This window comes from Cyprinus carpio, chromosome B24, assembly GCF_018340385.1.
Source record: "Cyprinus carpio isolate SPL01 chromosome B24, ASM1834038v1, whole genome shotgun sequence".
NCBI lineage: Eukaryota > Metazoa > Chordata > Actinopteri > Cypriniformes > Cyprinidae > Cyprinus > Cyprinus carpio.
Window position 1 is genome coordinate 22,242,229 of NC_056620.1, and position 124,986 is coordinate 22,367,214.

At 36.4% G+C, this 124,986-nt stretch overlaps 7 protein-coding genes across 9 annotated transcripts in view; 3 read left to right on the forward strand and 4 right to left on the reverse strand.

Moving 5' to 3' along the window:
• Window positions 1-10,997: 10,997 nt before the first annotated feature.
• Window positions 10,998-20,147, reverse strand: LOC122134049 (ATP-sensitive inward rectifier potassium channel 12-like). Its single transcript, XM_019074798.2, has 2 exons — window positions 19,989-20,147; window positions 10,998-12,663 (listed from the first exon to the last, which is right to left on the reverse strand). Exon 2 carries the CDS (start codon window positions 12,500-12,502, stop codon window positions 11,186-11,188), a length of 1,317 nt encoding a protein of 438 aa, XP_018930343.1. The 5' UTR covers window positions 12,503-12,663; window positions 19,989-20,147; the 3' UTR covers window positions 10,998-11,185.
• A 23,834-nt stretch (window positions 20,148-43,981) lies between these two features.
• Window positions 43,982-80,407, forward strand: dnah3 (dynein axonemal heavy chain 3). Its single transcript, XM_042752328.1, is given in 60 exon segments — window positions 43,982-44,276; window positions 44,729-44,824; window positions 44,920-45,106; window positions 45,190-45,244; window positions 46,012-46,129; window positions 47,560-47,752; window positions 47,906-48,101; window positions 48,964-49,089; window positions 50,623-50,818; window positions 51,390-51,569; window positions 51,966-52,099; window positions 52,198-52,294; window positions 52,389-52,567; window positions 53,409-53,593; window positions 53,790-53,913; window positions 54,000-54,153; window positions 54,371-54,515; window positions 54,762-54,973; window positions 55,243-55,334; window positions 55,469-55,583; window positions 55,923-56,039; window positions 56,348-56,527; window positions 56,628-56,764; window positions 56,873-57,082; window positions 57,496-57,580; window positions 57,656-57,766; window positions 57,860-57,974; window positions 58,049-58,247; window positions 58,972-59,080; window positions 59,198-59,311; window positions 59,401-59,577; window positions 59,743-59,834; window positions 59,927-60,350; window positions 60,656-60,767; window positions 61,430-61,671; window positions 61,759-61,929; window positions 62,108-62,164; window positions 62,231-62,360; window positions 62,445-62,681; window positions 62,950-63,053; window positions 63,824-64,118; window positions 64,782-64,961; window positions 65,052-65,175; window positions 65,408-65,564; window positions 65,657-65,800; window positions 66,265-66,931; window positions 68,512-68,677; window positions 68,767-68,983; window positions 69,635-69,817; window positions 70,332-70,530; window positions 70,618-72,759; window positions 73,417-73,642; window positions 74,421-74,665; window positions 76,587-76,703; window positions 76,857-77,014; window positions 77,592-77,759; window positions 77,846-77,988; window positions 78,158-78,362; window positions 79,028-79,165; window positions 79,630-80,407. Coding segments are annotated over 59 exon segments (12,135 nt in total). The 5' UTR covers window positions 43,982-44,276; the 3' UTR covers window positions 79,984-80,407.
• A 38-nt stretch (window positions 80,408-80,445) lies between these two features.
• Window positions 80,446-82,743, reverse strand: lyrm1 (LYR motif containing 1). The gene is made up of 5 exons (XM_042752325.1): window positions 82,590-82,743; window positions 81,538-81,696; window positions 81,405-81,465; window positions 81,269-81,300; window positions 80,446-80,751 (listed from the first exon to the last, which is right to left on the reverse strand). Exons 2-5 carry the CDS (start codon window positions 81,685-81,687, stop codon window positions 80,638-80,640), a joined length of 357 nt encoding a protein of 118 aa, XP_042608259.1. The 5' UTR covers window positions 81,688-81,696; window positions 82,590-82,743; the 3' UTR covers window positions 80,446-80,637.
• Window positions 82,744-82,784: 41 nt separating this feature from the next.
• Window positions 82,785-95,032, forward strand: dcun1d3 (defective in cullin neddylation 1 domain containing 3). Its single transcript, XM_019067730.2, has 4 exons — window positions 82,785-83,178; window positions 84,982-85,053; window positions 88,602-89,146; window positions 93,768-95,032. The coding sequence occupies exons 3-4, from the start codon at window positions 88,728-88,730 to the stop codon at window positions 94,228-94,230; spliced, it is 882 nt and encodes a 293-aa protein (XP_018923275.2). The 5' UTR covers window positions 82,785-83,178; window positions 84,982-85,053; window positions 88,602-88,727; the 3' UTR covers window positions 94,231-95,032.
• An 815-nt stretch (window positions 95,033-95,847) lies between these two features.
• Window positions 95,848-116,277, forward strand: katnip (katanin interacting protein). 3 transcript variants are annotated; one of them, XM_042752286.1, is made up of 27 exons: window positions 95,848-95,975; window positions 97,378-97,463; window positions 98,529-98,710; window positions 98,794-98,882; window positions 99,059-99,160; window positions 100,021-100,122; window positions 100,270-100,489; window positions 100,775-100,903; window positions 101,500-101,660; window positions 101,739-101,812; window positions 102,394-102,481; window positions 102,650-102,841; window positions 102,928-103,065; window positions 106,519-107,356; window positions 108,762-109,478; window positions 110,883-111,097; window positions 111,583-111,661; window positions 111,891-112,068; window positions 112,157-112,344; window positions 112,411-112,594; window positions 112,678-112,742; window positions 113,754-113,864; window positions 113,981-114,120; window positions 114,308-114,409; window positions 114,904-115,064; window positions 115,538-115,623; window positions 115,730-116,277. In XM_042752286.1, the coding sequence occupies exons 1-27, from the start codon at window positions 95,964-95,966 to the stop codon at window positions 115,786-115,788; spliced, it is 4,698 nt and encodes a 1,565-aa protein (XP_042608220.1). In that variant the 5' UTR covers window positions 95,848-95,963; the 3' UTR covers window positions 115,789-116,277. The 3 variants fall into 3 exon arrangements, 1 of the variants encoding a protein (XP_042608220.1); XR_006158495.1 differs by lacking the exons at window positions 113,754-113,864; window positions 113,981-114,120; window positions 114,308-114,409; ... (1 more) ...; window positions 115,538-115,623; window positions 115,730-116,277 and having other exon boundaries at window positions 101,736-101,812; window positions 112,157-112,322; window positions 112,405-112,594; XR_006158496.1 differs by lacking the exons at window positions 113,754-113,864; window positions 113,981-114,120; window positions 114,308-114,409; ... (1 more) ...; window positions 115,538-115,623; window positions 115,730-116,277 and having other exon boundaries at window positions 112,157-112,322; window positions 112,405-112,594.
• Window positions 116,278-117,452: 1,175 nt separating this feature from the next.
• Window positions 117,453-119,601, reverse strand: LOC109055457 (cytochrome c oxidase subunit 6B1). The gene is made up of 4 exons (XM_042752326.1): window positions 119,418-119,601; window positions 118,647-118,767; window positions 117,790-117,890; window positions 117,453-117,704 (listed from the first exon to the last, which is right to left on the reverse strand). The coding sequence occupies exons 2-4, from the start codon at window positions 118,750-118,752 to the stop codon at window positions 117,651-117,653; spliced, it is 261 nt and encodes an 86-aa protein (XP_042608260.1). The 5' UTR covers window positions 118,753-118,767; window positions 119,418-119,601; the 3' UTR covers window positions 117,453-117,650.
• Window positions 119,602-123,806: 4,205 nt separating this feature from the next.
• Window positions 123,807-124,986, reverse strand: part of fam234a (family with sequence similarity 234 member A) — a 7,597-nt gene continuing 6,417 nt past the window's right edge. Inside the window, exon 11 of the mRNA XM_042752230.1 lies at window positions 123,807-123,929. Within this exon, the coding sequence (XP_042608164.1) occupies window positions 123,807-123,929 (123 nt within the window). The remainder of the gene's footprint in view (window positions 123,930-124,986) is intronic.

The window sequence follows — 124,986 nt, forward strand, 5'->3', positions numbered from 1 at the left end:
TGGTATTTTTGGTTAGGGGACTTGAGTTTAAAATAATAAAATGTTTTAATAAACAAAGCAATGCAATGACAGCCAGCGGTAATTATGCAGCTTTGTTTAATGAAAAAGAATCTCTGATATTTTGATAATGACATCTTTTGTGAAAATAAATATCTTGCATAGCATTTTAGAGAAACACTTTTATACCTACACTTATCATGCTTAATTATTAATGATAATATTTATGTTAATTGTTTGAAGTTGTATTCAGATTGACTTGACTAAAAAATGTGCTCCTTTGAACATGCATGATGCTTTTGTCCTTTTCTAGCTTTAAATCTGCTTATGACAAAATGCATTCTGCTACATAGTTTAATAGACAGTGAATAGAAGACTATTTTTATTAGGCAAAAAAAAAAAAAACTCAAAATTATGTGTTGCTTGATTTAAGTTTAAAAATCATTTATTTCCCGCTAGGAAACTTTGTTTTTGTTATGCAATGATCTTTCACAATCCAGGTATAACCTGTTTGTGAAGAAATATGAAGAGAGAAAATCTTGAAGTTGGATTCAATAGTGGCTAATTTTTCACTGTACTAAAAAGAAGAACAAAGCATTTGTGAATAACGAATCCAGCAGGCAGCTAAGGATTCAGAGCACAAATACAAACATGTTTCCTGCTATAAATGCTCGATGACCACAGTTATGTAAGTGCATATGTGGGTTTAGTGTGTGAAATTCCCATCATACGTGTCTGTCACTCATCTCAACACAAGCTGTCAGTCATTCAAATAAAATATATGTGTGTAATATGTAAGATATTCTTCATGAACCTCCTTGAGCTGCACTCATGAAATGAATGCTGTTAATAATAGTTCAGTTTTATTCAATAATGCAGAAAGTTCTGCATGATTTATCAACATTAAAGGCCCAGTGTGTGTGTGTGTGATCTGTCTGGCCTCTTTTACAAGAGCCAACACTTTCAAGGAAAGAATTGGCAAACCTATGTATGTCTTCTCAAAGTTATTATTTTTTGACCTGCAACACTGAATCAGAAATCTCTACTTTTAAAGCACCTATACATCAGTTGCTGTTTTATTTCTATTATATATACAGTACAGGTCAAAAGTTTGGAAACATTACTATTTTTAATGTTTTTGAAAGAAGTCTCTTCTGCTCATCAAGCCTGCATTTATTTGATCAAAAATACAGAAAAAACAGTAATATTGTGAAATATTATTACAATTTAAAATAATAGGTTTTCTATTTGAATATACTTTAAAAAAATAGTTTATTCCTGTGATGCAAAGCTGAATGTTACAGCATCATTACTCCAGCCTTCAGTGTTCACATGTAACATCCAGTCTGATCACATGATCATTTAGAAATCATTCTAATATTCTGATTTATTATGAGTGTTGGAAACAGTTCTGCTGTCTAATATATTGATGAATAAAAGGTTAAAAAGAACTGTATTTATTCAAAAAAAAAAAAAAAATTCTAATAATATATTTTCTTTACTATCACTTTTTTATCAATTTAACACATCCTTGCTGAATAAAAGTATTGATTTTATTTAAAAAAAAGAAAGAAAGAAAAAATTACTGACCCCAAATTACTGACCAGTAGTGTATATTGTTATTACAAAATATTTATAATATATATATTTGATAATGAATCATCATATTAGAATGATTTCTAAAGGATCGTGTGATAATGATCCTAAAAATTCAGCTTTGCATCACAGAAATAAATGATCATTTAAAGTATAATAAATTGTTTTACGTTAATAAACAATTATTTTAAGTTGTAATAATATTTCACAATATTACATTTTTTTTCTGTATTTTTGATCAAATAAATGCAGGCTTGATGAGCAGAAGAGACTTCTTTCAAAAACATTAAAAATAGTAATGTTTCCAAACTTTTGACCTGTACTGTATATAGAGAGAGAGAGATTTTAAATGCATTCTGAAAGTTAAGGGTTTGTTCTCTCAAACATTTCTTTAAATGTTTAACTGTTAAATAAATTAATAGAAACTGATACTCGTTTGCAGGCAATTTAAATATACTGAACTGAGCAGAAAAATTATGTTTCCCATGTAAGACGATGCAGGACACCTGGAACCACGTTGAGAGGAGAACGTTCTGCTATCACGTGTGTCATGTTTCCATGGAAACAGAATCCACAGATTGAGTTGAACTCTGGAGGACAAACCACGAGGTGGAGAGCAATGTATGCAAACGACCGCTAGACGCTGTTACCTGTATCTGCTTCCTTGTTTTGTTTGACGATTTCATGTTTGATGTCGACGGCATCATTCCACAGTCGAAAATATTTACAACACTGAACTATATCTGTATTGAATTTTTAAAAAAAGGTAACCTCTTTCTGCGCTTGAAACAAGATACCATCTTGATGTTCATTCATGTTTATTTTGTGTTATAACTAGCAAAGTGGAAGAGATAATCGGTTCACATGCCGCTTGAACGAGACGCTACAGCATCACAACACATTAAAGAGCCACAAAATGGTAGAATTTCTTAAAAATGACCATATTTTAAAGCTGAGAATTTGCTTCACACCGAAAGTAACCTGATCTGTCTTGTCTGTCGGTGGTTGTTAGTTTCCTCTTTTGGCGATGTGTTTTTCACTGCGTTTGAACATGATGTGTGGCGTGAGAGTGCCATGGCTTGTTGGACGTAGCAACCGTAACTAAGGGGGTGGGTCTTTGCAGGCCTTGTAAACATTCAAACGTCCTTTTAAAAGGCTTTTTGAACATTTTTAAAACTTTCAAAGTAGGCTTTATCAAGCCAGCATTTACAGTTAACCTTGTTACAGAATATGAATTTCTTTGAATTTTAGCTCCTTTTAGAGGATAGTTAGCCCCCAAAAATGAAGATTTTCATTTTCAATTGAAGTGTGAGTCATTATTCACTCACACCCTCAAGTGGTTCCAATCTTGTAGCAGTTTCTTTCTTCTGCTGAACACTAAAAAAAAAAAGATTTTGAAGAATTTAGGTAACCAAATTGATGGCAGCCGTTGACTTCCATAGTATGGAAATAAAAATGCTATGGAAAGTCAACTGTCTGGTAACCCATATTTTTCTAAATATCTTTTACGTTCGACAGAAAGAAACTCATTCAGGTTTGGAACAATGGTGTGGGTGAGACAGAAATTATGACAGTTTTCATTTTTGGGAGAGCTAGCCTTTTAATTCTGCTTCCATTCAAAGTTTGCAGTTCTTCATCTTGTTTGCTCTCTCAGTTCAGAGTCAGTAACAGAATGAATTCAAAAGGCGTGAATAGTGCACAATCCAGATGACGTTGATGTGAAAAAGTAAGTACACCCCATAAACATTTACACTGATGTTCATGTCAGCAATACTGTATGTGATTTAATTTTGTAATAACCAGGCATATGAGTCTCTCTGGTAAACATGTTTTTCCCAGTACAACACAAATTAAAATGCAGTTTTCTGCTATGGAACATAAAATCAGTAGCAGGTGTCGTTCTCTTTGGCAGAAATCAAGTACTGTAGTCTTGTAGGCGTTTCTTGTCATTGTCTTTCAGTCTCCTAATTGGCTGTTTTTCAACAGTTTTGCCCCATTTCTACCTCCAGTAATTCCACTCCCCACAACATCTCTATATATTCAGATGTGTGGCTGTTTTTCATAACCCAATCGTTCTTTTTGTAATTTTTGTGTTGTGAGACCCACATATATTCAGCTTCAGGTTGTTTTATGTGGCCTGTATAATTCCCTTGTATAATGCAGTAATTTTATATTGACTACGTGATGTTAGATAGACAAGGCTAGTAAGTTGGGAAAGTAAGAAAAGCAGCCTCAGTTTTAAAATATTTCCACCATCATTATTTGCAGTTCATAAGAACATCCAATTCTTCTACACAGTTTATGATAAACTTCACATTAAAGCCAATAAAATGCATCATAGAGTCAAAGCTCTGAACAATTATTTTTTTTCCAGCTGATGATTGATAAAAAACATTAAAGCCAGCCAGAATCCATCTGTTATTTTTTTTATTGATGATGGTTGGTATAAATCTTTATTTAAAGAGATTGTGTATGTGAGTTTGAAGATGTTGAGTGTTCAAGGAAATAATTGGCACTACCGATGTATGTATCTTGCTCAAAGTTATTATCTTTTTGAACCTGCAACACTGGAATCAGGAAATCTCTCACTTTTATTCACTGAGCACCTATAACCTCAGTTGCTGTTTTATTTCTATTATATATACAGTAAAGGTCAAAGTTTGGAAACATTACTATTTTTAATGTTTTTGAAAGAAGTCTCCTTCTGCTCATCAAGCCTGCATTTATTTGATCAAAAATACAGAAAAAAAAACAGTGTAATATTGTGAAATATTATTACAATTTTAAATAATAGTTTTCTATTTGAATATACTTTAAAAAAATAATTTATTCCTGTGATGCAAAGCTGAATTTTCAGCATCAGTACTCCAGCATTCAGTGTCACATGAACACATCCAGTCTATCACATGATCATTTAGAAAATCATTCTAATATTCTGATTTATTATGAGTGTTGGAAACAGTTCTGCTGTCTAATATATTTGATGAATAAAAGGTTAAAAAGAACTGTATTTATTCAAAAAAAAAACAAAAAAATTCTAATATAATATTTTCTTTACTATCACTTTTTATCAATTTAACACATCCTTGCTGAATAAAAGTATTGATTTTATTTAAAAAAAAAGAAAAGAAAGAAAAAATTACTGACCCCACAAATTACTGACCAGTAGTGTATATTGTTATTACAAAATATTTATAATATATATATTTGATAATGAATCATCATATTAGAATGATTTCTATAAGGATCGTGTGATAATGATCCTAAAAATTCAGCTTTGCATCACAGAATAAATGATCATTTAAAGTATAATAAATTGTTTTACGTTAATAAACAATTATTTTAAGTTGTAATAATATTTCACAATATACAACCATACTTTTTTTTCTGTATTTTTTGATCAAATAAATGCAGGCTTGATGAGCAGAAGAGACCTTCTTTCAAAACATTAAAAATAGTAATGTTTCCAAACTTTTGACCTGTACTGTATATAGAGAGAGAGAGATTTTAAATGCATTCTGAAAGTTAAGGGTTTGTTCTCAAACATTTCTTTAAATGTTTAACTGTTAAATAAATTAATAGAAACTGATACTCGTTTGCAGGGCAATTTAAATATGAACTGAGCAGAAAAATTATGTTTCCCATGTAAGACGATGCAGGACACCTGGAACCACGTTGAGAGGAGAACGTTCTGCTATCACGTGTGTCATGTTTCCATGGAAACAGAATCCACAGATTGAGTTGAACTCTGGAGGACAAACCACGAGGTGGAGAGCAATGTATGCAAACGACCGCTAGACGCTGTTACCTGTATCTGCTTCCTTGTTTTGTTTGACGATTTCATGTTTGATGTCGACGGCATCATTCCACAGTCGAAAATATTTACAACACTGAACTATATCTGTATTGAATTTTAAAAAAGGTAACCTCTTTCTGCGCTTGAAACAAGATACCATCTGATGTTCATTCATGTTTATTTTGTGTTATAACTAGCAAAGTGGAAGAGATAATCGGTTCACATGCCGCTTGAACGAGACGCTACAGCATCACAACACATTAAAGAGCCACAAAATGGTAGAATTTCTTAAAAATGACCATATTTTAAAGCTGAGAATTTGCTTCACACCGAAAGTAACCTGATCTGTCTTGTCTGTCGGTGTGTTGTTAGTTTCCTCTTTGCGATGTGTTTTTCACTGCGTTTGAACATGATGTGTGGCGTGAGAGTGCCATGGCTTGTTGGACGTAGCAACCGTAACTAAGGGGGTGGGTCTTTGCAGGCCTTGTAAAACATTCAAACGTCCTTTTAAAAGGCTTTTTGAACATTTTTTAAAACTTTCAAAGTAGGCTTTATCAAGCCAGCATTTACAGTTAACCTTGTTACAGAATATGAATTTCTTTGAATTTTAGCTCCTTTTAGAGGATAGTTAGCCCCCAAAAATGAAGATTTTCATTTTCAATTGAAGTGTGAGTCATTATTCACTCACCCTCAAGTGGTTCCAATCTTGTAGCAGTTTCTTTCTTCTGCTGAACACTAAAAAAAAAAAAGATTTTGAAGAATTTAGGTAACCAAATTGATGGCAGCCGTTGACTTCCATAGTATGGAATAAAAATGCTATGGAAGTCAACTGTCTGGTAACCCATATTTTTCTAAATATCTTTTTACGTTCGACAGAAAGAAACTCATTCAGGTTTGGAACAATGTGTGGGTGAGACGGAAATTATGACAGTTTTCATTTTTGGGAGAGCTAGCCTTTTAATTCTGCTTCCATTCAAAGTTTGCAGTTCTTCATCTTGTTTGCTCTCTCAGTTCAGAGTCAGTAACAGAATGAATTCAAAAGGGCGTGAATAGTGCACAATCCAGATGACGTTGATGTGAAAAAGTAAGTACACCCCATAAACATTTACACTGATGTTCATGTCAGCAATACTGTATGTGATTTAATTTGTAATAACCAGGCATATGAGTCTCTGTAAACATGTTTTTCCCAGTACAACACAAATTAAAATGCAGTTTTCTGCTATGGAACATAAAATCAGTAGCAGGTGTCGTTCTCTTTGGCAGAAATCAAGTACTGTAGTCTTGTAGGCGTTTCTTGTCATTGTCTTTCAGTCTCCTAAATTGGCTGTTTTCAACAGTTTTGCCCATTTCTACCTCCAGTAATTCCACTCCCCACAACATCTCTATATTATTCAGATGTGTGGCTGTTTCATAACCAATCGTTCTTTTTGTTAATTTTGTGTTGTGAGACCCACATATATTCAGCTTCAGGTTTTATGTGGCCTGTATAATTCCCTTGTATAATGCAGTATTTTATATTGACTACGTGATGTTAGATAGACAAGGCTAGTAAGTTGGGAAAGTAAGAAAAGCAGCCTCAGTTTAAAATATTTCCACCATCATTATTTGCAGTTCATAAGACATCCAATTCTTCTACACAGTTTATGATAAACATTCACATTAAAGCCAATAAAATGCATCATAGAGTCAAAGCTCTGACATTAAATGATAACATCTGCAGAGACTGAAGTATAAAAAGTGTATTACAGTGTTCATTCATTACAGTTTGGTTGCTGGGAGGCATTTTTGTTGACAATCACCTGCAAAGCTTACAGTAGCATTACCATTTTGCTTCTTTATACGTCATCGTCCATGCATCAGGCAAAGCGATAAGCATAAGAACAAACCAGTAGGTTTCAGTTTTTGTAGCTCACAGTTACTATCCAAGATCATTTGCATTGCAGTTCCTCTTGATTGTAAATTTTGAAAGCAAAATTGAATGATTTTTATAGTTAAATAATCTTTTCAACCATTAATTCCGATCAACCATCCATATAAGAAGTGAATGTGTATCATTTCATATAAAAGGCTTTGGAATAATAGTGAAACAGCAGAAGCAGAGACTGACCTAGTCTTCATTTCTTTTTCTTTTTTTTTTCTTTTTATACAAAAAAAGTTGTACTGTACAGCTCACAACAGTTATAATCATCTGTGCTTTCTTAAGGAATACATTGCTTTACTTCAAACTGGTAAAATCAAAATGTTTTTGTCCTGATAAATTGTGGTTGATACATAACATATTGCTTTGATCTTTTCATTATTGCTTCATGAATGTGCACTTCATGCTATCATACAGTCATAGACAGATGGCGTAAGCCACACACACATACATACAATCTCTCGTGAAATGCAGCAGAAGCATTCAATCTGAGCCACATTGTCTAATGAGTGATTATTTCTATCTGTGATTTTTGTCTTTTGCCTTACTTCTTAATAGAATATTCCAGTATAATCATCCGTGGCATGTTGTCAGACACACCAAATGATAAATTTGTCCCTCTTTTAATGCTTGTGCGCTTTATTCCGCTCTAACACCTATATGTGGCGTTTTCTCTAGGTAAAAGTCACTTTCTGGACTCCTTGCAGATACTTTGAATAAGTTAATGTGTTTACTGGCTTCACATGGCCATGACAGGATCTAAGAACTTGGGTTTACCTGTACAGTACACATCAAGGTAACAGTGATTTTATCACACTGTAGTTTCATGTCAGCGTTTATAATGGTTTGTGATACTTTCATAAGCAATGCCTCTGCCCCAAAACCTGGTAAGCAGCCCTGATGTCTGTTTTCTAAGCATTTTAAATCAAATTGTACCTCATAAGTGATCAGTTTGGCTCTACATAGAGGCCATATCAAACAAGACCCACAGTGAATTTACATGATGCCAACAACGTGATAAACATAAACTATAATACAGATATTGGATGATGTAGTCTTTTTAATCAGACTGAATGATATCTGCTTATGGTTTTTGTTATTGACTGAAATGTCTCTTCCTCTTCTTCCATTGTGGGAGAAGTTTTTTCCCCACAGAGCTTTCCAAAACCCTGAATCGAATCAGTTAAACAAATTTGCAATATGATTCACTGTTAAGGACAGTTCGAAACAGTAATGTGACAAAGCCCGGTTTATTGCAATTTATATGTGATGCGAATCACTGATTCAAAACAAATGATTCTCAGAAGTTTCAAAGCTCCAGAAAAATGGTGCTTTAGAATTTGGCCAAAATAAATTTTCTTTGAATGAAAACGTTTTTTTTCTTTTTTTTTTACATGGAGAGCACCTCAAAGTCTCCCTATGTAGACAGTTCATTAGGTTTTGAAAGAAAGACACTGTATTTTAATGCCTTGACCCATATAGCCTAATTTCTTGGTGCATTACTGTAAACATGATTTTTGTTTTTTACATGAGATACTGATTAAATCATTTTCTGTAATCACTGACAGATTTATTTAACCTGAAGCATTCCTTATATGAATTGCTAAAATGTGACCATGGACCATAAAAGCAGTCGTAACTATCACGGGTATATTTGCAGGAAAAGCCAAAAAAATTGTATGGGTCAAAATTATAAATTTTTCTTTTATGCCAAAAATCATTAGGATATTAAGTAAAGATCATGTTCCATGAAGATATTTTGTAATTTTCCTACTGTAAATATATCAAAACTTAATTTTTTGATTAGTAATATGCATTGCTAAGAATTCATTTGGACAACTTTAAAGATGATTTTCTCAATATTTAGATTTTTTTTGCACCCTCAGATTCCAGATTTTCAAATAGTTGTATCTCAGACAAATATTGTCCTCATATCCTAACAAACCATAAATCAATGGAAAGCTTATTTATTTATTATCATCTGATGTATAAATCTCAATTTTGAAAAATTTACCCGCATGACTGGTTTTGTGGTCCAGGGTCTCAAATGCTTCAAGTGATGTTTTAGTTGCAATAATAGAAAAGAGAGAATGAAATGCAGATTGTACTAAACACTCGGGCAGACAGTGTGCATAGATCAGTGAATATTTTACACTATCATTCTCATTCTTCACATTTCAAGTTAGTTAGGCGTGTAATTTTCTTGTTGTATGTTTATAGAAATGCAATTCTTAAATCCCATTCTGTTTAGGAAAAGTTCAGCAGAAATGTGAAATACATTAAGAGGTAAATGTTTTAAAGTATGACATTTGAAGGGAAGTTTCTGGATCCACACACAGTTTTCTATCAGGCATTTCTGTCAGAGATTAAGTATCTAAATAACATGATTTTCCCCGTTGAGTTCTCTGAAGATCTGCTGCTATATTAGGTTACGTGGTGCAAACTGATAATGTCTACATCATATATCTATCTACCTAAATCTGTTTTGCTGTAAATATATCTATATAACATATATGCAAGAACATGTTGTCATCATTTTAGGAGTGTTTGCTATTTAACCATCTCCTTGTGCGTCTCACATGAGGCATTGTGCTCAGCTGTACAAACACACACACACACACACACACACATTCACACTCAGGTGCTCACATTGTTCACTTGGTCTGTCTAGGTAGTGCAGTTGTAAAGGGGAATTTATCATGTCTCACTGATCAATGTGTGTGTAGACCTCCAGGGATAGTGACATTGCATGTCATTTGTGCTCGGATTGAATGCAAAAATAAAAATATTAATTTCATTCTTTGTATAGGTAACATTGTCTTTGCTTTTCTCTCACTAGAAATTAATACCACACACAAAAACATGTATCTATGCAGAAATATTTACACATTAAAGGAATAGTGCACCAAAAAAATAGTTTTCATTGTTTGTCATTGTCTTCATGCCCTCATCTTGTTTCAAACATGTATGCTTTTATTTATTTATTTATTGTGGAATGCAAATTTTAAATATATTTATGTAAAACAAGATTTTTTTACGTTTATAAAGAAAAAATAATAAAACACTTTTATATTATTGTGCAGTAAAACTATTAATCGCGATTAATCACATCCTAAATAAAAGTTTTTGTTTACATAAAATATGTGTGTGTACTGTGTACTGTGTATATTTATTATGTATATATAAATACACACACATGCATGTATATATTCTGAAAATATTTATGTATTTACATGCATATATGTAATATTAATATAATTTAAATGATTTATAAATATATTTAATGTATAAACAACTTATTTTTCTTAAATACATGCATGTGTGTGTATTTATATATACATAATAAATATGCACAGTACACATATATTTTATGTAAACAAAAATACGATTAATCGTTTGACAGCACTAATATATATTATGTAAGTTTATATTTTTTTATAAATAGATAATTGTTTCTTTACTTTTACAAATATATTATTTTTCGAGATCTTTAGTTTTTGTTCCACAGAAGAAAGAAAGTCATATCATTTTGGAATGGCATAAGGCAAGTAAGTGATGACAGATTGTTCGATTTTTGGTGAACTATCCCTTTAAGAATGAAGAGTTTAACAGCTAAACTATTTTCATGAAACAAAATGAGGAAAAGATTCAAGTTTTCCATGCAGGATAAAAAGATTCCTACTGCCCTTCTCTTTCTCGAATCTTCCACGAAGCGTCTCTCCAGCTTTCACACATTCACCTGTTTGTTTGTTTTTCGCTCATTCACGCGCTCACTCTCTCCATTTGGCACTTTGCATTGTTCTGCATTGTAGAAGCTCCAGTATCTCCAGGAACGTGACAGGAAATTTGAGTATCAAAAAGGTCGTAGTTAAGGTTCATATCTCCGACTCCCTGCGGTATGACCTTTGCTCCGTGCAGCGAGGGTTCTGCAGTCGTTCGAAATCATGTCGAGGGGTTCTCTCTGGGCTGAGGCTCATTGCTTGCTCTGGCTTTATCCTTTCTGGACCGTCGTCCTCCTCCTCTTCGTGGCTCAGGATCGCCAGCTCGTTCTCGTAGCAGAAGGAGTTGGCGCTGGGCACCACCAGGTACTTGTTTTCCATCATGTCCTTGGCACTGCAGCGTGGTGTGGACGGCACCTCGTACGTCTTGTGGAAGTGTGAGTAGTCAACCTTGTATTGGTTCTTTTCCTCGAACAGCACTGGCTCGAATCGATGCCCCCAGAGGATCTCGCTAGCCAAGTAGGAGCTTCGCGCCTGCGCCGTCATCGCCGTGGCCTCCACCATTCCCTCCAAGATGACCACGATCTCAAAATCCGCCGTTTCTAGATCCTGCTTGCTGATGCCGAACAAAGGGCTCTCTTGGTCGATTTGGTGCAGGATGGTGATTGGCGAGACGAGGAAGATTCGGTCGAGTCCTTTATCGAAACCGACGTTAATGTCCAGCTGGTCGAGGGGGATGTACTCGCCTTCGGTCGTAACCCGCGGCTTGATGAGCTGCGCTCGGACATGCGCCTCAACGATGTGACTCTTTCGCAAGTTCCCCACCCGCCACATCAAGCACAGTTTCCCGTCGCGCATGGCAATGACGGCGTTATGCGAGAACAGTAGAGTCTGTGCTCGCTTCTTGGGACGTGCCATTTTGGCCATGATTGCCCCAATCATGAAGCAGTCGATGATGCTGCCCACGATGGACTGGAAGACCACGAGAAAAACCGCAAGAGGACACTCTTCCGTCACGCAGCGGAAACCGTAACCGATGGTCGTTTGCGTCTCGATGGAGAACAGGAACGCTGCAATGAAGCCGTTCACTTGTAGCACGCATGGCGTGAAGTTATCGTCCCCTGCCGGGTTGTCCAAGTCACCGTGAAGAAGCGCAATGACCCAAAATGCCAAGCCGAACGCTAACCAAGAAATCACGAAGACTAGCGTGAAAACAAGTAGCATGTAGCGCCAGCGGATGTCCACGCAAGTGGTGAATATGTCCGCCAGGTAGCGCTGGGACTTCTCGTTCATGTTGGTGAACTGCACATTGCATTGTCCATTTTTCTTTACAAAGCGGTTGCGACATTTCCGCCGAGTATGGATCTTGCCGTTGCCGTATCCATTCATCCCTCCACCGTGCATGGTCGTCAAGCGCAGACCATCCTCCTCCGTCGACACGATGCTGTAGCGACCGATCCGACCCACGCTCATTCTCTTTAGCACTCCTTGGCCTTCCTATCTTTGCGATCTGGTGTTCCCTCTCTTCTGGAGCGGTTTAGTAGTAGTAAGAGTCCAGGGTGGTGGGTGGTTCAGTTGTAGTGTTGTTGGGACAAGTCCAATCCAAAGAAGAAGCCCTTCGGTTTCCTCAGACCCTTGAGAAAAAGAAACAGATCATTAGTGCTGCATGTTTGTATCAGTTCATAAAGCTAAAAATAAGAATGGTGCCATTTGAGAGAGATGCTGCATAAATAAACATTCTTATTTTAAAGTAATTGTTTCAGCAGATATTCTTTCAAGCAATTTGCTGCATTTATTATTATAAAAAAGGTGTTAAATGTATTTTTTAGAGCATTGATAGGTGGTTTCTAGGGAATTGCCGGGTGGTTGCTAGGGTGTCCTAAATCTTTGGTAGGGCATTACTAAGGCATTCTGAGTTTTTACTAGGGAGTTGCTAGGTGTTTGCTAAAGGGTTTCTGAGTGTTTGCTAGAGTGTTCTGAATGTTTGTTAGGGTGTTGCTAGGTGGTTGCTAGGCTTTGTGGGTGTTTTCTAGGATGTTGCCAAGGGGTTGCTACCATGTTCTAAATGTTTTTTAGGGTATCGGTGGTTGCTAGGGTGTCTTGAATCTTTGGTAGAGTGTTGCTAGGGTGTTCAGAGTCTTTACTAGGATGCTGCCAGGTGTTGCTATGTGTTCTGAATGTTTGTTAGTGTGTTGCCTAGGTGGTTGCTAGATGTTAGGGTGTTTCTAGGTGGTTTCTAGGCTTTGTGGGTGTTTTCAAGGATGTTGCTGTGGTGTTCTGAATGTTTGTTAGGGTGTTGCTAGGTGGTTACTAGGCTTTCTGGTTGTTTTATAGGATGTTTCTATGTTGCTGCAGTGTTCTGAATGTTTGTTAGGGTGTTTCTAGGTGGTTTCTAGGCTTTGTGGGTGTTTTCTAGGATGTTGCTGTGGTGTTCTGAATGTTTGTTAGGGTGTTTCTAGGTGGTTGCTAGGCTTTGTGGGTGTTTTCTAGGATGTTGCTGCGGTGTTCTGAATGTTTGTTAGGGTGTTTCTAGGTGGTTGCTAGGCTTTGTGGGTGTTTTCTAGGATGTTGCTGCAGTGTTCTGAATGTTTGTTATGGTGTTGCTATGTGGTTACTAAGCTTTCTGGTTGTTTTATAGGATGTTGCTAAGTGGTTGCTACAGTGTTCAGAATGTTTTTTGGGGTGTTGCTAGGGTGCTCTGTATGTTTGCAAGTGCACTAGTAGGTTGTTTGGATATTTTCTGGGATGTTGCTAGGCTATGGATGGATGTTTTTTTGTGTGTGTTTTTTGCTGCACTGTGTAAAATACAAGTATTTATAACCATAACTTCTCTTACATTCTCTGCCATCTTGATTTTTTCCATTTTTTGGGATTGTTTTCTTTGTGAAGAATACTGCCTTAGAATGTGAGTGCAAGGAGATCTTTGACATCAAAAATGCTTCTATGATGCCTTAAAATGCTTTCTGTGTAGGCAGCTCACAAGGGTTTTGAGCTAAAATGTGCCATATGGAGTTCATTTATTTACTTACTTTAGTTTCACCTGGTTTCAGATGGTGAGTGTTTTACCTTCAGACAGAAACTGAACATGAAGAGTAATAGAGGCTGTTTAATTTTTGGCTCATTTTAAGGAAACAGTCAAATTCTCTGTCTGACATTAGCTTGTCGTTGCACAGGACTTTGTATGATATTAGCGTGTACAGGTCAAGGCGGGACACAGGTTTCATTTCAGGTTTCTCATGTATGTGTTTTTGTTCTCGGCTTGTACATTATTGATCAGAGCTCTGTTTTAAAGCTGCTTAACACAACAGAGATGTTCTGGCTATCAAATCACACACACACAACCACAGATGTCCCTCAGGAGACCCAACTTCTACCCTTCGAAACATTTGCACCAAAGTAAAAAATTACGTAAAAGGGGTGTTGACATTTTGGAAGTTTGTGCATGTGCCCCGTGTGTGTTTGAGAGTGTTTGCGCACACACGCTTGAGTTTTAAACACATCATTCAGACACTCAGGAGACCTGTGTCTGCATGAGGCATTGGCCATGGGTGCCATCCTACAATCCTCTAGAGATGCTAAGTGGGTTGAAGAGGGGGAGGGCCATGAGTTGGCTGGGAATAGACAGAAAATTAACATAAGACGTGGAATAAATGAAGGTTATGAAGCAAAAAAATAGGGAAGAGAGTCAGAACTGATGTACGACAAAGACCAAGAAGGGAGGAAACCCCGTGGCCTGAAATCTAAATATACACAGTCCGCGCTCAGAGAGGTTTCATGCTTTATTTGTCTGGCCTGCTTCTGCATACCATACAGCGACGTCATTACTGTCACACTTACACTACTGTTGGCTTTTCTTCACTTATTCTTCAGATTAATACCTGTTCTTCTGGAGAACACCAGATTTATTTTAGTATATTATTATATTATTTATAACTTTTTAAACTTACATAACAGATTACTGAAAAATCTCAATCCCAAAAAGTCCTTCAACCTAAAGTCTTAATTTTAACTTTATTTAACTTTGTCATTTTCATTATTTGTTTTCTTAGATACACTTATGTCATTAATTTAGTTGCGGATGCAATATTTCTAATTTTTAAGTTTGAGTTTTATCTAATATTTTTATTTCAGTTTATTTCAGCTTCATGTCAATTAAAAAAAAGGATTTTTCATTTTTTTAATTAACAATATCACAACTAATTAAAACTCAAGAACACAATACATATGCCAATTTAATATTCAGAATTACATTTTGCTCACCAGGTTTGTCTGTGTGTTGTTTTAAAATGTCTGAATATATTTTTTATATATATTTTCTTTGCATTTTCTTTATCTTTTCTTAAGAAACTGTTAGTGTTGTTTTCTTGAGTGTTATTGTGGTATTATTTATAGTATTTAATATTTTTTGTGTTTTTATATTTTCAGTTTTCATTTTTATTTTAGTTTGCTTAGTAATTATTTTGTGTGCTTGTCATTTTATTATTATATTAAATTATTTATTTATTTAGTTATTTTTTTTATATTTAAAATTTTCATTTCCGTTTTAGTGATTTTATTATTTCAGCATAAACTTTTTTTTTTTTTTCAGTTAATGTGTCATTTAATATTTATATTTTATTTTATGTCTGCTTTATTTCAATTACTGAAAACAATTTTAATATGTTAAGTTAGGTGTGCAGTTTTAAAATCACATAAGATTTGATATAATATCCTATTATATAATATATGATTATTTATTTACTTGTGCAAAGTTTTCCCTGGGTGTTGCTATTCTGTTTTTTAGATAAAAGATTAAAAAGATTACGTTTATTGGATCCAGTACTATGGTTAACTCTGAAGAGAATAATTTTTCTATTTTTTCCCTCCCTTTTCACAATTTTCATGACAGGGTCTGTTTGTTTGATGTGATACTTGATAACATCATTACATAATTACAGCGGCTGAAGCGTCTCTGTGCTGTCTGTAGGTAGAAGGCAGAAGGGTTACAATTAGTGGCTGAACAACACTGATACTTGATCTGTACACACACTCACTCATGCATTCATACACACACAAACACTGCAGTATTGCCTGTATCTGAGCTCTCGGTGTCTCACATCATTTCAGCACCATCATCGTCAGGCCTTTTACCACAGTACAGTCGTCTCAGATAACAGAGATAGAAAGAGAAAGCCTGTGAACGCTTTAGAACAAAATCCTGCAATAAACAAAGCTAAAATGCGAATAAATAAATAACACAGAATAAAAGCGTACTTTCAATGCAATAGAATGCAAATGCTTGTAATGTTTTGCATGTGATATCTAATGTAACTGTGAAATGTAATCTAAGTTTCAGTCAAGTTAAAAATGAATAAAATTACAACAAAGTGATTTAGAGGTCAGCTCAGGTAAATATTGCTCTGAAGTGAATGAATGCATGAACAAGAGGTATTCTTTTAGCAGAAAGTTCAAAACTGGAGGTAAATTGTGACGTACGGTGGTGTGTTGCTGATTTTTGGGCTACGGTGCACCCTCAGGAGGTAGTTGACTTGTAAGGGAACGGTGAGTTCTAGGTTGCAGCAGCAGATTTGACCGGAGAATGTCATGATGTCTGTCCGTGAACCCAAGCGGAACAGAATGTGGGTCATGGGAATGACACAGGCGGTGTTTTATGGGAAAGTTACAAATTTTAACTCAAACTCAAATGAACTGTTGTTGCAAGCAGATGTTATGAAGCAGAAAGTTAAGATAAATTAAGTTTATAATGTTTGCTATTATCATTTTGTAGTATCTAATGAAACAATGCTCAATATTACACTGTAAAAACAAACCTTGAACCTCACTAAAATAGAAATCTATAGAATTTGTCACTTGCATTCAGTTTGTTTGGGTAGATTTCATCCATGTGTTGAGAAAGGGCTACCTAAAGAAGTCTACCTAACATTTGTATACTTATAAAAAGTACACTTGATTGTTGCTGTATGTTTAAAATAACTCTTTTACATGCCATACATATCCCTGAAAATAAACATTTATACCTGATTTAACCCTTAAAAGTCAGTTTTGTTTGTATACTGTAAATAACTTTTTTTTAGGTCGATTTAGCAATATTAAATAATGTTTTTGACTTGAATAAAACCACTTAACTTGGGTTTAGGTTATTTTTTCAGTGTAACAGAAGCAAATCTTTCCCCCAAAACATAAAAAATAACACAAAATTACAACTTTTTTGATGTAGCCCTATGCAAAGCATGCTGGGAACTCAATTTAATGCTACAAAAAAGTAAACTTCTTAGTAAACTTGCATATTTAAGTTAAATTAATTAAACCAGCAGCAAAATCATTTTTCAGTGTACAATAGTTTACTTAAACTGCATTTGAATTGTTATTTTTGTGACATTAATATACACTAAGCAATTGTGTAGAAACAGTTTTCATTCAGAAATTGTTAGTAAATTTCACAAATAATTACAAAGACATGGAAAGTAATACCTTGAATTAAACATTACATTTTGAAGAATAGAAAGACTGAAATAGCATTTTCTAGTATTATTCACAACTATGAAAAATAATATTTTACAGTTATGTCAAGTCCATAATTTTTTTTTTTTTTAATATGATTGAAAAAAAAAACTAGACAACATAAGGTCAACAGTGCAGTGCAATGCTGTAATGTTGACAGCGTTTCTAGTCACGACAGATAAAACCGACGGTTTGTCACTCTCAAATTCTTGCTGCCGGCTCTTAATCAGGTTACTGTGTGGTCGATGAATTATTTAATATTTTGCGGTATTGAGTTGCTTTTTTATCATCATCTGACTCTGCAGAACCTTCGAGACGGCAGGTGAGATTCTGTTCAGAAACTGTAGATGAGATGAAGTACTGTCAGATCAGAATTACAGACATTTTCTAAAGCAAACGTTGACCTTGCATGGGTTGATTTGGTTTGACAGTGAACTCACCAGAACTTCAGCATTTGACTTCATTTAAATGTGACAGTATTCTTGTAACATCTTTTGACATCTTAACAGAGCTGTTCTATGATACGAAGCATGTGATGATTAATGACTCCATGCGTGCTGCTTGCGGCCTAGTTTTCTGCAGTATTTAATGCTGATCTTTTTGTCACATTTCCTGCTGTTTTCTGCAGTATCTGTTCCAAGAAGTTCAGCAATATTGCTAACACTTTATGATTTACTGATTGCATGAAAAAGAAAAAAAAAAACATTGCATTATGCAATGCTTGACAGATCATTAGATAATGTACATTCAAATGTCATAGAGCTCAGTTAAATTATACTCAGACTTAATATTTCAGCCTGTATTGTTAAAAAGATTTTTCATGCATATTCGTATTAGAACTTAAACTTTTTTATCTGCTTTTGTACAAAATATATAGTTATTGCATAAAATTATTATTGGAAATAACACTTGTATGTATTTTATATACATCTTATATACTATAGTATTATAAAAATATTATCAAAAATGGCACTCTACTATTTTATTAATGTATTATTAGCATTTTTGTAATTATGCACAGACAAAAAACAAGCTAATATCAATTAATGGACAGATACATGCAGGTACTAGACATTTGCATGCCCTAATAGCACACACACACACACACAAAAAAAAATTCTGCTGTAAGAGCATTAGATAAAGTAAAGCCTGTGGTCGGATTGTGTCCATGTGAAAGTGATCAGTGATGCATTTCTACACATCTGCTTGAATTATTCATATGCATATGTGGATTGAATGTGTTCTGTATTTGTTAACATTGTTTTGTTGGTCTGACAGCAATGACTCTTTAGCATTTAAAGATTTGTAGATCACTATAAAATAGCAGATGAGTTTGAGCAGTCCAGCGCCACCAGGGGTCAGGGGAGCTTTGACCTCTCCAGCACGATGAACATGACTGTCACACACTCAAACACACACACACTCAAACACACACACACGCACACACTTTCATCTGCACAGTGTTTCTACTGAAGTAGTTCCTGAACAGAAGTGTGTGCGAGTGCGGGACTGTCCTCAGAAGTGAGCAAAATCAGACAAAACTTCCCTTTGGGGACACTTCGGGACGTCCTCATTTTGGAAAATGATTCATAAGTAAATGCAGAAAGATTTGGCATTTTGGTTTGTCTGGAGTCTGTGTATTATGTGCTTGTTTAGCGTGTGTTTGTATGTTATGTTGATATGATGGACTTCACTTTTGGCATCTCTAAATGTCAGGGAGATAATAAAAGTGGGACTTGTCGGAGATAAAGACATGTGTGAAAGTTTACAGCTTCATTGTGTTCATTCTTGCTCTACAGAATGGCAGTACGGCTCATTTTTACTTACAGCATGCTCTGAAAAGGATACTTAGTATGCATAACTTTCTGCTCAGTATCAGGTCATCATAATCAGGTCAGTTAACGATGTTCTTATGAAGTTCAGTGACTGATTTTTCCCAGCACACATTAAAACATTTATGCATTGGGAGTTAAAATAACTCTCACTCTCAGCTCTCAACTCGGGGAGTTAAAATAACAAATAAATACATTCATTTTGTATTGTTTTTTAATGTAAATATTGTATATGATTTAATATATTGTCTTTTTATTGAATAAAAAAACTAAAATCGTAATAATTATATAACTACTGTACTACTACTATATTAATTCATACTGAGTGCCTATGTTTATTGTTTCTAACATTTTTACAATGCTATTTTTAGTTTCATACTTATGTTTAGACCCGCCGTATTTAATGCAATAATAAACTCACAGACCCCAGCTGCTGTGCAGGCATTACGATTAACCCTTTATGAACTTTCTCTATTTATTTTTAGAGCGTTGTCTTAATTTGCATTGACAGCAATGATGTAATATATGTAATAACTGTGCATATAACTAAGATTCTAGCAGTGAAAAGTATATTAAATAGTAACACGTTTGAAAACAGTGGTAAAGTTTAGAGGGATGTTGCTTACCTTGCGTTTTGTAAGGGGTCCTCGCCCTCTGAAAGTGTGTGTGCGTTGTGTGTGTGTGTGTGTGCACAAAGACAGGGCAAGTGTGCTGTGGTGTTGTGGTGCGTTATCCAAACTGGAGCATTTGATGAGCGCTTGTGCAGCTCGTGATGGGGATCCAGAGCGCTGCCATCTCGACCTCACACACACACATCGTCCATCTCAGATTCATATCCTACATTCCACCTGTTTTTTCATTCTTCCACTTGTAAAGCACGTATATTCCAGATCAGAAGACGAGAAACGGCCCCAAACGCTCCGAGAGTCTCTCTAGTGAACCAACAGTGAGTTCTGACTGAATCAGAGCATCACTGAGCTCGTGATGGACAGAAAGTCATGAAGAAACACTTGAGTTTGGAGACCTGCATGTCCTCCTGCTTCTCTTCTCCACTCCACTGTCCTCTTTTCTTTCTCTACACACTCAGATCTTCTTTTCTTCCCAAAACGAGAGAGGAATATTCTCTCATGCACCTGCTGGCTTCATCTTCATCTGCCATCAGATCTATCAGTGCTGCACTTTTCTCATCTCTCTCCGTCCCTCTGGTTCTCTCTCACCCCTCCCGCTCTTTTTCTCCCTCCCACGGCACAAGCGTTCCAGCGTTTTGTCACTTGATGCTCTGCTGTGGTCATATGGACACACACACAGAGAGAGAGAGAGAGACTCACTAACTTTCTCCATCTTCCTGTATGAAAAGCTTTTTTATTCGCGTGTGTGTGTGAATGCTGTTTCAGTGAGTGTCTGATCTTCTCCAGACAATTTTATGATATTTGAGCACATATTGTTACCAAATCCTCATTACTGTAATGCATCCGGGGGTTTGACTTACAAGTCTTTTAGGAATTTGTATTAAATTCTCATTAGATTTGTACAACAAATATTATCATAATATATAAATATTTTACAATTATTTATTTTATTTTTTACTGTATTATAGTAAAAAAAAAATTATTATAAAGTCATTATAAATTAAAATCAGAACATCAAATTATAAGTTGTTATAAATGTTTTACAATTTAAATATTATTTCACTGTGTTATTGTAACAAGTATTATAGTACATTTTTAATTATAAAAAGCATAAATTAACAGTAGTACAACAAATTAATTATCAATTTCATTTTCTTGATGTACTGTATATATATTTTACAATTTAAATATCATTTTTACTGCATCATAGTAAAGATTATTATAGTGCAATAATTTTATTTCATTATAAAATTAGCATGAGTTAAAGGCAGCACAACAAATACTTTCACAATTTATAAACATGCAACAATTTAAGCAATACGTTATTTTTTGCATTACAATAATGCAATCAGATTTTATCTGCTTAAATCTAATGACAATGATGGCACAATGCAAAAAAATATGAATGGACTTGATTTTCTTAATGCACTTGTTTGGTGAAGGGTGCATTCATGAAGTATCATGAACTAAATCGATCTGTGATTTTCTGGTCTATTAAATATGGCTAAATCACTCCCACTGAACTTTAGCACGCTTGATCACAATACTAGTTCTAATTATAAGCATTAGTAATAGTGATGCTTTTCTTCTAGTTTTGCCACTGCTTGCATTCTCTCTGTCTATTTTTGAAGTATTTGCCTCAACAGTTTTTGTGAAACTAAATTTAATCTTAGCTCAGAATCTTCAATACCAACCAAACATCAGCGCTTCTGTTTTTACCCACGAAACTGTGAAGATGTCAGATTTCATTAGAACTGTTGTGTGTGTGTGTGTGTGTGTGTCCGGCAGGCAGGTTCTGAACACTTGAAGTCTCCATGGTGATTGGCATACCATCAGCGCTTTGAAGCGTTTTTAGGTGTTTCCTGGAGAGAGTCAGGGTCTCCATGGTGATCTAGAGCTCAGCATCACGCTTTCCAAAAATGAAACGGACAGAGAAAAGGAAGATGGATGGTACGTAAAGTACTGTAGGGGTAAACCAGGGCATCACACACACACACACACCTGTTTAAGCGCTGTCTCACACTGTTGCTGTCATTAATGTCATGTGCAGCAGTCAGTTGGGAGATTCTCTATAAGGCTAAAAAAGAAACGTGTTAGATAACACCTAGCAAGTGTTGTATAGTCAAGCATCACAACCGCATACAAACTGCACAGTAACATGCAAAAAAATTCACAACGTCTTAGCAACTGTATTGCAATGTCTGAAAAAAAAACAAAAAAAAAAAAAACACTCACATAAACAACCACAAAGTAACATCTTCACAACCAGCCAGAATGTCCTAGCAACTATATATCAGTACATATAACACCATAGCAAATGCATAGCAACACCCTGGCAACCGCCCACAGCATCCTAACATCAATGTGGAAAGTTTTGCATGAGAAAGCACCATTCACAATTTCGTTAGAAAGTATAGAAATAATCTTCTGGGTGGTTGCTAAGGTATTGCTTTGTGGTTGCTAAGGAGTGTTTTATTTTACTATACAGATTCTATAATGTCCTGAGGTGTTATTCTGAGGGTTGCTTTGTGGTTGTTAAGGTAGCTAGGGTGTTACGGGTGGTTGTTAAGGTGTTACTGAATGTTTTTAGAATGTTGCTGTGTAGTTTGAAGGGTTGCTAGGGTGCATGATGCTTGCTTGTGCAATAACATCGCAACACTAGGATGCATTGGGTGGTTGCTAGGGCATTGTGAGTGTTTTATTTTACTATATATATTTTAGAATGTTGTGGTTGGTTGCCAAGGCATTTCTAAGCAGTTAATGTGTTGTTTTTATTTTAATCATCTGTATAGGCTAATTGTTAGATCATTCTGGGTGGCTGTGAGGATGTTCTTTGTGGTTGTTAAAGTGAGTGTTTTTCAGCATGGTGCTGTGCAGTTGCTAGGGTGTTCTGGAAAGTTGCTAAGATTTTCTGAGTGATTTTCTGCAGTGCCGTTGGTAGGGTGGTCATATGTTGTGTGTGGTTGCTTTGTGATTAAGTTTGTTTTGGCATATTGCTAGGGTTCGTTAGAGCGATGCTAGGTGGTTGTTAGGGTGTGTTTTTAGCACATTGCTATGCAGTTGCTCAGGTAAGTTGGGTAAAGTACACCTTTCCACAACAAGCTTCATGATTTAGGGAATGATTCAATGACTCGTATGGGAAAAGATGGGGTTTACGTATTTGTTTTTGTTTTTTTCAAATCACTAACCCTAAGTAGGATAAATAATAATAGTGATGCTTGACTAAACCCCTCTAACTAAGCAGCTCCTGGTTTACTCATCATCCCTCTGCTCTTCTCTTGTGCTGTGTTTGCTTCTGGAGATGTAAAATAGAAGATTCTTGTCCTCCCACATGCAGACTATTGTTCTGAGACTATTCCTCTCTCTCTCTCTCTCTAGTCTTTCTGCTCTATTTCAGGTTTAGTCTTTGAGCCAGTTCTCATTGTTTCTCTTCTAATGTGTGTTTTCTGTTGCTTATCCATTTTCTCTTTTCACACCTTCATGTTTTGTTGTTCTTTTTGCGTGGTGTTTGCAGTGAAGCTTTTGTTCTGGGATGCACTGAACAATCAGTGACTAAGTGTGACTCTGTGTAAGTCTGAATATTTTATTGCTCAGATGTTGCTCTTTTCGTAGCGCTGTAAGTGATTTTTGTGGAATAGCACACAGTACGGCACTACTACCTGACAGATACATCACTGACAGACGAGAAATCACAGCTGCCTGAGCCACAGCACTCGACTCTGTACAATTTATGCAATAGGATTTGCAGTGTTTTGGTTTTAAAGAGATGGTGTGTGGGTTTAGGCTTTGGCCTGGTTCAGTTTTCCTCTGCTGGTAGATGCAAAAAAATCTTTCAGCCATTCAAAAGTTCTGATTAAATATTATTGTAAATTGCATTAATTTATAGTGTTTTTTATTTATAATTTTTTTTTTTTTTTTTTTTTTATCAGTGAAATTAATTTTGGAAGCTCTTAAGAAAGGAACAGACTTATCCTTGTCTGCTGGGGCAAATAAAATGTTTCTTGTACATTTATTCAATGATAATTGTAGTTTATTTTAGCCAAAACAAAATGTTGACATTTTACCTATAATCTGCTATTTTATTTTATTTTATTTTATTTTATTTTATTTTATTTTATTTTATTTTATTTTATTTTATTTTATTTTATTTTATTTTATTTTAATAAATAAATAAATAAATAAATTAGTTTATTTATTTAATTTAATTTTATTATTATTTTTATTTTTCCCGACTCCTCTACATGCATTATTTATTGTTTTCTTTCTTCAGTATTCTTCAGTATTATAATATCCAAAGATATTACTGTATGGTGTGACTGTTTCTAAAGTTTCCCTCTGTGTGTGTGTGCGAGTGTGTGTGTGTGTGAAATAACTCAAATTTAGCAAAACTGAACAAAAGCATCCCCTATCCTCAAGTTCATCTGCAGTAATTATAATTAGTTAATCTCACTTACATTTAGATTAGATTATTTAGATATCCAGAGAAACTGAGCGAAACAGACTCAGCGGGGTTAAAGAGAGGCGGGTTGGGTTAGAGTTGACGTAGAGGGGAGCCTGTAGAGAGATGGAGGAGGACAGAAGCGAGGATCTAATGGCTGATAGTTTTTCACACCCGCGGAGTCGTAATGACAGACAGAGATCAGCGCTAAACACCCTGTGACTGACAGAGACCCACACGAACTCACACACTTTCTCTCTCAAACACACACACACAAGCGTCTTACAGCGTCTTACAGTGATTGATTACGTCTTTAGTTGATTTTTCTGAACATTTTTGCCATATGCACATAAACTGACCATTGATAAGCTACTGCTAAATATTGTAGAAACGTAAATTTCTGTAAAGTTGTAGTGAGATTTGTATCGTAAAAAGCGCTATACAAATAAACTTGAATTGAACAGTGTGCAAGCGGGAATATCATCGAAACACATCCAGATCACATTTCAAAATCAGCAGGGAAAAATATATATTTAAAAAAAAAAAAAAAAAAAATATATATATAATATATATATATATATATATATATATATATATATATATATATATATATATATATATATATATATATATATATATATATATATTTGCACATTTTAGGATCATTAAGAGCTTTTGCTTTGTAACATTTTCAGACAACTGTTTTGTGATCATAGCTATCTGTTTAAAAGGTGCGGCTGACACAGAAGATGTGCATACTGCTCATATTCTCCAAAATGGTGCTACACTGATTTGGAGAGACACAGAGGAGAGGAATTGTTTTATAAAGTCGTTATTTTTGTTTTCTTTGTGTACAAAAAGTATTCTCATCGCTTCATAACGTTACGGTTGGATCACTGATGGCAGATGCACTATTCTGAAGATGCTTTTCATACTTTTTCTGGACCTTGACACTGTTATTTATTTGGCAGTCTATGGGACAGTCACAAGCCTCCCGGTTTTCATCCAAAATATCTTAAATAGTGTTCCGAAGACGAACAAAGCTTTTACGGGTTTGGAAAGACATGGGGATAAGTGATTAATGACAAAATTTTCATTTTGGGTTGGAGTATCCCTTTATTTTTAAGTCCCTTCACAGCAGTAAAAATGTAAGTGTTTTAGAAAATTATGTATTTAATTACTGTTGACCACAATAAACTCAATACTCCATATCAGCAACCACACACACACATACACGGGTCAGTGTGGAGTGTGGTGCCACTTTCTCTGGCCGTGAGATGTGATGTGCTTCGACGGCTCCTGGGGGCGGATCTTCCCTCTGATTGGCTGTTTCTCAGCAGGGCTCTCCGTGAGCGTGCCAGCCCCAGAGCATCGTGAGAAAATTTGGACAAGAGAATGTCCTCTTTTGCTCTCTTTTCCCACCTGTTTGTCCAGCAATGTGTTCTTGGCTGTAAACTTCATCAGCTTTTTTCCTTTTTTCCTTAACACTGAGCAACTCTACGTGTGTGTGTGTGTGTGTGTGTGTGTGTGTGTGTGTGTGTGTGTGTGTGTGTGTGTGTGTGTGTGTGTGTGTGTGTGTGTGTGTGTGTGTGTGTGTGTGTGTGTGTGTGAAAGTGATAAATCCAGAGAGTGATTTGTGTCTGTCTATGCAATGACAAGTGTTTGTGTGTGTGTAAGACTGGTGCTATTTGTAGCTGGTTAGACTCTCAGGGAGTTAAATCCATCTGCCAGCAAAACCGAGTTTAGTCCAGAACACACACACACACTGCAAGTGATCTGTTCCTGTCTGCATTATTTTGGATCTTCATGAGTTGTTTCAGAAAATTGCTGATGCAGAAGTTTAAAACGTTAAAAATATTGTTTTGAAACTTGCTTTAGTTTATCTTAGGTGGACTTTAAAATTTTGTAGAAGTTATTATATAAAATAAAGCTTATTTGTGTACATTTTACAGGAAAATACAATTTTAGTCTTTCTACTTTAAAATGTCATGTTTAATTCAGGGAGTTGCTTGCTCTTTCTTTCTAATTATTTGTAAAATTGAGTAAAAGTTGTTTGAAAGTAATTCCTTCACCAGTTTTTTTTTCAGTGTATAGAACATTACAACATCAATTCTGACCTATTTCTGTGAACTGGTTGAAAAGGACTGAAAACATAATGTACATTTTTTTATTGCTGCAATAAATTCGTGCTATCAAATGATTAATCACAGTTAATCGCATCCAAAATAAAAGTTTTTGTTTACATAATAAATGTGTGTGTGTGCTGAAAAAATATCAGCGTACAGATCTTTGGGTGGTGAACAATTAATTTGAAGTGGTTTGAATGGACATGCAGCATGAAATACACGTTTAAAGCAGCAGGTCTCTGGCAGCGTGTGTGTGTGTGTGTGTGTGTGTGTGTGTGTGTGTGTGTGTGTGTGTGTGTGTGTGTGTTTGGTAAATGGGTTGGTCAGACATATGCCGACTGGCTGAGGCATATGGTGGAGTGTGTGTGTGTGTGTGTGTGTCCTTCCGACAAGAAGGTCTAACTTCATTGCAGTTCTGGACATTCACCAGTATTCACACACAAAGGAACAAGACACAGTCGGGGAGAGAGAGCGAGAGAGAGATCGAGGAGAGAGAGAGAGAGAGAGAGAGAGAGAGGGAGGATGAGGATGATGATGATGTAACTGAGTCTGTTCATTCCAATTCTAGCACGTATCGCCCTGGTCCCGAACATAGAGAGGAGGGCTCTCTCCCGCCTTCATCAGGCCGACCTAGAACACAGAATCTCCGGAACAATCATCCCTCCAGCCATGATTGTAAGTCCCATCAATGGGATATAATCGTCTGATTGAAACAAGAATGAAAACCTTCAACACCCCTTCTCCGCGGGGGAGGAGGTCAGAAGGGAAAACTCTGGTCACCTCCTCAAACATCGGATTACCCTTCTGGACTTAGCTCATACCTCTCCGCGGATTTGGACATCAGGCAGGCGGCGGGGACCCTCTGCTCCTAACAACGTTACCTGGGGCCCTCGATTGAGTCAGGATACCTCCGTTACCTCAAAGTGCTCAGTCTGCGCCATAGGCGACCACCCCGAGGAGACTCCCGGTAGGTAAATGGTGCCTCTGCCCATTCCAGCAACGTCAGGCACCCATATCGGTGTGGATTTCATGATGACCTCCCCGTGTCAAGGCAAGACTTGTGTGCTGGTAGTAGTCGACGCGTGTGTTCGAACATCATGCAAAACTCATCACTCTCAAAGGACTTCCACTTGCATTTGAACGGCAGAGGCACTATTCCACAATGTGTTCCGTCACTTTGGAATTCCAGAAAGACATCATCTCGACAGGGGGTCCCCAATTCATCTACAGGTCTGGTCAGCTTCTTCGCCTCCTAGGAGTATCCGTCAGCCTCTCTTCAGGATTACCATCCACAGAACAACGGCAGTCGAACGAAAGATACAAGAGATTGGGCGGGTCTGAGGATCCTACTGCAACGTAATCAGGACTGTTGGAGCCAGTACCTACCCTGGGCAGAATACGCACAGAACTCCCCTCCAGCAATATACCAACCACGGATCACCCCCTTCCAAGGTTTCCTCGGATACCAGCATCCACTCTTCAAGGGTCGGGGGAGACCTAGGATGGTCCAGCGGTTAGATAACTCGTTCCGACAGAGCGAGAGGGTCTGGGACTCGGATAAGTGCATCTCAGCGGGCAGTTCGGAGGCATAAGGAGCAAGCGGAGCTCGTCGAAGACCACGCCGCAATACCAACAGGGGACAGATGTCTGGCTATCGCGAGGGACACGACCTCCGGCTGCCCTGCCGTAAGCCTGAGTCCCCGTAATCGGACCATTCAGATTGAACGGAAACCTGAACGACAAGTGACCTTAGACCCAGCTGCGGCACAGTACCGATATCTCACTCATTACATGTTTCATCCTCAAACCATTCATGAACCATTTGTCTCCTCCAACAACAGAGCTGGTGCATGAGCGCTGCATCACAGGAATAAATGACATTGTGGACTTACGGCCCATAACGACATCCTCACATAGAAACAGAACAGGCCCCGCCCCCGTTATTTTTAGGAGCCGCCCGTGGGGGATAGTAAAAATATTTACGCCACGCCACAATATTTCTGTTTTTACTAAGTCACCATTTTTGGAGATCTCCTAATAAATGCAGCCATTGCTGACCCTCTTCATAAGTTCCCATCGTCTTCGTAGGAGAGATCTGTTCACCTCAAGGAAATTTTAATTTCTGGTGTCAAATCCTGTGTCGGAACCTTACCATTAAACACTATGCAAACATCTCACACATGTACGTATAGTGTATAAGAAAATAATTAATTATAAACTACGTAGGGATAGGGTGGAAAGTACCTAGTTATGATATATATATTAACAGGACATGGTACCTGCAATATGTCACAAATTTGTTTTTTTTTTACTTTTACTGCCCATTAAATAATATTTAACATGGTACTGCAGTATTTGTTTTACTGCCCAAATGGTGACTTAAATTTTAAAAAATGCTGTTATAGGGAGAAAATTGAGACTAAAAAGTTTTTTTTTTTTTTTATTCCGAGGATCTGGACAAAAGATGTGGTATAAATAACACTGTGTTGATAAATTCATGTGTTGGCCTGTGAAGTGTGTGTGTGTGTGTGTGTGTGTGTGTGTGTGCTGGTCCTCTCTGGGCTGTTGCATCAGCTTCATTCTCCAGGCTTTGCTGTAATGCAGTGTTTCCGCTCCGTGTCCGGACCCCTCATTCCCTCTTTGTTCCCATCAGTGCACATGGATTTAGCCGGACTAATTCAGTGCTTATCCATCACAGCACAGCACGGCTTGCACTTTTCGACAGGCACTGAACCTCTGTCGGGCGAGATGGGCTTCTGAGGTCTCTCGTTCAGCTCACTGAAATCACGCAAAACAGAGAAGTTGTAGTCGGAATTCGCAGGCTGAGTAAGACTATTGTTTTTGAAGAATTTCTTGTCAACTTCTTGTAAATGTGTGAGTTTAAGAGCACTGTCTAGTGACAGAAGCGGTTAACGTGTGATGAGCAGCAGTGTTTCTCTCATGGACACACTTAAACGCATCACACCAACACACTGCTGCTCTCTTTACTGATCCTCAGTCCCGTTGTCATGGATACTGCTTCATACACGGCCAGAAATAAAATCTTAATTTTTTTAATTTAAAAGCTTCATTATGAGAAGGATCTGTCCGTCCGACCCTACATCACGCTCACTTATCCTCTGTAGCCTTGTAGTGCACTGCTGATTTCAGAAAGATCTTATTAAACAAAGTTTCTTTTGCTCACCAAGGCTGCATTTATTTAATTAAAAATACAGTAAAATTGTTAGATATTATTACAATTTAAACTGACTGTATTCTATGTGAATATCTTATAAAACGTAATTTATTTCTATAATCAAACCTGTATTTTCATCATCATTACTGCAGTCTTCAGTGTCACGTGATCCTTCAGAAATCATTCTTATATGCTGCTTAAGAAACATTTATGATTATTATCAGTGTTGAAAACAGTTGCTGAATGCCTTTGTGGAAAAAAGGTGACAAATTTTATTTTTCTAAAAAAAAACAATAATAATAATTTGATGAATAAAATGTTTAGAAGATCAGCATTTATTTGAAATAGAAATCTTTAGTATGACAGTAAATGTCTTTACTGTCACTTTTGATCAATTTTATCCATCCTTGCTGAATAAAAGTTTTAATTTCTTGAAATAAAAATTGTAGTTAACTGTTTGAGCCAGTATTGTGTGTTTTGTTGTTAGTGTAGTGCTGGTTCTGTAAGGTCACCTGAGGTCACATGTCATGAATACCTCAGAAGGTGGGCTGTGTGGGGTTTGATCGCGGGTGTCAGTGATCGGACGATTCCTCGCGGGGGTGACGCTCCCATCAGCGGCCCTCTGGAGGTCTTGTGTGTGTGTGTGTGTGTGTGTGTGTGTGTGTGTGAGAGTGTGTGTGTGTGTGTGTGTGTGTGTCAGCCATCATGTCACACTGCAACCAATTATGTACAATGGCATCAAGATTACAAATGAGTAACAGATATCTGAAAAGAATTAGTGGATTAACACACACTCATCTCTATCGGAGGGAATATCAATTAGTTGTGTGGGGTAATGTAATTAGAAGAGTTTGGATAAAGTTACAAGGACACGTGTGTGTGTGTGTGTGTGTGTGTGTGTGTGTGTGTGTGTGTGTGTGTGTGTGTGTGTGTGTGTGAGTGAGTGCGAATGATTTATGACTAGTACACCAGTGTAGAGCAGATCTGTCTTAAATCACTTGTTACTGTATGAATCTCATGGAAATAGTCAAGAAAGATCAAATTTACCACAAAAAAAAAGCAATACATAACATTTTGCATAAGAATTTTTTTTACGTCTTTTTTAATCCTTGCATTCTTTTTTTTTTTTTTAAAGATGTACTGTGCAAAAATATGTACTTAATCCCAAAATAAACAGGGAAAACAGATACGTATTTTGCAGAAAGAAAATTAACTCTGTTTTAAGGATCATCATGTCTTGCATTATGATATTTTTATGACACTTAAGTAATTATTTTAATTGTGCAAAACCCATTTACTTAATTGTCATGAAAAAAATGCTTTATCTTTATTTCTTGCATTGTGAAATAATTAATTAAACATAATGAAAATAATTTTTATTATATGCCAAAAAGTGCTTAATTGGCGTGAAAATAATGTTAAAAACAAATCTGTGATTTGATTGAATTATTTATTTTTGTCTCTTGTGTTTTTCATGTGATTTAGTTTTTTCCCCCTCTCTGAAAACAATTGATCAGAAAACAGGACAAACTTGACAGCTCTGCAGAAAGCTTTATCTGCTCGGCACATTCACTGCAGGGTTAAACACAGTTCTGCTGTTTCACATGACTGTAGGGCCGTTATCATGCTGCCCGTTTTTAGAAAGCCCCAAAATACAACCTGGACACATCATACACACACACCTGCCTCGCTCTGGACATGTCCCCGGTTGATGCCCAGGTGTCACACACACACACACACACACACACACACACACACACACACACAAACACACACACACACACACACACACACACACACACAGAGAGAGAAATGCACATGTAGGACGGTTTTGTTTGCTCATCCTTGTGTTTTGCCTCTGCTGGTTTTGGGTTATTTTAATCTGTGTCTATAGGCAGAAAAGTAGGCCTTTCCCATGGTGCGATCTTTTTGTATGTATTTATCTTTATGTCTGTGTATCTCTGTCTCATGAGCAGATCTCTAACAGTCAGTATTAACTTTAGCATGCAATTCATCCTGCAGTGTTTTCACATGACTATGAATGATGCTTTACCCGAAGATCACAAACACTGGAGGGTACAGGAATCTTTTATCACTCCACACAGGAAGAAAACACCTAGCTACCACATAGAAACCTGAACAAACAAACCGTCATCAACACTTTAGTATAGTGGTGGCAATTTTACACAGAAAATAATAAAATACAGTTTTATTTTATTATTCTTCACAAAAAGATGTACCTGAATGAATTACCTGAAGAAACACTTAATATTTTTTTATTAAAAGATTTACTGCTAGTATATTGAATGAAATCATAAAATGTTGTCATTTATGAATATAATATTCTATATATATTTAATTAAACTTTTATAGGCAAGTGGATAAAACAGGAATATAAATATTTGTCAAATATGAATGTATTATTTGATGTTCTTAATCATCTTTAATAAAACATACTGGTAGTACATTGCAGTGGATAAAACAATAATATTAATATTTGTCAGATATTCATATCATATCAATATTCAATGTTTTTATTATGTTTGACAGGTAGTATATTTAAGTGGATAAAACCATAAACCCCAGTCAAATATAATTACTATTAATACAAATTTCAATGTTCTTGATCATCTTTAATAAAATGTTCACAAGTAGTACATTTAAGTAGATAAAAGTGTTACTATTATTGATAATTGTCTAGTGTTTGTGGGTATAGATTTACTTATCTCTAGTTTGAGCACTTATTTGTGTCCAGAAGCAAGCTAAATCTGTCAAAACTATCTTTCTGGACATCCAGGGATAATTATAATTGTCTATATATAAACAGTAGAAGCATATGGTGCGTCCTCATTTTGATAAGTGACCCTGTGTGTGTGTGTGTGTGTGTGTGTGTGTGTGTGTGTGCGGTGCTGTGGGTGGAGGACGCATTCATTCACATGACATTGCTGCTGACATGGGATGAGGACAGGTGGAGGTTCCAGAGGTTTCCAGGCGCAGCTGCTGATATTTTGGGTGAGTGTGAGGAGTGTGTAAGTCATTACAGGAATAGAGTCTGTTCAGATCAGAAAGAAGCAGACTGTTACTGCACTGCAGGTTTTGTGAAGTGACTCACCTGTTGGAGTAATTATGTAGGAAAGGAACTCTTCTTCAATCATTTTCCCTTCATCTAAATCTTCAACTTCATCCCAAAAAAGTACGATTTAAAACTTTTTTTTCCCCGGATACTATTTGTGGGTGAATCTCATAAGGAAATGCCCGGGTGATCACAAAGAAATGTGTATACATACGTCATTACTTTTGACATTTGACTTTACTTTTGTATACATATACACTCATTACTGTTAAATTGTTATGAAAATCATTCTGTTCAGACATAATTATTCATTTTAGTATTATTAAAATCAGGATAAATCGAATAATACTTTGATTAGCCACGATTCTAAAAAAAAAAAAAAATCTACTGTATACATACATTTTCCCATTATATTAATAATATTTTTTCACATTATAGTGTACAGTTGGAAGGAAATGGTGTCTATATTTATGTCTTAGTAATGTATTTTTTATGTATTAATAATAAAATCAGCCTCAAAGAAATTTAGTACATCAAATACCTTGAATTATAAAAACGATGCTTTACAATGTATTAAAAATATTACATTGCCTTAAGATTTTTTCTCATTATAGTACACAATTAGAATGAAATAATGTGCTGAAAGGACTGAAATATGATGCAATATGTGGTGCATTGTTTGTTAGCGTCTACTTGCATATGTGTGTGTGTGTGTGTTAGACTCACATTTGTTCTTTATGCTACTGTATGTATCTTTGAGATGACGCTATAACACCCTCACACACACTTATACCTCCGGATAACTGTCTGACATCTCGCAGGACACACAAATAAACAAAACCAGCCCTGACAGGACTAACACACACACACACACACACACACACACACACACTGACCCGTGGCTTCGTCCTTTACCTTGTCATAAAGCATTAATCTGAAAGTTTGGAGAGATGAGCAGACTTCAGATAGAGCACCTTTACTGTCAGACATCCTCAATCTCTCCAGACAGACAGAGATCCACCTCTTATAGGAGTTCATCAATAAATCAACAAGCCATCTCTGGGTAGTTCATGTGTCATAACATGGAAACAAAGGAAAACAACTTCATTTCCAAGAACTGAAACATCTTTGAAGCCATTGACTGGAAAATGAATATATCGCTTGTTTTTCCTCAGAATGCTTCAGTTTAAATACACAGCCTAGTTAATTTCTTGAAGTTCATAAGTTGCTTGTTTCTTGACACATTTGTTTCTGTCTATGTTTGCGTGTTTCAGTTTTTTACAGCATATGGGCTGATATTAAAAATGTGTTATAAGACTATAAGAATACAAAAAGTACCATTAGTTAACGTTTGACAGTGAGTAATACATTTGTTACGGTGTTTATTCATCTTTGTTAACAGTAGTTCAATAAAATATGGAATTGCTTTTCTGCCAGCAGTGCTCGGTAGATTACTTGCAAATTGTAATCTGTTACTGATTACAAATTACATGATGAAAACTGTAGTCAGTAATGTAATCTAGATTAGTCTTCAGTTAATGTATACTTTTAGATTGCTTCTGACCTAACTTTAAATGGGATTATTGTTAAATAAATAATAAAAAACATCATCAAATGCATTCAAAATTACATTACACCAGGGTTTCCCAAACTGGGGTAAATTAAAGAACTGCAGGGGGTGTGCGAGTTGATGAAAAGCTAATAATTAAATCTTAAAAATTTCAAATTAAAATGATTAAAAAAAAATAAAATGCTTGAACACTCAAATTTTTTTCAATATTTTATTTGTTTACCTGTCAAAATAACCATTAACTGACATAAGAAAACATTATATTATTGAAATATTAACTTTAAATTTCAGAGGGAGTTATAATCCATAAAAAGTAACCGTAATCTGATTATGAGCATTTTAAAATGTAATATAAACCAGTTACAAGTACTACATTTTAAAAAATCTGATTACATAATCCAGATTACTGGTAATCAGGTACTACCCAGCACTGTAAAATAGGGTAAAATTGTTTCTCGCAATTACTTGTTATAATGTCAGAGCTGTGTCATATAAAATAGCAAATGCATGTTATAAAGTCAGAATTGCGCAATATAAAGTTGCAATTACGTGTTAAGGTCAGAATTGTATGATTTAAATTCGCATTTGCGTATTAGAAAGTCAGAATTGCACAGTATAAAGTTGTGCGTTATAAGGTCAATATTGCATGATATAAACTCGCAGTTGATAGAAAAAAGTCTGAATAGACTTTATAAACTGAAAAGAGTAAGAATTGTGAGATAAAGTCATAATCACCTTTTTTTTAAACAGGCTTCCTTATGAAAATACAGCTTGTTAGTTAATTATAGCTTATTTCTTTAAATAATGTTAACAGATACAACTTTTGATTTTTATGATGTACTAGTAATTGTTGAGATTAACATTGCAAGTAATAAATGCTTTAGTATTTGTCTTCGTTAGTGGCTGTTAACTAAAATAGTTGTTGAAAAAAGCTGAAAATACGATGCAGATCTCAAAGAGCTTCTTTCTGTTCTTTCTGCATTAACTGTAATATAAAACACGTCTGAACCACCTTCACAGGGGAATGAATGACAGCTGCTCCACCCACAGACACACAGCTGATGCTCAACACACACATGCACAGTTCTTCACACGATATATATACAGCATAATATCAAAAGGAGTGTTGAGTGCAAATTACAGTTGGATTAAAAGCAGAAATGTGAAACTTGAACTTCTGTTAAAACAATTTTTAAGCTGTTATTTGAGCTGTAAACTTTCTAAATTGTCCTAATTTTCTAAGTGGAGGAACTTCTGGTCATGCATTACTGATGTTATTCCTCTGAATGGAGTTTTGCTCCATATAAACACTGCTTTTGGAGAGTTACATCACATCCATTTCACTTCCTGGAATTCCCACACAAAGGCACATGGAAGGTCAAAATATGGAAATATCATTGCACAGGCAATTGTTTGTGTGTGTGTGTGTGTGTGTGTGTGTGTGAGTTTGTATGCGTGTGGATTTGTGAGTGTGTGTGTGTGTGTGTGTGTGTGTGTGTGTGTGTTCCACTCATATTAACAAAGAATCTCAAATTAACAAAGAATTTAAAGTTTTGTACTTGTAGTACTTGTTTTTCTATTGAAACAGTATATTCAGGCGTGAGATTTCCAAAGATTTGTCACCTTTTTTTACTAATATATTTTTAGTTTTAGTTTTTATAATATATCTTTAAATTAATAAGTACCAGTGTTGTTATTGTTAAATAAAGCAATAAGCCCCAAGAAGCCGTGGTTTACAGTGAATTTATAACAGCTAAGGGGCGTTGTTAAGCACAACGCAAAGCGGAGTATTTTATATAAATAAAAACAGTATTCTTCCACCAAACAATGTAGTTCCTCAGAAACAGGTGTGGTTCCAACAAAGTTGTTGCCGAGCAACACACAGAAGTAAACAAAGGTGTATGTTTGTAGTGTAATATATGCGGCTCAACCAATCAAGGACTGGAACTAGCCGCTTTATAAACTACAATTAAAACAGTTAAAATTTGGTTTTGTCCATTGAAAGCAGAGCCAAGCAAAATCCCTTAGTGCTTTTAGATCTTTTCTTAAAATTTAGGGTAGCTTTTACCTGATTATTTTATTTAAAAATCTGTAATGAATCAAAATATAAATATTAGTTGGAAAACTTGAACTTAAATGAAAAATTGCAAATGTTGCCTTTTGAGGTTTCAAAAATAATTATTAAAACTGAAATAAAAATTTATTAAAGCTATTAATAATAATAATAATGGAATTAAAATATAAAAAGCTGTATTGTATTAATATTTATATTTAAGCTGTAATGAATCAAAATATAAATATTAGTTGGAAAACTTGAACTTAAATGAAAAATTGCAAATGTTTCCTTTTGAAATAAAATGAATTAAAGCTATATAAAAAATTAAAAAATGTATTTTAAAAAGTTATTTAAAATTAATTGTTATGTATTTTTATATGTTGTTTATTGGTTTTTTTGTGATGTTTTTTAGATTTCAATGTTAGTTCTGAAAACAATGGACCAATGGGATGAATATTTGACAAGCATATTTTTATAAGACGCATATCAAAATGTTTATTTTAGCTTTTACATTAGTAGTACATTATGATCTCAAAGCTGACCTTTAAGCTTCATTATCTTTTCTAGGCCTGCTCAGCGTTTCTGTTGAGTGGTATTATGCTTTTCAGTTCATACGATTTCTCATTACGTCATTTCTTCTTTTCATTGCTTTTTCAGTCCGTCTTTTACACAAGTCACTATAGCTCAGCATCAGACGTTCTTCTTTTCATTCTGTGCGTCTGTCGTTCCTCTACAGAAAGAGTGCAGTCATCCTGCATTAGGCCTGTCGCTCCCGAGAGGAAAGCGGGAGCGCTGCGAGCTTTTAAAGACCTTTATCTCTCTCTCTATTTCTCTCTGGCACTCTTTTATTATCAATGTAGAGTTTTGCAGGGTTGACAGCTCTTAAAGTGTGTGTGTGTGTGACGGTGAGAGTGTTGTACAAGGTCAAGGGCTGAGCCATTCTTGGATTTCAGGCTGGACGAGGACGGGACGGCCCGCCGTCAGAGGTCACGCTCTGCTTAAGGAGACCTTTCCTGTTTCTTTTAGCATTAATGACTGACCTCCTGGCCTTTGCCTGAATGGAACGAGTGTCTGTTTCAGGAGCGAAACTAATGAGCAGAAATGCCGGGGCTTGTGGGATTTCTTCTGGGAGAGAGAAACTTTAATTAACAAATCCAATTTGGATGTAATGAATGTTATTTGGAAAAAGAACAGGAGACAGAGATATAAGGGTAACACTTTATTTTAAGGTGTCCTTGTTACAAGTTACATTTACATACTATTATAATTACAATTAATTATGCATAATTACATACAAGTAACCCTAATCCTTACCCTAACCATGTAGTAAGCACATGTAGTTAATTAATATTTCTCAGTACTTAAATGTATGATTACACTGTAACAAAGACAACTTAAAATAAAGTGTAACCGACAAAAGTGTGCTGTATCAGATGCTAATACCATGATGCTTATGATATATCATAGTACTGATTACTATATGATAGTCAAAGGTACTTTTAGAAATACCATATATACAAATGAGAAATCAAAAGAAATTAATACTTTTATTTAGTAAGGATGCATGAAATGGATTGAAAGTGACAGTTAAGATATTTATAATCTTACAAATGATTTCTATTTCAAATAAATGCTGTTCTTTTGAACTTATTGAACAGAACTTTTGAACTGAATGTGAAGCAGCAACTGTTTTCAACACTGATAATCAGAATTTTTTCTTGAGCAACAATTTAGCATATATGAATGATTTCTGAAGATCATGTGACACTGAAGACTGGAGTAATGATGCTGAAAATACAGCTGCGCATCACAGGAATAAATTACATTATAAAACATATTCAAACAGGAAGCAGTTGTTTTAAATTGCAATAATATTTTGCAGTATTTCTGTTTTTACTGTATTTTTTTAACTTAAAAAGGCAGTCGTGGTCAGCAGAAGAGACTTCTTTTAAAAAACATCTTTCTGCCCCCAAACTTTTGAACTGCAGTGTATATTGATTATCAGACACAGATTTTTATATGCCTAATTTAGCAATTATGACTAGATGACAGCAAATTATCCTCCTGCTTTTTTTTACAGCTACTTACCAAACAAATGTGCTTTACATTAAATATTAACCTGAAATAATTTTATTGCAGATGGTGGAGTTACATGAGAAACACGAAGCAGACATATAATCATCATTTTGTAAAGATAAAATTATTTTGTATAGAACAAACACACATTTGTCCTCTCCTTCACACACACACACACAAGCGTGGAGGTATCTGGCCTCAGAGGCGTTTTTCCATTTCTCTCTTAATGAAACTGCTGCTCCTCTGATCATCTCCTCTGTTTCACCCCTCTCTCACTTTCACTGGGTGACCACGGCGACGGCATCCCTTTCTCACCCTCCTCATCACCGCTACGACCCACTCAGCCCGTAACCAAACCAGCAGAACCCACATCAAATATTAACCGCCCCATTAATGAGTTTTCCATCGCTCCTACACACACACACACACTGCCGTAATTAACGGAAAGCACTTACCATGTATCACTACTTAAATTCACACAGCTACCACAAGTGATCTCCGAGAGAGAGAGAGAGACAGATAGATAGAGACAACAGTTTCAATTCCTTGAAGAAAAGCGGCACGTCTCGCCGGCGACGATCATGTTTCATACACAACATGCATGTTTACATCCAATCTGCAAGAACATTAATATTCAATGTGTGTGTTTGTTGGGGGACGGGGGATGTGGGTGTGTTAATATTTAATATCATTATCAAGTTACTCGTGAATGTGGCTGTTCTGACCTAAAGTCTGTGTGAAACCTGTGCATGTTTCACTTTCTGCACCCCCTGCACCACTGAGCTCAAGTGGACCGTAACTGGGGGCTTGTCTGGGATTTGAACTCTGGACCTCTACATCTGAAGCAAGACCCATATAACAGAAGTGACAATCACATTTAGTTTCTCCACTGAGATACATTCTCAGACTACTTAGCAATGTATACACTACCTTAAGTTTCAACATTTTTAGGTTGCATTTTAAAATGTTTTTTAAGGAGGATATTATGCACATCAAGATTGTATTTTTAAACCCCAAAATACAGTAAATGTGTCAAACATTATTACTTTTATATATATTTTTTTCTTTTTGAATATATTCTAAAATTTATTGAATTTCTGTGTTTAAAGATGAGTTTTCAGCATCATTACTCCAGTATTCAGTGTCACATGATACGACTACTAAATTGTCCCTGGCAATAATTTTGATCAAACAATTAAATATATGTGTATGTAACCACTGTTGTAATTTCGACTGTGAAAATGATATTGATATTACCTGAGAAATTAAAGAAATATGTTAGAAAACTGTGTGCTTTCAAGTATGTAGGTCTACTTGATAAAGTTTACCCTCTAACTTAGAAAAAAACCATGGTTAATTTGTGGTTACCATGGTCCATGGTTTAACTATAATCTTGTTAAATGTTGTTTAAATAATGTCTATGGTAACCAAAGCTTTTTTAAGTAAAACAAATGTGATTCAAAGTTAACAACAAATAAACAAACAAACAATAAATAAAAACTTTTACGCCTTAATTAAAGAGCAGCATGAACATTCTTTAAAACATCTTGTTTTATGTTCCACAGATAAGACAAGAAAGTAATGGGTTTGCAACGACAGGAGGATGAGTAAATGATGACAGAATCTCAATGTCACGTAATTACGTATAGCCTGAGCTGGTGTAACACACCCTTGGGGGGTTTTTTCTTGGGGGAAAGTTTAAGGGTTAGTTTGGATATTTTAGTGTATCGCTTTTAATGTGTGTGTATTTTTCTGTGTTTTTGTAAAGAGATGGGAGAGCGAGCGAGGGAATGTGTCTTCTTGTATTTGCATGCTGGAACAGCAGAGTGTTCTAAATGTCTTTATAGATGAAAGACAATTAAGTCTTTAGTCATCTAATTTAATGTTTCATGTTTTTTTTTTTTGTTTCGTTTCTTCTACTCATAACCATTTCTATTTCCAGAACTGATGTGTTATCAAGTTCCATGCAGGAAATGTTACGTTTTAACAGGTTATATAGAGAAATCTGGGTTTAGCTGTGATGTGATATAAGCTCTAAGTGAGCTGTGATGACTGTCAGAATGTGAAATTACAGTTTTATGAGTCAATACAGTCAAAAAATTACCCCTTTCTTGCAGGTTGCTGGTCTTATTGTGCACAGTTACATACTGCACGTTATTCTAAAGCACAAAATCTCTGTACTTTACTTTTCTTTTGTTGATTTTTCAACTCCACATTGCACCATCCAATCAATTACCAACATATGACATCAAGTCCTGAAATATTTTTTTTTTCTCTTGCACATCCTTCCACTTGTAAATCCCTTTCAAATGGGCTGCAGATGCTTTTAGATTCTTTTAAAGATTTGCTGAATGTTACTTTGTGCCCAGACATTTTCACTTTTCATGCATCAGAGTTTTCATGCATGCATTATAACAATTATTATACATTACTGTATGTTGTATGATGATACATGATCCTTCAGAAATCATTCTAATATGAGGATTTGCTGCTCAGTTATTATCAAATAACTTTGGTCCTAAATTATAAATAGTGGTTCTTATTATACATTTTGATGAATAGAAAGTCCAGTGAACAGCATTTATTTGAAATGCATGTTTTATAACATTATAGATGTCTTTACTGACACTTTTGACAGTATCAATTCAGTTGTATCATTGTCTTTTCACTTTCTTTATCTTATCTTACCCCAAACTTTTTTTTATGGAAGTGTATCACAGTTTCCACAAACAAATGAAGCAGCACCACAACTGCTCAACCTTAGCAATATTTTTTTTCCCAGCAGCAAATCAGCATATTATTATGATTTCTGAAGGATCATGTGTCACTGAAGACTGGAGTAATGATGCTGAAAATTCAGCTTTGCATCACAGAAATAAATTACATTTTAAAATGCATTCACATTAAAAACAGTTCTTTTAAATCGTAATAATATTTCACAATATTCCTGTTTTTACTGTATTTTTTAATCAAATAAATGCAGCCTCCCTGAGCAGAAGAGACTTCTTTCAAAAAAAAAAGAAAAAAGAAATCATTACTATTCCAAACTTTTGAGCGCTATAGTGTAATTCTGACTGACTCTGATTTGCCTCTGAATGTCAGACTGCTTGTTGTCTTTATAGGCATGTGTGATCCAGTGTAATCTGTGGTGTAATCTAGTCCAGTCTCGTGGTGTAATCTAGTTGTGCAGCTTGACTGTGTCCTTGTTTAGACATTTGAAAGCAGTAAACACAGAAGTCATGTTTATTTGATGCTGACAGCGCTGAGTTAGTCGATCTGCTTGTGCTGGTTTACTCACTAGTGTCTGATCACTTCTACTCATGACCTTGTGTGTTAGTGAAAGCACGTAAAGAAATCTGTGAATAAGCGGTGTCCTTGTGCACAAGTGTTTTCCAGGTAATGCGGGTGGAATACAGAATAACTGCTGACAGGACAGAAACTTGAATATCGGATAGGACGGTAGGATTTACTTCTCTTTCTCTCTCTTAAATAACGCAGACGATACTATAGGTGATTGCCCTGTAGGGGTCTGGTGATGAATGGCCCTTGTCCGCTCTCGGGTCCTTTCTTTGCCAGTTCTGTGGTTATTTATTTCGAGAGTTTAACAGCGTGACCTCAAAACACACACTCACCTGTACACACACACATATACCTGTTAATATATAGAGAGAGAGTGCATTATATATATATACAGTGCTAAAACAGTGCATTGTTTCTGCCGGTTAGAGGGGTCTATAATTAGATCTAAATCAGGACAAGGAGAAAGGCCACTCACACAGACTTTTATTATGGAGAGACTCAAACTCCCCACAGGGGTCCGGTGCCCATACTGTATGTGGGCCAGAAACTTCTATCTTTTTTTGGAACTTGTTATACTTTTTTTAAGGATTCTTTGATGAATAAAAAGTTAAAAAGAAGAGCATTTATTTAAAATAGAAATCTATACATGAAGTTCAAAAGTTTGGGGTCAATACATTTTTATTCTTTCTTTTTTTGAAAGAAATTAAAACTTTTATTCATGAAAGTATGTGTTAAATTGTTAAGAAGTGATAGCAAAGATTTATACTGTTAGAAAAGAATATTACATTTATATTGTTAGAAAATTAATAAATGCTGTTCTTTTTAACTTTTTATCCAGCAAAGAATCCTGAAAATAGTATGGCAGTTTTCAAAAAAAATATTTGGCAGCTGTTGCCAACACTGATAATTCTAATAATAAATCAGCATATTAGAATGATTTCTGAAGGATCATGTGACACTTTAAACTGGAGTAATGGCTGATGTAAATTCAGATTTGCATCACAGAAATAAATTATATTTTAAAGGATATTAAAACAGAAACCATTACTTTATATTTCAATAACATTTAGTAAGATTACTGTTTTTTTCTTATTTTTGATCAAATAAATGCAGCCTTGATGAGCAGAAGAGACTTTTTTTAAAAACATTACAAGTCTTACTGATCCCAAACTTTTGAGCAGCGTATATATATATATATATATATATATATATATATATATATATATATATATATATATATATATATATATATATGTGTATATAAAGTCTCTTCTGCTCATCAAGGCTGCATTTATTTGATCAAAATACAGAAAAAAAAAAAAAAAAAAAAAAACAGTAATCTTGCTAAGTGTTTTATTGAAATATAAAGTAATGGTTTCTAGTTTAATTTATTTTATTGTTTGTTTATATTATATATATATATATATATTATATATATATATATATATATATATACAAACAAACAATAAATTAAAATGAAAAAATAAATAAAAAATAAACCCAGGAGGAATTAAAAATGCACAAAAAACTAATGTAGCCTACATAAATACCTTGAACAGCTTACAAATACTTCACTCACTTAAAAACGTATTATTAAACTTAGTGACCCATTTATGTCTTACATTTAAAACATCAGACATAAAAACAGTTAAAACATTTAACATTTATAAAAATGACAGAAGCTTTTAAAAAAGACAATGTTATCCTACTATAAATTTTAAATATAATTAATAAAATATAATAATACAAATGTTAATAAAATACTACAAATATATATAAAAAAACTTTAATATTTAAAAACATAAAAATGACAAAATCAAATAAAATTAATAAGAATTAAAATAAAAGTAAAATAAATGAAAACATAAAAATTAAAACTAATTGAACATTTTAATTTTTTAAAACTGTATAAATAATCCTATATATATAATAATATTTATATATATCATTTTATTTAAAAAAATTGTTTTACAATATATATGTAAAAAGTAATTTCAACATTAGTATTAACAATGACCATTGTTTTATCAGTGTTTTAACTACTCAGCGACGAGGCCTTTTAACGATTAGTGAAACAGCGACACCGTGTGCTCACAAAGAGGTATTACAACTACAACGAAAAACGTTGTAATATTATTATTATTTGAAAACCACTGACAGTTGTTTTAATGGCTTTACAATTTCGCATTATTATTTAATAAATTTTAATTTTTAACTAGTAATCTATTATTTTCTTCGCAATACGGCTGTACAAACCCTTTGTTTACTGACGATAGTGAAACTCTAGCGGGACTGTCACCACGTAGAGCGCGTGAACAAACATAACGTTATATTGACAACCGACGGTGACAGCTCTCGGTTCATTAGCAGGCGACTCTTCGTTTAACGGCTTAACTCGACGTTTGCTCAAATGATCAAGACTGTATTTTACTGACCCGATTAATGTCGGATTATAAAAGGAATGACTGAAGGTAAGACCGTTATTATAACCGTTTCGGGGGATAAAAACATTGTTTGTTTGTTAACGAACTTACCTGAAGCTCAAAGTGACCCGTTATTGTAAAAGAGTGAACATTAAGTTAACGTTACTTAAGTTAGTATTCACTAGTATTGATGTCAGTGGTATTTCCATGTTAAAAAGTTACGTTTAAAGCTATTTAAAGTTATCAGATAATTCAAACCTGGGGTTTTAACGTATAACATACTCAGCAGTGGCGGTTAAAAAACATTTAAACTTGTGAAGACAAACCGTCAGTGTCTCAAAACCTAGTAAGCTGCCTACCTAGACAGCATTTTCCGGCATCATAGTGTGTACTGCGTATCCAGACAGCATTTTATAAATGTGTTCAAATGTGTGTCTGTTATACAGAGATACACAAAATTAGCCAGTTTCAAGCAAAGTGTGCTTTGAAATGTCTCACAGATGAATGCTAACTCGAGTCATGATGTGGGATGTGCTGGGAAGCTCCCTAGATTGCCTCCTCTGCCCGCATCCCAGAAGTCCTGTGACCTGTATGAGGTGTGTATATAAAGTGTCTCGAGATCTAGGCTGCTTGGTGTGTTTTGATCAATTCCGGAGTTTTTTTGCTCATCCTGATTTGCGCTCTGTTTTAGATTTATCTCCATAACAGTCAATACCCGGCCCTCCTGCAGAATCACTCTCGGACTCTCGCGGTTCCCTACAAGGAGCTGCGGCACCACCGGAGTCCCTCAGAGTCTATTGGGAACAACTACAGTCCGAGAGGCCAAAACCTGAAAATCCAGCATCTGCAGCGCAGGCATCAGTGCCCTCCAGTTGCGTGTATCCTTTGCAGACGTCTTATACACTGCTTAAATACACACACACACACTTGCAGCGTGTCTCTTCTTAACTTCACATTTAAGACCACAGTGATTCTGCAGTTGTGAGGAAGCGACAACCTGCGACCCATGGACACAGGTTTTTAGTAGCAGATTTTTAGTGCATGCATGTGTGTTTCTTAGGCTGCATTTACACTGCAGGTCTCGATGCCCAAATCTGATTTTCTGACTATATCCGATTTTTTTAGACGACCCGCTTACATCATCTTTTAAAAGTGACCCGTATCCGATTTCTGCATTTACACTATACACTGCTGAAACTACCAAAAGTAGACGTTCTGACCCGGAAAAGGAAGTAAAACAGCATGAAATACAATGGATGCAGATGCAAATAAAATTATACAGTGTTTTGCTTTCCACAATATTTTGAAAAGTCAACAAAAAAATCTCGTACGGTGGAGAAAAAAAGAGGACTTAAAAGACACGAAACCTCCGCATTGCTCCACTGTGTGTATCCTTCATCCTCCATCGCGCCTATAATAAGTCATGTGATCTCAGTTGGTGGTGTCCACCTGAGTTGACGTCACTTTTTTAATGACGTACGACTCGCATTTACTGGGTAATATCCGATTTGTCTGCTTACATGGCACACGCAAATGCACGTATCCGATTCATATCCGATTTATTACCACATATGAATGAGGCCTGAATCCGATCTGAGAAAATCACGTTTTTTTCCTGCTTACACGTTCACCGGTCATATCCGATCTGTGCCACATGAGAGGAAAAAATCAGAATTGGGTCACTTGAACCATGCAGTGTAAATGGGGCCTTAAACAGAATAGTGAGTTCACTAAACGCAGTATCGCAGTGTTCACGGGAGGGACCGTCGTGTTTTTCTTCTAGAACACCTGTCGTTCGCAAAAGCCGTCCTTTGTCACCGAACCAGCAGCTTGAAATCATGAGGCGTGAGGAGACACGAAGTCTAAGGGAACAGACGGAGCCTACAGAGAGAGATTTAGAGGTCATTATCAGCAATTTACTTTCATACAGTCAATAATGATTTCATGGGTTTTTAAAACACACTTTGATTCTTTATTTCCGGTTATTTCTGTCTTTTGCTGTAGTGTGTTAATATAGAGGTCATTATCAGCAATTTACAGGCAAAAGGATGTTATCAGTTGTAAACTGATGTTTTAACTGGCACATACAGCAAAAGATGGGAGTGCTTAAAAAAAAGTTATTTTGGCCAAAAACTTTTGCATAGTTTGTTTTATATTTTTATTCTAATGGCCAAAAACTTTTGCATAGTACTGTGTATTTTTTTTTGTTTGCATATACTCTCCAATTTATATTCTCTATTCTTTTTCTATTTTACATACTTGTTTTCTTTTTATTTGTTATAAAAATAATAAAAACTTGACATTCTGTATTAGAATAACCAGGGCTTGTCACAGCACTTACATATTATTGCTCTTTTGTTGGTTTAATTGTTTCTGTTGTCTTCATTTGTAAGTCACTTTTGGATAAAAGCATCTGCTAATTGATGTAGGGCCCTATCATATTAATTGTTTCTGTTGTCTTTTGCGACGCAGGCGCAGCGCAAGTGTGTTTGCTAGTGTCAGTCTGGCGCCGTTCGCATTTTCCCATCCAGCGCCACGTCGTATTAGCAAATGCACATTTGCGCCCATTGTGCGCCCAGGGGCTGGGTCTAAAAAGGAGGTGTGACTTCAGGCGCATTGCTATTTTAAGGAGCTGAAAATAGACTGCGCCATCGACCAACTAAAACCTGGTCTAAAGGCGGGCGCAGTGTTTTTTTCTTTGTTATTTAAAGAGCGTTTTTTGATAGGCGGGTCCACAACGCATACACGCTGCTTATTAAACACAGGGATGCACACAAACATGCCAAATATTGAAATTAAAGGATTGCAATGCATAAGAATTTTTTGTAGGCTAATTAAATATAAAAATGCCTACATGTCATAATGGATAGTCATTGCATGTATCAGAATTAGGCGATCTATTTGCTCGCACACGAGCAGCTCTGTTTCATCTCGGAGACGCATTCTGTCTTTGCCGCCGTGTAAATAGCAAATCCATCATGGCACGAGCACAACTAGCTCTTAACGGGAATGGAAGATGAGACTCTGATTGGTTTATTGCACGTTACGCCCAAAAAACACCCATTACTCATTAAGAGAATAGGGACAACCCATTTAGACCGTGCACCCGGGCGCGCCAAACGTTTTTCCGTCGTTAAAATAGCAAAAGTGGATTTGGACAGGCCCTGAGTGCACCTGCGCCGTGCGCTTTACTCTTTGCGTTTAGATCGTTAAAGTAGGGCCCAAAATGTAAAATGTTTTTTATTAAAAAAGGATTTCTGGTTTCTAATTCTATCCTTCACTTGTTCTGTCATCCTCCCGTCCGTATTAATTCTCTCTCTTTCTCTCTCAGAGGTATGTGTACTATATCACTGAGGGTGTTTATGGCCACATGTTGACCCCGCAGCCACCAGAGCAGATCACCGCTGTCCTGAAGCTGCTGCCCAGCCGTTTCCAAGGTGACGAGCGGAAGATGCAGAGGATGCAGGAGGATCTTCTGGAGGAGGTCCAGAGAGACTATGAATTCAGTCTCCGCAAGAGCATTGGTATGACGCACAACACCAACCAATTTGTTGACTTTTTGTGAAAAAACATATAATTCTGGCATCTAAATTCATGTTACTGTCTTTTTAGCCTGAATCACTTCCTCACTTGTATGCTGCTTTTTAAATAAGTCAGTAACCACTTTCTTTTTGTAGTTGATTATATCCTGCTAGATCCAGCGGAGCGAGAGCGTCTGTCAGTCTCTGCTGTCCCCCGGCCGTTCCCGTCCTGTGTCATCCGTGCGCCTGTTCCCTGGTCTGAGAGCTACCGAGAGGCTCACAGCTGGCAGACGGAGAACCTCTGCACCGTCAACCCTATGATGCTCCTTGTACAGGATCTCTGGATGAGCAGGTTGGCATCTCTACAGTGGTGGCCAAAATTATTAGAACTAGAATTTTCACCAGCTAAAAAAATGTTTTTTAGTCAGTTATGTCAATTTTTTGCTGTAGTGTGTCAGTAGGAAATATCAGTTTACATTTCCAAATGTTTATCTTGCCATTAATTGAGATTTTTGTATGTTTTTGTCTGGTGATAGACGGTGATATATGATCTCATCATCATCCAGTCTGTCTGAAGAAACAGAACAAACTGAGACAGACTCAATCCAGAAGAACTGTGGCAACGTCTCCAAGATGCTTCAAGAAACCTTCCTGCAAAGCTGCAGTACTGTTTAAAGTTTTAGGCACTTGAGGATAAATGAGGATGCTGTCAAAGATGTCAGAAATAGATTTTCTTTAACTTCTGTTAACTAAATTAAATCAATATTTGGTGTGAGCATCCTTTGCATTTAAAGCAGCTTTCGCCCTCGGTGCAGTTGCACATGATTTTGCAGATAGGTTTCGTGAAGCATCTTGGAGACGTTGTTCTCTACAGTTCTTCTGGATTTAGTCTGTCTCAGTTTGTTCTGTTTCTTCATGTTATCCCAGACAGACTGATGATGATGAGATCAGATCTCTGTGTGGAGCACAGGTTGTTGTCAGACTCCTTGTGGAAACAAAAATCTCCCTGTATTATTACAATTAATGGCAAATGAATGTTTGGAAATGTAAACTGATATTTCCTGCTGACAGACTACAGCAAAAGATTTTAAACTATTTTTTAGCTATTGACTTTAAACCATTTTTTAGCTATTGAAAATACTAGTGTTCTACTATTTTGTCCACCACTGTAATTCCTCCATCAGGGTCCTAATCTCTTTATGTTTCATTTATAGTTTCACGTCTCTGCGGTTTGTGCGTTTGGACGATCTGCTCTCAGCCGATCTTCCGCTCTTGCCAGCAGAGTTTGAGGAGCTGGTGCGGCGACAGTGTCAGAACACCCGAGATGAACTACTTAACACGTGAGAGGTTTTCTCTTTATCTATATATCTGTTCTAAACAAGCGCAGAACATCACCAGACCCGTGTGCCTGTGTTTTAAATAACGTCCTGCCGTGGAAAGTAACGGAAACAGTACAGACTGAGAAGTCGTAGTGAGACACATGGTATATTTGGTGTCTGTAGGTTTCATTCTAATGTTCTCTGTAATCCTGTCACTGTTGTCACCTGAATCCAGCTCTATAATTACAGCTCGCTATGCACTCAGTGGAAGAGCTGTATGTCTGGCAAGTTACAAGTCATTTGAATCATTCATTCAGCCGATTCGTTCGAATACACTGATTCCTGATGAACCCACTGATGAGCGGATCATTTGAGTGGTTTAGATGATTTATTAATCAACACTGATTAATTCAGGAGTGAACAAACCACAGTTATTTTTGATAACTAAAAAAATTGAAATAAAATAAAATGTAAAAAAAAAATCAATGGCAATGTTTCTTATTTTCGTTTAGTTGAACTTGAACTAAAACTGAAATAAAAATAAAAAATGACATAAACACACAACAAAATTACTGCAACTTTAGCTAAAATTAAAATATAAAATATAAAAATATAAAAAAACTGTAATAGTTCATAGGAACAAATAAGTGACTTGTCTTTATGAGTGAGTGAGTCAATGGAATCATTCACTCAACTATTGTTCAAAAACTGATTCATTCAGCGGTGAAACAACTCACTCTGTCTTTATGAATGAGTCTTCTGAGTCATTCATTCAAACTTATTGATTTGATACAGAAACAAAAGAGAGCTTCTGTTTGTTACCTGGGTAAACAAAACAAGTTTGTATTTACAGATATAAATATTACACTAATATTAACAATTGATGTTTGTCCATTTAAGCAGTCACTAGCAATGTTCTGATGCTCTCATGGGATATACTGAACATTTACTGGATTGTGGTAAATGTGTGTTTGAATAAGGTCTACGTTGTGTGGACGAATGTGTTTTTGTTTAAATAGTTCTCCTCGTCTTGACTACCTTTGTTCTCAACTCTGTATCCATGGTCTCCTCAAACCACCCAGAGACAAGCACAGAATACGAGCCCTGAATGAGGGTTTGAACAATGGGGAAATAAAGAGCGATCTGGACCTGCTTTAACACGCAGGGTGTCAGCGGCACTACAGCAACAATCAGTGTGAAGTGTTCAGTAGATATACTGCAGGAAGTGTGAGCTGCAGTCTGACGCATCCTTGACCTTTTTATTTCAGAGACCCTTTTATTACTGAATGGATTTGAAATGATATTCAGTGAGATAACTTTTTCTTGCTTAACTTCTGAAATTAGAGACATTTGAGAATGTTTTTTACTTTTAAGAACAGAAAATAAATAATAAATCAACTTGGTTAATTTGTATCATGAACATACCAACTCAAGAAATTAATTTTGATATTCAGCCAAGCAGTAAAATGAAAGAATAATGTATCACCTGTTGCCTTTGTTTGTGTGTGTGTGTGTGTGTGTGTGTGTGTGTGTGTGTGTGTGTGTGTTGTGTAGTTGGCTGCCCCGCTGTGCTTCTCTTTTTGTGACCTTTAAAGACTCCTGGTTGCCACTGGTCCCAAAGAAAGCGAGCATCTCCCCGGTAAAGGCACAGAAACTCTTCTACAGTGTGGCTGCTCTGATGTCACTGCAGCTGCGCAGTCTGGTGGTGGCATCGCTGCAGGATCTGCTGCAGTTTTTCCAGCTACATCAGGTACTGAAACCAGTGACACTGATATGTTTAAAATATGTTAAAACCGATGCTCTATAGATGTTATACAACCTAGTTACTGAGCACGTGCGTGCATTCATGGGTATATATATGTACATATATGTCTGTTTGTTTATGGATGCATGCTTTTTGAGAGTGCAAGCCACTGAAGGCTGTATTTTACAGATGTTTTACCACTGCACAGTCACTCCAGCATACTGCCTTCTGTATCTTATTGATTTTATAAAACAGGCACAAGTTTTAAAAAACAATTACGTTTATTAATAAACAAAATAATCATAATAATAATAACAACAGACAACCAACAGCTATTTATAGTAGAAATTTGTTAGAACATTATACATTTTCCATCTTTACTGTCATTGACCCCAAACTTTGAAAGGTAATATATTATATACATTTCAACTGATGCAAGATCACTAGTGCATAAATTAGACATTTTACAATAGATTTTAACTTCATCCAAACCGATTTTAGAGTCAATTCTGTGCATGTTAAATGTGCATTTGTTTATATATGTGTGTGTGTACTACATGTATGTGTTTTCTGTCAGGATGGTAATGATTTTGGGGAGTATTTTGATGAGCTGAAGTACACGCAGCGTCCATTGTTACTGGTGAAATTGAGACTTGAGGACCCCAAAATTGCATTTGAGCCTTCACTTGAGAGCTGCTGGGAGCTCATACAGCAGGCATTCACACAGATCATCGACAGCGCCCACAACATACCCCGGGTACACGCACATATACCTCTTACACTAAAAGAGGACTTGCCAATGATTTCTGTTGTTATACTACAGTGCAATAATTGATCTGAGGTGAACGTGAGAAGATGCAGGGGATTTTGCTGATGTTTTCTTTATTCTCACATTATTTACATCTGCAAGTTTCAGACTTAAGTGGCTCGGAATTTTTACTTACATTGACAAGAGATACTTTCCACACAAACAGTGAAAATTATCTGAGATACAGAAACTGAAATTATGCACATACAGTCACAATACACAACAAAAACTAGATTACTTCCATTATAATTCAAATGTTTAGGCACAATGTAAAGCGGAACAATGGATTTTGCACACTTAAACCGTCATTTTTTAAACCTGAAACTGAAAAATGTTTTCTTACAGGTGGAGTGTAAGCTTTTCTCAGAGGTGGGAGAAACTCTAATGCTACGCACAGTGAGACACGATGAGATGCTGGTGACAGACATCGTGAACAGAGCCAGGGAGATCTTTCAGAGGAACACCGCTGGGCCCCAGAGGTCCACTATCATAAAATGTTTTCCAGTAGAAAAGCTTCAAATTAAGATTGAATCACACTGTAGTTTGTCTGTGGGTGAATCTGTGGTGTGTTGTGTAGGTATCTGGATGTGTATAAGAAGTACACTGATTTACTGGACCGTCAGGACATACTGAACTTCCTCAAAGCCAAACACTCACTGCAGGGCTTTACTAAGGTAGCCTTTCTAGTGTGTGCATTGCAGCCTTATAGATTACACAAAGGTGAAATACTTCCTTGACAAGCCAGATGTCTTACTGTGTGACCTGTAGCAAATCACAGGTGTGCAGAATTTGTGGACGGAGATTGCGTCGCTGCATGCGACTGTTCCACTGTCCCTGATCTGTCTGGATGCGGTGAACCTGAACCAAGATCTGTGTGACAAGGCAGACCATCTCATAGATCTTCTCACAACATTTGTGATGGAGGAGAACCGAGAACTCAACAAGAGGTGGGAGGAAACGGCCTGAAATATTCTTCAGAAATTAATTCTCTTTAAATGAATCAGTCACTGTGTAATTAATATACAGCTCGGTAGAAAGTATACTACCCAGAATACCTTGCTACATAAAGCAAATGTAAGTGATGAAATAGATATGTAAAAATGATACCTCCAAAAGTCATGGAGAATAATGTCATTATTTGTTTTGATTATAAAATAACTTTTCACTGCGATCACCTAATTTCAACTTCATTTAAAACAAGACACTACAGACAAAACTTCTTTTCAGCAGCATTTACATACAGCAAACTATACAGTTTCATTCATATCTATAGTCTGAAGGTTTTTAGAGAGGGGTTAATATATCATTCACCTCATATATATTTAACATTTTTCTCCAAAAAACATGGTAAAAATTATGGAATGTTAAAAGAGAAATACAAAATCCGCTCTGTAAAAATACTCAAGTCTTAAATGTGACTTTAAAATTTAGAACATTATCTGATCTCTGTTGGATTTTGTATTTTTTTTTTTTTTTTTTTGCAAAATAGTACATATGTAATTAGATAATACCTCATTTGCATGTTTATAACATTTCAGAAACTTGTAATGCAAAACAATTGCCTTGATGTACTGTGAATAATCAACTGGGGAATGTATGGTGATATTAAATATTAAATATTTTCTATTCTTTTTCTCATTCAACTTGTGAAATATGTCGCATTAGTTAAAAAGGGATTGTTTTTAGCTGCTTTTTTGTTGAATAACAAAACATTTAGTATGTAAGAGGTATTATATTATAGCATACACCATTTATATATGCTGTATAACATTTATTATTCTCTCCTAGTATATGCCGTCGTTACGATGAGATTATGGACAGAATCACAAGCAAGCTGAGTACCACAGAGGAGCTGGTAGAGTTAAACCAGTACCTGAGACACACAAGTGAAGTCACCATACACAAACTCCGCCATGAGATCGAGGAAGCTGTCAAGAGACTCGACTTCCTGCTCGACTACGCCACCCTTCCAGGTACAAACATCCTTTGCATAAATTCTGTGTCTATGGCAACACCATACACCTCAAATACACTACAACTACTAATATTTCAACCAATTATGTGGTTTTCCCTCACAGTCCCTCAGTCTAGATTTGAATTTGGGGCTGTCTGGGATTTGTAGGAACACTTTTTCTTTAAAACCCCCTTAAAATCTTTCTCTCTTCACAGAGGAGGATATGAAGTTGTTTAGCACTTTGATCCACTGGCCTGAACAGATTCTGTCTTCGATTGAAGTCAGTAAGGATAAACTGAACAATCAGAAAGATCAGGCTGAGATCAATCTGATTAAAAGGTGCTTAAACGCATACACACACACACATCAAACACAACATATGCGGCTTAAACAAGTCTGATGCCTATCACACGTTTCATTCTCAGAATAGGGAAGTTGGAAGAGACGCTGAAGGGCCTGGAAAAAGAGGTGGACATCTTTAAGATGAAAGAAAAGATGACTTTGGAGGAGAGCAAGATCAATGTGGAGAAACTCAATAAGATCAGCGTCAGCCTGGAGGCCGCTGTCAAAGAGATAGAGGTTTGTGCTTGAAATTGTGTATTAAATAAACATGAAATTATGGTTGCAAGTACAGCATGTCATGCATTGCAGATAAAAACAAATTAAAAAAGTCATATTTCATTCAATACTGAAAAAATTTGTAACTATTACTTATACATATAAACTGTTCATGTGCTTTTAGTCTTTCAAGTATTAGTGGATATTAATGGAATGTAAAAATGTGCATTTATTTCAGTGCATTAATAAAGAAGAAGGTTTGCTGGACAAAGAACAGAGTCAGTTTCCCACCTTACAGACAATAATGGCCAAAAAACAGCCGTATGACCAGCTGTGGATCACGGCTCTTGATTTTCAGACCAAATCTGATGTGTGGATGAATGGTAAAGCACATGCTGTCATATGTCTTGATCCTTTTTACATCACTGCCATGAATTAATGCATTTGATTGGACAAACATTTGTGTAATAAAGAAAGACATCATTTAGTCGCTTTAGACAATGTTGTTTTTCAGTCTCAGGCATTGTTTTCTGTCTCAAATGTTTCAAAGCATCTAAAGCATTGAACATTAGTTTAACATACGATTGTAGTTGTGTGTGTGTTTTCATGTCTTGTGTATGCGCTCTCAGGTCCATTCCGGCAACTGAATGCAGAAACAGTATCAGAGGAGTTGGGAAACATGTGGCGCACCATGTACAAACTCGCAAAGCTCTTCTCAGATCGGACGTCTCCGGGGCGTGTCACAGAAAACTTCAAGAAAAAGATTGACAAATTCAAACAACACCTTCCCATTCTGACAACTATCTGCAATCCAGGCCTGAAGGACAGACACTGGGAGATGGTATTACAGTAATATACACAAAGCTTTATTGATCTCTATCTCTATCACTCACAGGAACAGTCACATTTGACATTTTGAATCATTTTAGTGAATCAATCGATTCTTCTGAACAGTTCAGGCATATGTACTGGTTTAAACAGTTATTCACTGATTTAGTCCTTATGTATTCCTTTTTTGCTTTTGTTACTGTTTATATTTACCATTAAAGTTGCATTTACTAGTTTTGATGAATGCACATTTTATTTTTTTTTATTTTTGGCTGATATCAGATCAGTAATACAGTGGGATTTGATGTTAAACCGGACAAGGACACCTCACTTCTCAAGATGGTGGAGCTCGGATTGTCGGAGTATTCAGAAAAGTAAGGCTGATCTTTGACAATCGCAAATTATTTGTGGTTGTAAAAAACTTATTTTTATTTGTGTAACCATGTTGCTCAGTGCAGTGTGAATCAGAATGTGTCAGACTCTTTTATGAATCTCTCTCTGTCTGCAGGCTGGAGGAAATCGGTGCATCCGCCAGTAAGGAATTCTCTCTGGAAAAGTCTCTGGAGAAAATGAAACAAGAGTGGGCAGAGCTCCGCTTTGGGTTTTCCCTGTATAAGGACACGGTAAAACACACTTTAATGTGTGTTTGAAAGTTGATATAAAACTGCCTATTTAAATTCTATGTCATTTTATTGGTTAAATACAACTCTGTTCTTATTTGAGTGTTGATTATTAAATAAATTTAGTTAATTTATTGTTAAATATACTTTATTCTCAGCTAAATGAAACTTTTAAGCTTCACTTATTGCATCACTACTGATATATCAAAAATTATTCATTTTTTATTCATCATTAAAAATGACTTTGCTTGTTATATAAAGCTACTGTTTATTTGGACAATTTTATTCTTCTCTCTTTCTCTCACAAATTGTGCATTTGTGCATGTATATTTGTCCATAAAGGGTACAAGTGTTTTATCGGCGGTAGATGATATTCAGCTGCTGTTGGACGATCACATTATCAAGACTCAGACTATGAGAGGATCTCCATTCATCAAGCCAATCGAGGCCGATGCAAAGGTTCATGACTTGCACAGATCTGTGTTAAAAGCATTTTAATTTTACTAATCAAGTCAATTTATTTCCTGCCACAAAATCAGTTATTCTTGGCTATTTTTGACTGTAGTGGTGTACCTTTATGTAAATAACTTCTTTTATGATTAAAGCTTTTCATGGAAACAGCGCCCACGACAACTTGTGCAGTTTAGTTAAAAAAAATCTGGTTTTTAGTTGTATATGATACAGTATGATCCTGTAAATAATATGATGTAAATAACTTAATATGATAATAATATGAACCTTGACCCTGTTGCTTTGTCTCTCTTTAGACCTGGGAGGAGAAGTTGCAGAGCATGCAGGATATATTGGACGCGATGTTGCAGTGTCAAAGCATGTGGATGTATCTCGAGCCCATCTTCAGCTCAGAGGACATCATTGCTCAGATGCCAGAGAACGGACGCAAGTTCGCCATCGTAGACAGTTACTGGAAAAACATTGTCGCTGAAGCGGTGTGTGTCTGTGTGGTCTTTATTAGCTGTATCACTGTATCAACAACTAACGATCAATAAATAAACAAGATGTCCATATTCATTTTAAATGTTTTAACAGTTGAAGGACACACGTTCGCTGGTGGCCACAGAGCAGCCCAACATGTTGGGTCGCCTTCAGGAGTCCAACACTTTCCTGGAGGAAATACAGCAGGGTCTGAACTCATACCTGGAAACAAAGAGACTCTTCTTCCCTCGGTACGATTAAACTTTCAGATCTAGCTCTTAACGATGTTATAACACCTTCTTGTGTCTCACTTTAGTGTTCAGAGTCACTATTAGTCAACTTTATTTCTCACTATCTAGGTTTTTCTTCCTGTCTAATGATGAGATGTTGGAGATCTTGTCTGAGACGAAGGATCCGCTGCGTGTCCAGCCTCATCTTAAGAAGTGTTTTGAGGGCATCGCTAAGCTAGAATTCACCCCTGATCTGGAGATCACAGGAATGATCAGCTCAGAGAAAGAGATCGTTCCCTTAATAGAGACCATCTACCCAGCTAAAGCCAAGGTACAGATGGCGTACTCCTGAAATATGCTGCTTCCCTTATTTATATACAGTTTTGCTTAAAATAGATAGCTAAACTCTATGGATATGCTCCATGAAAACATGAAGCCTTGTTTTAGGACCATTAAGATTTTTGAGCATTGTGACATTATTTTCCTATCATTTTCTTCACAATTCTCAAAACCATAATGTCAAAAATGTATATATAATTTAAATAGAATTTTACAGTATTTGTACTTGTTGTACAGTCTTTAATATGTTCATTTAAATAAAATCACCGCTTTGCATGTTTTTAAAAATTTGAGATTAATGGGATTTACACAAAATGTATTGTAGTAATGAGAATTTTCGGTGGAAAAGTGATTTATTGTCATGAGAATATAACCACATTTGAAATTTTGTGTGATTATACCCACTTTTTTTATGAGAAGTGGCTTCTGCAGGTTGAAAACACAATGCTGATGAGCATCAGAGGCGTCATAAAACAAGGAATGGAGCAGTACTCAGAGGTATAATCACACACAAATACTGCACATGTACAATACGATCAGCACATCATGTGTGTTTGATTCTGCTTGTTTCAGATGCCCAGGAAGAAGTGGGTGCTGCTGTGGCCTGGTCAAGTCGTGATCTGTGCGTCCTGTATCTTCTGGACCAGTGAAGTATCTGACGCCATACAGAACAACACTCTTCCTGTGAGCACAAGTGCACACAGACTCATTCAGAGCAGATTTGGTTGAGTGGAGCTGGACGGAAAGTATAAATATTGTGCCATGCATGTGTTTCAGGCTTATGTTGACCAGAGTAATGCTCAGATCGCTGATATAGTCGAGCTGGTGAGAGGGAAGTTGCCAGGTGGGGCCAGGATGACTCTGGGAGCTCTTATTGTCATTGATGTTCACGGTAAGTGTCATTCTGGCATGCCGTCTCTGTATTGTCTGTACAGTTCATGAGCTTTGACTCTTTCTCCCATGCAGCACGTGATGTTGTGTGCAAGCTGTCACAGGATGGCGTTTCGTCTCTGAATGATTTCCAGTGGATTTCCCAGCTGCGGTATTTCTGGGAGGACGGAGAGGTCATGCTGCGGATGATCACCACCGTGATCAGATACGGATACGAATATCTCGGCAACTCACCGCGTCTGGTCATAACACCACTAACTGACCGCTGCTACAGGTGATCTGACATCTGTGACCCTGGACCACAAAACCAGTCTTAAGTGGAAATTTGTGTGTAAAAGTGTGAATAAATAATCTTTCCATTGATGTATGGTTTGTTAGGATCAGACAATATTTGGCTGAGATACAACTATTTGAATATCTGGGATCTGAGGGTGCAAAAAAATCTAAATACTGAGAAAATCACCTTTAAAGTTGTCCAAATGATTTCTTAACAATGTATATTACTAATCAAAAATTAAGTTTTGATATATTTACTTTAGGAAATTTACTAAATATCTTCATGGAACATGATCTTTACTTAATATCCTAATGATTTTTGGCATAAAAGAAAAATCAATAATTTTGACACATACAATGTACTTTTGGCTATTGCTACAAATATACCCCAGAGACTTAAGACTGCTTTTGTGCTCCAGGGTCACATATAATCTGTGTTAGCATGTGTGCTAATATGATCATTTTAAATGCCATTATGAAGTACAGCGATTCAATCGGATTCAGAAATATCTTGCATACATCAGTGCCACGAGGCAGAGCTTTTCATACGTTTTACAACATATGAACATGAGTATGTTTATTTATGTCTTACGAACTGATCAGTCGATGTTTACTAAATATTTACTTCAGACACAAATATCGGCTTTATTTTTATAGAAAAAAAAAGACTGCTAGAAAAAAGTGTATGTAAAGATACCTACTGAATGCTGATTGGTCCACAGGACTCTGATGGGCGCTCTGAAGCTGAATCTTGGCGGGGCTCCAGAAGGTCCTGCAGGAACTGGAAAAACAGAGACGACCAAAGATCTGGCCAAAGCGCTGGCCAAACAGGTGCTCACAATATTTTTTTACGACATATATAAAGCGTTCTAAACACTGATTTATGTTGGTTTAGGTAGTTCATTTTACTGTATGTACAGTAAGTGACAAATGTAAATGTGTGTTTAGTGTGTGGTGTTCAACTGTTCTGATGGTCTGGACTACAAAGCGATGAGTAAATTTTTCAAGGGTCTAGCACAGTCCGGAGCGTGGGCATGTTTCGACGAGTTCAACCGGATAGAGGTCGGTAATGATGTGACAGCCAAATTAGTAAATTAAACTAATACTACTTTATAGTTATCGATTATTACATGTTTGTTGCACTCTGTCAGGTAGAGGTGTTGTCTGTGGTCGCCCAGCAGATTTTGAGCATTCAGCAGGCCGTAATGCGAAACATGAAGACGTTTATGTTCGAGGGAACCGAGCTCTCTCTCAATCCCACCTGCTGTGTGTTTATCACCATGAACCCGGGATACGCAGGCAGAGCAGAGCTGCCTGATAACCTGAAAGTAACCAAAAACAAACACGCTCATACACCGTTTCAGTAACTTTGCTTCTTTTTTTTATTTAGATAAATTATAGTATTATGGGAAATTGTTTTCTTATGCCAATGGTCCATTCATTCATTTATATATTTATTTATGTTTTGTGTGAATGTATTTGCATGCTTGTAGGCTTTGTTCCGTACAGTTGCAATGATGGTTCCAGATTATGGACTGATTGGAGAGATATCACTTTATTCGATGGGATTCACAGCATCCCGGAGGTAAAATCATTTCTAGTCAAACAGTTAAACTAATTAATATTTAATTTTGCGGAAAATGTTCCAGTTGTTTCCCTTTGTTTTGTGTTTTCCAGCCTGGCTCAGAAGATCGTGGCGACGTATCGCCTGTGCTCTGAGCAGCTCTCGTCTCAACCGCACTACGATTATGGGATGCGTGCGGTAAAATCAGTCCTGACTGCAGCGGGAAACCTGAAACTCAAATACCCAGAAGAGGACGAGAGCGTTTTGCTGCTCAGAGCTCTCATGGATGTCAACATGGCCAAGTTCCTCGCGCAGGATTTACCACTGTTTCAGGTGTGTAGATGTCAATTACATATTCATTTTTGCATGTGGTTATTATTGATTTGTGTTTGTGTGTGTTTAGGGATCATCACTGATTTGTTTCCTGGAGTGATCCTGCCCAAACCAGATTATGAGTTACTGTTAAAAGCTTTGGATGACAACATCGCCAAGATGAAACTGCAGCCCGTACCGTGGTTCATTGGCAAAATTATACAAGTACAAAATCTGCTCAATACCATTTCATCTGTCTACTCAATCTGTCATGTCTTTATAATCATCCATATTTTTTTTCTTAAATGTTGCCTTTAGATTTAAACATTTAGAAGGTGGTTTATATATGTGCATTGCTATTTTAAATATAAAACTGTTATAAAATTCAGTTTAAACACTGATTGGGCAAGCCATATTTTAAGTTCTTACAAAAAGAAAAGTGTGATATTGTGAGAACTGAGGCTTGTTTTTATAGCTGAAACTGTTATATGAAAAAAGTAACCAGTTGATCAATTTTATCATGTGTGCAGGTGTATGAGATGATGCTCGTCAGACACGGCTTCATGATTGTTGGCGAGCCTATGGGTGGAAAAACTTCAGCTTATAAAGTTCTGGCTGGAGCTTTGGGAGACCTTTATAAGGGTAATCAATCCATAACATTTTTATTCTTTCATTATTATAATTTTTTGTGTGTGTGTGTGTTTATTCACACTACTGCTTAAAAGTTTGGAATGATTAAGATTTTTAATGTCCTTAAAAGAAGTCTCTCTGCTTACCAAGATGGCATTTATTTGTTAAAAAATGCAGTAAAAACAGTAATATTGTGAAATGGCGGAGCTGAATAAAATGTAATTTAATCCTAAATTTGAATGGTAGTGAAACACAGTTTCTACAAAAAATATTAAGTAGCAAAAACTGTTTTCAACATTGAGAATAATAATAAAAAAATGTTTCTTGAGCAGCAAATCAGCATATTAGAATGATTTCTGAAGATCATGTGACACTGAAGACTGGAGTAATGATGCTGAAAATTCAGCTTTGATCAAAGAAATAAATTACATTTTATGTATATTTATCAATATATTAAAATAAAAAAAAATATTATTTTAAACTACAATAATATTTCACAATATTACTGTTTTTACATGCAGCCTTGCTGAACACGAGACATGTCTTTTTCAAAATTATTAAAATTTTTGAACAGTTGTGTATTTACATTTTTATATGCATATGCAAAAAAACAACAACAACAAATCAAATATGATGTGCTGAAATGACATGGAATCAAATATTTGTCTATATAGAAGGTCTGATGGAAGAGTTTGCGGTAGATTTCCGCATCATTAATCCGAAGGCGATCACCATGGGGCAGCTGTATGGCTGTTTTGATCCAGTGAGTCACGAGTGGTCAGACGGCGTTTTGGCCACCTCATTCAGACAACAGGCCCAGTGCACCGCAGACGACCGCCAGTGGATCATATTCGATGGGCCAATCGACGCTGTCTGGATTGAGAACATGAACACCGTTTTGGACGATAACAAGAAGGTACATTTACACTTTAATATAGCAGTGAACATGTCTGAAGCGCTTGAGGTTCAGTGCTGGTGTCTGATGTGTTTTGCTGTTGAACAGCTGTGCCTGATGAGTGGTGAGATCATTCAGATGAGTCCTAAAATGAGTCTGATCTTTGAGCCTGCGGATCTGGAGCAGGCGTCACCCGCTACTGTGAGCAGGTGAACAACGAACACTCAGCTCCACATTGTTCAAGTAAAACAATACAGAGCCCATTCATTTGCTTCCATTGTTTAATTGTGTATGCTGCCGTTCAAAGGTAAAAAAAAAATAAAAAAATTACTACATTTTGTAAATTATTATAATATGTGCATAAAAGTTGCTTTTGGTTTTTGCTTTTGGTGCGTTTGTTTTGTTTTTATTTTGTATGTTTTTTTTTTATTTGAATGTGTTTGTTTTGTTGTCATAGAGAGTGTCCTACATGAACACATTACCTGAGAGCCTGGCAGACGAGCACAGAACCCTGGTGAGATGCTGTTAAAGTAATAAACATTTCTGAATGTAATGATCACCTGTGTGTGTTTCGTTTTAGATTACTGATCTCTTCAACTGGCTGGTTCAACCTTGTTTGGACTTTATTTACCACGAGTGTGGATTCTTAGTACAGACGTCACCTATTCACCTGGCCTATAGTCTGATGCGCCTGTACACCTGCCTACTAGGTACATGCACATACAAATATGCACATCATACATATCTTCAATCATTTTGTGATCTGTTTGCTCATGTCACATTTTATTTTGCAGATGAGATTTTTCAGTCAGGACAGGAAGGAGCAGAATCTATGACGAGTCAGCAGGTGACGCTGTGGCTTCAGGCCCTGTTTGTGTTCGCTGTGGTCTGGAGTTTGGGAGGAACCATCAACGGCAACAGCAGGAAGAAGTTCGACATCTTCTACCGAAACCTTATCATGAGCACAAACACAGATCACCCGCGACCCCAGAGTGTGAAACTCACTAAGAGCAACGTGTTCCCAGAGAGAGGTCTACAAAATGTTTTTGGTTGACTTTTAATGACAGGGTTTCCATGGTCATGTAAAATCTGTAAATATAGGACAATTGTGATTCCCAGGCACAAGCAAAATATGTAACTATATTCTCATAATACCTATTCACAGTCCCTGTGGATTATTAACTTTTTATGCATAAAGAACCTGATTAAACCCAAAGTCAAAGCTAAGAGTCATATACAAAATGTACAAAAATGTTTATGAATCTTGTCTGCTGTCTGTTTGTTCTATTCTTCACACAGGCACCGTCTATGATTATTATTTCCATAAGCAGGGTCCCGGTCAGTGGAACAGCTGGACCGAATCCATCACTAAAGAAGACAAAGTCATACCTGCCGGCGCAAAAGTCAGTTCACAAAAATCAGGGTTATTAGAGTTAACTAAAACTATAAAACTGCAGCTTAAACCAACATTTTTGTTAACTGAAGTAAAATATAAAAAAACTTAAAATTTTTATTTTATTTCAGCTAGTTGCCACAGACGACATTTCTTATTTTTTATTTGGTTTAACTTGATGTGCTAAATTGCCTAAAACTAAAACTTAAATAAAAATGAATAAAACTGTATAGCCATATTATAAAAAAAAAATATATATATATATATATATATATATATATATATATATATATATATATATATATATATATATATATATATATAGTTACAAAACTTTTTTACTTTAATCGAAATAAAAAAACAAAAAAAATCTAAATATATACAAAATCCTAAATATTAATGAAAACTATAATAGTATTTAGGGGATAATTGTGCATTTTATAGAACAAGTACATTTATTTTTGCAAAACAATTAAAAAAAAATTTTTGAGTTAAAAACAGATTTTTTTTTTTTACCAAATTTACATTTTTAACAGTTTTATAATATACATTTTAAATACTTGTATTAAAAAAGCAATAAAATATAAATTTAAATATTAAAAATAAAAGTTAAATCTAAAAGTAAATCTTTAATATAAACATAATTTATAAATCTAATCGTAAACTCTAAAAATGAATGAATTCTAAATACATAAGTAAACATATAGAGTGGTGAATGAAGCAAAGGAGAATCACGCAGGGTAGTGTACTCACAGGATCTGATGTCTGTCTCTCTCTCAGGTGTCTGATCTTATCATACCCACGGCAGAAACATCACGCCAGCTCTTCTTCCTCAGGACGTATCTGTCACACGAGGTGCCCACACTGATCGTGGGACCCACAGGAACCGGAAAGTCTGTGATCAACAACAACTTCCTAATGTCGCTTCCCAAGGAGCACTACACTCCCATCTGCATCAACTTCTCCGCCCGGACCTCTGCCAACCAAACCCAGGACATCATCATGTCTAAGCTGGACCGCCGCCGCAGGGGCGTGTTTGGGCCACCGATGGGGAAGAAATGCATCATCTATGTTGGTAAGAAGTAGATTTAGTACAGACACTGACTGGGTACATTTACTGAACAGCTAAAGCAGAGCTCCCTACTTTTCTGTCATTTTAAATCTAAAATAAAAGTTTCACAAGTTATAAGAATAATAGAAGTCTTAGGTTGCACTTTCAGTTCTTCTGTATTAATTAAACTCTAGAGAATTGTATGAATGCACAGATAAATAAATAAATAAATAAAGATTAAAAATGTAGGTATTGATGCGGTAACTTAAGAAAAATAATCACAATATACGATTGTATTTGTACAGCTCTATGTATTGTAAATGTTTACAAAAACATTTTTTTGTATAAAGAGAAAAATTCTAATTAAATTACAGTGTGCCACATATTATGTTCATAGAGATGAAGTTATTAATAAACCTAATAAATCACATGCTACCTTCCTTTAATTTGATATTAGATACAACAAAGAGTAAAACCGTCTAAAATTACTAAACCTTTAACTAAAAATAAAATGATATGATTGTATTGGCACAGCACTAGGTATTTTTTTACATACAAATTGTACAAATTTTTGTTTCTAATTACAATGTGGCATATATTATGTTCATAGATATTAAGTTGTGAATGAACTTTATAGCATGCTACTTTCCTTTAAATTTGAATTTTCTGCTGTAAAACATTCTGTAGATGATCTGAACATGCCTGCAAAGGAGATATACGGTGCTCAGCCGCCCATTGAACTGCTGCGCCAGTGGATCGATCATCATCACTGGTATGATAAAAAAGACACGTCCAGACTGGACATTGAGGATGTTCTGTATATGTCTGCTATGGGGCCCCCTGGTGGAGGGAGAAACGACATTACAGGTAAATCTCTGATCCTAAATGCTCATCACATAATCAAAGTCTTGCGCAGTTTCTTCTTTGTCACTGTTTTGCATCTTCCCTCCCTCACAGGACGATTTACACGTCACTTAAATATTATATCGATTGATACATTCGATGATGAGACTCTAAGCAACATCTTCACATCCATCACCGACTGGCACTTCAGCAATGGTTTTGATGCCTCTTTCTACAGGTGCGTTAATTAAGAAAGTTTAAATCTGATATAAAAATATCTCAGTGCGATTGCATTAGATTTCAAGATATAAAACCAATATTTCTGTGACGTATATATAGAATAAAAACTATACGAGTAAAACATTTTAAGTGTCCAGATAGTTATTTGTGGCCACTGTGTGGTAATTGTTTTTTTTAACATAAGCTGAAAATCATGATTAAATATTTCTGTGTATGTGTATTTGTTGTAGGTTGGGTAAAATCATGATTCAAGCTACGATTGCAGTATATAAAGATGCAATCGAGAGTTTCCTCCCAACACCATCTAAATCTCATTATATTTTCAATCTGCGAGATTTTGCGAGGGTGATTAGGGGCGTAATGCTCTGTCCATCAACACACATGCAGGTAAGCATACACACTGGTATATTTCTATTTAAAGGCAAAGTAAATACAGTAAATAGTTTTTGTGATTTGAGTTTTGTGCTTCTTTTCATCAGGAAGGTGATAAACTAATCCGCTTATGGATCCATGAGGTGTATCGCGTGTTTTACGATCGGCTGATTGATAATGACGACAGAGAGAAATTTTTTAACATTGTGAAAGAAAGGACAGCAGAATATTTCAAACAAAGCATCGATAAGGTAATAGCTACATTGTGAAATATTTATCCTCCCCCCAAAAATTTTTTAAAAATTATTCAAATACATAAAAATACTGATAAATAATATATATATAAATATATTTTTGAAAAACTAACATTGTCAAAAAAGGGCATCTGCATATTTCAATATTTAAAAAAAAAAAAAAAAAGATAATACTACATTGTGAAATTTTATTTTTTTTAAATTATCGAATGAAAAAAAAACATTTTTTGATAAATTATTTATGAAACTTTTTTTTTTATTTTATTTTTTTTAAGAAAATTAAGTTATTTCTTTCTTTTTATGTTGAGGTAAAATATGACCTGGGCATTTTTTATTCTTTTTCTAGGGAAACTGATTAAATACTTTAAATAAAATTGATCTGGTTATCTAGTATCTCTTGTAGTAAAATGGGCTTTAGTTGAATTATTATTTTAATAAGATGTCTCTTTTCCCCTATCCAGCTCCTCAGTCATCTCACTCTGTCTGGTAAAGTTGAAGATGACAGCATTCGCAGCCTGTTTTTTGGTGACTACGCCAAACCAGACTCGGCCAGCAAACCATACGACGAGATCACAGATCTGAGTACATTAACGGAGGTGATGGATTTCTACCTCAGGGAGTTTAATAACATCAGCAAAGCGCCCATGAACCTCGTCATGTTTCAGTTCGCCATCGAACACATCTCACGAATCTGCCGTGTGCTGAAACAAGACAACGGCCACCTGCTGCTGGTTGGCATCGGTGGATCGGGGCGACAGAGCGCCACCAAACTCGCCACCTTCATCAATGACTACGAGCTGTTCCAGATCGAACTGACCAAGAACTACAGCATGTCAGACTGGCGTGACAATCTGAAGCACCTGATGCTGAAAGCAGGGATCGAGGGGAAGAAAACAACGTTTCTCTTTAGCGACAACCAGATCAAGGACGAAGCCTTCGTTGAGGACATCAACATGCTGCTGAACACAGGAGACGTGCCAAACATCTTCCCATCAGACGAGCGTGCTGACATCATCGAAAAAATGCAGGGAATAGCCCAAATGGAAGGGAAGAAGATGGACATCACACCGCTCTCCATGTACAACTTCTTTATCGACAGAGTTAAAGCCAACCTTCATATAGTTCTTGGTACTGATTATATTATATTATATTATATTATATTATATTATATTATATTATATTATATTATATTATATGTAGCTCAGCCAATCAGAATATATAATGAACAATTTTTAATTTGAAACATTTTTATTTTTTTTGATTTGTTTTTTAAATAAAAATAATGCAATTAAAATATTTTAACGCAGTTAACACACTGGCCCCGCCCCCAAACCTTTACTTCATCTTACATTTCATACAGTTCACTGTTGACAAAATATGATGCAGGGCAACAACTTCTTAAATGCAATTATGCCCTACAATACAAGATACTGGGGCCAAAAATTTGTTTTTGTCTCATATTTATATCATACAATATTATACACACAAGCAGGGAGGGCAATATCACATGAGTGCAGTGTATCACAAGTTTAAATGTGATTTTATACAGCAGTTCAGTAAATAAGTTAATATTGTGTTATATTTTAAACACAACTTTGTGTTTTTGCTCAATTTTGCAGAGAACATATTACCTTTAAAGTCACAGCAGAATTATCTTGCACGTCTTCGAGCATCACAGAGGTGATTCGTTTCTGAATGAATTCGCGTTTTGAACGAATCGTATGAATCAATGATTCAAAGCCCCATTCCTAGAGAGAGGTTTATTGAATTCCTGAATGAATCAGCCGTTTGAATGAAGACATTTACCGCCACCTGCTGGCAGATGTAGTTTCTTATTTAGAGTATCATTTCATTCAAAAATAAAAAATATAATAATAATAATAATAAAAACATTAAAGGGATAGTTCACCCAAAAAATTACATTTTTTTCATCATTAACTCACCCTCATGTCGTTTCAAACCTTTCTTTTGTGGAACAAAAGATTAAAGGATAAAAAAGATAATAGGTTTTCAGTGACTTTCATTGTATGAACAAAAAATACTGAGATTTTTTATGTTCCATAGTTTATGTTAAGATGTTGTAGCCTAGAAGTTTATGTGTAATAAATTTTATGTTGAATCAGACAAAATATTATTTTCTAAAATTAAAATTTTTAATGTCTACTTGATACTTTCTCAATTACATTTACATTTAGTCATTTAGTAGATGCTTTTATCCAAAGCAACTTACAAATGAGGACAAAAGAAGCAATCAAAACCTACAAAAAAGCAATAAAATGCAAATAAAATAAAATGCATTTAACACAAAAATAGCTTTAAATAATATTTTGTTGGGTAATTTCAGTCAAATTTATTTTGCGATTAATTAGATCAATTAATCGACACATCATGCAATTAATTACATTAAAAATTTTAATATAATTATATTAATTTAACTACTATTTATTTTTATATTCATTTAACAAGGAGAAAAACCTCTCTGAGATTAGAAATATTACAGGAGTGTATTGTCCAACATAAGCAGAAACTTAACACATACACACATACATAATATAAACAAATGTAAATATATTATAAATATATACAAATAATATATAACACACACACACACACACACACACACACACATATATATATATATATATATATATATAATGTAATATTTTGGTTTAAGCTTGTGTAAAACTGTTTTCATGTTTGTCCCATAGCAATGAGCCCAATAGGTGAAGGCTTCCGCAATCGTCTGAGGATGTTCCCATCTTTGATTAACTGCTGCACCATAGACTGGTTTCAGGCCTGGCCCAAAGACGCTCTGGAGATGGTTGCCAACAAGTTCCTTGAGGATCTGGACATGGAAGACAACATCAGGATGGAGTGCGGTCATGAGCCTGCATTTATTTCCTTTAACAGTTGATTGTGTTCAGATATAAAGACTTACACTGTCCGTTTTGCTTTATTCTCAGGGTGGTGGAAATGTGTAAGATGTTCCAGGAGAGTGTCAGAGAGCTGTCTGAGCGCTACTACTCCCAGCTGCGCAGACATAATTACGTGACTCCTACCTCCTACCTGGAGCTCATCCTGACCTTTAAAGCCTTGCTTAACTCCAAACGCAGTGAAGTTAATGAGCTCAGGAATCGATACGTAGTTGGCTTGCAGAAACTTGACTTTGCTGCTTCTCAGGTGAGACGGAAAATGTGAACGCTTCATCAGTCATTTCATAATACTCTCTTTATTCTTCTTTATGTTCATCTGCAATCAGTGTTGTAATACATGTCCTGAAATACATACAATACATATTAATCCTGTTCTGTTAATGTATGTCTGTGAGTTAAGTGAGAAAAAATTAGATTGAAAATCAAATATTTACCTTCTAATTTAATGTCAACAGCACCTTTAGAAATTTATTTACTGAGAAAAATGGTGACGGGTTCAATACTTATTTTACCCACTGTATATATATATATATATTAATTTATATTTGTATAACACAATATAATTTTTATAATTTTGCCACGATTGTTTGTTATTTATATTTCAATTGTAAATATTTGATTTTCCACTCAAATTTTTAAAAACAAAAAATATACATTTTCAAACTTTTTATTTTAATTTTTATTACAATTAGGAAAATGTGAAATAGAACCATTTTCATAGGTGGTCTCAGATAAATATGTAGATTTTTGTAGCAACGATCAATTATATATTATCATCATAAATTATTTATAATGAGTTTTTATCAACAAGATGCCTAAATACATTATTTGATTATGTACATAGTCATTATCCCTGAATAAATTGATGTTGACAGTGCTGTTTATCTGTGATGTGCAGGTAGCGGTCATGCAGCAGGAGCTTACAGCTCTTCAGCCAGAACTGATCGAGACAGCCAAACAGACCGATCAGATGATGGTGAAGATAGAGAAAGAGACGGTGGAGGTGGATGCTAAGAAAGAGCTTGTCAGTGCTGATGAGAAAGTCGCCAATGAAGCAGCAGCTGCTGCTAAAGCCATCAAGGTAAGCAAAAATGTATTTCAGTTCACCAGAGCAGTACATTTCTGTCTAAGGCTCACAAAAATGATCCATGCAGGCAAACCCTTTTAATTACACAACATCAATTCTTAACAGGACAAAACCGTATGTTATATAATATATGACGTTTAGTAAAGGATTGCATTCAAAGTGTTGGCCAAGTAATAACATTTATTTGTACCTACTTGTTTAAAGTATGTTTCTGGCCTAAAATTTTAGCTATGCAAGTGAAAAAAATAATACAGATGTTGTCACGTTGCTGAGTTTTCCTTCAATTCTCAATCTACTATACATGAAATACATAAATAGATAAACAAAACAAAAAACATATATTGGCATGTAGGAATTTACAAGTCTTTAATGATTTTGGAGGACAAGTTGCACTCTTTTAGTTGAGGAGATTCAGAAAGTGGTTAGCAGTTGGAGATTTTGGGGTATTAGGACATTTTGTTAAAGTTATGATCGAGAAGTTTATATCAATTAATTTATTGTTGGATAGGATGAGTGTGAGGGAGATCTTGCAGAAGCGATGCCAGCGCTGGAAGCGGCTCTCGCTGCTCTAGACACACTGAAGCCGGCTGATATTACCGTCTTGAAGACGATGCAGAATCCTCCTGGTGCTGTCAAACTGGTCATGGAGTCCATCTGCGTCATGAAGGGCATTAAACCCGAGAGGAAACAAGACCCCGGTGGATCAGGTATGAGAATGTGGCACACATGAGAAACACAGGTGAAATATATCACACACTCTATTCTTAAATACATACTTGAAATTATTTGCACAGGAAAGATGGTTGAGGATTTCTGGGGACCATCTAAGAAGCTTCTTGGTGACATGAAGTTCCTCGAGAGCCTTAAGACGTTCGATAAAGACAACATACCTGCACCTAACATTAAGAAGATCAGAGAAAAGTTCATAGACCACCCAGAATTTCAGCCTTCAGTAATCAAAAGCGTGTCTTCTGCTTGCGAGGGCCTTTGCAAATGGGTGCGTGCCATGGAAGTATACGAACGTGTGGCGAAAGTCGTTGCCCCCAAGCAAGTGAGATTAAAGGAAGCAGAGGAGGAGTTAGCCGTGCAGATGCAGATGTTATCTGTGAAACGTGCCGAGCTGAAAGAGGTGGAGGACCGTCTGCAGGCACTGAATGACACATTCGACGGGATGATACAGAAGAAAAAAGACTTAGAAGCAAACATAGAGCTCTGTTCCCAAAAGCTAATACGAGCTGAAAAACTAATCGGTGGTCTGGGAGGAGAAAAAGACAGGTGGACGGAGGCTGCTCGGCTCCTTGGCATCAAATACACCAACCTTACCGGCGACGTGCTTTTGTCCTCGGCTATGGTGTCGTATCTTGGCGCGTTCACTGTCGATTACCGTGTGGAGTGTCAGCGAGAGTGGCACAAGCTGTGCAATGAGAAAAACATACCATGTTCGAAGGATTTCACACTTAGCAACACTCTCGGAAACCAGGTGCTGATCCGATCGTGGCAGATCGCCGGATTACCAGTGGACGCGTTTTCCACCGACAACGGAATTATTGTCTCAAACTCTCGCCGTTGGCCTCTCATGATCGACCCACAGGGACAAGCCAACAAATGGGTCAAAAACATGAACAAGGCCAATAAACTGTCCATCATCAAGCTCTCAGACAGCAACTATGTTCGTACCCTCGAGAACGCCATCCAGTTCGGCACGCCAGTCCTCTTGGAGAACGTTGGGGAGGAGCTGGATGCAATTTTAGAGCCGGTTCTACTAAAACAGACCTTTAAGCAGCAGGGCGTGGAGTATATGAAACTTGGCGAAAACACTGTGGAGTACTCGAACGATTTCCGGTTCTACATCACAACCGGATTGAGGAATCCACATTACTTGCCGGAGGTGGCGGTGAAAGTGTGTCTTTTGAACTTCATGATCACGCCGTTGGGTCTCGAGGATCAGCTTCTGGGGATCGTCGCCGCTAAAGAGAAGCCAGAACTCGAGGAGAAGAAAAACCAGCTGATTCTCGAAAGCGCAGCCAACAATAAGCAGCTGAAGGAGATCGAGAACAAAATCCTGGAGGTTCTTTCTTCCTCTGAAGGGAACATCCTAGAAGACGAAACCGCTATTAAGGTTCTCTCGTCATCTAAAATATTGTCAGAGGAGATTTCCGAGAAGCAGAAAATTGCGAGCGTGACTGAAAACGAGATTGACGAAACTCGAATGGGTTACCGGCCGGTTGCAGAACACTCATCCATTCTGTTCTTTTGCATCTCGGATCTGGCGAACATCGATCCCATGTACCAATACTCTCTCACGTGGTTCATCAATCTGTACCTGCAATCCATCGCTCACAGCGCGCCTAGCGATGACCTACAGATCCGCATCGCTAACATCTTGGATCACTTCACCATGCGCGTTTATTATAATGTGTGCCGCTCTCTGTTTGAGAAGGACAAGCTGCTGTTCTCTTTGCTTCTGACTGTCGGTATTATGCAGGGCAAAGGTCAGGTCGACGACCTCGTCTGGCGCTTTCTTCTCACCGGAGGCGTTGCTCTGGAAAACCCTTACCCCAACCCGGCCCCTGAGTGGCTTTCGGATAAATCATGGTCCGAAGTGGTTCGGGCTTCTCGACTTCCTTGCCTCGAAGGATTGTTTGAACACGTGCAGGAGAATATCGCAGAGTGGAAGCAGATTTACGACTCGGGTCATCCGCAGGACGAGGAGTTACCCGGGAAATGGCGAACAGTAGTGGGCATGGAGCGCATGGTGGTGCTGCGCTGCTTCAGACCGGATAAACTTGTGCTGGCGGTACAACAGTTCATCGTCGACAATATGAGCCGGACATACATTGAGCCACCAACCTTTGACCTGGCGGAGAGCTACAGTGACTCCAACTGCTGTTCACCACTTATCTTCGTCCTTTCTCCAGGATCAGACCCTACAGCCGGTAAAATAGAAAGATGTTTTTTTTTTTCAATGATTTGTCATTTTGTTTTGAAAATAGGGCCAATAACTTATTATATATCATTAGTTAATATACTATTATAGTTAATATAATTTTTATGTTTTTCATTTTAATAAATATATATAGTCTTTATTCATTTTTATTGCGGTTTTAGATTTTGTTTTTTTTAGTACTTAAAGTTTAACTAAACAAACATGAGAGATGTAGCCATGGGAACTAGCTGAAATAAAATAAGTTTACGATTAAATTTCATAATCACCAATGAAATCTGACAACAACTGTATCATAAATGATGTTTATTTTGGTTAAATAGCATTAAAAAAAGCTTATTTCTCAGGCTAAACCAGCCAGGACCATGCGTAGGTGGTGTCAATTATTGGCTGTAGAATTATTTTATGATTATTTTATTTGTTTATTATCTATTTTTAATATTAATATACCTTCAGTAGTTGATCTTACGCACACTTTTGTTTACTTCTGTATGATACTCAAATGTTGGGTTGCTGCTTGAAGACCAATGTAAAAATCTGGGCGTTCTGTGTAATATTATGAGACATAGAATCGCAATATATGATTGTTTCAGCGCAGCACTAAAGATTTACAACTAAATGATGTTCTTTCACTCCTTGTCTTACTCAGGACTCCTGAAGTTTGCAGATGACTTGGGCATGGGCAGCAGTAAGACGCAGACGATCTCTCTGGGTCAGGGTCAAGGTCCAGTAGCTGAGCAGCTGATCAGAGCAGCGCTGACCGACGGCACCTGGGTCGTGCTGCAGAACTGTCACCTCGCGACCAGCTGGATGCCAACGCTGGAGAAGATTTGTGAGGAGGTCATCACACCTGAAAACACACCCACCAGTTTCAGGTAAAAATAACAACACACTGTGCTGTTTCACATTAATTATTATGGCCACACTTAATTTCAGCAGAGTTAAAATTAGAGGATACATGACAAAGATAAAGAACATATCCAGGACATGTTTAATCTCAAAATCTAACAAAAAACTACATCTCTCAAATTTTAGTTTTAGTCCATGTTGCTTTAAATGCTAATGAGCTCTGCTCACCCCGACTCTCTCTTCCGTGGGGTGAAGAGCCGTTCTCATGAGACTGTTTACTTATTTTAGTTTTAGTCCGCTAACTAGCACGTTATTAGAAAGGCGATTCTAAGGTAACCTTAACTCACTTCTAGTAGTGAGGCTGGATCACAATCGCTTGAACATAAATGCATTTGGGACCTGGGGGTTGGCACTCCCTTCAAAAACAAGGTAATATGCGTCTACAGCAGCTCAGACGTCACACAAACACCTCAATCGCTTAGGAGCCATTCTTGTCTTACTCCTGCTCCAGCTCACTCAGGGCGGGTCTAAGGTAAAACGCTAGTGTCAATCAACAATCGTGAAAGGGGCCTGAGAAAGGGACGTCACACAGACAGGCATCTGAGAACGGCTTGAAATGAGAAAGGGAAAATGATTTAATGAGATAAAAAAAAAAAACACTGGGTGGATCTTTATCAATATAGGCTGGTTGTATACACACATTTCAGTTCAAATAACTTGTAAAAGTGCATGTTGCATCCGATTACCCCTTTTAATTAAATTATATTAGTAGTTAAACTGATAACCAAACTCCTGTTGTTTTAGGTTGTGGTTAACCAGTCAGCCGTCAGACAAGTTTCCAGTGAGTGTTTTGCAGAATGGGGTGAAGATGACGAACGAGCCTCCCAAAGGACTGAGGGCAAATTTACTGCGTTCTTACCTCAGCGACCCCATCTCAGACCCTGCCTTCTTCAGCAGCTCCGCTAAGCAAGACGTCTGGCAGAAGCTGCTGTTCGGCCTTTGTTTCTTCCACGCTCTGGTCCAGGAGAGGAGAACATTCGGCCCACTCGGTCAGATATGAATCTATAATGCAGTTTGCTTTCCTGTCTGTCATCCTTTATTTGATTCACCCTCCGTCTCTAAACAATCTTCTGTGAAACTCTGGCATACTATAATCAATCTACCTGATCTAATCTTTTCTAAACAGACATTATTGTGCTGCAATCAAATGGCAGTTTAATAGGCTGAGGCAGTTATAAGTTCATAGATTGATTCTCCTGAAAACTATAAACAGTATTATAAAAGCAAACTTGTTAGTGGTGCTTGCGAAGCTGGATTTTTATTATTTTTCTTCCATACAAACTTTGGTGCGTAACTCATCCCATACCGTTTGTCATAGACCCATGAAAGAGGCATCAAATCATGCAGAATTTCTTAGAAACGTGTGGGTCACCACATTTGAAGAGGCTGGCAAGCTGTGTGAGAACAAATCGCGCTATAGGGTTGTACCCCAACTCATGAGTAATTGCCCCTTAGACATACTATTGTAAAGAACTGAGCACATGCGTTTTTCCTGCTATGGTAACTTCCACAGGAATTTTGCATTGAACATAACTCTTGATCACAGTGTTTTCCTGCTATGGTAACTTCCGACCTGGCTGACTGTGTTGCTACTCAGACAATATAAAACCACACAAAAGTATGGTCAGCCCATCTCTGCTCAGACAATGAGTCAGTCTCTCAGGATCATCATGAAGCTATCAAGTCACGCCCTAGCAACCATTAAGATAAATCTTGATGGTGTGTTAAGTATTCTTCTTTGGTGGAGGATGTCTAAGACAGTTATGATTAAATTGGAGATCTTGGAGCGAAAGGAGTATATTTGTGTATATGGAGATCGTAGAATTTATATGTGTTATGTATCAGAACATCGTATATACATGGGACTTGGTTCTTTTGATTCATGCTAGGAAACAGCACTTCCAAAATGCTACAGTGCTAGCAGTGAATAGCTACTTGCTAATAGTGATGTGCTAAAATCCTAGATAATATTTAAAACATTATAAAATAGACCCTATTAACTGCACAGTGGTGAGTTTTGCCACGTTAAGCACCACTCACATCTTCTTCAGCAAACGTATGTTTCTATTCTAATATGTGACCCTGGACCACAAAGCAGTCTTAAGTCTCTGGGGTATATTTGTAGCAATAGCCAAAAAAACATTGTAAGGTTCAAAATGATCGATTTTACTTTTATGCCAAAAATCATTAGGATATTAAGTAAAGATCATGTTCCATGAAGATATTTTGTATATTTCCTACTGTGAATATATTCAGAACTTAATTTTTGATTAGTAATATGCATTGCTAAGAACTTAATTTGAACAACTTTAAAGATGATTTTCTCAGTATTTAGATTTTTTTTTTTTTGCACCCTCAGATTCCAGATTTTCAAATAGTTGTATCTCAGCCAAATATTGTCCTATCATATCAAACACTACATTAATGGAAATATTATTTATTCAGCTTTTAGATGATGTATCAATCTCAATTTAAAAAAATTGACCCTTTGACTGGTTTTGTGGTCCAGGGTCACATATAACTATTTTTTATTTATTTATACTGATGATCTGGGAAATATTAGGAAGAGTAATCATCAATATCCAACAATTGTAGAAAGCACACACATCTGAAAATAGCTAAATTTAAATACACAACCAAAAATGTAACGGAAAAAATGTTCAACATCAATACACGGTTGCTCCCAAAAAAGTAATAATCTTACCAGATGTTTCAAGCTGATCTTCATCAGAAGGTTTTGGTGAGATCATTAAATGTATATGGGAGCCTAGTTTCTGACTTTAAAAAAAAAAAATTGTAGTAAGACTCATAATACATCCTGTCCGAGATGAGTTTTGTCTTCTCCAGGGGTTTTTATTGTGATATCAAAGTTGTGTTCAGTCTTCTTTCTTTGTCTCTGTCTCTCTGCAGGTTGGAATATTCCATATGAGTTTAATGAGTCTGATCTGAGAATCAGCATTCGTCAGATCCAGATGTTTCTGGATGAGTATGAGGAGGTTCCGCTGGAGGCCCTCACTTACCTGACAGGTGATTAAGCAGGCAGCCACTCAGAACACCCTAGCAACCAAGAAACCACCCAGAATGCTCTAGAAACCACATAATATAAAAATCTAGTTCTTTTAACATTTTGGTTAGACAAACATCATTATTTCAACCCTTCTGTACTCTTGTTCTCTGTAGGAGAGTGTAATTATGGTGGGAGGGTGACAGACGATAAGGACCGGAGACTGCTGATGTCCCTCCTCTCCATCTTCTACAGCTGGGAGCTCATTGAACAGGACCAGTATTGTGTGTGTGAGGGAGATCTGTACTATGTGCCATCACACGGCCCATACCAGGTACATACAAACACTGTGTACTCATATTTATCAATTAAAAGAGAAACATTTGACATTGACGAACTACATGGATTCTATTGACGTTAAAATTGATAGTTTGCCTTAAAATTACAATTCTGGCATGTGCTCATCCTCACGTTGTTCAGAACCTGTATGACTTGTGACGTCTTTCTTTGTGAAGATGTTTAGTGGAATTTTTAAGCGATTCTTAGACAGTGACTGGCCAAAAAGTGCCATAAACGTATCAGAAAAGTAGTCTCTTGTTATTAAAAGTTTTAATTTCATGTATGCATGCATGCTTTTGTGTAGTTTCTTTTAATTATTTATTCATGTATTTTCTTTCATTCATTCATATTATGTATGCATTTCATTTTGTATATTTTTAATGTATTTATGCATTTATGTATTTAATTTACTGACAATAAATTTTCACTGGTAAGGGCAACATAAAGTGTGCATTTTACAGATTGAATTAATTGTTTTTCAGTTTTTTTTTTTACTTCATACACAAAACAGACCCAAATTTCATAGCTATTCACTGTAAACCTTGCTCTCCGATGATCTCTTTTGTATGTAGAGTTACGTGGACTACATCCGCAACCTTCCCATCACTGCTGAACCTGAGGTCTTCGGCCTCCACAGCAACGCTAACATCACCAAAGACAACCAGGAGACCAATCAGCTGTTAGATGGAGTGCTGCTGACTCTGCCGAGACAAACTAGCGGCGGAGCCAAATCACCACAGGTGGGAGGATGCAGATCATAAATGATAAATGATTGGCAGTTTTGTGTACCTGGTCTCTCTGACAGCAGGTTTGTCTGTGCCCACAGGAAATAGTGGACGAGCTGGCCGGGGGAATGCTGGCCAAACTCCCTCCTGATTTCGACATTGAGATGGTGACCAATAAATACCCTCTCCTTTATGAGGAGTCGATGAACACCGTCTTACGGCAGGAACTTATTCGCTTCAACAGGTGCTAGATTTATTCGTTACCTACATCGATTTGCATATAATAATGTTCTTGTAGCTCAAACAGTAGAGCTTGCAATCATGCAATGAATGCCTGAACTGATAACATTTATACATTTAATACGATACAAGTTGATTGGATAAAAGCATCTGCCAATTGCATAAATGTACAGGCTGTCAAAGGTGGTCCGTAGCAGCCTGATAAACACCCAGAAGGCACTTCGGGGGCAGGTTGTGATGTCATCTGAGCTGGAGAATGTCTTCAACAGTCTTCTCGTTGGGAAAGTGCCAGCCATGTGGGCCGCAAAGTCCTACCCTTCCCTCAAACCCCTCGGAAGCTATGTGTCCGACTTTCTCGCCAGACTGCAGTTCCTGCAGGTGAACACTAGTAGCTATGGCTAAGACAGATGCACATGACAAGAGAGAGGCTCATGCTCCTTTAATGTTTATAAAAAAAAAAAAAAACTTCAATTGTTACCAACTGATGCACCTAGTTTCAGGGTAAATACAGTCAAATGAGATGCTATTATAATTTTATTCATTTTTTGAATTAGTTTTTATTATTGTATTTTCCATTTTTAATTTTAGGTCACTTTTTAGTAATTTTGTTGTGTTTTTGCCATTTTTATTAGCTTTAGTTTATATAGTTTTTATTCATTTTTATGTATTGTAGTACATTTAGTTCAACTAAATTTATATGAGAAATGTTGCCTTGCCAGCTAGCTAAAAATGAAAGTTTTGAAATATTTAATTTAATTTTTAGAAAAAAAAATTTTTTTTTAACCGTTTTAGTTTCAGTTAATTATACCCTGCCTAGATTGCAATTAATATCATTATCAACATGAAAGAACACTGTCTTTTTAAATATGTGTAGGACCAAACACTTCCATCTTATAGTGTGCACTATGCTGGAATAGAACACTTGGTCGGCCGGTGTGTGCACGGATAATAATAAAACCAGTTGCCCACTACCTAGGACAGTTTTGCAATACGAACCAAGAATTTTCTCATTTTTAAGCCATCTTTTTGTGTGTGTGTTTTAGGACTGGATTGATAATGGCCCTCCATCTGTGTTCTGGATATCTGCGTTTTATTTCACTCAGTCATTCCTCACTGGTGTGTCTCAGAATTTCGCTCGCAAGTACACCATCCCCATTGACTACATCGGCTTTGAGTTTGAGGTCTGTGTGCCAATGAGAGCAAACAAAAAACTGATTCACTTTAAATGTTAATGCTCACCGAGGCTGCATTTATTTGACCAAAGATACAGTAATATTGTGAAATGTATAAATAACTGTTTTCTATTGCAATATACTTTAAAATAGAATTTATTTCTTTGATCAAAGCTGAATTTTCAACATCATTACTCCAGTCTTCAGTGTCACATGATCCTTTAGAAATCATTTTAATATGCTGATTGGCTGCTCAAGAAACATTTCTGATTATTATCAATGTTGAAAAAGTTTTTTTTCAATTTTTCAGGATTCTTTGATGAATAGAAAGCTCAAAAGAACTGCATTTATGTGAAAGAGAAATCTTTTGTAACATTATGTCTTTACTGTCACTTCAGATCAATTTAACGCATCCTTGCTTAATAAAAATATTAATTTCTTTATATGTATATAATAATGTGCTTCTTTTTTAGGTCTGTAAACAGGAAACTCACATGGAGCAGAAGCCGGAGGATGGTGCGTACGTCCGTGGTCTTTTCCTTGAGGGAGCGCGCTGGGATCGAGAGCACATGGTTATCGGTGAGTCTGTTCCTAAAGTCCTCTTCGACACGCTGCCCATAATCTGGCTGAAGCCCGGAGAGAGCGCCAGCTTCCTGCACGAGAGTGTTTACGTCTGCCCCGTGTACAAGACCAGCGCCAGGCGTGGGACTCTCTCCACCACTGGTCACTCCACAAACTACGTGCTGTCCATCGAGCTGCCCTCGGACAAGCCGCAGAAACACTGGATCAACCGCGGCGTCGCCTGCCTCTGCCAACTAGACAACTGAGCATATCAGAGCTTGCATTTATGTTTACATGTTAACACGCCAAAAACTGATAAAATACAAGACTACAGCACTATCGTTGTTATGTTTAATACAATTAAATGGATAATATTAATAAATAAATGATGCATGTTAACTTCGATGCCATTTAAATGTGCAGAGACAAACCATTTGAGGGTGTAAATTCAACAAACTTTAATTGAAATACAGTTAGATTCTTTAAATGCAACATTAACTGAGACATTTATACAATGCAGTATATGACAAATATAATAAATACACCTCTAACATCAAACAAAACAGCTCACATTAAAGGGATAGTTCACCTGAAAATGTATTCACCCCCATGTTGTTCCAAACCTTTCATGATATTTTGTAGAAAGTACCACCACTGACTTCCATATTATTTTTTTCCATTCAAGAAAGAACCTCGTATACAATGGAAGAAAGACAGTCTATAGTATGTGATAGAATTTCTGGGTGAAGTATCCCTGATATAATATTCATTATGGTTTGCACTGGCAGTGAGAATAACTTCACTGTGATCTGTTTCATAATGCTGTCATTTTAGCTAGAAATAACATGAACAGACAAGGATTTATAATGTTTCCGGATGCTTCTGAGCACTTCTGAGCACTTCTGCACAGTCTGTGTGTGTCAGGTCTCATCGTGAGAGTGCAGGTACACCGGCTTGGCTTGTTTCCTCAGTCTCTGCTGAGCTCGCAGCTTTCTGCCTTTCTGAGTGGCCAGACCCATCGGAGGAAGATACGTCTGAGAGAGAAGATATATGAAATATTTCTGTGTGACGGCAAAGAACATGTCCTGTATCAAGTAAGATTTCACCGAAAACTCAAAAGAACAGACAAGGCCTCACACAGGATCATTAAGGCTTTCTGAATGAACTATTACTTTCATTAAAGTTAAAAACACATCTATGGAAACTTGTTTCTTGCACAGAAAAAAAAGGTAATTGCAAACTGTGAATCTTATCTATTCAGACTTTTTCTCACAATTGAGTTTATAGCTTACAATTTTAACTTTTATTTCTGAATTCTAAGTTCACATCTCGCAATTCAGTTGTTGTTTCCACCATGCAATAAAAATGGTAATTGCAATTTTATCTGACAATTCAGATTTTTCTCTCAATTCCGTCTGAGTTTATATCTCAATTCCACGTTTATTCTGAGCAATTTGCAAGAAATGTGACGGACATCAAATTCATCATATTCTATTTACAAATATAGTAATATTATTATTAGTGCTTATGATGATATGTAGAGATACTTACTGGTCTAGGATAGGGGTTCCTATAATGCAGTCCTGACATGAAAAACAGAAAACAACCATTTTTAGCTGCACACCTGCTATTTGGTAACACCAAGCATCTAAAAAATAGCAGTAACTATTTGATGTAGGATGCACACCTATCTCTATCCGAGCTTCACACTCTTCAGTGCATCTCTTGATTGATTCTGGGTCTGTTATCTGTAACAGAGAAGTTATGAGAGAATATGAGACCTATAGCAGCTCATCCGCAGATCTGAGGTCAGTGCACACCTGCTGGTTCTGTCTGAAGAGGGTTCGAGCCTCCTGAGCGATATATTTCCTCTCGGTGTCAGTGTCGTGTGGAAGAGCAGATTGTGCCGTCCAGCTGCGTGCGATGCGCAGGACCCTCCTGTAGAGAGACAGCACATCTGAACGAGACATCCGGACCCCCTGTGAACACCAAACACAACAATACAGCAAATATATGAAGTTGATGTTCTGTAATGACAGTATGCATCGTTTCACCTTTGATCAGCTCTCTAGGATTCCAAAAAGCATTTTAGATTTTCTGTACATTCATGTTTACCCTTTTTCTTAATTTGTAATGCTCATAATTATTTAGATGGAAAATGCATTAAATTAAATTAGAAAAGAATGCAAAACAAAATATACACTGAATATAAATTATTACACACACACACACAAATAATATATATATATATATATATATATATATATATATATATATATATATATATATATATATATACAGTAGTCACTTAAAAATGTTGACTAGTATATAAATAAATAAACAAATATACAGTTATGCAGCTTGAATTAACATTTAAATATGTTTTGTATATACAGAATTATATATTAGATGATTATTTCAATAATTATGTGTGATAATTGGCTATGTAAAATAATGAATATATGATTGTTTAAAAAATTATGCAGCATGATCAACAAAAAAAATACTTATACATATAATGAATATATTCTAGTAATAAAGTATAAATTCGTACACATTAATATATAGAGAGAAAATGACTATTTTAACAATTACGCAACATGATAATATGTAACAATATTTTAAATCGCTAATTACTTCCCTGCATAATTAATTGAAATTATCATTATTATTCAGTATAAAATATTCATGCACGTAAATGTGATACAAGCAGAAATCTGCAGCAGTGTGTATGTGTGACCTCTGTGTTACTGTTATGTCAATAATGTTTGCGATATATCTGACACACGTTATAGTTATTACAGTCTTCTCGCTTTATTCTGAGGGAGTCTAGTTGCTTGTCAGCTCTACTTCCCGATGAAAATCATATTACCTGTGCGTGATTAGATCAATACCGCTTATGTGAGCATCTCCACACTTCCGCACTTCAGCGTCCACGTGCTCGCGAGCGCTGACGTCTCGAACTGCGGGGAGTTTTGTTTCGAGCTAGTCCTTAACGCTCTCGTGTTGCGCAGTTAGAGATGTTTGGGGGAGCTATTTCTGCGCGGCTTTTGCGCATGTCTCCTCGAACCCAAACAAAAAGAGAAACTGCGATCAATCAGCGGCCGATCCGCGTCTCCGTGGTTCCGTGCGCCCGCTTCGAGTCCACCACGATCCTCTCAGACCCCTAACAGCGACCCAGAGGAGTGTGGGAGCTGCTAAACGCGGAGGGTTTACCGGAACCGGCTTGGATCGGGCGCAGGCTCGGTTCGGTTCGGGGGTGTAGAAAGGGATGCGAGGGAACTGTCAACTATGATCATCTCTTGACCCAGTCAGCATCAGAAGCACACAAAGAGAAGCTCTCCTGCGTATACACAGAGATTCAGAACCGATCCGGTTCGGCTGGAGGCTGGGATTAGCTTTAGCTTTAGCATGACAGCAGCGATGCGCTGATTCCGACCCATCTCATCATCTTCCCACAGGTAAAGCAACACAAAACACCTCCACTTCACATCTCTGCTGCCTTTCTGACAACATTCTACACATTTCAGAGTTTAACGGAAGTGTAGTGTGTGTACATAAACCGCCTCATCTGAAGCTAACCAGCTAAGATGCTAACACGAGAGCAGCTCTTTAAAAGACTTTAACTGTCGCGTTCATTATTTCAGCAACGTTACTCAAACACAGCCGCGTATTAATATAGCAACTATCTAGAGCTCATTTATTTAGGATAGCTGGGGGTTTTGCTGTATAGACGGACAGTTACTCGTAATTTAAAGGAAAAGTTTCTCTTTTATACTGATAGAGACTTCTGGCTGTGGCTCAGATCTAGTGAGCTGCTTACATAGACTGCTTTATCTTGATCAAATATCACACATGATGCCTAAAAATGTTGCATATATATAAAACAGATGGGCTGATAATGGGGTGTGTATGATTTAGATGCTCAACAGGCTGCGTTTGCATATGATGCACAAATATGTTGACTAGATAGACAACATAACTATACATAACTGACTGTATCATAATGTTATATTCAAATAATTTATTTAAAAATGGCTTTTAATGTAATAGAACTGTCGACAGTTGATATTAAACACTCACAAAGAAGTACCGTGGTGTTACCGTGTTTTAAAAGAAAAGTTAAGAGAGAACCGGTGTAAAAATTGACATTTTTTAAATGTAATGATATTAAATGAATAACAAAAATAAGACTGAAATTAAAGATTAGATTCAGATCAATTAAAAATAAGTTATATACGAATAAAAATTTGGATTGAAATAATCACGTTAGATTGAAATGAATAAACATTGGATTAAAATAAAAAACTAATTCATAAATAATTAAAAAATATATAAATAATAATTAGATTAAAATAAAAAATAAATTCATAAATAATTAATATATAAATAATAATTAGATAAAAAAATAAATTCATAAATAACTAAAATATATAAATAATAATTAGATAAAAAAATAAAAAAAATAATAAATAATTAAAATATATATAAATAATAATTAGATTAAAATATTTAGTAAAAGAGTAAATAAAATTTTACAGTAGTTTAATAAATGGTTATAATAAATAATATACTGTAAGTAGGGAAAAAACACAAAATATAGCTTAATAGAAACTAGGTATTTTCCAAATAATATTTTAAACATTTATAATATTTTTTTTCATGGTGTAAATTGCAGAATAATGATATTCGGGGGCCCTCTGCTTTAAGGTATCTGACTGTGGTATTAATATATTTTTGGTTGGGTTATTGATATGTATTTTAAGTGCTTTGGAGTGGTATGTAAATACTATGATAAGTGAATATGCAAATCATACAGTACTATTATAAATCATGTAGTACATCAATAAATATGAGATTTCTTGTATGTAATCACTAGTTTTCACTGTCCGTACACTGTTACACTGGTAAATGCAGCTCATAATGCAAGGCTGCGGATGCTGTTAGGTGTTGATTATCAATCTACGAATGTGATTTTGTTCTCGCTCTTGACCTTTGACCCCGTCAGGTGTGCGTTGCTGTGATGATGACCCCTGTCAGGTTATGTGTCATTTAATCGTGGCGTCGGTCACACCAGAAATCCAACACCTCTAATGTAACCCAGCTCCATCTGCGCTGTTTTATTTAGGTCGCCTCGTGGGTATTGTGTTGTGGGTTGGTTAGTTAGAGCGAGAGGAAACGGTTTCGGAGGACTGAGGTGTGTTGTGTGTTGTTTCTGTGTGCCGTCTCATTTTCTAACAGCTGTTTGGTTTGCGTGTGCTCAGGCTAGCGGATGTTCCGGCCGTCTCCATGGAGTTTCCTCAGATGACACGTCGCTTCAGTGCTCAGGGATCTGGGTGAGTCAGTGCGTCCCACACTACTACACCACACGTGTGTGTCCTGAGCGCTCTGAGCCCAGCTCCTCACCTCCGCGCATCATTCCTCAGCTGCATGCTGATTGGTCGATGCAGGGATGCAGTGTATGCCACTGCACAGCATCCACAGAGACCAGCTGTTAAAGGGATAGTTCACCCAAATATTAAAATTATGTCATTAACGACTCACCCTCATGTCGTTCCAAACCCGTAAGAGCTCCGTTCATCTTCAGAACACAGTTTAAGATATTTTAGATTTAGTCCGAGAGCTTTCTGTCCCTCCATTGAGAATGTATGTACCGGTATACTGTCCACGTCCAGAAAGGTAATAAAAACATCTTCAAAGTAGTCCATGTGACATCAGAGGGTCCGTTAGAATTTGTTAAAGCATCGAAAATACATTTTGGTCCAAAAATAACAAAAATGATGACTTTATTCAGCGTTGTGGTCTCTTCCGGGTCTGTTGTGAGTGCGTTGGAGGGTCAGAAAGCTCTCGGACTAAATCTAAAATATCTTAAACTGTGTTCTGAAGATGAACGGAGCTCTTACGGGTTTGGAACGACATGAGGGTGAGTCATTAATGACATCATTTTAATATTTGGGTGACCACTAGATCTACTAGCACAAGGATGACACTTCATTTAGATGAAATAATGTTTTTTTCTGTCCGTAATATTTTTATTACAGAGCAGCAGCTCAAGAACACTGCGTTTTAAGAATAACAATGTCCTTGATTTGTGATATAGATTTTATGTAAAAACAAAATAATAATTAAGAATGAATTAATATAAAGTAAATAGTCTACTTTATAATATCGTACGTGTTCTCTCATAAAATCTTCTGCATGTTTACATTCTATATAAAATAATTAATATATTAAGTGAGTATTCTACATTATCATTTTTTAAATAGTCTCACATTTATACTGTATAAATAAAAAAATATATATAATGATAAAAAAGTTATCATTAATAATTATTAATGTGAAGGTAAAGGTAGAAGGCAGCATGTTGTAATTTTGTATATATCCTTTATTAAAATGCTCTCTCTCGATTTAAATTCTGTATTAAATATTAAACTAATTTCAATAAATAGTATTATATGAATATTGATTGTAAATAGGCTCTGTAAAAATTATAATCAATAATTATTAATGATGTTAATATCATACTTTATCATTTTGTAAGTACTCTCTTAAAATGCTGTCTCTCTATATAATTCTTTATGAAATAGATCAAAAACATTATACATTATATTACATTATTATTATTATTATTATTAGTGATTGCTTTAAAGTAAATATTCGACTTTAAACTACTCTTATAATTGTAAATAAAGTAAATTAGACATATATTAGCTATTCTATTTATATAATAATTAAGTATTAATAACATACTGTCACAGCTAAAGGACATTATTAGCCAAAGGTTGTAATTCGACAATAAAACATTGTTGAGAGTCTTTGTATTGGATTTTTCACACGTCTGATTGCAGCAATAAACATATTTTATTGGACTGTCCAGCTGTTAATGTATGTAGAAAACTCTTTTATGAAGTGAACTCACTTAAAGAGTTATTTAGTTTAATTTTGCCAGAAAAAGATGTATAATTTTTATCATTTGTTAATGTAAAAAATCTTGTGTAATGTAACTTGTGTTGTTTTGCTTGTTTTCATTCTGTTTGTTATACTTGTGTTTTTTTTTATTTTTTTTTTTTTTTTTTTTTTGATGTGAATATAGTATGATATTGTGATGTGGTTTTATAAAAATATACTACTGCTACTACTGATTATGGCAATAATTCATATTTGATCCTAGTGCTGTCAAACGATTAATCACGATTTTTGTTTACATAATATGTGTGTATACAAACACATGCATGTGTATGTATCTAAGAAAAATATGTTGTTTATATATTAATTATATTTATATATAAGAATATAAATGTATATAATTGTAACTATTTTCAAAATATATACTGTATGTGTGTGTATTTATATATACATAATAAATGTACACAATACACATACATATGTTATTTAAACAAACACTTATTTTGAATGCGATTAATCGTTTGACAGCACTATTTGATACATTCTGTAGCTTATATATATATATTTCAAAGGCATCACATAATGGTGCTCATAAGTAAACTGTTGTGTCTCACGGCTCTTCTGTGAGAGAAAAATAAATCTGTTTTATTTAATATTGAACACATAAACAAAAGCCAGAAACAAAGAAACCCACGTGATGAATTATGGAGACGCATTGTTCTCATTCCTCTGAAGACACAAACGGCTCGGTATTATTGTGTTATTCTGAGTGGGTTCTTCAGATGGGATCTCGCCCCGGCCTAGTGACACAGTTTTTCAGTATGTTTGCTCCTGTCCTGGTGGAAGCGTTCATGAGTTCTTCATGTCATCATGTAGCCAATCAGAATGCGGGAGGAGCAGCGGCTGCGAGAATCACACACTGATTACTAGTTCAGCCACCACAATGAATAGATTTCACCACACTGGTTAGTTACCGTCCTGCCCTTCCTCTGATTCACTGTCCGGCTGCAATTTACCACACACTGTATCACTGCTTGTCTTTGCGTGATTCATACAAGATGATTCAATGGATCTGCTTTTCCAAAAAGAAATGCAGAATTAAACAAAATCACAAGTTCAGAAAACAGTTCAAGAATAGGGAGCGTTAACCGCAGTGAGATACAGCAACGCTGTGTGGAAGGAAGTGAAGCTCAGGTTCATCTAGGGAACTTTGTGTTTGTGGCTTTGAAAAGAGGAACAATATACGTGCTGTATAGATTCATCTGATCGTCATTGTTCTTTGGAAGTGGGATGAAAAGGGTTGTGAAAACCTCTTTCTTTGACATTAACACTCAGCTTAATTAAAGCCCGAGACACACTGCATGATTTTAGCAATCTTGTAAGATCATTGCTAGGGTTGGGAACCGAGAACCGGTTCTTATTCAGAACTGGATCTGTTTTTTGAAAAGAACTGGAACCGTGAGCAATTTATACGTTTCGGTTCCGAAAACGGTTCTGGTGCGACACGTGACCAAGCGCCGTGAGCAGCGTTTGATGATTCGGGGTTTCCCGTAAAGCAGTGGTTCCCAATCCTGGTCCTGGAGAACCCCCAACACTGCACGTTTTTGGTTTCTCTCTTATCTGACGCACACATTTGCTTTCGCCTTTCCTAATAATGTGCTAATTAGCAAGTTTCACGATGAATGCGGTTAAAGTAAACAGTCTCTCTAAGAGCGGCTCGGAAGAGAGGGGCGGGGTCAGCAGAGCTCATTAACATTTAAAGGAAAATGCTACAAAAGGCTTGCTCTGAAAAGAGCTGTTTTTGACAGGGTAAAAAAGGTGTTTTTTACACTACCGTTGAGAAATTTAAATCAAACTATGTTACAGACTTTTCATTAAGACCCTAAAGAATCATATCAGCTTGTGAAAATGGGCATCCGATGACGCCTTTAAGGTGACTCTCTGTTTGATTCTTTGTAATGAATCTTTGAATCTTTAGGGCATGGTGACTGCTGTCCGTCAGCCAGAGCAGCGGCGTCTAGCAGGGGTCGTCTGGACCTGAGGGAAGACCTCAGAGAGAGGACGCGGACGGGACAACCAATACGGGAACGAGAGCGAGAGAGACATGGGGCAGTGTGTGACTAAATGTAAAAACCCCACATCCTCTCTGGGCAGTAAAAGTGGCGAAAAGGATGCTGGGAAATCGCATGGTAAAAAAGGCGGCGCGCACAAGGAGGAAGTGGCCAAGTCTTCCACTGACGTCATATTCAACGGCACCAAAGTGTCCGAGGTGACGGTGGAGGGCACCACGGCTCCGGCCGTCTCCGCAGACGTGCGGCGGGAGCAGAGCGCACAGGACGGTGAAGGAGTGTCGCTCGCTCGGATCGACGAGCTGTTCTTGTGTTATAAGGACGAGCACGAAGATGCCATCCTGGAGGAGGGGATGGAGCGCTTCTGCAACGATCTGTGCGTCGATCCGGCCGAGTTCAAAGTGCTGGTGCTGGCCTGGAAGTTCCAGGCTGCTACCATGTGCAAGTTTACAAGGTGAGTCTGCGATCGAGATTTTTACTGTTTTTGAAAGAAGTGTCTTCTGCTCACCAGTAAAAAATTTGAAATATTATTACAATTTTAAATGTTTTCATTTTGAATATATTGTAAAATTTGTGATCAAAGCTGTATTTTCAGCATCATTACTCCAATCTTCAGTATCACATGATCCTTCAGAAATCATTCTAATATGCAGATTTGCTGCTCAAGAAACATTTATTATTATTATTATCAGAGTAGAAAGGTTCATGCAGCTTCATATCTTTGTGGAAACCATGATGTTTTTTTCATTTTCAGGATTCTTTGATAAATAGAAAATAAAAATAGCATTTATTTGAAATAGATTTTTTTTTCTAACATTATAAATGTTTATACTCACACTATTTTACATCATTTTAATGCATCCCTCCTTAATAAAAGTATTAATTTGTTAAAAAAAAAAATTTGAGAATGCACTGCTTCATAATAAAATCCATCCATTTTTTTTTTATGTGTGCTATGTTTTTACGCTGTTGAGGATGTCATTCAGTATTTATACTGTGCAGTTGATTATCGTATCCCAGAATGCAATGCACAGAGCTTGATCTTCCATTTAATGTGCAACAGAAGTCCTGGAAGTGACACGTATCATAATTTGTAACAGTTCTTTCATCATTCAACAGTCAAAATTGAATTATTGTAGCATAATACACTAATATTGGGTTCTGAATAGAGTTCTACAGCACATCATTGTGGATATTATAAGGGTCTGAGGGAAAAAATGGAAAAAGTTAAGTTGAAGAAAACAAAATAAAAAATGGATGTTTTCCCAGTGTTCTTGTTGAATAGCACTGGAGTGAGAGATCATTAGTCACTGCAGTTCCTCCAGAAACAGATAGAAACACGCAAAGATTGCTTCATCACCTCAAAGTGTTGCAATGACGCCGTTTCAGCCGAGTGTTTGGCAGTGGGTTTTTTCCCCAGTATTTATGTGGCTTTAATGTTTAGTGTTGCGGGTAACGCATAACAAGTAATGCAAGTTGTGTAATCATATTATGTTTTTTTCAAGCAGCTAGTAAAATAATGCATTCCTTTTTAATCTACAAGAAAAAATTACCATGATTACAAATGTGATATTGATTTACAGTTCAGTAAACTAGAAGTTAATTTAGAGACGTGCGTTTTAGACACCATATTGCCTGCTTTTGCTCTATTTCGACAACAAAAATAATTCCAAACACAGCTACAGCACTGTTTTGAGTCTCTGAGCAACATGACGGTGATTCGTTCCTGAATGAATCAACAGTTTAAAGGGTTAGTTCACACAAAAATCAAAATGATGTCATTAATGACTCATCCTCATGTCTTTCCAAACCCGTGAGACCTCCGTTCATCTTCGGAACACAGTTTAAGATATTTTAGATTTAGTCCGAGAGCTTTTTGTCCCTCCATTGAGAATGTATGTACGGTATACTGTCCACGTCCAGAAAGGTAATAAAAACATCTTCAAAGTAGTCCATGTGACATCAGAGGGTCCGTTAGAATTTTTTGAATCATCGAAAATACATTTTGGTTCAAAAATATCAAAAACTACGACTTTATTCAGCATTGACTTCTCTCCCGGGTCTGTTATGAGCGCGTTCACAGCACATCCGGTTCGCGAACGAATCACTCGATGTAACCGGATCTTCTTGAACCAGTTCACCAAATCGAACTGAATCGTTTGAAACGGTTCGCGTCAACAATAAGCATTAATCCACAAATGACTTAAGCTGTTAACTTTTTTAACATGGCTGACACTCCCTCTGAGTTAAAATAAATCAATATCCCGGAGTAATTCATTTACTCAAACAGTACACTGACTGAACCGAGCCAGATAACGAACGAAACATTGACTCGTTCTCGAGTCAAGAACCGGTTGCATCGGTTTTCGGATCACCGGTAGTGATGGGAAGTTCTGTTCTTCTCCGCGAACCGGTTCTTTCGGACAGTTTGATTCAATAAACCGGTTGCCGAAAACGGTTCACCAGTTCTTTTGCGCTCGACATAATGAGTTCATTGGCGATGATTGCCCTTGATTCAAGCTTTCGGTTTACCCGCGCTCATAACATTAGCACAGAATCAGTTCAGAATCAATCATCAAGAGAACCAGCTGGGTTCAGACGCGCTGTGTGTCAGTCTGAATCACGCATGCGCAGTATCATCAGCTCCTCGGTTCTCGAATCGGACGCGTCCGACAGAAACGGGTCTTGACTCGAGAACGAGTCAATGTTTCGTTCGTTATCTGGCTCGGTTCAGTCAGTGTACTGTTTGAGTAAATGAATTACTCCGGGATATTGATTTATTTGAACTCAGAGGGAGTGTCAGCCATGTGTAAAAAAAGTTAACAGCTTAAGTCATTTGTGGATTAATGCTTATTGTTGACGCGAACCGTTTCAAACGATTCAGTTCGATTTGGTCAACTGGTTCAAGAAGATCCGGTTACATCGAGTGATTCGTTCGCGAACCGGATATCACTAAACTGCAGTGTTGTGAACGCGCTCATAACCGACCCGAGAGAGAAGTCAATGCTGAATAAAGTCGTAGTTTTTGATATTTTTGGACCAAAATGTATTTTCGATGCTTCAAAAAATTCTAACGGACCCTCTGATGTCACATGGACTACTTTGAAGATGTTTTTATTACCTTTCTGGACGTTGACAGTATACCGTACATACATTCTCAATGGAGGGACAGAAAGCTCTCGGACTAAATCTAAAATATCTTAAACTGTGTTCCGAAGATGAACGGAGGTCTCACGGGTTTGGAACGACATGAGGGTGAGTCATTAATGACATAATTTTGATTTTTGGGTGAACTATCCCTTTAAATAATGACTCACTTATTACCAGTGACTTGCTGCCACCTACTGGCGACTTTAATTTCACATTTAAAGTACCTTTTTATTATTTAAATAATTTCAAATAAAAGTATTCAACGTTAAAACATATTTATGCATTTGAAACTGCAGGTTAAATGCATGAAACAGTGTGTAAACACATCTAAATGCCCTTCTAATGCAGCTTCTATGTTTCCTCTGCATTGCAAAGATTAATTTTATTGATACTGATTTCATTAGCTTGGTAACATCCCAAATGTCGTCTTATACTAATTCAATGATTAAATGTAAGAATCAAAAGGTAATGCACACTTTTAGGAAAATGGCTTTATAAAGGTAAAAATGCCCATAAAAGGTAAAAAGCAATTTAAAGATTAATTTCTAGAATATTAAATACTTAGGAGTCAGCAGTCAACGGTAGTACTTAAGATATCAGCACAATAACACACTCAGCGAAACATCGTCTAATTATCGTTATTGATTAAAATCCCAGCAAATATCGAGATGATATTTTTTTGTCAATATGGCACTCCCCTCATAGACTGACAGTTCTCCTGTCCCCGTGTTGAGAGAAATCAGGAGTAAGTGCAGAGGTGCTGTGTGAACACAATCCTTACTGTAGTTCAAGACTAAATATGAACATGCATTTACTCATCTTACTGCACAAAATCAGGTTCAGTGTTCCTCAGAAGTTTTTGAGCTGTGCCCTCTACTGTACAGATGTGACTTTACATTTCCTTCAGCCTGAGGTGCATTCATTTCGCTTTTGGTGTGAAAGGACTTTACGATTGGCAAAAATAGAACTTTTTATATCAAAAACAAACAAGATGAGAAAAAGAAATGCAAAAATAAAGCAACGCATTACTTTCCATAAAAAGTAAATGTCATGCAATAAGTTACTTTTTAGGGAGCAACAGAATATTGTAATGCATTACTTTTAAAAGTAACTTTCCCCAACATTGTTAATGATGATGTGCTAAAATAACTAAAATGTAAATAAATATTAATAACCTATATAGACATTAAACATGACAAAAACAACAAAATTACTAAAAGATTAATTAAAATAAAAAAAATGTAAAAAAAAAATTTTTTTTAAAGTAATTCATACAACACACACACACACACACATATATATATATATACATATATATATGTGCCTGTGTGTGTGTGTGTGTGTGTGACCCTGGACAACAAAACCAGTCATAAGGGTAAATTTTTCAAAATTGAGATTTATACATCATCTGAAAGCTGAATAAATAAGCTTTTCGTTGATGTATGGTTTGTTATGATAGGACAATATTTCTTGGAATCTGGAATCTGAGGGTGCAAAAAATCTAAATATTGAGAAAATCACCTTTAAAGTTATCCAAATGAAGTTCTTAGCAATGCATATTACTAATCAAAAATTAAGTTTGATATATTTATAGTAGGAAATTTACAAAATATCTTCATGGAACATGATCTTTACTTAATATCCTAATGATTTTTGGCAGAAAAGAAAAATCAATAATTTTGACCCATACAGTGTATTTTTGGCTATTGCTCCAGGGTCACACACAAAAACACACACACACACACACACACATATATATATATATATATATATTTCATTCAAATTTGCTTTTGTATAAGGTTTCATTATCAATTCAATTCTGAGCTAATCCTGCCCCATTGAATATGGTCTCCACTGTAAATCCGCCACATTACAGAAGTAATGTTAAATTCCCAGCCTGTCATGTTTGTGTTTGTGTGTCTCAGGAGGGAGTTTGTGGACGGCTGTAAGGCGATCCAGGCCGACAGTATCCCAGGGATCTGCTCCCGGTTCTCCGTGCTGCTAGAGGAGTCCCGTGGAGAAGAGAGTTTCAAAGATCTGTACCGCTTCACCTTCCAGTTCGGGCTGGACGCCGAGCAGGGCCAGCGCTCTCTGCAGCGCTCCATCGCCATCGCGCTGTGGCGGCTCGTCTTCACGCTGGACACGCCGCCGCTGCTGGAGCACTGGCTGGACTTCCTGTCGGAGAATCCGTGCGGCGTGCGCGGCATCTCCCGCGACACCTGGAACATGTTTCTGAACTTCACGCAGAGCATCGGCCAGGACCTCAGCAACTACAGCGAGGACGAGGCCTGGCCCAGCCTCTTCGACTCCTTCGTGGAGTGGGAGACGGAGCGGCGGCGGAGAGAACAGTCGGACTCTGAGGCCGCGTCCGTGTGGCCGGGATCTTGAGGGCGGGTGCGTTTGGGATGGGGGTGAATTCTGGACGATGACGTGCGGAGGTGTTTCTGAGCCCGTCACTCTCCATCCTCTTATTCTAATTATTGTTATGAGATTTTCCGGTCTTACCGCATTGGGCATCCCGGTGCGCTCTCGGACTTCTGTTGTAATGAAAGGGCTCCAAACGAATAGTTTTTTAAAGCACTTTTATTTAAGTTATTGCTGTTGTTCATTTCATTTGTTTTAACGTTTGCATTTCACCCAGAGCGGTTTCCTTGCGCTAATATTTTGGGATTGACCAACACGCCAAAGAAAAGGGAATTCTGTCAGCTGCCTACCGAGTTCGAACACACACACACACACACACTCACACACACACATATTTATGCACGAAAGAAACCCGCACACACACACACATGCCAGCATTAACGCTGCAGGGGACGTGTTTTAACGGTTATTTGTGGTTTGATGGGTGTGTGGTGGTTCTTCTGGTTCTGTTTAACATCAGACTGCGGTGATGTCAAAGAACCTCATTTCTCATGTGCTTCCCTAATCCTCTCTGACTTCATTTTCTTCTCATTCACGTCTCCTCGGATGCATTCATTCATTCTCATGTATTCTCAGTGGTCAGATGTGTGTGAGATTGGGAAATACAGATTCATTTGCAGTTGGAAGTCTGCTGTGAGCTTTTACTGTTATTTTACAGTTTACATTATTTTTTTTTTAATTCAAAGTGATTTCATTTCAGTCTTTTGTGTCTGGTTTTATATAAATGATACAGTTTATAATTAATAAAAATGTGTTCAACATTGGATTTTAGCGTCTTTTTGTACTGTTCACTTTGCGAGAGATTCATGTTTTGATCTCTAATGTCCAGTGCATCATCTGACCAGCGGTGTGAGTCATTTCTGTTCAAATCAGACATTATTATTATTATTTGTACTATTTTTCATGGCCCTGTTTTATAAGTTGTAACACATTATATAATGCATTTCCTTTTTTAAGTGCTGGAACATATATCATCGCAATGAGTATGTGTGGATTTGACATAATTCATTTTAATGGATTTCATTTAATGGAAAAACTGACAATTTATCAGAAAATAATAATTTGTACTCGTCTACGATCAAAAATGTGTTGAAAGTGGAATCTATTATGTTATTTGGTATTCCGTTTATATTATAAATATATGTGTGTGTGTCTGATATTTTCACCCTGTTAGTCTGTAAACCTGACATCAGGTTGTGACATCATTTTGGTGGGAAAACAACAATTACAGTGAATATCATCAATGTTTTATCGAACAGAAACAGGTGTGACAATATTAACATTTTAAAGATGGTTAAAAACACTGTTAACTGTTAACTTCACTGAACAAGACTTAACTTTAGCTTTTTATTTCAATTGTATCCTATTTATTTATTTAATATTTAAGTGTTAAAAAAAATGGTCTATTTGTATTTTATGAATACAAATATGCATTTTATATACAAATATGCATTTTCTCCAAAGAACGAATCTGATCTTGTAATGAGAAGGCGTGCTATGATTGGGCAGCGTGCGCCCTGTTTTTCTATAGCGCGCTGTGATTGGTCCATTTCTCGTAGTTACCGTTAGATGGGCGGGGAATGCGTTTAGAGAACGTGCTGTGATTGGTCAGCGTATCTCCTGGTTACCAGCCCTCGCTGAGCGCGACAACACACAGACGCTCGTGCTGCACACAGAAGGGCGATTTCAGCTGAGAAATGTCATGGACTGTAAGTTGACAGCTTTTATTATTCAACACGCATATTTCAGGGTGTGTAGAAATGAATATTAGAGTTAATGTGATGATTTATGCCGTGGAGTTTAATAGCGGGAATGGTTTGTGTGTGTGTGTTGTTAGCAGAGATGCTAATTATCATCATGTAAACAACTTGTCCAGACCAGGGTTTTTATATAAAACCTAAAAATAAACCATCAAAAAACAGTTCTGTTACTTGAAAAAACTACTGTTAACTGAAATAAAATAATTGAAGTTCTTTTAATATTTAATTTTTGTTTTAACTAGTCACCAAGACAACCTTTCACGTATTTTCGCACTAAAATAACTAAAACCTAAATTAAAACAAAAAGAAAATCTGAAAATAATAAAGTAAAAAAGTAACATAATTTGACATGGTTCACAAATGTGTTATAAAAATAAATGTACGTTTATATTATGCATATTAAGCAGACACTTATGTAATAATAATAAAAAAGTATATAAATTAATAAAACATACAATAATCTAAATTATTAAATAACATTACAATAAACATTTTCCTTTCAGAGGGATAGCTTAAAAAAAAAAAGTCTTGTAGCGTTCCTGGTCAAAAGAAAATGTTATTTATTTCTGCTAAAAGCTTCTCATGATTCAGCACAAGTACGTTTGGTCAAGTAGATCTGTTACATTTTAAATTTATGCATTTAGCAGATGCTTAAGCGACTTACAGTGGATTCAGGCTATATATATATTTTTTTACATGTATATGTGTTCCCTGGGAATCGAACCCACAACCTTTTGCGCTTCTAACACAATGCTCTACCCTGCGTCTCGACATAATCTTCTTCCCAATCAAGCGCAAAAGCTGTAACTCTTACACTTGATCTTCTCTCTCCTGTCTGTTTTCTCTCTTCTGGTTCACGCCACTCTCTAGTATCCAGATGCTGTGATTGAAAAACCGTGCAGATTCTGTAAGATCCTGTCTCTCTTCTTTCGTGTCTTTGTCTCTTGCATCTCTCTGTCGGGACATCTTCGCTAGTTGCGCGCAAGAACAAGCATATAAAATCGAAATGACGACTTCTTATTTTCAATGAACTGTTCTAAAAGACTCACAAATCAGTCTTAGACTCAAGAGTATTGGTTCACCCATAAATAAAAAATAATAAAAATAATCGGCTGAAATTGTTTTCACCCTCAGGCCATTCATGAATTTGGTGAATTTCGTAAGATTTGGTGAAATGTAGCAATGTTTTGCGTTCTCAAAATTGCTAAAATAATTGTTCAGGAACCATAATGGTCATATGGATAGGAAATTCCCATTCCATCTCATTAGTCACCTCTGTCTCTCTGTGTAGCTTTATATTTGATCTAGTGTCTCATATTGTTGAGATTGACTGAGAGTTTATTGTCTGCAGGAGCTCAGGAGGAGCAGGGGAGGGAAACACTCCTCGGCCGAGGAGAAGCTGGATGAATATTTAATCAACCTGCAGCACAAAAACAGGTTTGATGACGCCCGAACATAAACGTACAAACACAGGTCAGATAACGCAAAAATAGGTTAACCGTGTGAGCTCGGGTTGGACGATAGCTACTATTACAAGCACAGCGGGAATCACACGCAAGCGCTGCTCGTCCACGAGACGTTCTACAAGAGCGGACCCGCTAATGAGCTGCTCTGATTGGCTGGAAACCCGCTGGAGTGAAATTCGAACCGGCCGTGGAAATTTGTAGCATTAAGTGACGTGTTGTGTTTGAACTCAGACGCTCGTAAATAACCAGCGGCCAAGTGAAACAAAGTCTTGTTTTTCTCCATGATTCAGAAAGCTGAATTCTCTGTTGGGTAGCATTCAAATCTCAACTTCTTTACTGTCTCATCGGAGATAACGGCATGCAAAAAAGTCAAATGATCTATATTTAAATCTAAAATTATTAGTAATTCATTGCATTGCTAGTGATTCATTACTAATATAATTCTCTAAAATTAAATCTACTAATAACAGGGCGGGGTTTAGTGACAAGGCTTTTTACTGCTTGTCTGGTTAGGCTAGATATTCAGTTATTCACCAAAAAAAAAAAAAAAAAAAATATATATATATATATATATATATATATATATATATATATATATATATATATATATATATATATATATATATATATATATTAATTAATCTGATTTTACATTTAAATGTACTATTTTACATTTATTATTTAATGTTTATTTTTAAACTATTTAATTATTATTATACTAGGGATTCTTTATCAAGCAAATTTGCAATAATAGCTGTAAATTATATTAGTTTTTAAAGAAATAAATACAGAAAGATGCATTAAATTGATCAAAATGATCAGTGAAGTCATTTATAATGGTACGAAAGATTTTTATTGCAAATAAAAGCTGCCCTTGAACTTTCTGTTCCCTCAAAGAATCCTAAAAATCAAATGTGTCACGATTTCCACAAAAATATGAAGCAGTGTAATGTAAGATATGTTGCTGGGAAGTATATGTTGCTTAGAGTTAATGTGAGACAATCAGCTAGTGTGTGTGTTTTATGTCCTCTCTCAGAGCGTTGAGAAGACTGCAGAGGAAAGACCCTCGCCAGGCAGAGTTGGAGATTTTGGAGCAGGGCTTCAATCTGTACATCAATGGTGCTCATGTCAGCGCTGCTAATGCGCCTCAGAACAGCCGATCCAGCAGGACACCCATCCAGCCTTCAGTAGCGGCACAGAGAAACACACACACTGCAGGTAAACACTCTCACACTACACTGACGGATGAGCGCAGGCTTCCTGTGATGTCTGAATGAAATAAAGCAGCCGTGTTCACATAGATTCCTCCAGAGAGAAGTGTGCGGTCGATCGACAGAAACAGAGGAGCCACACGGCGCCTGAGAAGGCACAGAGACGACGATGGGTGCAGGTACACACACACACTGTCCAGTTATCACTAAAGTCACTGTTACTATCACTTATAGTGATTTGAACAAATACCCAAACACTCATTCCACACGAGACGTGTGCTGTTTGAACTGAATTCTTTCCCTTTCTGTTTCTTCAGTATGACACTGCATTTTAACTTTATGCACATTGCTGTAGGAATCCGTGTACATCTGCGCTGAGAAAGGGAAAAAAGTGAAGATTTCATCAGAGCACAGATACTCCGATGACTTTGAGCCGTGCGAGAGTGCAGATATGGAGGTGAGAATATGTCTCTATGATTGTCCGGTTTTCATCTCCGGAATAATGTTGCTTTCATGTCATGTCAGAATTACCGTAACTACTAGTTCTCAACTCTGGCCAATCTAGATTTTAATTACAGCTTATAAGCTCAAACTTCCAGCTCCACCTGGCAACTGTGATTCTTACTTTTTAGTATTTTAAGGCGAGTTCACATATTAAGGTATTTTTAAAAACACATGAATCCATTTTTGCATTATGACCGTTGCCATATAAGAAATTATTTCTGAATTTAAAATCATCAACATTTATATTGAAATATATAAGGGTTAGACCGTAAATTTTGAGGTTTCACAAAAAGATTTTTCTTCTTCTTTTTATTTAATGATTTAATTATTTATTTTTGTCTAATTGGGCCAGTAATCTGTTGATATCTTCACTGGTCAGAAAATATTAAACTTTTTATTAATTTTATTTTTAAATTTGTTTACATTTTCGCATTTTAAATGTATATTTTATCTATATTATTTCATGTTTTTTTATATTTAAAAAAAAAAAATATTATTATTATTATTATTATGCCATAAAAAAACTATTTCTGAAATTTCCAATATTTCATAATTATGATAATTTTGTATTGACATGAGGTGTGAAAACATCTTTATGACAGTCTGAACAAATAATGAGTCACTAGCACATTGCATTGTGGGATGCAGTATTCCACACAATGTGCTTTGTGTCATACTGGTATTCCATGCATACAGAAAATTGTGTACGTTGCACATGCTACATACTGCTTTCTTTGAGAAACAGTGCTTAGTATGCCTTTCTGATCTCCAGATCAATTATAACGACTGTAAAACCTTGTGTTTGTCTCTCAGTCTGCTCATGACGGCAGTAAAGCGTCACGTTCGGTCGCCCTGAGGTCACGCAGCGAGCTGGAGCCTGTCAACAGGGTTCTTCTGAATGCTGACCAGGTCAAGGTGAGGAGGAAGTGTCCCTGATATGAGCACACTTGAGGATATACACAAACACTGCATTGCTCTCAAAAGGATTGTTCACCCAAAAATCATGTGAAAAAATTGTGCTTCATCTTCATACTCAATACTTGACCAGTGCTTGTGTGTTTAGCCCTGCGACGCAGCCTGGAGGTGAGCGTCAGACGCAGCAATCGAGACTCAGCTGGAGAGGAGTCAGAGGAGGAATGGATCGAGGAGCAGATCGAGAGAGAGGAAAGCAGCGACAGTCTCCCTGACCTCACACTTCCTGCCCAACCCACAAGCCAGCCAATCAGCAAGCAGCTCAGCCATGGTGACCTCATCATGCTGGAATTCAGCCCTTCCTCGCAAGGTAATGATTTCTGACCGCAGGCTCAAAGTAGGTTCTTTTTTAATTTTTTTAAACAGTAATATTTCTTTCTTTTTTTTTTTTTTTTTTTTTAATTTAATTTAATTTATTCACTAATAATACTTAGAATTTAAATAATAATGATAAAATATCATTTAATTCCCCCCCCCCCCCCCCCCCCCCCAAATTGCACGGCTCTAGTTCTGTCCTTGATATCTCAACATGATGATGAAAATCAGTGGTGAATTTTATTTTATTATTATTTTTTTTGTGTGTGTGTGTGTGCAGGTGGGCGAAAGACCGAACACTCTCTCTCAGCTAAAAGAAAGGACAACGTGGAGTCGTACATCTCTACCAAACCAGTCACCGTCAGGAGAGAGACACAGAGAACATCTGCTAGCAGACAGGAGAAGTCACGTATGTGCTACTCACACTTACGGTCATTGCACACTGAGTCTGGCATTTTCAGATGCGTTTTTTAGTATTCGGTATCCTAAAAATTCATCACGGACCGAAACCTTGCACACTGAGTCTGACGCGTATTCAATTCACAAAAAAAAAAAAAAAAACAGTACTAAATGGAGTCTTGTTGTCCTCTCACTTCTTATTGAGTATTGAATCCTGAGATTCCCCCTCTTTATTAAAGAGCAGCGGGATTATCACAGATTGTCAAAACGCCTCTCAAAATGCTTGCTACGGATGCGAAAAACGCAGAAAATCAAACCCGATCCAATTTTTTTTTTTTTTGTGACGGACGAAAGTTTCGGAGTGCAGTGTGTAAACATGAGGTCATATTTATTTTTCAACATGCGAAAATTTCAGTCTCCGTGTGCAATGACCTTTACTCGTCATCAGTTTATGCTTCATTAACAGTTTATAGAGAAATATGTACATAAATTCTGTTCTGCATTGCAGCACAAGTTGCATGCTCCCATTTAAGTTACGATGCAGCCTTAGTAGGCTCCAAGACAGCAACACGTAAAGAGACTCACATATGATTTGTTGTCTTGTAGGGACGTGCAGTCGTGTAGAGCGCCCCCTGTCTGCGGCTCGTAAGATGCAGGAGGAGCGAGATTCAGAGGAAACGGCTGCCGGCGTGTTTCAGGCTCTTCAGAGAGAGAACTCACCGCTGCAAACACACCGCCAGGAGAGGAGCATGGCCCAACACACGCCGGTAGAGCTTCATTTACTCAAACATAAATAATAGATAATGCAGCCTAATTAAGATGATTAAATGCATCTTTTTGAGGAGGAGGAGGAAGATGATGATGATGATCAGAATCGGGTTATCAAAGCTATGCGGAGGATCGCTCTCATGGAACCAAGGTATACAGTCCTGAAGCATGTATAAAGCTTTATTTGATCAATATAGTAAAAACAGTAATATTGTGAAATAGTATTACTATTACTATGTTTTTTATTTGAATATGTTGTAAAATGTAATTTATTCTTGTGATCAAAGCTGAATTTTCAGCATCTTCCGTGTCACATGATCCTTAATGTGCTGATTTGCTGCTGAAGAAACATTTCTGATTATTATCAATGTTGAAAACAGTCGTGCTGCTGAGGATCCCTTTGTGGAAAACACTATACATTATTATTTTTCAGGATTCTTTAATAAATAGATTTTTTTTTAAATTTATTTTTAATAGAAATCTCTTGTAACGTTAAATGCACCCGCTGTCACTTTATAAATAGAAATATTAATTCCTTCAAAAAAGAAAGTACCCCAAACTTTCAAACGCAATGTAGTGTAAGTTTACAATAAATAAATAAAACCCCCAAACTATAGCACAGCATTATTATATGATAATGAAATGATAAACTGCGGCATGCGACTAAATGGTTCTATATTTAGAAACGTTTAACACTGTAACTATCACAGTTTTTCTCCGTCTCTCTCTCAGGCAGCAGAAGTGTTTGTTAAGAGCTCTAGAGAGGATCGATGCTGACGATCAGTCTGATGTCACGGACAGCAGCAGCTTCTCTCTGACTGTGAGTGTATCTGTGTTAATGTGCTGTACAGTAGTCAGGTGACCTGTGAATCTTCAGCTGTTCAGCCAGGTTTATGGACAATGGTAATCATTCAACCAGCTGGAACCATCAAGGCTCACCGACCGCTAGTATGTCTTTGTGTCTAAATCTTCTCTGATTGCATGACAGGAGGTGACGCCCACTTTCTACGTTACCATGGAGATCCTGTCAAACTGGGGTCACCCGGGTCAGGTGGGGCTCACAGAGGTTCAGTTCTTCTGTCCACAAAATCGCAAACTCTACGTGTCTCCGCATGACCTGGACATTCGCAACACGGACCAGCCCGGGAATCTGGCTGCCCTCGTCAACGGAAAAACTAAAGTACGTGTGGAAACCACACTGCTGTAGAACAGAGATGATAATTGATGCAAATAATTAGCATGTGTTCAATATCTGTGTGCTTTTAGACCACAAAAGAGCGTCATATGTGGGCTTGTCCGTTCCATCCACCCGTCCAGCTGTATTTTATCATCAGGAATGTGGAACGAACTCCGAACTTTAACATCTCTCGGATCAAAATTTGGAATTATAACCACAGCCTTAATGTGAGTACAGCCCAACGTTGAAGGTGATCGATAAAACAGTGTTTACTGTAAGCAAGAGCAGCACATCCATCAATCCAAATGATCAATTCAGTGTACATCAGCAAGAATGTCTGCTGACTTACTGCAGATGAAGCACTTACAAAACACACCAGCGAGCCAGCAAATGTGCTGCTTGCTGTTTACAACTTCCTGTTTTACATATTTAGATGGATTTTTCTGACTTGACTGGATCTTCTCAACCAATGCAACACATGCCAAGCAACTTCAAATTGTGATGTGAATCATTGTGAATCAAATCATCTGCTGCCAACAAAAGAAAAGCTTCAAGGTGTGCCTGCAATTGTCCACCAAAATAAATAAATCGAATCAATTCTTAAATAAATAATTATTATTACTGCTATTATAGTAGCACCCTTGTTAATTTACAGTACAATAGTATTTTTTCAATAGTAATCAGTTTCTTTATATAATTTGTGAAATTTAAATAGTGATAAAAAAAATTAATAATATTATTTTTGGTATTATTTTGCTGTCTTTGTAATAATAATATTAAGTACCCATTTGTTATTTTACAGTACAATTGTATTATTTCAATAGTAATCAGTTTCTTAATTGATTAGTTATTTTTTTATGTAATAGTAAAATAATAATAATTATTATTATTGTGTAGTATATTGAAAAGTGAAAAAAAAAAAACAGCTGTGTAATGAGTAAAGTGAACCAGTTCAATTAAATCTTCATAGCAGTCTAAAGTAAATCTTACCTGGCCAAATGAAGGACTTTAAGAGAGAAAGATTGGGAGGAAATGAAGGATTGTTTGGTCTGAATCAAGAGTTCTTTAATGTTCGTCTGTGGGGTGAAGTTGTGCATCAAAAATTGTGAGCAAACGCCAATGTAATGTAAATGTAATGAAGAGTTATTGTGCTCTCTTACCCTATTGTAAGATATCAAGTCATGCAAAAACAGAAAATGTGTGTGTAAGACTTTGAGTGTGTGTGTGTGTGTGTGTGTGTGTATGTGGAACAGTTGGAGATTAGCTGCAGGGATTATCTGAGTTTAGCTCCCCCACACACCAGCGCTCTGTCAGTCTGATCACTGCACTCGTCTCTGACATACAGATACAGACCGATTCAACGGTAGGAGTGACTCGTGTCTCCGTGTGAGTGTTGAGATAGCGCTGTATGTATTTCTAGTCTACAGTATGTGTTCACTGAGTCAAGCTTCACTGTTACTCTGGGAGTTAGGGGTTTGTTCAAATAATTTGTTCTAAGTATTAGACTTTAACTCGTCCTGCTTGTGTTATCTGTGTGCTGTAACTTCACAGATTTAAGTCATGCAGGCATCTTTTACAACAAAATTAGATTCCCATAAGTATAATGTTCCTTACTAAAATACTATATATATATATATATACACACACACAGTACAGGTCAAAAGTTTGGAAACATTACTATTTTTAATGTTTTTGAAAGAAGTCTCTTCTGCTCATCAAGCCTGCATTTATTTGATCAAAAATACAGAAAAAAACAGTAATATTGTGAAATATTATTACAACTTAAAATAATAGTTTTCTATTGAATATACTTTAAAAAAAATAATTTATCCTGTGATTGCAAAGCTGAATTTTTCAGCATCATTACTCCAGCCTTCAGTGTCACATGTAACATCCAGTCTATCACATGATCATTTAGAAATCATTCTAATATTCTGATTTATTATGAGTGTTGGAAACAGTTCTGCTGTCTAATATATTTGATTAATAAAAAGGTTAAAAAAAACTGCATTTATTCAAAAGAAAAAAAATAAATTCTAATAATATATATTTCTAATAATATATTTCTTTACTATCACTTTTTATTAATTTAACACATCCTTGCGAATAAAGTATTGATTTATTTTAAAAAAAAAAAGACAAGAAAAAAAAATTACTGACCCCAAATTACTGACCAGTAGTGTATATTGTTATATAAAATATTTATATTTTAAAAACAATAGCTTCTTCTTTTTTTTTTTTTTTTTTTTGTTTACTTTTTATTCACCAAAGTATCCTAAAAAAGTATCACATGTTCTGAAAAAATATTAAGCAGCAAAACAGTTTCCAAGTTTGATAATGAATCATCATATTAGAATGATTTCTAAAGGATCATGTGATAATGATCCTAAAAATTCAGCTTTGCATCACAGAAATAAATGATAATTTAAAGGAGCCGTATGTAGGATTGTGGCCTAAACTGGTACTGCAATCACTATAAAAATACTGTAGAGCGGGTGTATCCCCTCCCCCTACCCCCGACTCGAGGTTGCCAGATGAGCTGCAGGATTCAGCAGAAACGTAGGCTGCTTCAATGAGCATCCAATGGCAAGTATAAGTACGTCCATGTGAGCTAACGTTATCGTACTTTGAAACAAACATGCATAACTTTGTTCGACTGTCATGAATATATGAAATGTCCATTGACATCAAGTACAAGTTAGCCCAAGCATAGATGAATCTTACCTGTCCAGGAGAAAATTAGCAACGTTGGCGTCTGTGTTCAAATTCTTCTCCGTTTTTCAGCCGTCTCTCCATCTTTCAGAAGCATCTCCAATACCAATTCTGGTTTTATTTCGGACTTTGTCATGACGAATTTCTGAATTATAACGAGGTCTTTTTGATTTAGTAACATTAGACATTTTTATCCGACTGGAGTTAGGGTAGGTTACAGCAAAGCTGGCAAACACGGATGCCGAAAACACTACTGACTTCGTGATTGGTAGATAGGTGGAGGAGGCGCGTCAGGCCAAAACACAAAATCACAACATCAACATCAGTTGAGGGCTGCAAGTCCACTTTTTAAATGACAATATCCTGGCCGGACAATGTTGTCAGTAGATATAAGTATTTGAAATGAACATGATTTCTTAATGTCTAGTGACACATCAGGGCCATTTTATGATTAATTGAAATAGATTTCTTACATACAGCTCCTTTAAAGTTTTATGTATTTGAAATGAATTTTTTTTATTTGTGTTTATTTATAACAATATTACATTTGTTTTCTGTATTTTTGATCAAATAAATGCAGGCTTGATGAGCAGAAGAGACTTTTTTCAAAAACATTAAAAATAGTAATGTTTCCAAACTTTTGACCTGTACTGTGTGTGGTGTGGATTATATATATATATATATATATATAGTATATATATTATATATATATATATATATATTATATATATATATAAGTTAGCAGATGCTTTTATCCAAAGCCACCTACAAATGAGGAATACAACAAGACACTTAAAATTATAAAACAAAAAATATATATTAAATATATAAATTCTAATATGCATCTTTATATATATATATATGTATGTATGTATGTATGTATGTATGTATGTATATGTGTGTATAAGTACCCAGATGTGTTTGCACTCATTTAATGATTGATTTGAATATGCGTGTTTTTCTGACAGGATCTGGACGTCGGTGCGCGACATGTTCGCTTGTATGTGAACAGCACTCTGGTGTTCGAGGGTCAGTTGGAGAAGGGCTGTGGGAACCAGGTCTTTGACTACAGCAGCTCCATTGAGCTCCAGGAACCACATCTCCCAGAGTGCACCTCTCCAAGCCCTGTCTCTTCAGGACACAGTCTGCAAGACTGCAGCCCACATGACCCGGAGCCTCAGGAGTCGAATGCTGGTGTTTCAGTGGTAGAAACAAGCCAGGACAAATCTGACCCAGTTAACCCTGGCAGCTGTGCGGCAGAAATGCAGAGAGACTCTCTAGAGAGAGACGACTCGCCTCCTCTGGACCTCATGTTACCCGCTGGCCGGCCGGAGGCGATGAAGACGGTGACCACGCAGCCGTCCTCCAGTCGGATTCCACATTGGCTCCAGGCGCCGAATCGAACCGCAGTGGACGAGGCCGAAGCATCTCGGGATCAAGAGCGTCCTCAGTGGCTCCAGTCGCAGAATACAGCCAAATCCAAACACTCAGTGCTGCCTGACATCTCGTGCAACCCCGTGCGCTCCTGCAAAGAGGCCTCCAGCAACAAAGCCCTGCAGAGAACAGCGTCCGGCGAATTCAGTTCTGATTCACTGGATTTGGATCCTGATCTGGGACTGAATTACAGCATGCGGACAGAGCAAGAACCGCACTCAGAGCAGCACTTGAGCGATCGGTTGGACCGGGGTTTGGACCTATGGGATGAGCGGTTTGAGAGGACAGAGCGGCCCATCAGTGGCAGGAGAGGTTCAGTGCGGTCTGTAAACAGAACACAACCGGACCGCAGCAGCGACTTCACCTCAACAGGTGCATTTCTGAACATACACTGAAGCTGCATTCTAGCCATCTAGAGTAGTATGTACAATTAGGGTTCGTTCTTTGAGTTTCTCAGATGGTCTATTCATGCTGTTGTGGTATAACCTTACCCACAATCTGTTGCTAGGCAGGTTTGTGGCACTTGGTTCTAGGACTGGGTATATCACTATTCATCAGGAAAAAATAAATAATTGAAAAATTTAGTAATTTTACTTTTTTGTGCATATTTAGCCTAGAGGTGCAGTTTTGACAGAAGATTTTGCAACAAATCACAACAAAGTTTGCATTATATTGCTATTGTATAGTAAAACCTGCAGTACTTCTCAAAGTGGTCATAATAATGACAGCAATAATTCTAATTCTAACAATGATTAAGAAATATAATATATTACAGATATTTTTTCATCCATGTTCTAATTTATTCAGGTTGCAAGTTCTGTGCCAAAAAAAAAAAAAAAAAAATGAATTGTTGTATTTATATTTTTATTTCATTAGCAGCATTTTATTTTCCTAAAACATTGAATCTTTTTTTTTTTTTTTTGTAAATTAATTGTTATATATTCATTTAATTTTATTACTAGCTCCTCATTTGACAAAAAGCACTTTAGTTAAAAAAGTTTAAAAAAATGTGGTAAATTAATTATTTCTCATTTAATTACATTTTAAAAGATTGATTAAACTTTAAAAGTTTTAGAAATTAATTTTATTAGACTTTTTTATGATAAATTAGTATTAAACTGTAAAATAATTTTAGGGGAAAAATATTAATGAGAATATATATATATACTATATATATATATCTATATATATATATATATATATATATATATATATATATATACTATATATATATATATATAATATTTTTTTTTCCCTCATTAATATTTTTCCCCTAAAATGAATTCTTTAAATTAGTATTAAACTGTAAAATAATTGTAGGGGTAAATATTAATGAGAAAAAAAAGAAAAAAAAAAATATATATATATAAGCCTAACAAACATATGGAAAAAGACCCTAAGGTCAGGAACATTATTAAAGATATGAATGCTTATCTTTGTAATGTTTTGTCAAATGCTTTGCTTCTAAAATGGTATGAAACTCCCTCTACTTTCCAAGGGATCAAATCAAATTCCGCCCCTCTTATTTTTTCCTGTTGATATCCCGTTTCACATTGAAGTATGTCAGAAAACTGAGGTAAAGGTTTTCAGCAGTTTATTTCAGGGTGGTGTCATGAATTTTTTGCTGTGTCTTAATACACCCTGCATACTCTCCCATCACCAGTGCATAGTAGAAATATATCAGCTCGGATGCAGCTTATCATACTTCCCCATGAATATATGCACATTTTTAGTTTACTTATGACCGCTTGTTTTTATCTGTTTCTTCTTGCCACAGAGGAAAGCAGCCCGGCGTCCGTCCGTAACAGGAGACAGAAACCTCACTGGTGTGAACCGGATGACCCGTTAATGGAATCCTGGGACTCGCTGACGAAGTTTAATCAGTGTCAGCGCGGGCGGATCTCCAACATGGGGCTGGAGGGAGATATTTTCGACGAGTTTGTTCAGCGCCAGTCCCGTCCGACACCCGTCTCCACCCGACGCCCCTCTGCTCCGGCGCTCCCTGATTCTGACGACCCCGAAGACGACCCTCGCGACGAGGACTTCGAGATCCCGGTTCTCCCGCAGGGTCGCCACCTCGTCATTAACATCCTGTCCACGTGGGGCGACCGTCACTACGTCGGCCTCAACGGCATCGAGATCTTTTCCTCCAGCGGTGAGCCGGTCACACCGGTCCACATCACGGCCGACCCGCCGGATATCAATATCCTGCCGGCCTACGGGAAAGACCCGCGCGTCGTTACTAACCTGATAGACGGAGTACACCGGACGCAGGACGACATGCACCTCTGGCTGGCCCCGTTCACTCCGGGTCGCAAACACGTCATCAGCATGGATCTGGGTGTGAGATGCTGCCTGGCGATGATCCGAGTCTGGAATTACAACAAGTCCAGGATCCACTCGTTCAGAGGAGCGAGAGAAATGGAAATGTCTCTTGATGGTCGTTGTGTCTTCCGAGGGGAGATCGCCAAAGCTTCTGGAACGCTTTCAGGAGGTACGGACCAACATCATGTTTCATACTAATTATGGGGTGCTTATTTAAAAAAATAGTGGCTGTTTTTCTGACGAACATCACACTTTCTCACTAACTATTGCATTTTGTAAAAATTGATTTTGCTTTTGGCAATCTTACATTTTGTAAGGTGGAGAAGTCTCGTGTTATCCATTAATTATACATACAGTACAGACCAAAAGTTTGGAAACATTACTATTTTTAATGTTTTTGAAAGAAGTCTCTTCTGCTCATCAAGTCTGCATTTATTTGATCAAAAATACAGAAAAAACAGTAATATTGTGATATATTATTACAATTTAAAATAATTGTTTTTAAATTTATTATACTTTAAATTATCATTTATTTCTGTGATGCAAAGCTGAATTTTTAGGATCATTATCACATGATCCTGTAGAAATCATTCTAATATGATGATTCATGTATCAAAGTTGGAAACAGTTCTGCTGCTTAATATTTTTTCAGAACATGTGATACTTTTTTAGGATACTTTGATGAATAAAAAGTAAAAAAAAAAAAAAAAAAAAAAGAAGCTATGTTTTTTAAAATACAAATATTTTGTAATAACAATATACATTGATTTTTGGTATTTTTTTTTTTTTATTTTTTTTTGTTATTTTTTTTTAATAAAAATACTACTGGTCAGTAATTTTTTTTTCTTTTTTTTAAATAATATATTTTTTTTTTTTATGTTATTATGTTTTTTTTTGTTTTTTTTTTTTTGAATAAATGCAGTTCTTTTTAACCTTTTATTCATCAAATATATTAGAGAGCAGAACTGTTTCCAACACTCATAATAAATCAGAATATTAGAATGATTTCTAAATGATCATGTGATAGACTGGATGTTACATGTGACACTGAAGGCTGGAGTAATGATGCTGAAAATTCAGCTTTGCATCACAGGAATAAATTATTTTTTTAAAGTATATTCAAATAGAAAACTATTATTTTAAGTTGTAATAATATTTCACAATATTACTGTTTTTTCTGTATTTTTGATCAAATAAATGCAGGCTTGATGAAGCAGAAGAGACTTCTTTCAAAAACATTAAAAATAGTAATGTTTCCAAACTTTTGACCTGTACTGTATGTGAGAAGAGACTTCTTTCAAAAACATTAAAAATAGTAATGTTTCTATTATATATATATATATATAACATGAGACTTCTCCACCTTACAAAATGTAACCTTGCCAAAAGCCAAAAAAATTTAAAGGTTTTATTAGTTTTTTTTTTTTTTAACTCGCCATCATTACATTTGGTGATTTTTAGGCCTTATTTGCAAATCAGCAGAGCAGATTTTTTTAAAGATGCAAAGCTGTGTAATTGATAATTATATCATTTAATGTTAACTTGAACTTCATCATGGTTTGATTTCATTCAGCACTGGATCAGTTTGGCGATACTATCCTGTTCACCACGGATGATGAGATCCTGGAGGCCATGGCGCGGTATGATGACACGTTCGGGAGTGAGATGGAGATGTGCGGGTCGGGCGTGGAGGAAGAGGAGCTGCAGCGGCCGCGGACGGCTGACGGTGAAGGAGAGGAGAGACCGTTCACACAGGCCGCGTTCAGGAAGGAGGACACACACACTCGTGTATGTGATGCTGCTTTTAAAGCGCTCGTAGTGTAGATATTTTGGGCTTAATGTAAAAGTGAGAGATTTTTTTCGAGGATGCATTAAATTGATCAAAAGTGACAGTATAGACATTTAGAACGTTCCAAAAGATTCTATTTCTTTTGAACTTTCTATTCATCAAAGAATCCTGAAAAAATGTTTCCACGAAACATTAATGTTTTCAACATTGATAATAATCAGAAATGTTTCTTGAGCAGCAAATCAGTATATTAGAATGATTTCTGAAGATCATGTGACACTGAAGACTGGAGAAATGATGCTTTTGTGTTTGTGTTTTATGAAACCATATACTTGACATTATGAATGAAGAAAATGTTGTATAAAAAAATAAATATTGTTATAAATATATAAATGAGCCCTATATAAAATTCTGCTCTTGTTTTTATGCATTATTGAGGTCAAACGATATGTGAATATGAATCATGGGATGTGTTTTGCTTCAGATGGATGTGGACCACATCGCTGCAGCTGAACTGTGTGCTGATACTGGAGAGGAAACAACAGGCCTCTATACTGGCAGTAGTGAGTATTAATGAATCACAAAACTAAGTGTGTGTGTGTGTGTATAAAATTATATTTTCATAAATATAAAAATATATTAAATATATTCATCATGCATTTTTAATAATAAAAAAAAAAAATGCATGTCTCTCGGTAATATTTCATGCATTTTCTGTAAAGCTGCTTTGGATTGATGTGTGATGTAAAAAGTGCTGCTGGAATTGAATATTTGAACTCTGTTTGTCTCTAGTTCTGCAGCTGAATCTGCTGTCGTCGTGGGGGGACCCTCACTTTGTGGGTTTGACGGGGTTCGAGGTCGTCGGTAAGGGCGGTGAGAGTATTCCTGTTGATGTCTCTATGGCAACAGCGTCACCTCGTGACCTCAACGACCTCCCCGAGTACAGCAACGACCTTCGAACTCTGGACAAGTCGGTGAAAGATACCTTCTGTGTATGAGAATTGAGATGGATCTGGTTTTGGGTTTTTTTTTTAAATCCTGTTTTCTTCCTGTGTCAGGTTGTTTGATGGGATGAACATCACCACAGATGATAAACACATGTGGCTGATTCCCTTCACGTCCGCTTCTGATCACACACTCACTGTACGCTTCGGCCGGCCGCAGACGATCGCCGGATTCAGAATATGGAACTACAACAAATCGCCTGAAGACTCTTACAGAGGGGTGAGAGTGAAATCTGGGCTCTGTTTTTCTGGAGTGGATGTTTTCCAGCACACACACCTCATGTGCCGTGTGTTTCCTCCAGTTGAAGTTGTGCATGTGTTCCTGGACGGCGTGTGTATTTCTCCAGTCGGGGGGTTTCTCATTCGCAAGGGTCCGGGGAATTGCCACTTTGACTTCGCTCAGGAGATTCTGTTCATAGACTACCTACAGTCCACCCATAACAGATCACTCACTACAACCAGCAAAAACACAGAGGACACACACGCGCACTGGTACGACACCCTCTTGATATTATTAGTCATCAACCTTGACTCCACATTTTCTGAGGGATGAAGATGTTTGTGTGTGTTTTCAGGGGTGGGAACCGGAGAGATGAGCTGGCCAGTATGGACTATGAGGCTCCGTTGATGCCATGCGGATGTATCCTCACTTTTACTTACTGTACGGTTCATTATAAATATCAATTTCTTAAATTGTGTGTCCTGACGACACAGTCTTTAAATATGCTGTTGATTCATGTGTTAACACCAATTCAACTGAACACTAGTAACATTATTAGTCATAAACGTATTGTCATATTTCAGTTAAAATAGCTTAAAAAAACTGCCTGTGTGTATAATTTTTAGCCTTTATTAGATAAAATAATCTACTTCATTAGATTAATTCCCTGTGAGATCAGACAAATAAGACATTTATGTCTGTGTACAGTATATCATTCATTCTTTCTTTCATTTATTTTTTCAAAATAATCAATTCAGATTTTTTAGATAGATAAAAAAATCTGAATTATTTCAAATATATTTTTAATATACAGATAAAAAATAAAGATGATCTAAATTGATTATTTCAAATAAATATTCATGATTTATTTTAGAAATTATTAGTGCTGTCAAACGATTAATCGCATCCAAAATAAAAGTATTTGTTTACATAATATATGTGTGTGTACTGTGTATGTTTTTTATGTACATTTTGTTTGATGTATGTGTATGTATATATTTAAGAAAAATGTTACGTTTATATATTAAATATATATATATATATATATATATATATATATATATATATATATATATATATATATATATATATATAATGTGTATGTATTTATATATACATAATAAATATACACAATACACACGTTATGTAAACAAAAACTTTTATTTTGGATGCGATTAATCGCGATTAATTGTTTGACAGCACTAGAATTATACAGAAATATAAAAATTTAAAATAATCTAGCAATTATAATATACTTACTTTTTTTTAATAATATACTTACTTTTTGCCATAATTGCCTATGTATAGCTGATACATTTTATTAAACATTGGCAAGTATGTAACAATTCAGCAAAGCATTACAAAAGTAACATTTTTTTCATTGATCCAGGAATTGCAGTGTGAGTTTTTCCTTGACTGATTGTGTGTCAGTTATCTTCCAGCTGCAGTTGTTGACGACGTGGGGCGACCCGTACTACATCGGCCTTAATGGACTGGAGTTCTATGACCAGAATGACCAGAAGATCCCACTCAGTGACAACAGTATCCTTATAAACACACACACACACAGAGTGATCAATCAGGGATCCACACACACAGCACTCAACAAGACTGAGACACTTTACAGCTCAAATCATTTTCTTTAATTTGTCACACAGACATCGCTGCGTTCCCTGACAGCGTGAATGTGTTAGAGAGCGTGTGTGGTGACGTCCGCACACCTGATAAACTGATAGATGGGGTCAATAACACACATGACGGGCAACACATGTGGCTCGCACCGGTGCTACCTGGACTGGTGAGGACAAGCTGTGTGTGTGAGTGTGTGACCGTGGGTTTATCAGATTACTGTTGTAACTCCAAACAAGCTTGACAGAAGAAAATCCCATAGGAATCATCAGGACGTTTCCATAAACAGTGTGATTTTCAATAAAAGGTGCTCCTTAAGTGGTCAGAATTTGATCTTATTGCTGCGTCTTTTCCAGGTGAACCGTGTCTATGTCATCTTTGACCAGCCAATGACAGTCTCCACGATTAAATTGTGGAACTATTCCAAAACACCTCAGCGAGGAGTCAAGGAATTTGGGGTAAAACACACACACATGCACACACAAATACTGTCATTTAAATATTTTACTGCAAAATGATTGTAATAAGCACTACCATTCAAAGGTTTGGGATGGGTTTTAAGGTTTTTGAAAGACTCTTCTGCTCACCAAGCCTGCATTTATTTGATAAATTATTCATTTTTGACAGAAAAATTTTGAAATGTTTTTTTTTTTTTGATGAATTGTTTTATTTGTGAATGTATTGTTGTATGTAATTTATTCCTGTGATGCAGCGCTGTATTTTCAGCATCATTACTCCAGTCTTCAGTGTCACATGACACTAATATGATGATTCACTGCTCAAGAAACATTTCTGATTATTATCAGTGTTGAAAACAGGATTCTTTGAATAACGTTTAAAAGAACAGCATTTTTTTTTTCACTGTGTTTGATTAGTGTTTCATTCTCCTGTCTTTTTTTCTGTATCGGATGACCTGAGCTCAGTCGTTGTGTGTGTTTGTGTGTGTGTTTAGCTCCTAGTCGATGACCTGTTAGTGTATAACGGGGTTTTAGAGTGTGTGAAGAACGTTTCCCGAGGAATTCTGCCAACCTTGGATCCTGTCGTTCCTTATCACACCATAGTGTTCACAGTGAACACGCAGATCACACACCGAGAGAAGAGCACTATTATCAGGTACACACACTGTGGTTTATATTTCTGTGCTGCTTTTGTTTAAAGCAATTTGAGCAACTTTGTTTTTCAGAAATGTGGGTTTTTCTATTGCATCAGACTGGAAAAAACTTTTTTTTGTAAGCTCTATTATTAAGATGAATTAAACACCCACATAAATGCATTAAACACACACACACACACACAGAAGAATGTGAGCACTCAATGCCAAACCCAGACAAACCACACACACAACTGCTGTTGACTGACTCATTGTTTGTCCTGATTACACCCTGGGCGTGATGCTAAACAGACCAGATCATGACTTGAGAAACCGAGTGTGTGTGTGTGTGTGTGTGTGTGTGTGTGTGTGTTTCATGAGCATGCTATGATCACTCTTATCTAAATCCATCTAGCCTCTGGTTCACATTCAGGCTACATTTGTTCCTGTAAACAAGTGTCTGTGAAACTCATTGAGGAAATGTCTGTCGTTAAAGCAACCATGTGGAGGACCAGGATGTGAAATTGACCAATGAGAAACAAATTATTCACCAGCACAAGAAGAAACAGACAGCGGACCCAGGTGCTCACAAGCATCGCACACAAGTTTAATCAGCTTAATTAGTTGTTTTATGCAAAGCTAATATAAGCTTACCTGTTTACAAATTAAAAAAATGTTTTATTTTCAGCTCTGCGGCCTAAAACCTGCATGACGGATGTACGGAAACACGGAAAGCAGCCATACTGAGAGAAGATGGCAGGGGTCAGGGATTTTGAAAACAGGTTTTTTTTTCTTTTTCCCCTTTGGGAATATTTGGAAAACTCGGTAACCTCAACACACACACACACACACTCAAACTGTATGATAAAGCTGTATATTTGTTTTTGCTATGAGGTTGTTGTATTATATATTTTAGTTTTTTTTTTTATTATTATAAGTAAGTGTCCTTTGACCATGTCATGTGATTCTGGATGGAAGTTATTGCATAATAACATGCACACCAGTACATTTCTTGTTTTCATGTCCGGTTCACTTGTGATAATCAGAGTTTGTAGCTTGTATGTCCTGCAGCCATATATAAACAGTCTAATTGTCCAATATATTAGTAACATGAAGTGTTTACAATATTTCAGATTTACACCGTTTCTAAGTCTTTCACTGTCCTTTCAAAACACTTTTACAAATATTATGCAAATACTGCCAGTTTACCTCATATTAAAGCCACTGTAATTATTATTAACTATCACCTATCTCTTTATTGTGTGTCACTATTTTTATTTGAGTATGCAACTTTACCTTCTCAGAAATGGTCATTATTATAACGGGGTTCGCTGCTGCTAGTGTTGCAGAAATCATTTTTTTCATCGAGAGCTTAATTCTAATAGTTCTAGCGGTTGTTGTGATTTGTTGATTGTAATAAGAGTGATCTTGGTGTGTCATTTAGTCTCAAAATATTTACGAGTTAAGTTTGGACGTGGTGTCCAGATGAAAAATGTTTGGATTTATGACTTGCAGTGTAAAGCCTGAAGATGAAAACTTGATGAATATTTACTCACTCTCAGTCCGTCCAAGATGCAGATGAGTTTGTTTCTTCATCAGATTTGGAGAAATGTAGCATTGAATCAGTGTCTCAGCAATGGATGCTCTGCAGTTTATGGGTGACTTCAGATTGATTGCATGTAGCTGATAGTGAATTGGTGATGTTAGATTTGGTTCAAGTAGATGAGTTAATGTCTTGAGAAGACAAAAGCTGCAGGTTTGTAAGAAACAAAACCTAAAATAATATTTGCTTTCTCCAGTGAAAGTCATTTCTGGAATCAGGAGAGAAACTTTTTGACTGGAGGAAGCGGGTTTAGACTTGTTAGCATCAGTATGGATGATGTGTTTTGGCCAGATGACATGGTTTAAAGTTAAAACGTCTTAATGGATTTGTTTCTTATAAACATGCAGCTTTTGTCTTCTCCAGATGTTAACTGATGGACTGGAGTGCTGTGGATTATTGTGATGTTTTTATCAGCTGTTTAGACTCTTATTCTGACGGCACCCATTCACTGCAGAGCATCCATTGGTGAGACACTGATGCAGTGCTACATTTCTACAAACCTGATGAAGAAACAAACTCATCTTCGATGCCATGAGGGTGAACACATTTCCAGCAAATGTTTATTTTTGGAGAACTATTCCTTTAAAAGTTCTTGTTCTCATAAATTCTCAACCTGGTAGCTTGTATTTTGTATGCAGGTGAAGTTATGCACTGTGTTTTTCTGTACAACCCAGTCATTACGACTGTAACAGCCAATTTTCTGCTAAAAACTTTTGGTTTTATGTAATATGCATGCATTGGATGCCAAGCCAAAATTACTGTTGTTGTTGTTTTTGACCGAGACTCCATGAAGCACGCTACAACACAATCACATTTCAAAGCCTGAGAGATTTTAATGCAGAATCTGCAATACTTTCATTTAACTAAGGAATGACATTAACATTCTGTCTCATCCCCCAGCCTGACAGGAGCATTTTTGGACAAACATTGATAAGGCCCTGCTCGGCTGGGGTGAGATGATACCACAGACAGATGCGTTTGGGTTCCTCTGGAGAATGTGCCATCTTCAGATCTTTCCCGGAAACGTTCCATCTTCCCTCTGGGTGTCCCATTTCTCGATCTGAGCAAAAAAAAAATGTTGAGCGTAAATGATCTTTATGCACAGTTCTGATGCTTACAGAGATAGGGGATGAAGGAATATTTACCCAGGAAAGAGGACAGAGAGATTTGTAGACCCTCTTGTACCAGTCACATGGAGCTGTGTCCACACCTTTGGCATCCAGAGCTTTTTGGCAGCGATAATAATCTGTACATAAAATAAATAGATTATTAAAAAAGGTGAATTGGCAAAAAAAAAAAGTACAGATTCTATTTCACATTGCTCTATGAAAAAATAATAATTAAGGAGGAAAATATTTATTAATGAGTATGCATGAGAATGCTTTTTTTTTTTTTTTTACGGTGAAAATGTACTGTTTTTTACTATGTATGTAATTTATTTTTTAAGTATTTGGGGTAACGTTTCTGAAAGTCTCACCAAGGCTGCATTATTTGATTAAAAATACTAAATAATTTGGATACATTTAAAATAATGTAGTGACATATTTACAGGATTATTTGATGAACAGAAAGTTCAAAGTATGAGGATTCGAAATAGAAGTCATTTGTAACATTATAAATGTCTTTACTGTCACTTGTGATCAATTTAATGCGTTCTTACTAGTGCTGTGGAATCGATTAAACGTGAATAATCGCATCCAAAATAAAATATGCGTGTGTACTGTGTGTATATATAAATACACACACACATATAAATAAATAAACATTATGTAAATAAAAACTTTTATATTGGATGCGATTAACTGATTTGACAGCCCCTAGTCCTAACTGTATAAAAATATTTATAAAAAAAAAATAATAATCTTGCTGACCTCAAACTTTCCAACAATAGTAGGCTTGCGTTCATACAATAATTCCTTTAAAAGTTGTTTAATGCACCACCACAGGACTTTCTGCACGCACTTGGACCCTCTCTAAATAATCTGTCCTTTAAATGACTCACCCAGATAGTTCTGCCAGCAGTTCCTCGTCTGGTTCTGGTTCGGGAAGCGTGCATCGAATGGTGCCGTGCGGTACTTCTCCAGTTTCTGCTGAATGTCCTCGGCCATGACTCGCGCGTGTCACTTTAAGACATCATGTAGATTGAGAGAACTGCATTCTCATGAAAAACAAACCCCATCTAAGACCCCCTACAAGGACTATAGCGGCATAACACCCTCCTATACGTACCTCAACACTAAACGATCTTAAATACATGCATCTATCACTCTCTCAAGTAGATAATTGATTTGCGGCACGCTGCGCAATGCCAAGAGATATTTCAGAAAAATGCCTATATATGTCCATAACTCTACCTTATACGCATCAGAGTGCGCTTCATTTCATTATGAAAAAAATAAATACATACATAAATAAAAAGCATGGGTCACTTATGTATTAAGGCTATTATATTAGCTCTATATGATATAGAGGAAAGGCCGCGCGCGCGCGCTGTGTATGAGCAATAAAACGATTCATCAATTTAATTAAAAGTACAATAGCGCATCTATCAAGGTGTTATGTTTTATACATTAGTCCATTTATACGCTTATTCATTTTGTATTTCAAACAGATCCAAAATAGTTGAGAGAGATCCTCACATTGTTACACACTTTCGCTTTTACAATGAGAATCAGTATCCGATTCCACAAAGAATAATTAATGTAGTATTTCAGCAGAACGCGTTAAATTATCACATGCACTGAACGCGTTATTGTGTCATTGTGTGTTTTACCTGTGTGAGGCTGCTGGCTGTTCAGAGTGACTTCTGTTCAGTGACAGACGATCTTCATTCACTAGCTGTGCGTGATAGTAAGTGCACTTGAGCGCTGGCGTGCAGTCCTGTACTCGCGGTATGGCGGACTCGGGTCACATTGAAACGACTGAGATGCGATAAAGGATGCGATGCGCTTCTCAAGACACACACACACCAGACGCCCTCATATAAGCGCACGTGCATATACACAGAAACATAGCAAATGCATAGCCTTAACATGTATTTATTGACTGTGAATTCGTGTAACCTTCAGAAAAGCAAATCATGTCACATCCGCAAAGTGCACGTGCCCACAAGCAGGTTATTATTTAACCGGTGCATTGATAAGCAACTGGAGAGATGTTTATGCTGTATGGCTATTCTAGAGATCAACATCTTCCTGTTTGGTTTGGTTACTATGGGTTTCATTTCGACATCTTGTTTGTCTGAGGATGTTGATTGAAATATTATTCCCAGAACGTTCTGGCAAGGTTCTCTTAAAGTTATGAACACCTAGTATTTTGAATAGAACATTCGTTCAGAGTCATCTCAAATCGTTAGAACCAAAACTCTATTCAAACATAGTTCATGCAACTTTTTTTCTTCTGGATTCCGCTTTTTAAATGTTGTTGCTTGTTTTTAGAACGTTCAGAAATAATGATAACGGAGTTGCATGTGCTTAGAGTCAATAAATAGCTACAAGGTTCACACACAGGGCCTTTTCTAGGAATTCTGGGGCCCCTGACTGGTGCACTCCGCCTCTTAATAAAATGGAAAGATTTTTGTGGGCATATGACCCTGCGGACGCTTTGCATCGTTCCCACCTTTAACCTCGCCAGCTAATGCCCTGCTGCTGTGAGAAATGGAAAGTATTTTCAAAGTGAAGAGTGTTGTGGCATGCAGCTCAGATGCTATCAAATGGCAGCACCAGAATGATGATCATATTCATACAATGGTGGGCTGTTGCGTTGCCAGTTAGTGACAGGCACTTTAAAGAATAGGCTTCTTCGTAACATGTCCAGTACTAATAGCTACAGCATGTCGTTACTGTGATAACATGTCAGTTGTGTTTGGGTGCACAATGGAATTTAACAGTCTGATGCTATTAAACTGAATTAAACGTCGCCATAAACCCAGCAGTGAACTTTCGGTTTTGCATTTTCTTCGCACAAGAACCTTCTTTTATTTTTATATTATATATATATATATATATATATATATATATATATATATATATATATATATATATATATATATATATATATATATATATATATATTTGCATTAACTGTCTCTGTGGTCTAGTAAACCTACGTGAACCTACTGTACGTGCACGTGACAAGTGACCGGAATCTGACACCAGCGCGCGCGAGCGGTGCGCACTTCCCTTGCGCGATACACGTGACGCGTTTAAAACATGCATGCTATGTACACGTCAGCTTTAATGACGATGCATTTTATTTAATATTAAAAAACAAACCATTGCATACGTTTTAATACGGTGATGTGGTGCACTGATTTTATTAAATATTAATTAAAATACTGTTAGTAGTTTTATTCAGTTGTTTTTTTAATGGTGCATAAATTGCATAGTTGCATGTATTGGTTATTATAGCGTACTGAATAATATAACAGAAAAGAGAACAAAAAATTACTATGCTGGAAGCTTGCATTGTGAATATTAAGTTGGTATAATAAATATTCATGAGCTAAGTGTAACCCTAAAATGTGTCTTAGATGAACATGAAAAAGAAATAACAATTGCATTAAGGACTGAAAAAAACAAAAAACAAAACAAGAGCACTGAAAGCATTCTGTTTATTAAATAGTGTAACAATGCAATCATTTAGAGTATTCTTAAATAAGCACAGAAAATAGCACAAGCTACATTTTCGTCCTGATCTACAGGTTTACAAAACCAGTGAATCTAAACCAGCTAATAATAAATCTCTAATTAGAAATACAATGCATCAAAGTTAGCTGATTTATTTTAAACCTCGTGTCTACACCTTCTTCACATGTATTCAGTGCACAGTGTTTCATTTATTTCGGCTCCTTTAGATTCAGAGGCGTGTTGTTTCGGTGCAGCTGATTGTCCTGATCTTCTGTGGATGTGTAGATGATGCACAGAAAACCCAAGACGTCATAAAGCTCTGACTTGGCTATGATAAACTAAAGGTGCCATTCTGCTCACTAGTTCAAACATCCACAACCCCACTTTAAATAAAACCCACATTCTGAAGATATGATTCTAAACAGCATATGGACAGAATGTGTATATTACTCATAAGAGGATCGGTAGTGATTTCAGGTCCCTGTTTAAGGCACTAAATGTACAGCACAATGTGATAACAGTCCAAATGTAACAGTCCAAATGTCTGGGGTCATCATATATGTGAGCCTGGAGCACAAAAGCAGTCTGAAGTCTCTGGGGTATATTTGTAGCAATAGCCAACAATACACTCTATGGGTCAAAATTAATGATTTTTCTTTTATGCCAAAAATCATTAGGATATTAAGTAAAGATCATGTACCATGAAGATATTTTATCAATTTCCTACTGTAAATATATCAAAACGTAATTTTTGATTAGTAATATGCATTGCTAAGAACTTCATTTGAACAACTTTAAAGGCCATTTTCTCAATTTTGAGATTTTTTGCACCCTCAGATTCCAGATTTTCAAATAGTTGTATCTCAGCCGAATATTGTCTGATCCTAACAAACCATACATCAATGGAGAGATTATTTATTCAGTTTATTTAATAATTCATGAATTAATCTCAACTTCAGAAAATGTACCCTTATGACTGGTTTTGTGGTCCAAGGTCACATATTAATGCATAATTGCATTTTTTATGATTTTTAAAAATGTTTTACAATTTTTACTCTAAATGTACAGCACTATGTGATAACAGTCCTCCCTGACAACAAATCAGCACAGTGAGTTAACAAGAATAACAAAGGTGCATCTTTAACAGCAGCAGCATAAAACAGCAGAACACTTACAAACACTTTGTTTTGACTCACTCAAACTCTTAAAACCATTAATAAAAGAGACATAAAGTCTCCATCCTAACAAACACACCCCTGTGATACAGGAGCAACACTGCACTGCAAATCTGAAACATTCATTCGTTTTCTCTTTTCGACACACACAACCCGCCCCGTTTTTAGTATTACCGCAAAATGCAGCTGAATAGTGTGTATGAAACACAGCGCGGTTTGAGTAAACTGCTCCATTATAGCGTTACGCAAGGCATCACTGCACTACAGCACTACAGACTCAGAATACAATCACAACAGCACAATTACCCAAACACCAATCTCACGAAAGTCATGTCCAGGTCACATTTCACAAGAAATCATATTTTGCAAAAGAAAATGAAGCCCATTTTAAGGACAATTAAATTTTTTAAGATTGTGGGATTGTGACATTTCAAGAAATCGTTCTCCCAGAAATGAGAATTTACTCACGCTTCGTCATGTGAACAGATTTGGAGAAATGTAGTTTTATCAGCTGTTTGGACTCTCATTCTGACGGCACCCATTCACTGCAGAGCATCCATTAGTGAGCAAGTGATGCAATGCTACATTTCTCTCTAAATCTGTTCTCATAAAGAAAACAACAACAAAACAAAAAAAAACTCTTGGATGTCCTGAGGGTGAACACATCGCTTCTGGGTGAACTATTCCTTTATCTTCTTGACCCCGACTGTTCTGTAGGAGATTCACCTTTATATGAAATCTCTGACCATTATTCAAATAAATCTGAAATGCTTTACAGTAGTTTATGATTGTCATAAAATAATACAGCATGACCCAAAACGTATAAATTAATATGTTCAAAATAAATGCAACTGTATAGCACTGGGGACAAAACCCTGATGATTTGGTTTAGCTTGCTGCAAGTGTCTTGGGTTTAATCATTCTCAAGCACAGCTTAAACTAGAAGATCTGATTCAAAGCAGATCAAGACATGAGCTGTTATGGATTTTAAGATTGAATTTCAAGTTCTACATGCAGATACTGTTGTTGTTGTTTGGCTTGTATGACCTTTGGGATGAAGATCAGTGTTTAAATATAAACTGTTGTTATATTTCAGAAAAGTTTGTCACTGAAGCGCAGCCTGTTGAATGCCTCCTTCACCTCTGCTTCTTCAACAGCCGACTCTGCTCCTACTCTCAGAACGGTGCTCTCCGGGACGTCCCCCTTGATCTTCCGCTTGGTCAGAATCTCTCAGAACGGTGCTCTCCTCGTTCTCATCTCATGAAAACAGACACATCAGTGGCTTATTTCTGCAGGTGTGTGTTTGTGTGTGTATATTTACGCTCTTATTGTATTGTTGTTGTGGTTAGTAGTATTTTGTCAGAGAATGGAATGTGAGTAGGTGTTCAGTGTGAGGACAGACCCCGGACGAGGACTCGGAGTCCAGAACAACAGATTCATCTCCCACAGGACCACTCCAGAGCTTCCACTGAGAACCAAGACCTAACACACACCATAGATAGACAGATAATATATACATGCACCAAAAATCTGGGGTCAGATTTTCTTTTGATAGCCTGGAACACAAAAAGCAGTTTTATTTCGCTGGGGTATATTTTTGTAGTAATATCAATGGACATCATTATTTATTCATTTCCAGATGAATGTATCAATCTCAATTTTGAAAAAAATTGACACCTTACAAGAACTTTGGGGTTTTGTTTTTGTGGCCTCCAGTGGTCACAACATACAGTACAGGTCCAAAAGTTTGGAAACATTACTATTTTTTTAATGTTTTTGAAAGAAGTTTCTTCTGATCATCAAGCCTGCATTTATTTGATCAGAAAATACAGAAAAAATTTAATATTTTGTGATATATTATTACAATTTAAATAATTGTTTTAAAAATTTATTATACTTTAAATGATCATTTCAATTTCTGTGATGCAAAGCTGGAATTTTTAGGATCATTATCACATGATCCTTTTTTAGAAATCATTCTAAATATGATGATTCATTATCAAAGTTGGAAACAGTTCTGCTGCTTAATATTTTTTCAGAACATGTGATACTTTTTTTAGGATACTTTTGATGAATTACAAAAGTAAAAAAAAAAAAAAAAAGAAGCTATGTTTTTAAAATATAAATATTTTGTAATAACAATATACACTACTGGTCAGTCATTTGGGGTCAGTGATTTTTTTTCTTTTCTTTTTTTTTAAATAAAATCAATACTTTTATTCAGCAAGGATTGTGTTAAATTGATAAAAAAGTGATAGTAAAGAAAATATATTCTTAGAATATATATTATTAGAATTTTTTTTTATTTTTATTTGAATAAACTGCAGTTCTTTTTAACCTTTTTATTTCATCAAATATATTAGACAGCAGAACTGTTTCCAACACTTCATAATAAATCAGAATATTAGAATGATTTCTAAATGATCATGTGATAGACTGGATGTTACATGTGACACTGAAGGCTGGAGTAATGATGCTGTAAAATTCAGCTTTGCATCACAGGAATAAATTATTTTTTTAAGGTATATTCAAATAGAAA

Coding starts and splice junctions, on each gene's coding strand:
- lyrm1 (XM_042752325.1), bottom strand. CDS start 81,687: ATGTCTCGTTCAGATGTGCTGTCTCTCTACAGGAGGGTCCTGCGCATC. Junction 81,466..81,537: donor TCTTCAGACAGAACCAGCAG/GTGTGCACTGAC, acceptor TCTCTGTTACAG/ATAACAGACCCAGAATCAAT. Junction 81,301..81,404: donor TGAAGCTCGGATAGAGATAG/GTGTGCATCCTA, acceptor TTTTCATGTCAG/GACTGCATTATAGGAACCCC.
- LOC122134049 (XM_019074798.2), bottom strand. CDS start 12,502: ATGAGCGTGGGTCGGATCGGTCGCTACAGCATCGTGTCGACGGAGGAG.
- dcun1d3 (XM_019067730.2), top strand. CDS start 88,728: ATGGGGCAGTGTGTGACTAAATGTAAAAACCCCACATCCTCTCTGGGC. Junction 89,147..93,767: donor ACCATGTGCAAGTTTACAAG/GTGAGTCTGCGA, acceptor TGTGTGTCTCAG/GAGGGAGTTTGTGGACGGCT.
- LOC109055457 (XM_042752326.1), bottom strand. CDS start 118,752: ATGGCCGAGGACATTCAGCAGAAACTGGAGAAGTACCGCACGGCACCA. Junction 117,891..118,646: donor CTGCTGGCAGAACTATCTGG/GTGAGTCATTTA, acceptor TTTTATGTACAG/ATTATTATCGCTGCCAAAAA. Junction 117,705..117,789: donor CTCTCTGTCCTCTTTCCTGG/GTAAATATTCCT, acceptor TTTTTTGCTCAG/ATCGAGAAATGGGACACCCA.
- katnip (XM_042752286.1), top strand. Junction 101,813..102,393: donor ATCGCTCTCATGGAACCAAG/GTATACAGTCCT, acceptor TCTCTCTCTCAG/GCAGCAGAAGTGTTTGTTAA. Junction 114,410..114,903: donor GAGGAGTCAAGGAATTTGGG/GTAAAACACACA, acceptor GTGTGTGTTTAG/CTCCTAGTCGATGACCTGTT.